This window comes from Eleutherodactylus coqui, chromosome 3, assembly GCF_035609145.1.
Source record: "Eleutherodactylus coqui strain aEleCoq1 chromosome 3, aEleCoq1.hap1, whole genome shotgun sequence".
Taxonomy (NCBI): domain Eukaryota; kingdom Metazoa; phylum Chordata; class Amphibia; order Anura; family Eleutherodactylidae; genus Eleutherodactylus; species Eleutherodactylus coqui.
Window position 1 is genome coordinate 106457919 of NC_089839.1, and position 144179 is coordinate 106602097.

Here is a 144179-nt window from a genome sequence, read left to right on the forward strand (position 1 = left end):
AAGCAATCCTCACTAGGAAGGAGAATGCAGATAAGAAACTCAGTAAAAATATCCCTGCGCTGGTGGACATCCCCAGGAAATCTGCGAAGGGGGGGTCCACTGGATACTGAATCTGGCCATGCAAGTCACGACAGACGCAAGCTCCTGGGGGTGGGGGTGGGGGCACACGTCGGAGACAAGCTCCTACAGGGTCCATGGCCACGGGGGATGAAATACCAGTCCTCAAACTACAGAGAGCTACAGGCGATCTGGAAGGCCCTCCAGCATCTGGGGGAATCAGTAAAAAAACAGCACATAAGAGTGCTATCAGACAATACCACGGCAGTCGCCCATATTCAACATCAGGGGGGCACGAGGTCGCCAGCCCTACAAAGCATCACACAAAGAATCACTTAAAGTGGTCCCTGAATCAGAGGGCAGACTTCCTCAGCCGGAGGCGTATAGACCCAGGGGAATGGTCTCTATCCCAGGAGGCATTCCGAATCATGACGGACAGGTGGGGTCTCCCACAGCTGGACCTGTTTGCATCCAGACAAAACACCAAGGTAGAGAACTTCTTCTCCCTCAGACCGGAGGACCGGCCAACAGCGGTGGACGCCCTAAGCCAGGATTGGGGAAGAGAACTGGTGTACGCCTTTCCCCCAATTCCGTTAATCCCAAGAGTGTTGCAGCACTTCAGGTCTCAGGCATGCACTCTGATCCTAGTGGCTCCCTTTTGGCCAAGGAGGAGCTGGTTCAGTCTTCTAAGAAACCTGAGCATTCAGGACCCAGTCACCCTTCCTGCTCACGCGAATCTACTAACACAGGGGCCTCTGAACTACCCCGATATAAGCAGACTCCACTTAACAGCCTGGATACTGAAGAATCCACACTGAGAGGCAGGGGGTTCTCGGACAAGGTAGTCAGGACTCTAATGGCAAGTAGGAAAGAGACAACTAACCGCATCTACCAAAAGATCTGGAAGAGGTTTATCTCTTGGAGACAGGGGAAGGACTCCTCGAGCAGCAGTGCTGACATCCCATTAATCCTGGATTTCCTGCAGGAGGGCCTGGATATGGGCCTCTCCCTGAGCACCCTAAGAGTCCAGACGGAAGCCCTTAGCACCCTATTCGACACTAAGCTAGCGGGAGACAAGTGGATCAGTAGATTCCTGACAGCGGCAGATAGGTTGCGACCTAGACCTACAAATATATGTCCCGACTGGAACCTAAATTGGGTCCTGGGGGCTATGCTTGCGGAATCCTGCAAACCAATTGAGGGTCTCTCAATAAGAATGCTCACAATGAAAACAATTTTCCTAGTGGCCATTTCCTCAGCGAGACGGGTCAGCGAGCTACAAGCCCTATACATCCGCCACCCGCTCCTCAAGATAACAGACACCAAACTAGTTTTCAAAACAGACCCGACCTTTTTGCCTAAAGTAGTGTCACCATTCCATAGGGCCCAGAACATAGTAATCCCCTCGTTCTTTAATAACCCAAAAAACGAGAGAGAGAGCGCCCTAAATTGCTTAGACGTCAGGAGAGCGGTCCTGAAGTACATCGATGCCACGGGTCCCTGGAGGCAGGACAACAACCTGTTCGTCCAGTTCTCAGGCCCTAACAAGGGGAAAAAAGCGGCTAAAAGCTCTATAGCCAGGTGGATCCGCCTGGCCATTAACGAATCATATAGGACCCTGGGGAAGGAGGCCCCCTCGGCTCTTAAAGCCCACTCCACGAGGGCAGTAGCGACTTCATGGGCTGAGCATAGCTCGGCATCTGTGGAACAGATATGCAAGGCAGCAGTGTGGAAAAAGCCACACCCGTTTGTCAGACATTATAGGGTAAAGGTGCAGCTAGACAAGGACATGACCTTTGGTCGTAAGGTCCTCTCGGCGGCAATCCCACCCTAGAATAACTTTAGTTGGTACGTCTCAGGTGGTGCTGTCGTGGAGACGACTTGGGAAAAGGGTGATTATACCTACCCGATAATCGGGTTTCCAGGAGTCTCCATGACAGCACCCGTACATTCCCTCCCAAAAAAGAAAAAAAAACAGTTAATAGGTATATACGTTTAAAAAATAAATAAATACCAGATAGGTAAAAAAATTTTAAGTTAGCTCCTACCCTGGCAGTTTTCGTTATAATACACTGAGGAAGGGGGGGAGACTTTAACCTCTCGGTGTGTTCCTGTCCTATCAGGAGGAGGCGATCTCAGGTGGTGCTGTCGTGGAGACTCCTGGAAACCTGATTATCGGGTAGGTATAATCACCCTTTTTTCTTTCTGGGTAGTACTTCTGCATCATTGCAGGCATATTTGTGTAGCACACAAGATTCAATCCTTTTCCTAGTGATGCCAAAAAGGAATAGGGTCCTGCAGCGTCCTGTAGGGTCACCCCGGACACATGGCATACGCTGAAGAGCTGGGAGGGCAAGATGCTGGCTTGTCATGGAGCCACTAACCACGCTCCCTCCCAAAAGGACGCATGCAACCAAGGCCAGGGCAGCGCTGGGCCTCCTACGGACACCCCCGGCATGGGGATGCCCAATAAACATTAGGACAGGTGAAAGGTTTGTCACAGGTGATGTCACTGTTATGGCACCCACCAGCATGAACATCGGTGGGGAAATAAACGAGCCACAGACAGCAGTATATTACCTCTGGTCCCTGAGAACGGTCAGGGCTTGGAAATAACTTTACTGGGTTACAAATCAAATGATACAAGGCAAAAACAATCAGTATTTCCAAGTGCAGGTAAAATTAGAAGTATATTCAGACAGACCTGAAGAGGAGTACCTTCACACAGCGATCCCAGACTTCAGTACGCCTGTGTGCATTACAATTGTATTCGCATACCCCCACCCACCGGTCCCAGACTTTAGGACACTGGGTGTGAATAATTGAGAAAATCAGAGTACCTCTGCACTGGCCCTTGAGTAGAAAAAAGACTTGGGACTGTCTCACGCTCTCTCTCTTTGGGGGAGGCTCTTCAAACTTTATACACCTCACAATACAACCACCACCAACCCAGATAAAATCTATGATACTTTTTGTGAAATACTATGCATCGTTATATAAACAACATAAGGGTAATATAGAAAATCTGGGGAAAGACTCGCACTATAATCCCGATCGGGCTCCCGAGAACATTTTTCAAGAAAGTCAAGTCCTTAATCACCGCATTCGTGTGGAGGGGCCGCAAGCCGTGACTACGCTTCTCTATACTAACAAGGGAAAAAGAGAGAGGAGGCCTAGGCCTCCCAGACTTTTCCCTCTCCCACAAGGCCAGCATCACGAATTGCACCCTCGACATCCTCAAAAATAGGAGCTCAAGACTCTGGGTAGAAATAAGGCATGCAGGTGATATTGACGGGGCCCCTATGGATCCCTCCTAAACAGATAAAACTCATACCAAACATTTCCCCCTTCGGCCTCCAACTAATTAAGACATGGGCAGGTTTCGCACCCAATCTCGTATTGGTCACAGTATCGGGCCCTCTAACCCCGCTCACAACCAACCCCCAATTTGAAACCACCCTACGCCATCAGAGACTATTGTCCCTACCTACTGAACCACCCCCTAGACTGAGAGATGTCCTGACCCAGGAAGGCCTAAAACCCATAGCAGAAATTCTGGGGCAAAATCCCTCACAGCCAGGTTCCTGGCTTCAATACCTGCAACTGAGGAGTTACATGAGCTCGCTGATACCGAAAGATAACCTAACAGCGCCACTTATGGCGTTTGAACAGCTTTGTCTATCAAACACAAACCAGAGACATATGATTTCTAAACTTTACAAGATGTTGCTGGCTCGTGGGGCAGAGGATGAGACCCTGAAATACAAAGAGACTTGGGAGCTAGAACTAGGCTCTAACCTCTCAGAGGAAGAGTGGTCGAAAGTGTGGGCCCTTACACATAAACTATCCTCAGCAGGCAGGATCCAAGACCTCAACTACAAAATAGTCTCAAGATGGTATAGGACACCTGACCAGCTTCAGACGATCTTCCCCCAGACCTCACCCTTGTGCTGGAGGTGTGGCGGGAGTAGAGGCACAATGACCCATATCTGGTGGGATTGCCAACCAGAGGCCACCCTCTGGAATGAGGTGACAACCCTCTTCAACCACATTAACCACACAAGGGTGTCTATGACCCCAAAACTGGCTCTACTTTCATTATTCCCAGGGTCAGTGAAAGACGCCAAAACAGGTCTATTAAGACATTTCATAATAGCAGTGAGAAGACTAATCCCGAGGTTCTGGCGCTCTCCAGCCACCCCCACTAGAGGCATGTGGGTTGAGGAACTCCCCACCCTCATGAGATATGATGAGTTGGGAGCCGATGACTCCAAAGCCTGGGAAACCACCCACAAGACCTGGCAGTCTTGGGTAGCATTCAGAGACTCAGACACCCTCAAAAGCTGGATAGACCTAGGTTCACTCGATTAGGCAACAGGTCAACTGATAAGCAGAAGAGATTCGGCACCTAGAAGCCAGGTTGCAAAGTTCCCAGTGGATATATTCAGCAGTCCCTCTCGTTTCTCCCCACCCCTCCCCTACCATCCCTTCCTCATTCCCCTCCCAGTATGTTAAGTTGTTTAAAGGTCACACACTTGAAGGGAGAATTTCCCATCATTCCGGCAGGGACATTAACAAGCCCCTTCAACAAGAACCCTAAGGGTAGATGGGGTTGGAGGAAAGCGAGAGAAGGAGCCCACACTAGAGCAGAAAGTTCCATCAAGCGTCACCAGATCCACACGCTCCTCCTCCTAAAACCCCTTCTCCCCTCCCTCCTTCCCTTCTATCCATTCAGATGTTCACGAAGTTATTTATTTTCAGTTTTTTTTGTTTTTCTCTTTTCTTTTTTCCTACTTGATGTTTACATGACTAATGCAGATACCATATAATGTCTGATTTGAATACTTAATAAAATTTATTTGAACCCAAAGACTCCCACTACCCACCCTTTCGCAAGATCAAAGGGAATGTTTGAACATGGATATTTCTCAAGAGGAAATCATCAAGGTCATTGATAATTTAAAACTAGGAAAGGCACCAGGCCTGGATGGCCTTACAGCACTATACTATATTGTAAAAAATATAAAGATATTTTGACTGGGCCTTTGCAGCATCTGTTTCAGACATTGATGAAGGGGGACATTCTGACCCAAAAGTTCTTAAGCTCTAATCTTAGTTATTCCCCAGGCTAATAAAGATGCCCTCAACCCCCAAAATTATATGCCCATTTCCTTATTAAACATCGATTACAAAATTTATACTTCCATTTTAGCCACCCGACTTATCAAATTTCTACCGGATCAGATCCATAAGGACCAGATGGGGTTCATCCCGAATAGACAGGCCCTGGACAATATACGAAAAGTTTTAAATATAATGAATTATTCAAAAGGCCTCAATGTCCCAGTAACGATTTTAGCTCTTGATGTTGTAAAAGCCTTTGATTCCCTATCTTGGGAATACTTGTTCTATATATTGCGGCTGATGGGGTTCGATGGGGCCTTTACATACGCTATCAGGTCTCCTTACTTGACCCCCTCTACCTGGTTAAAACTCCCCATGAATAAGAAATCCCCTATATCGATTAAAAGAGGCAATCATCAAGGATGTCCTCTTTCATCAGCACTATTGGCTTTGGCAATTCAACCCTTTGCGTTAGCAATTAGACATAATCCCAATATTAAAGGGGTAAATGTAGAGGGAGAAGATTACAAACTATGTTTGTTTGTGAACGATTCATTACTCACGCTGACCCAACCACTAACGTCCCTGCCTAACTTAATGGGGCTACTGGGTAAGTGGGCGAAGCTCACAGGGCTTAAAATAAACCCCAATAAATGTGATATTACATATTTAAATTACCTGCCATCCCTGATAAAACTCATTGATTTGAATTTTGGCTTTCAGCACTAAACCCAGTATATCCCCTATTTAGGCATAAATCTGACCACCTCTCTGTCCACACTATACAAATGGAATTACCCCCCCTTGATACAGAAACTTTCAGCAGAATTCACTAAATTGGATGATCCTCTACTACTTTGGGTAGGAAGGATTCATGCAGTAAAAATGCATTGCCTCGTATACTATATCTGTTTCGGAAGCTGCCTGTCCCAATCCCGCAAGCAGTATTACCAAATTTGCAACGACTCCTATTTAGATTTATCTGGGCCAATAAGCACCCTAGGATTAGGAGTTCTCTTATGCACTATCATAAAAGAAAGGGGGGTAACCCGGCCGATATACGCACGTCGGAATAAGCCCTCAGGCATAACCTGCTCCCGACCTAAAGCATTCCCGGCATCTATATATTTAGGAAACTATACTTTTGAATCTGCTGAGACTGAGAAGCAAATGTGAAGCTGAATGACCTAAAGTTAAAGCTTGAAGTTTTATGATTTTAGTTTAAAAATTCTGATTTAAAGTGGCAAACTGTATATTGTGTGATAAGCCATGGAAAATAATTTATGATAGAATTTCTAATCTAAGTGCAAGAATGTTACTTTTCTATGTTTCTTTTTTGCTATCTACTCCCCCTGCGTGGGAAAAATTGTGGCATAAATGGCATTTATCTCAGTTTTTGCGACTTTAATAAAACGTTTTGAAACTGAAACGTGCATATGTGAGAATGGCCTAAGACATGACACCTGCTTTGATGAAGCAGTGTTGCCCGCATGAGCAGTGCTGCCCACTCAGAGCAGCATGTAGTGTCTTGGACTACCGATGTGTACTATGCACAGCATGTATTAGGTAGTCAGAGAAGCAGTTTGTTCAACTTTGCTTCTCTAGGTCTGGAGGGTCGCTTTAATGACTGGGGTATGGACATACAGAGTAACTACTTACAGGGGGCTTTAGAAAGACAATTTTTATCCTTTTAGAAGAGAATTATCTGCATCTTCTAATGCAGAAATCATCACTTTTGTAATGCAGTTCATTTAATAAATGTGCCGCCCTTGAGTATTGCCCCCTTCCTCAGGCCCATTCACACAACAGCATTGTAGTAGAGATGAGCGAATATACTCGTTTTGAGTAATTACTCGATCGAGCATCGCTATTTTCGAGTACTTCCGTACTCAGGTGAAAAGATTCGGGGGGCGCCGGGGGAGGCGTGGCGCTGCAACCCCCCACTCACCCACGGCGCCCCCCGAATCTTTTCACCCAAGTACGGACGTACTCGAAAATCGCGGTGCTCGGGTAAAAAAGGGGCGTGTCCGAGTACGTTCGCTCATCTCTACATTCTAGTAAGTATTATATGTGAAACAAAGGCATTTTGGGGACATGAACTTTATAAGTTTGATTCTTTTGGCAACAGGTGATACTATACATGGCCTTTTGTACAATAAGGAGCTGGGTGGGTGGATATAGAGGCTGTCTATGTGAACACTTCCTGCCATTCCTCACATAAAGAAGTCTCTGCAAACAGTTACTGCACATTCCTTCTTCCACAGCAGAAAGATGTCGGACTCCACAGAGCAAAACAAATCAAACCGGGAGAAAATCCAGGCAGAAATAAAGAGGATGGTGGAGGAGGCCAAGGGCAAGACACCCGAGGAGCTGAAAATGCACTACCTGTCTCCCATCCATATAACGGCCTCCGGGTGCCGTCACACATGGCGTATGTGCTGCAGGCTTTCTGCAATGAAAAACCTGAAAGACAGATTTGCATTGGCCAGATCCACAGATTTTGCATCGGCTTTTAATCCTTGTATATCAAGGGTTAAAATCAACAGCTTAAATAGACAGAAGTGCTGCAGATTCTGTGCTCTGTGTGAGCTAGATTCTCTTTTTTTAAAATCCCATCTACGTGGCTTGTGCTGTAAGTGTGGTGAAATTTCTGGAGAAAAATCCATAGCAGAAATTCCAAGTGTGAAGGCGGTCTAAGGAACCATTCACACAGGATGGCATTCCGCCGCAGGACGTAGCCAAAGCTGCAGCTGCAGAACTCCACGGTAAAATCTGCAGGTCTAACTCTGGATTTTGATGCGGAATTGCAGGCAGGTTTTAAGCTATTTTCAATTCCGCATCAAATCTGCAGGTAGCCTGCGGATTTGGTGCAGAATTTACTGCTGCTTGCTGTCAGTTGTGCGGCGTATTCTGCCCCATGTGAAAGGTCCTTAAGGCCTTCTTCCTTCACACTGTGGTCTTTTCTTGCATTTACAACTGTATGAAAAATGCCAGCGCTTTTATGTAATAACGTGTATTTAAAGGGGTTGTCCCGCGAAAGCAAGTGGGGGTATACACTTTTGTATGGCCATATTAATGCACTTTGTTATGTATATCGTGCATTAAATATGAGCCATACAGAAGTTATTCACTTACCTGCTCCGTTGCTAGCGTCCCCGTCTCCATGGATCCGTCTAATTCTGATGTCCTCAGGCATTTTTAGACGCGCTTGCGCAGTCCGTGCTTCTGGCTGGTGAATGGGACCGCTCGTGCCGGAGAGCTGGTCACCGCGTCGTCATCGTAGCTCCGCCCCATCACGTGTGCCGATTCCAGCCAATCAGGAGGCTGGAATCGGCAATGGAACGCACAGAGCCCATGGTGCACCATGGGAGAAGACCTGCGGTGTACCATGGGAGAAAAGCGCAGTGCATCCCTGGGAAAGGACCGGCGGCCATCTTAGGGAGAAGATTTTTATAACTCCATATTTCGTCGGATCGGTGAGTAGCAAGCGGTTTACAAACCGCTTTAAATTGCTATTTTATGCCAGGGGGGTGACAGGGGGAATGGGGTAATGTAAAATTTTGATGGTTGCCGCGAGACAACCCCTTTAATGGAGTCTTTTGCTATTCAGTGCCATATTCTAATATTTGTGTGCGTGTGTATATTTCTATCTCTTCTAAGTTTTTTTTATAGAAGCACTAGCTGATTACCCGGCGTTGTCCGTGTATTTTATTTTTAGACACAAAAATAATTTAAGCGTGCGTGTGTATATATGTGTGTGCGTGTGTATATATATGTGTGTGTACTGATTTAATATATTAATGTATGAGGAGGTGGTCGTCTGTGTAATATCTTACTGCATGAGGAGGAGGAGGTCGTCTGTGTAATATATTGGTATATGAGGAGGTCGTCTGTGTAATATTAGTATTTGAGGAGGAAGAAGTTGTCTGTGTCAGATATTATTATCTGAGGAGCAGGAGGTCTGTGTAATACTGGCATAATTAAAAATCAAAAACTCACCAACTTCCCCTGTAATTATTGTTGCCAATAGCAACCAATCACAGCTCAGCTTTCACTTGTTATACTGGTGAGGTAAAATGAAAACTGCGCTGTGATTGGTTGTTAAGGGCAACACAGATTTCCTTTTGCACAGTTTTCATTGGGTGCTGGGCTCATTTCTGTGTGGTACATAGTGGGTTAGTGCTGGTGGGAAGCTGTGTGGTAGTTGGAGCAAAGGAGGAAGTTGTCCGTGTAATTATCTGAGGAGCAGGAGGTCTGTGTAATATATTAGCATTTGAGGCAGAGGAGGAGGTTGTCTGTGTTAGATAAGACTGTGAAATAAAAACCATCTGCACAAGTGCAATTCCAGCATCCCCCCCCCCTCCAGGGGCAGTGGGGCTGTCTTATCCCCACCAAATTTGTCCCCATGGGATGAGGTATATATGTACCAAGGGTATTAGTGTTTCTTACCACCACCAGGAATTCCTGGTGGAATCAAGATTGACAGGGGGTGACGCCCCCTGATGCTGATTGGCTGGACAGCGTGCTCGGCAGCAGGTCCTAGAATGTGTGCTAAGATCTGTGGAGAAGCCATACAGCGGCCGGCGCCGCTGCTGCTGCGCACCTCCAGCAGCAAGTGGGTTCCCCGCTGGTGTACCACAAGGCGTAACTCCCCCTAACTGCGCAAGCGCAGCGCCACTTCAGGCAAGTGACTTTGCTGGGAATGTCAGTGAGGGACCAGTGATGCGGAGAGTCGGCGGCTGCCCGTACTCCCAGTGGTTTTCCGGGAGCGACCCACAGCGAGCAGTGATGCGATGCTGCCCACGAGTAAGCACACACACTGCAGCATATGGATTTCTTACTGGCAGCGCTGCAGGCTTACACGGAGGGTTCCTATTCTGCTTAGGCTTAACTTATGACATGTTAATGCTGGCATGTTACTGCTCTAACATGCCAGCATTTCAATGTCATAATGTAAGCCTAAGCAGAATAGGAACTCTCCGCGTAAGTGTGCAGTGCTGCCTGTAAGAAACCGACACTGTGCGACTAGGACCTTCGTGCCTTCACCCTATCAGAAGCTAGGGGTGTGAGAGGGGCGTTCCTCCTGTCAAACCCCTAGCTTCCAGTGGCATCAAGGTACACTAATACCTGTACCAAGTTTGGTTGAAATTGTTTCAGGAGTTCATAAGTTAGGGCTAATGCCTACGAACGGATTTCTGCCGCGTTTCACACGGCGGAAATCCGTGGTGTTATCCCGCAGCTATTAGGTTCTATTGAACCTAGTAGCTTTCTGTATTTCGACGTTCAGGCTATGGAATTCAACCGCAGAATTCTGCAACGTGAGAGAAATCACGGCATGCTCCAATTGCTGTAAGAAAATGATGGCCGGCTTCCATTGTAGTCAATGGAAGACACTTGTCACTGTTTTGTGTGCTCACAGCAGAAGTATCGAGTGATTACGTATCAGCACCCATTGCCGGCCACATCAGCGCGCACTGCCAGCGCGTCATTCGCTTTACTGTGTGCCGGCTCACCAGACAGGACTCACGCAGTGGATCCGGAGAGGTGAATATGGGATCTTTATGGGGCACCGTGTCGGACTCTGCTGCAATATTCCGCTGGCGGAGTCCGACACAGCCGTGGGCATAAAGCCTTATATATATAGTAGGCAGATAAAGGGTGAAGTTGTGAATGGAGTATATCTCCCTCCCAGGCTCTTAGTCTGGACAGGGTGGAGATCCAGTCCATAGCTTCACCCTGGCTCTCAACTCAGTTGTAGGCACTGACCCCGTTACTGGGGCATAAAAGGCTGCAGGTCCATGGAGTCAGTTTCTGACAAGCTGATGAGAGAACAATATCTTGCAGCCTGAACCTGAGCACCCTGCGGGGTGCACCTTTGCGTTTATTACATTGAATTGGACTTTTTCTGTTGCTTTTTCTGAATAAACTGAAGTAAGTTTATTCACTTTGAGTCCAGAGTGTCTGTGCTGCCCCACCCCCTGGGGGACTACCTCACTATATATATATATATATATATATATATATATATATATATATATATATATATATATATATATATATATATATATATATAAAAGATAGTATAGAATTGCTGTATCTGCAGCATGCTGCTTTTCAAAAACACAGCAAATGCTCCACAAACCATACCCCATTGTATTTGGTGTATTTTTATATTTTATGTTAGACTTTAAGGTAAACTCTGGCTGCAAAAGAGAGAAGAAAAAACCTATTAAACCCGATAAAGAGAAACCCTACAAAACTGTATATGTGAATCCAGCCTCAATGCTCCTGCAGAGACCGATCCATGCACTCTGTGCCACCTTAGGGTGCTTTCACAAACTGGAATATTCTGCACTACCATGCAGAATATTTTGTTTTGAAAATCTGAACCGAAGTCCACATGTCTAAGTATACGTGTTTTGATGCTGAATAGCTGGCAGTAGGGGTGTAGCTAAAGGCTCATGGGCCCTGGAGCAAAAGTTTTACTTGAGGGGGAGGGGAGGGGGGAGGGGAGGGCCCCAACGTCTCTTGCCCCTTAACGCAGAGGCGTAACTTAAAGCTCCTTGGCCCCAATGTAAAACTTGTAACAGGGCCCCCAACTATAATGTGTGTGTGTGTGTGTGTATATATATATATATATATATATATATATTCAAAGTACTGGGCTCCCTATATGGAGAAGAGAGGCCTTATGGGCCCCCTAAGGCTCCTGGGCCTGGGTGCAACCACATCCTCTATATTTACACAAGTGGCTGTCAGATTTTAATTTATTTTTAAATCCGACTCAAAATCTGCATGATAGAGTGTTGTGGAATAGTCTGCTGTGTGTGAAAGCACCCTTCTAGTGTGAGTTTCCATATTCTACCTTAGGCTAACTTCACACGGGAAAATTATAATAGGCTGTGAATCATGTCAACATGTGATTTTTGCCTCACTTTGGAGAAGTTCTGAGTGTTTCAAATGGGAAACCTCGCATCGCACTCGCGTGCACCTTGCAAGTTGCTGCCAGCTGTATTGAAAGCAATGAGCGTAATGCACAAATCTTGCCCCATTTTCTTCGGTGAATACCTTCATAGCGCAGCATATGACTGGGCATGACACAACTTTTTGTGCATCTGCGGCAGCCCAGCGCAAGCCTTCTTGGGGAGACATCGGGGAATAAGCTGGTTATGTCACGGATGACTCCGCTGCTCCTCTCCGATGGTCGGGTGCGGCCTGGCTTGGCTACTCGCAGTGGTAATAATAACTCGTGATGTCAGTGTCCAGGGAAAAGTGATGTATCACCTATCCTGAATAAAGAGTAGTTCACAAAAGAAAGACTATTCAAAACTGGGGGCACGCTGTTTCTCTTTACTCACATTCAACACATTCACACTTGTGGCTTGTGTTAGGTAGTTGCTTACTAGTCTCGCTGTAGTTGCGGTTCTGTGGAACGGCCTGCGTTCTCACACACCCACGCTTGTTCTGTGTCTTGCATTCCATTCTCAGAAACGACTCTTACAAGAGGAGGCTCCGCCATGGCTGAGCTGCGGCAGGAGCAGCCAATATCTCCTCCATCTCCATCCTCTCCTCTTTCCTCTTCTTCCAACTACTGTCTCTCTAAACTCCTCCTCCTAATACCTGACTGATTCTAATCATGTGCATACCAAAGGTTATGACTAGAGATGAGCGAGCACCAAAATGCTCGGGTGCTCGTTACTCAAGTCGAACTTCCCGCGATGCTCGAGGGTTCGTTTCAAGTAACGAACCCCATTGAAGTCAATGGGCGACTCGAGCATTTTTGTATATCGCCGATGCTCGCTAAGGTTTTCATTTGTGAAAATCTGGGAAATTCAAGAAAGTGATGGGAACGACACAGAAACGGATAGGGCAGGCGAGAGGCTATATGTTGGGCTGCATCTCAAGTTCCCAGGTCCTACTATTAAGCCACAATAGTGGCAAGAGTGCCCCCCCCCAACAATCTTTACTTCTGAAAAACCTTCATTAGCAAGGCATACCTTAGCTAAGCACCACACTACCTCCAACAAAGCACAATCACTGCCTGCATGACACTCTGCTGCCACTTCTCCTGGGTTACATGCTGCCCAAAACCCCCGCACGACCCACTGTCCACAGCACACACCAAAGTGTCCCTGCGCAGCCTTCAGCTGGCCTCATAGACACACCACCCTCATGTCTATTTATAAGTGCGTCTGCCATGAGGAGGAACCGGAAGCACACACTGCAGAGGGTTGGCAGGGCCAGGCAGCGACCCTCTTTAAAAGGGGCGGGGCGATAGCCCACAATGCTGTACAGAAGCAATGAGAACTCCAATCCTGTGCCACCTCCGTCAGGAGCTGCAAACGTGGGCATAGCAATGGGGAATCCATGTGCCACACAGTATTCATTCTGTCAAGGTGTCGCATAGCTCAATCCACACTGCAAGGGGAAAGCCGTCAGCGCTCTGCCCCCTACCCAAGTCAGTCAGTGCCTTTGTGCCAGACAGGTCAAACACCGCAATGGGAACTAAGTTTGCATCAACAGCATAGGTGGGTCCTAGGAAACCCAAGACATGAACAAAAAATTGATCTGAGCGGCCAAACATGGCAGACTTGCACCGCGCCCACGGCATAGGCCTCGGCCCACAGATTCAGCAATCCTAAGCTGGAAGCGGACTTTCACTGCACCCAGGACATAGGCCTCTGCACAAACCCTCAGCAATCACGTGCCTACAGCAGACTCCAATGCTAGCATAGCTGTGCACGTCTCATCAGCGCTGTATTGCTCCTGTAGTTTGTCCCAATGCAGTGCCCCGGATAGTAGAGCTAACGTCAGATTAAATACAGGTGGGCTTCGGCCCACACTGCATGCCCCAGTCAGACTGGGGTTCTTTATAAGTAGACATAGGCAGGTACAACTCCGTGTGGACCGACAGCATGGGTGGGTATGGCAAGCAGCATGGGTACCCTCAGTAGTGGGCCAAGCTGTCTCTTCCCCCTCGTCCTCATGCTCCTCCTCCTCCTCCTCCAAAACGCGCTGAGATATAGACATGAGGGTGCTCTGACTATCCAGCGAAATACTGTCTTCCCCCACCTTCGTTTCCGAGCGCAAAGCGTCTGTCTTTATGCTTTGCAGGGAAATTCTCAAGAGGCATAGCAGAGTAATGGTGACGCTAATGATTGCAGCATCGCCGCTCACCATCTGGGTAGACTCCTCAAAGTTTCCAACGACCTGGCAGATGTCTGCCAACCAGGCCCACTCTTCTGTAAAGAATTGAGGAGGCTGACTCCCACTACGCCGCCCATGTTGGAGTTGGTATTCCACTATAGCTCTTCGCTGCTCATAGAGCCTGGCCAACATGTGGAGCGTAGAGTTCCACCGTGTGGGCACGTCGCAGATTAAACCGATGTTGCAGGGTCCGCAGGGTGGCAGCGTCCGTGTTGGACTTGCGGAAATGTGCGCTGACCCGGCGCACCTTTCCGAGCAGGTCTGACAAGCGTGGGTAGCTTTTCAGAAACCGCTGAACCACCAAATTAAAGACATGGGCCAGGCATGGGAAGTGCGTGAGGCTGCCGAACCGCCACCAGGTTACGGCCGTTGTCACACACGACCATGCCTGGTTGGAGGCTCAGCGGCGAAAGCCAGCGGTCGGTCTACTCTGTCAGACCCTGCAGCAGTTCGTGGGCCGTGTGCCTCTTCTCTCCTAAGCTGAGTAGTTTCAGCATGGCCTGCTGACGCTTGCCAACCGCTGTGTTGCCACGCCACGCGACACCGACTGCTGGCGACATGCTGCTGCTGACACATCTTGATTGCGAGACAGAGGTTGCGTAGGAGGAGGAGGGTGGTTTAGTGGAGGAAGCATACACCGCCGCAGATACCACCACCGAGCTGGGGCCTGCAATTCTGGGGGTGGGTAGGACGTGAGTGGTCCCAGGCTCTGACTCGGTCCCAGCCTCCACTAAAGTCACCCAATGTGCCATCAGGGAGATATAGTGGCCCTGCCCGCCTGTGCTTGTCCACGTGTCCGTTGTTAAGTGGACCTTGGCAGTAACCACGTTGGTGAGGGCGTGTACAATGTTGCGGGAGACGTGGTCGTGCAGGGCTGGGACGGCACATCGGGAAAAGTAGTGGCGACTGGGAACCCGAGTAGCGCGGGGCCGCCGCCGCCATCATGTTTTTGAAAGCCTCCGTTTCCACAAGCCTATACGGCAGCATCTCCAGGCTGATCAATTTGGCTATGTGCACGTTTAACGCTTGAGCGTGCGGGTGCGTGGCGGCGTGCTTGCGCTGAAACAGTTGCGCTAGCGACGGCTGGACGCTGCGCTGAGAGACATTGCTGGATGGGGCCAAGGACAGCGGAGGTGAGCATGTGGGTGCAGGCTGGGAGACGGTCGTGCCTGTGTCCTGAGAGGGGGGTTGGATCTCAGTGGCAGGTTCGGGCACAGGGGGAGAGGCAGTGGTGCAAACCGGAGGCGGTGAACGGCCTTCGTCCCACCTTGTGGGGTGCTGGGCCATCATATGCCTGCGCATGCTGGTGGTGGTGGCTTCCCGGCTGATCTTGGCGCGACAAACCTTGCCACCACAGTTCGTCGGTCGTCTGCACTCTCAGTGAAAAACTGCCACACCTTTGAGCACCTCGGCCTCTGCAGGGTGGCATGGCGCGAGGGGGCGCTTTGGGAAACAGTTGGTGGATTATTCGGTCTGGCCCTGCCTCTACCCCTGGCCACCGCACTGGCTCTTCCAACCTGCCCTACTGCTGCACTTGCCTCCCCCTCTGAAGACCTGTCCTCAGTAGGCTTAGCAAACCAGGTGGGGTCAGTCACCTCCTCGTCCTGCTGCTCTTCCTCCGAATCCTCTGTGCGCTCCTCCCTCGGACTTACTGCCCTTACTACTACCTCACTGATAGACAACTGTGTCTCATCGTCATCGTCCTTCTCACCCACTGAAAGCTCTTGAGACAGTTGCCGGAAGTCCCCAGCCTCATCACCCGGACCCCGGGAACTTTCCAAAGGTTGGGCATCGGTCACGACAAACTCCTCCGGTGGGAGAGGAACGATTGCTGCCCAATCTGGGCAGGGGCCCAAGAACAGTTCCTGGGAGTCTGCCTGCTCCTCAGAATGTGTCATTTTCATGGAGTGAGGAGGCTGGGAGGAAGGAGGAGCAGCAGCCAGAGGATTCAGAGTTGCAGCTGTGGACGGCGTAGAAGACTGGGTGGTAGATAGATTGCTGGATGCACTTTCTGCCATCCACGACAGGACCTGCTCACACTGCTCAGTTTCTAATAAAGGTCTACCGCATGGACCCATTAATTGTGAGATGAATCTGGGGAGCCCAGAAACTTGCCTCTCTCCTACTCCCGCAGCAGTCGGCTGCGATACACCTGGACCAGGAGCTCAGCCTGTGCCCACACCCTGACTTAGACCTCCACGTCCTCGCCCCCGTCCATGTCCTCTAGGCCTACCTCTACCCCTCAGCATGGTGTATTACGAGTAGAGCAGAAACAGAACGCTGTAATTAAATGTGCCGCTTATTGGCCTGTGGTTGGAGGCTGACTTTGCTTACGGAACGCACAGCAGAGCCAGGAAACAATTATGCGCAAGTCTGTAGTAAGACCTAGGTGCGTATGACTGAGCTACTGGAATTCACAGGGCAGAACCAGTCAAGTGGACAAAGGCCAGTGGTAGGTCTTAAGTATTTTGCTTCAATTTTTTCAAATGGTGAGGTGAAAAACCAGACAGACACCGTATGCAGCGTATATATGTATACTCTTTCCCTCTGGCGGGATGACGGCGATCATGTAACGGACACAGCAGAGCCAGGAATAATTATGCGCAAGGCTGGGTATTAATAAGCGACTACTACCCCCAGCATACACGCAGTAAACTGAAGACAGTCACAGGCAGGCCAAATATAGTATTTTTTTCCACTTTTTGGGAAAAATCCCACTGCCTGTGATATAGCCTGTATATGGATTTCCCTGTCGGAGGATGACTGTGGTTACTGAAAGCACAGTGCAGCCATAAACAATTATGCGCAAGGCTGGGTATTAATCAGCGACTACTACCCCCAGCACACATGCCGTAAACTGAAGACGGTCACAGGCAGGCCAAATATAGTATTTTTTTCCACTCTTTGGGAAAAAGCCCACTGCCTGTGATATAGCCTGTATATGGATTTCCCTGTACCACTGTCCCTGCCTCAGCAGTACTGCCCCTATACTCTGTAAAATGACTGCAGACTGAGGACGCTATGGTCTGCACGCCCGATATACAAAAAATAAATAAATTGTGCAACACTGCTAAAAGCAGCCTCAACAGTACTGCACATGGTGAGATGTGGCCCTAAGAAGGACCGTTGGGGTTCTTGAAGACTAAAATAACACCTAACACTCTCCCTATAGTAGCTACAGCAAGACAGCACTTTCCCTGATCTCTCTTAGCTTGTGTCTGTGGCGAGCCGCGGGCGGGGCAGATTTAAATACTCGGGTGTCATCTGATCTCCCCAGCCACTCACTGCAGGGGGGTGGGATGGGGCTGGAATGTCACAGGAGGAAGTTGTTATGCCTTCCCTATGTTTCTATTGGCCAGAAAAGCGCGCAAATTTCTCAGGGAAGGAAATGTAATGGAGTTGAGCACCGCGTGGTGCTCGTCTCGAGTAACGAGCATCTCGAACACCCTAATACTCGAACGAGCATCAAGCTCGGACGAGTACGCTCGCTCATCTCTAGTTATGACATACAATACACAAAATTAGACTAAACAGATACATTAACTCTTTCATGCACTGTTGTGATAAATCATATATTACTGTTCCATTCAACACTACATAGAGTGACATGAGACATACACAAAACAGGCAGATATGCAAGTGCCGGAGGGACCACAAACTCTGGGCTACTACACACCCTTTGGGGTTAAGTTGAATATTGCACTTTATTACCAAATTTGTTTCCTTGTGGAATCAAGGAGTGAAGTGCTCATTAGGCTTCCAAATAAAAGTAGAGTATGGGTCCATAAAGTGACATGGGTGCCTTATTACAGATCCCTAATATGGCCCTGTGTTGAGGACTTTTAGGCCTTGCCCATTAATTGCAGATTTGGTGCATTTTTTTGCATGAATACTAACAAAAGCTTCAAGGAAGAAGTAAAGCTTGCCCCCCCCCCTCCTCTTTGTCCCTGTTTTTGAACCCCTTAAATAGTCACTGTAATTTCAAGTAACTTTTCATAAATCAATAGTAAAAACAAATATAAAAGAAAATGTGATCAATCTCAAATAAATGCATTTTTCTTCCTTCCTTCCTTCCTTCCACTGCCTCTTCAACTGCTGACTCACTCTGAAAGCCTGCTAAAATCCATCTATGTCTCCCAAGATGGGCAGTCAGCTCGCTGAAGGATCAGATTACATGCTATACATAAAAGTCTATAGAGAGAGGAGGAGGGGAGGAGGAAGATGAGCTGAGTGAGAGAGAAGCAAGAGAGGCTGTTGCAGCTAATGGTGAATCTTCTATCTCTCTCCCAAGTATTTTACTCGCATCCATACTGTTCAGTAGATCTCTATAATGTCTTACATGGTGCTTCTAAAGAATTTGCTGGCATCACATATACGGTCTAAGGAAAGGAATAAGAACCTCTGCATATGGCTACCATTAGTGTAAGAAAGATCCAAAGGGTTTTCCAGCTTTAGTACAGATTTAGCAGCAGACTTCAAGCTTAAATTATGCTGCAGATTTTGGTGTGGATTTGCACCAAAAGACACTATGTGTGAGCCCACCCTTAAAATATTGATCACCTATACCCAGAATAGGTCATCAATAGATGATCACTGTGGGTCTGCTGCCTGGGATTCCTGCCTATCAACTGTTTATCAAGGCTATAATAGGAACTCTGCCAGTAGTACCAACGCAGGCCGCCCTGATGGCACACATCAGCTCTGTTTAATGAAACAGCAGTCCCAGTAAACAGCTGATTGGTGGGGGCCCTGTCAACCAGCTAATGATAACCTATCCTGGTGAACATTGATTAGATATGCCATCTATGTCTGATTTTAGTGGCATTTCTCACTACCGGGATCCTTGGGCAGCGTCTGAGGAGCAGGTCTCTTGGAATGAAGAAGGCTGGGTGCCATTTTGATAGTCCATAGGCTGTTCTGTATCTTCTGCCACAAAATGTAAACTAGGCAGTTCCACCTTGTCCAACAATAGCAAACTATTTCTCTCCAGACGATAACGCATCTCGGACACATACAACTTCTGATTAAATAAAGAATCCTTAATTTTACTCTGCATCTTTGCAGGTGACACAGCTTTGCCTCTTCAATTTTTTTCCTTCAGGCTCAGAGGACCAACAACCTTATCCTTTTTACTTTCCTTAGGCTCAGATGGTTGGAGGATTCTTGTCCTGGACTTTTTAGAGAGTTAGGAAGGCTTGAAACCAGAAACAATTTAGCTTTCAGTTTTTCTCAGGCACAAGCATACACTTTCTTCAGTGGCTGGTAATAGCTGAGGCATTTTTTCTCTGTTTTTAGGTAAAGGCGCGAAGGAATCAACCTGCTCGTGATGGCAAAGCTCTGCCCTGCAGTGTCCAAGGAGCAGGCACACAGCCGAGGAGACAGTGGGGCAGAGAAAGGCCTTGTCACGGGGCTCTACCATCTCCTTCTCTGGGGGTAGCACAGGCCCTGACCACGGCACTTCTGGGGGAGATCACATGGATAGTAACAGGAGGTTGCCTGTAGTCCAATTGTCACTCGTGACGCCACCGTTCCGTCCTCTGCAGCTAAACTCCGTGACGTAATAAAGCAGTCCACACACAGGGAATTTTCTGAACCGGGAATGGTTGATTCTTTTCATTTACTGGAGCTCAAATAAACAGTATCCAAATACAGTCTTTGTACAGTCTGTCTCTGTCTCTCTCTCTCTTTGGCCGCCTGCAGACGGGTGGAAATTCCGTGGCGGGATTTCCCGCGGAATTTCCCCCCCTGGAAGCTGCCATAGGATTGCGTTAACAAACGCAATCCTATGCAGATGGCTGCGATTTGGCAGCGCGCAATCTTGCGTGGCAAACAAATCGCGGCATGCTCTATTTCTGTGCGGGACTTGCAGAGCCCCGCACAGAAACGTCACTCACCGGCCGCCGGCTCTGCTTTGCACATGCGCCGGCTGCCTGGCTGCCGGCACATGAAAGAGCCGGGGTCGCGGGAGCAGGTGAGTGTCACGCTGCTCTCTGCAGACGCTCGGGTCGCATCCCGCTGCGAGAATTCTCGCAGCCGGATCCGGCCCGGCCGTCTGCAGGCGGCCTTTCTCTGTCTTCTATACCTCCACTGACAGATCACAGACAGAACAAACTTTTTTTTTATTGCAAACATATATACCCAACACAATCATGTGACTACAAACCATACATTTTTCCAGATAAGACAGACATACCAGACATTAACCCTTGCATGCCTGCAAACATCCAATTCACATAAATCTAATGCACTCCTCAAACAATACACTGACTTGAGACATACATGGCACATTATGGAGGGGCCCTACTAACTCTGGGCCACTGCACTTGCAATAGCTAGAACAAACTGACAAATGTACTCTGAAAAGCGTACTGTCGAGAAAAAAAATCCCTAAAGCATTAGGCCACCCCCACCAACATGAAATGTTGACAACTGACAGGACAAGTTCATTGATTCATGCTGCTTGTGCCAATTTCTCTTCCACCAACCCCCATCAGCACTGCGCAATAGAAACCTGGACTTATCTGACCAGGTTTTGCGGACTACTGTTTTTTCATTGTCCAGTGATACAATTTTTAAGCCCCGAAGTCTCACCTTTGTTTCTCTTAGCACTGGTACTCAAACTGGTTGTCTGCTATTATAGTCCATTCTTGCTAAGGAACAATGAATTGTACATTCAGACGTGTTAGTTGGAGCACCAGTGTTGTGTTCGGCTGCAATTTGCTTAACTGTATGTCACCTGATCCTCAGAATAATTCTTGACATCCTCTTCTGACCCCTTTTGTTGACAATATGTTTACATCAATAGGATCCACTTTTGCTGGATGTTTTTCTTAAAACCATAGCATCAAAAAACCCCATAAGCTTGGCAGTTTTTGAAATACTTGCTCCAGTTCGTCCAGCACTGATGACCATGCCTCATTCTAAGTTGCTTGCACACTAAAACTGATTCATAGAAAACATGCTTACTTTATGTTATGTTGCACTCCATGGTCACTTGTTCAATTTCTATACAGGAGAGCTCTACTTGTGAAAGGGCAGGTGTCCATAATAAAGTGACCATTCAATGTATATACTATGTGTACAGTCCATAAAAATAAACTGCCCTGTGGTTTGCAGTATTCTTTCCAAGAAGTGTACATAGGACATGGGGAGATTTCCAGGTGGAGGAAAGGGGATTTAGACATCAATGAAGAAAAGGACTACATTATAGAATTTTGTTGGGAGTAGAATTCCTGCACCAAACTATTGATGACATCAGCTCTGGATTGGTCATCAATAAATGCTCAGCAGTGGTCTGCCGTACATTGTATAGTGGTTGTGCTTGGTTTTGCAGCTCAGTCCCATTCAGCTGAGTGGCAGAGTGCCTGAATAGGGGACCCACGCCGATCAGCTATTGATGACCTATCCCAGGGGTGCAAAACATATGGCCCCAATCATCTGGACACAGAAATATTTATGTGTGGCTGCTCACATGTAGTCTCCATGTCAGGGTGAAGAGGAGTAGGACAACAGGAACAGACAAGTACAGTATTCGTGTATCTTGACACCACGGGAAGCTAGGGACATGACAGGACTTCCATGAGAAGCACCCCCTGTCACACCCCTAGCTTCCGATTGGCTGAAGAGCTGAAGGTCCTGCTACTGTGGATTTAGTCCTGAAGCAGCCAGCGCTCAGCTCCACTGATGTGACTGCAGGTACCCAGGCATTTCCCCTTTCCCGGCGTGCTGCCCTCCCTCATGAAGCTGCAGCCCCCTGACGCTCATTACCGCTCACTGTTCCAGCACATGCACCCGTGTCCCTCTGCTGCCAGCAAACAGGTCCACTCATTAAACACAGTCCCCCCTCCGCTCTGTCCGACTGCTCCACTTAGAAGTTTCCAATGGTGGCTCTCTCTGCAGCGCTCACCGCACCCTGGCACTGCACCGATGTAAAGTCCCGACCGCCGGCTCATTGTGCATTGCTCACTGCTGCGTCCCACTACTGCCCTCAGAAGTCTTTTCTCAACAGCGCTCACCACTGCGCCCCACAGCATCGCTCACAAGTGCATACTGCCAGCTCTCTCTGCAGCGCTCACAGCTCCATCCGACGCCTCTCACCTTCCTCCACAACCCCGCTCACCCCTCCATCCGACACCTCTCACCTTCCTCCACGTCCACAGCTGCCACCTACAGGACTTGTGAGACCGCTGTCAGGAAGATAGCCGGACAGCCAATCACGAACAAAGGGCGTCAACCACCTGTCAAACTGCATGTATCTTGGCTCCACCAGTACTTCCGGTGGCGTCAAGATACACTAATATCGACAAGTACTAAGGGTGCCCTGAGTAGCCATGTCAGGGTCCCCTACATATGAGGACAAGTAGTAAGGGTGCACTGTGTAGTCATGTCCGGGTCCCATATATATTAGGAGTCTCTTCACCCGTTAGGCACTCCAGAAATGATTATATGGGCACTCCAGAAATTAGTATATGTGTTAGAGGTATTATATATGCACGCTTTCTCGATTGTAGTTTATAGGGCTAATGAAATGCTAGGCTATTACGATGACATCAATAATCTACAATGGAGAGAGCCACATGCGTTACCTCACCCTCTCTGGTGTTAGGGACTTTTTTTTACTGCAATAAGAACCAGCAAAATGAAATGTACCTCTGGACTACAATATATGATGTAACTCAGAACTACTACAAGATAAAAACTGTAGTGCATTCACAAGGTGGTTCAGGTTTTTGTGCAGGTTATACAGGTGTGTAAACAGTAGGGTGTAGAAAGTTGAGCACTTCCTTTCCCTGCCTTTTCATTTGATAGGAAAATGCTGATTGCAAGTAGTTATAAAACCTTTTACTAAAATGAGTCACTGAAATAAAAGTAATCACGCTAAGGGTGGATTCACATCTGCTTTGGAACCTTCAGGAAGTAGTACCATGTTTCCCTGAAAATAAGACACTGTCTTATATTAATTTTTGCCTCAAAAGCGGCACAGTGTCTTATTTTCGGTGGATGTCTTACACTTACCCAGCCGCCGGCATCTGTGTCCCTCGCGCTGGTCCCCAGGATTCTCGTCTCCTGGTAACAGGGCTTTGACTACTCCGCCTCCGGTAAGCGCTCTGATTGGCTGGCGCTCGATCCAATCACAGCGCTTACCGGAGGCGGGGCATATTCAAAGCCAAGTTACCAGGAGAAGAGAACCTTGTCAGCGCTGAGAACTGCAGCCTGCAGCAGCGTGGGGACCAGCGCAAGGGACACAGACGCCAGCAGCTAGGTGAGCATAAGCAATAAGGTAAAAGAAGCAATAATCGCCTAGCCGCCGGCATCTGTGTCCCTTACGATGGTCCCCACGCTGCTGCAGTTCTCAGCGCTGACAGGATTATCCTTTGGTGACGGGGTTTGCATACCCTGCCTCCGGTAAGAGAGCGCTGTGATTGGATCGAGTGCCAGCCAATCAGAATCAGCGCTCAATGAACTGATGATAACCATTCAGTGATGTCATTTACTGAATGGCTGTGAATGATCAAGTGCCGCCTTTGATTGGCTGGCACTCGATCCAATCACAACGCTCTTACCGGAGGCAGGGTATTCAAAGTGCCATCACCAGGAGAGAATCCTGTCAGCGCTGAGGACTGCAGCCTGCCGCAGTGCCGGAGACCAGCGCAAGGGGCACAGATGCCGGCGGCTAGGTGAGTATTGCTTTTTTTTTTTTAACCCAGTGTAGTTAGAGCTTATTTTCAATGGAGGGCTTATATTTCAAGGCAACCCTGCCACCCCTCTCCCTCTGAAAAACAGGGGTAGGGCTTATTATTGGGTAGGGCTTATTTTTTGGGAAAAACTGCAGTACTGCATGCTGCACTTTTTTTTCCGATTAAAAGTCGGGCAGCTAAGTGTAAACCAAATGGACCCCATTAGTCAATTGGTTCATTTGGTGATGTTCGGCTTTGTCATGAGACGGAGCATTCTGCCACCAGGATTCCCCTTTCCTGCTCCCCCAAATGGAGCAGGAAACCAGAACCACCCACCTACCCCCACCACTACCGCCGAAAGTGTGAATGGATCTAGTGTTGGTTGAAAACAGTTGCGTGTTGCTTGCAGTAACTTTCAAACTCTGTCCCCTAGTTACTATGCATGCTTAGGGGCCTTTCATATAAGATCGGATTATGCTTCAGGACGCAGCCCAGTGCGCACCTGTAGAATTCCACACCCAAAAATCTGCAGGTGTAAGATCGGTCTCGCACAGCGAGATTTGAATTGCGGACTACACAAATGCCGTCCACGAGGACGATATATGGTAAGACATGGGCATTGAAAGGTATCAACTTTCAACGGTTTTGCACAGATGTACGGGTAGAAATTGCGAATACTGTGAGCGGAAGAAAAATTTAAAGGACCTATCACACACGATGGCATTGTCTGCAGCATGCAATGCAGATACATTTTTTTTTACCTCTTTAAGCCCAGCTTCACGTGGACGATACAATTGCGCGAGATTTGTGCATTGAGAGACGCACAAATATGAACCCCATTCTTTTGAATGGAGTCATACACATGAGCGTTGCCTTCCTGCATGGTACATGGGATTCAAAGCACGGCATGCTGCGATTTTCTATTTTTCTATTTTCTATTAGATAGGCTCACAACGGAGACCTGTCAGCTCTCTCCCCTGTGGCAGAATATTGCTAGTGATATTTCGCCTCGGCCATGGACAGGCAGCCTGACAGAGCAGTTAAACATTAGCGTTACACTTATGACCGCCTCCAGCTCGTAACCCTCGATTTTGGTAGCATCTTCTGACAGTGCCTTACCACAAATTAAAAGTTGGTTGATCCAACTGCAGTTTCCAGCTCATCAGAATATAGTAATGTCTACAGATGTTGGTAGAGACGATGACTGTGCTACAGAACGACATGTCGTAGTGTCACCTATTATGTGGCTACTGGACTAGTGAGAGTAGTGGCAGTACTTGTCTGGCCATTTTGCCGTTAGCAGTATAACCCTCGGGCCCCAGCAACACAAGTTCCCAAAGTTCTGCTCTGACCTGATCTTAGGTCCGTCAGTGTTTAGCGCATACGATATTGAAAGCCATAGGTGAATATTTCATATGTTTTTCTTCAGTTGAACTTCCCGGTCCTAGACCTTGTGCACACAAATGGTACTTGACTGAGCAAGTCACAGAACACACATATCTCTACGTTCTTTTTAGGGACTCGTTCACACAGGCGTATTTGCGCCACATATTACATAGTAAATAGAACCCACTGTTTTCAATGGGTTTGTTCACATGAGCGTATTTTTTTCACGTGATATATGATTGCATGAAGAATTGCGCAGCATATTATATTTCGGTGCATATCAGGCCATTGAAGTGAATGGGCTGGTGTAAATACACAGGAAACCTGTGCATTCACTGCATAGTTGCACTTTTTTTTCCTCTTGTCTGTGTGCAAATACGCTGTGTATTTTTGCACACAAAAGCACACAGACGAAATACACGGGCCTAAACTATATGCGCAGTGTATTTACATGACCAAAGTGCACTTGCGTCTGTGTGAAGGAGCCCTAAGGTCGTATTTACATTGGCATGCACGATATCAGTCTAAGAAACTTAGACTAAAATTGTGCTTGTAAAATTGTGATTTTTCTTCTATGCGAGTACAATGCGATATGCGAGAAAATCACATTGCTGATTTTTCACATGTATCTTTCACGCACACGATAATCACATGTATTTTTTTGTGCATGCAAATTCACAGGGAATGCACACACAAAAATATAGTAAAATACAAACATGCGCACAACGCTCACTGCGCAAATTTGCACGTAAACATGCTTATTCCTGTGTGATGCCGGCTTTGGGGTGCTTTTAAGCAGGCAGAATTATTGGGCATTCCGCACCCAGATTCCACAGGGCTATCTGCAGGATTTGGATGCAGAATTAAAATGGTTTAACGCCGGTTTCACACGGCTGAGAATCTTGACTGAGCTTTGTGTGTTGTGAGGCTCATAAAACTCCTGCGAATATGAACTCCATTCTTTTGAATGGAGTCATACACATGAGCAACATTTCCCCTCATCACTGCGATGTGCTGAGGCAGAAAAATTATGGCATGTTCTATTATTTTGCATTTCCCATTGATTTCAATGGGACCTTAAATACATCGCATGGCTCTCACATGTAGTGCAATGCAAGGTTTCCCATTGAAATGAATGGGAAAACCCTATGGGAATTTCACAAAAAGGATGTGAGGCGTTTTCCGCCTCCTGCCCTGTACTCGTCCCTCAGCCGCCAGCCCGCCCAGTGCTCCTTACTGCATGGTCCTAGTGCTGGAGACACTGGGAGGAGTCAGACTCTGATTCTATTGGGTCATGTGACAGGAAGTTTCAGCTGACAGAACCTGCCGCTGGCTAAAGGCTGCATTAGGGTAAAGGGCAACATTTGGGGGTGCTATTACTATAAGGGGCTACATTTAGGAACACTATGACCCTGTTTCCCCGAAAGGGTATGACTAAGAGGCCACAGTGGGGGCCTTATTACTATTAAATGGTTGCCAGAGGTTTTTTTTCGAACTGATGCTCCCCTGAAAATAACTAAAGACTATACTAGGGGATCCTAGATTAGCTCAAAGTCCGGCAACAACCACTGAGACCCCCGCTGTTAGCTAATATGAGGAGGCTACAATGCCTGGTGAAATTATAATGATCCATGTTCTCTAGACAATTTCCAGTTGAAAATTTATTTATTTATTTATTTATCAGAAATATTTCCGCATGTTACATTTTGTTATAAAAATGGCACATTTAAAGGAAAAAGCTTAAGGCCGGTTTCACATCTATGTAGGAACCTCCAGTAGGAGGTTCCATCGTAGATATGACTGAGAATACCGGAAGAAAAAGCTCCCGCGTTTTTCTGTCCAAAAGCTGGGAGAAAAGCTGGGACCTAATTAAGGTCAATGGGGTTCACCTGACACTGTTTGGACTCTGGACGGAACCGTTTGGTCACAGAGATTGCCTTTGCCTGCTTCCCGAATGGGAATCCCCAACACAGATGAGAAAGCACCCTTATATGTTGTGTTTTATTGCGTTCGTTCCTCCTGTACATAAACTCCTGTAACACAAACTTACAGAATTTGTATTTATGATGTTCCAGGAACAAACTGGTCAATAAAGATACTTCATGAAATGCTGTTTGAGCTTCATGGGAAGGAGCCGACACTGGACCAAGCAAAGTTAGAGTTTGGAAAACCAATCAAATATGAGGTTTGTTATTTTACACAACTATAAGATTATTAGATGCTGAATATAATGTATATAATTACAACCGTATGACTCAAGAACAAGAAAACTCCCTCACTGAGGGCTTTGAGTTGAAATATTTGCTGAGAACAACCAAGAAGAATGTGTATAGATTAAACGCTACATAGACTGATATAATACAAGTGATAACTGGTTATATATGCTATTATAGCACTTGCTATTTCACATGTTTGGCCAATTTGTAAGGCGTTGTTCCTCCTCAAAATATTTAAACTGCGACTGCCAAACACTTCATGACTGCCTGGAAGGCAGAAAGTTGTTGGTGGAAACCAGAGGCATAACTTGAAGCTCCAGGGCCCCAATGCAAAACCTGGAACGGGGCCCCCAACTATAATGCTTTATTCATAGTACTGGGCTTCCTATATGGAGAAGAGAGGCCTTATGGGCCCCCCAAGGCTCCTGGGCCCGGTTGCAACCGCATCCCCTGCATCCTCTATAGTTACGCCCCTGGTGGAAACCAATCTCTTCTCGAAGACAAAAAAGTTAAGGAAGAGTGAATTGCCCACCACTCTGTGACACGCAGTATGCTGAAAATTAAAACCCATCGATAATAATGGGTCTGTTCTCATTTCTCTTTTTTGCAAGCACATTTTGTGTGTGTGGAAAGAAATGCAGCACGCTCTATTTTTGTGCGCCAAGTGTCCCCATAGAAGTCTATGGGAGGTGCTAAAATATGCGCACAAATGTGTAATAGACTGCTCAATTCCGTGAAAGACAACACATCTTAACCCCATTAGGCTAAATGGCCTTTTAAATCAGGATGGGGGAGTGTAGTGCGCTCATGTGTACTGGTACTGTGATCCCAAAAAGTTCAGTAACATGCGCCAATACACACGCAAATTGACCTCATTCATAATGCAAATGTGCTGCAGCATGCGCAATAGCGCATACATCCATGTGAAAGAGCCCGTATGCAGGCATAAAAATCATTGTTGGCTCGTTCACTTATCGTGTGGTTTAAAGACCGATTGTTTAGTGATTCTCAGTCACTTATACAGCAAATGTGAAAGACTGAACCTTCAACGTTTGAACAAGCCAACAATGTATCTGCTGTATAAGCCGGCTGCCCGAGCGAACGGACCCGAGCAAAAATTGTTTGGTGTAAACGGTCACCTATCTTTATACCAGACTTGTCCACAACTGTAGCACAACACCCAGGGGTACGGATTAGGATAGGAAGCACCTCCTTATGGCCAGAAGCCAAGTGGTCTATTAAATTACTTTAAGCTTTCCTGTCATACATGTTCAACTAGTTTTAATGCAGTTTTAATTGTCTGTAGAAATTAATAGTACTGAATGCCTAGAAATAATTCGGGTTTAAAGATACTGAATTTGAATTGCCATAAGCAAAATTAACCCTTTGGTACTAATTCTAAATAAAATATAAACCTTTATTATAGCGTAGACGGAGAAACACATATATGTAAAAACCCAGTCTGCAAAGGTCAGTCCATAAACATGGTAGTATCAAGACTGCTCTTATATAATAATAGTTTGGTAACTGAAGTCATCTATGGAGGATTGCCAATCCAATATTCTTAGTAGAGATAAACTTTCTGACTGACTATCAGAGACTGATATCTAAAAACTAGCTGTATAACTCCTAATAGTAAGGGCTCATGTCCACGGGCGGGTTTGAATTCCGGGACCCGTGTGGTAAACCCGTGCAGATGATCCAGAGTTCAAGCCACCCATAGACCATTCCTGGGCGCCCGCAGCTTAATTAAGGCATGCTGGTTTGTTCTCCAGACCTTCTGGTCTGGAAAACAAATCGCAGCATGCTGCGTTTTGCCACGGGTCCCGCAGGGACAGATGCCATTGAAGTCAATAGAAGTCGTCCGATCTGCGGCACACCAGGAACTGTCACTCCTGGTGTGCTGCAGGTCCCGCAGGAAAGCAGGAGATTTTTTTTTTCCTTAAATCTCCACTGCGCATGTTCAGGGGGGGGGGGGGGGGGATGTACTGGAATTATGTTTTTCTCCAGCAGGTTTCAGGGTATTCTGTAGCTTCCTAATTGTATAGTGTGCACACATCATCGACCAGATCAGACACAAGTGCAGGTCCAAGCTGGGTCTGGCATACAATGTCCAGAGCCTCAGGTTTATTGAAACACATAATACCTGCCCTTTATGGGCGTATAACAGATTACATCAGTAACGTGTAGGATTCCCATACGTTGGCTATATGGAATTTCCTTCCCCCCCCCTCCCCACCTCTCTCAAGTCCAGTGTATGAGCCAGTCTTCGTTCTCCTAGTATGTGGCCAGGCAAAAGTAGTTTCTTTGTTTGAGAAGTTGGAGAGTGGAGGAGGGGCTGGATACACTTCTTCAGTATTGAAATGTAACTTTAACCCTTTAAGAGGCTGCAGCAGAGCTTTATATTAGAATAACATTATACCACACATCTTTCACCATGCCATTGTCCAGCAATTACCATAATGAGATTATGCAGCCATTAGCCTCTACAGAGTTAAAGTCGCTACAGCTGCGTAATACTTCTAGTTTATTACAAATCAATAGACATTTTATGCTGACTAATCATCATGTCTACTACAATCCCCCCTTAAAATGTCTATTCTCTAACGCTCCTCTTCAAATTTTCACAGTTCTCTACGGGTGAGCCTATAACTGGAGCGCGTTGAAGGTTCGATTTAAGGTCTTCAAGGGGGTGTAAGACTTGTCCACTACTTCTGGGGATGCATCCAGCAAACTCATTGTGGGGGCGGCTTTTTCAGCGGCAGTTTCACAGGTCTCTCTGACACGGGATAACACAGCAGACTAGAACGGAAAAGATAATCAGTGCACATACAACAGCGACGCCCATCTCAGCCAGGATCCTTTGCCACCGCTCATCCATGGAAAGTACTGGTCCCAAAGGTTAGCTCTTTTTAGTTAGTGCGGTCAGCTTCTTAATGGCAACTGCGTCTTTACCTGCGGGTCACGTGTTGTCTGGGATGTAGGTACAGTTTCCCCTATCATCTTACAGACACCCCCCTTTTTAGCCAAAATCATATCTAAGGCCATTCTATTTTGGAAAGTCATAGTCGAGATAGGTCCTATTGGTCGACTAGTCCCTATAAGGCATCTCTAGTATAATTTATAAACCGCTGCTAACTATAATAAACATAATTAATCCAGTCAACATTTTATTTACCATAATGATCAGAAATGGACTCGAATCTAGCTTTAACTTGGTCTTTAATTTCAAAACTTGTCAGGTTCCCCCCCTCGGCTGTCCTATGACGTCAATGTACACGTGTAAATCAAAACTACCACCAGGAACCTCTCTTCTCACTCTAGGGTAATGTTACAATACTAGTAGTGTGCACAGGTACGCACGGCGCAGGACTCCCTGACCTTCACCCACACCAATGTCCCTTCCTGGAGATAGCCCTGAAGGTGGACAGGTCTAGGCCGCCAACACTGACCCTACACTACCTAGTGACAAGACTGGACGGAACCGCCGTACCTATACAGAAAACAAGGATAGACCAACATGACAAGAAAACCACAAAACACAGCAAAGTTGGATCGAGATAAAGTAACTATTGGGGGTAACCTCATTATCCTCAATGCTGTCTGACAGGATGTGGAGGAGCATAAGAGCTTTACTAAGGCACACTCCCCTGTCCAATTACCTTCCAGGTGGGTTCTCCACCTCATGTTCTCACAAAGCCAGTAAACATCTCCTAAGGACAGGACCTGGTTCTGCATCCATTCTCCTCCTAGTGTACTGTAGGAGGTGCAATACCCGTTGGTGAAGTTCCCCAAAGTCTCCCTCCACCCTGCCTGTTTGCATGGCAGGTGTAGTTTCCAGGGTAGTCGGTAATAGTCTCCCCGGGGCAAGACACTTAAGTAGTTATAGAGTATTCCTTTTTCCACTTCTCACATGTAGTGTAATTGGTGAAAGTGTTAGCGAAGAAACTAAGGAAACACTCTTCAGCATCTACAGGGAGATTCAGAGGGACCATCCCCAAGTGCGGTCGGGCACTACCACACACGCAACAGTTAGACTTGTTGTCCTTGTTAGCATTGTACCTCATCCACTCCAACCAGAGATTCTGGTCAGAGTAGCCAGTCTCTACTGTCAAGGTATCCTCAAAAGGTAGGGTCGTCTATGATCATCGTGTTCTTCAAACTCTTTATCTTAGGGCGGAGGGGATTAACTATGGGCACGGGACTAGGTGAAGGCCTCCATTCAGGAGCATCTACCATATCCCTTATTCTAAACTTCCCTAAGGGATCTGTCCTCCCGTACCGGTATGTCCCCAAACAATAAGTTTCCTCGTCCCCCAGGCTTGGATTTTCTATGGTTAGTGTAAGAACTATATTAAAACCAAGCAGCATACTAAGTTCAGCCTTCCAATACCCGCTGTCTTTATTATTCTTAAGCATGGTTATACGGCTAATTAGGGATTTCCCGCTCTTATCCTTCTTATTTAAGGCACTTCGCGGTTTATAGGACCAGTCTGTTCCTGTGTTCCATCCCACTGATCCCCAATAACGGCAGTCTTCTCCCCAGACATTATCAGTGGCGCAAACATATTGTATTCCCCGGGCATATCAATATATATAAAGACGAAAGCCCTCACTGACTCACTCACTCACTGACTCACTCACTGACTGACTCGCCAAAAGTTCTCCAACTTCCCTAAGTCGTAGAAACATGAATTTTAGCACAAGCATAGATTATCTCCAAAATAGGAAAAGTAATTGGGGCCCAACTCGATTATTCAATTCTAGCGCAAAAGAATTAGCATCGAAATTTAACGTACATAATCTAAACCTCTCACTTCCCAATGTCATAGAAACTTAAAATTTGGCACGGGCATTAAATATGTCATAAATAGGAAAAGTTAAAAGTTAATAGGTGCCAACTTGATTATTCAATTCTATGCACAAAAGAATTAGCGTCCAAATTTTACGTACGGAATCTAATTCTCTCACTTCCCGGTGTCATAGAAACTCGAAATTTGGCAGGAGCATTGATTATGTCATAAATAGGAAAAGCTAATGGGTCCCAACTTGATTATTCAATTCTATGCACAAAAGAATTAGCATCCAAATTTTACGTACGGAATGTATTTTTCTCACTTTCCGGTGTCATGGAAACGTGAAATTTGGCACAAGCATTGATTATGTCATAAATAGGAAAAGCTAATGGGTCCCAACTCGATTATTCAATTCTATGCGCAAAAGAATTAGCGTCCAAATTTTACGTACGGAATGTATTTTTCTCACTTTCCGGTGTCATAGAAACGTGAAATTGGCACGAGCATTGATTATGTCATAAATAGGAAAAGCTAATGGGTCCCAACTCGACTTCAATTCTATGCGCAAAAGAATTAGCGTCCAAATTTTACGTACGGAATGTATTTTTCTCACTTTCCGGTGTCATAGAAACGTGAAATTGGCACGAGCATTGATTATGTCATAAATAGGAAAAGCTAATGGGTCCCAACTCGACTTCAATTCTATGTGCAAAAGAATTAGCGTCCAAATTTTACGTACAGAATGTAATTTTCTCACTTTCCGGTGTCATAGAAACATGAAATTTGGCACAAGCATTGATTATGTCATAATTATTCAATTCTATGCGCAAAAGAATTAGCGTCCAAATTTTATGTACGGAATGAGCGCAAAAGAATTAGCGTCCAAATTTTACATTTGGAAACTAATTCTCTCACTTCCTGATGTAATTTTATATAAAGGAAACGTCGCATGGTTACCTCCCCGTGGTGTTTCCTGGGTAGCGCAGAGAACTATGCAAAATAGTGAACATATGTTTTTCCCGGTATCTCTAAAGTAACCACGACTAAGATGTTCCGTGTGAACACCAGATAAACACCAGTACCAAATTAACTCGGGTGAAGCCGGGTATATCAGCTGGTAAGTAATATAACCAGCTGGACTGAGCTAAATCTGGCCCGCGGTGGGATTTTGCGCTTACACCACAGTACAATAGTCGAAGGAATATGCGGCCACTTGAGTGTTGGACGAGTTTTACCAGAAGGTAACCGTACCCTCATATTCTTCCGATTAAGGATTACAGTTGCCACCCTCCTCTCTCACTAGCCCTAACCAGCGTAATGTCCATAGCATGACTAAGACTGGTCTTCCGGATCTGAGGCTTTCTTACAGTATGAAGCGTGGATCCATGTAAGTCTTTCGGCTAGTTTCACAGCTGTGGCAGTAGTCAGAAGCACCTGGTAGGGACTATCAAATCGAGGCTCAAGAGGGTGCTTCCTGAGGAACTTCTTGACACACACCCAATCCCCAGGCTGCAAGATATGTGTCCCAGTGTCTGCCTCTAAGTCTGGAAGAGAACACCTGTGCATAGGCTTTGGTTAGTGCTTTAACAAGGAAAATCACATACTTAGTCAACACATCAGATTGTAATTGTAACTACTGAGGATAGTAGCAACCTAACCTTGGGGCTAGCCCAAACAATCTCGTAGGGAGATAATGCATGATCCCTCCTGGGTTCATATCTACACTAAATAGGGCTATTGGATGACTGTCTTTCCAAAGCAGCCCCATTTTCGGTGTCATTTTAAGTCTCTCCACCTTTCCACTACTCTAAGGGTGGTAAAGTGTGTAAAAGGCCTGGGATACACCCAGAGCAGACATGACGTGGTGCATTCACTTGTGAAGTCTGTACCTCTGTCTGACTCTGAATCACTTCTGGTACCCCATATTCACAGTTTACCTCGTTCATGAGCTTCTTTGCGGTTACCTACTCGTTTGCCTTGGTAACAGGGTAGGCCTCCAACCTGAAAAGACATCAACAACAAGCACATATTCGTACTTCCCAACAGGTGGGAGCTGAATGTAGTCAATTTGCAATCCCTGAAATGGGTAGAGTGGTCTAGGCAAGTGTCTTTGGGGCACCTTTTCCCTTCTGTCCTGACTCACTTATGGCATAGTTCATGCTAAACTGGACAAATGATGCAGCAGCTACAGGGAACCCAGGAGTCGCCCGTCCTCGTTCAAGCGTCGTCGTCATTGCTGCTTTACTAGATGCGTCTTTCCGTGCGTCAGCTGGGCCATCATGGGATACAGGAACTGTGGTAGGCAAGTGCTGTTGACTGTTCACCATACACTGTCCTGCTTCTGCTGCTCCCATTTTTAGTCCATTTATCCTTTCCTTCCTTGCTGGCTTGTAACTGTAAAGTCCTTAGCATATCAATGTCCAAATTTTGTCAATGTCCAAGTTTTTCCCTCTGACTCAAGCTGTCAGTATCTTTTCTTCTTTCTTCCACGGCTTGAGGGCCGCTGCCTTTGCTGTGCTGTCGGCGAGGGTGTCGTCTCTCATTTCTCCAGTGTAGAAATCGGCGTGAACTCTCTCCACTGCCAGGTAGTAGTAGGGCCTCCATGAGACTCTGCACCGCTGCACCATTCTTAACTGGTTGTCCTGCTAAGGTAAAAAACTGTCTGACCTTCCATATTGGGCCGTAATCATGAGCTATGCCAAGTGCATACCAGGAGTCAGTGTAAATGGTTGCCGTCTTACCTTTCGCCACTCTACACGCCTCAGTGAGGGCCTTTAGTTCCGCTTCTTGTACTGAGACATGCGGAGGCAGACCTTCTGCTTCTAGGACATCTTGTTGTGTGACCACTGCATATCCGATGTGGAGTCATCAATCCTCACCCTGGTACCATCTGCAAAAAGCTAAAAATATGCATTGTCAACAGAGGTTCCAGTAACTGTTTGCATACCTACAGTTTCTTGCTGTATCAGTACTAAATAATCATGTTGATGTTCTATTTCACATGTTTCAGAATCTTATAGCACAAAATCATTTATTTCCTTTTTATTTTATTTAATTTAATTTATTTTTTTTAAAAACCCAATAGCTGATCTACAACACCTAGATCACCTATGCCTCCCCCTTTTTGAACCGGAATACTCAATTGAAAAAGGAGTAGTTGGGTTCAAACTAGTACAACGTTGAAAAAGGAAACCGAGAGGCACAAAAACAAGCACTTTGTAGGTCAAGTTGACATTGTATGCAGCAAAGTCTGAGCGAAAATATCCTTTTGATTTTTTTTTCCCTCTTCCAAGTTGCAGTTAGCATTTCTAACACAAGGGGGCACAATGCAAGCAAAATTAACAGTCACCCAGTCGAAATGGTATCCAGGGAATTTCAGCATTTAACTTTGACCATCCTGTCTAAATAAAATTATAGCTTCAGTGGAGATTGACACTAGATGTAATCCTAGTTTTATTTCTTTTCTTATAAAACTTAACTTTTAATTAAATATTATACTCTAAAATCCTATACGGAAGAAAAGGATTTCATAAAAAGAACTTTTTATTAAGTATGCAGATGATGCATCTCATTGGTCCCTGTATATCTCATGGGCCACCATAATCGATAAAGAAAATCTGCTGAGAAGTGTTTGCAGACTCTTTTAGATTTCAAAATTGGCTTCACACCAGTTTTTGTAAATAAAAGCGCACCAAATGATGTTTATGCGCTTTCTTATGCTGGTTTACGGATATACAGAGATATAGTATCAATCACTCTGATCCTTTGGAAAATATTGAAGATATCAGAGCGAGATAAATGATCTCGTTTTGGTTCAAGCATAAGAAAGCGTATAAACATCATTTGGTGCGCTTTTATTTACAAAAACTGGTGTCAAACCAATTTTGAAATCTAAAAGAGTCTGCAAGCACTTCTCAGCAGATTTTCTTTATCGATTATGGTGGCCCATGAGATATACAAGGACCAATGAGATGCATCATCTGCATACTTAACAAAAAGTTCTTTTTATGAAATCCTTTTCTTCGGTATAGGATTTTAGAGTATAATATTTAATTAAAAGTTAAAGGGGTTGTCCTGCGGCAGCAAGTGGGTCTATACACTTCTGTATGGCCATATTAATGCACTTTGTAATGTACATTGTGCATTAATTATGAGCCATACAGAAGTTATAAGAAGTTTTTCACTTACTTGCTCCGTTGCTAGCGTCCTCGTTTCCATGGAGCCGACTAATTTTCGCCGTCTAAGGGCGCCCACCCACTGGCGTTTGCGATTTTCGTGCGTGAAGATCACGGCGGCCATCTTCAGCAGGTAAGTAAGAAGTCACCGGAGCGCGGGGATTCAGGTAAGCATTCTCTGGTGTTCTTTTTTAACCCCTGCATCGGGGTTGTCTCGCGCCGAACGGGGGGGGGGGGGGGGTTGAAAAAAAAACAAAAACGTTTTGGCGCGGGACAACCCCTTTAAGTTTTATAAGAAAAGAAATAAAACTAGGATTACAGTCTGTGACATTACCGAAAGTATACACTGGTCCTCTGCGGCGGTGATTTTTTTGAGACTGACGCTAGAATATACAAAGACATAAGGAAAAAAAACTAAAAAGAATGCGGATGAATTGACATCCTACTCTGAGCAATTCAGTCCCTCTTTCTTACATAAAAACCAAGACTACTTCGTCAAATTGCGTGAAAAAGTTTGATGGGTGACTGTAGGGATATTATTCCGTCTGTAGGAGCCTTCCTTAACATCATCTGTCTGAACATCCATTGGAGAAACAGGCAGCGGAAAACAGAGCCCCTGGGAACACACCATGAGAGGGCGTCACCTGCTCATGGGTCCCTGGCCTCTGTCCTCCATGCATCAACGCCAATCTTCTGTACACTATAAACCAGCTTAGTCATCTACTATGTCCCAAGCTGCATCTTTGCAAAGAACAAAGGTCTGTTTCCCTGAACTTATCACACATCCAAAGTGGCCACATTTTGGAGTGTAACAATGTCTGGTCAAACAGGACCTTACTTCAGACAATCATGATGTTAGCACTGGATACAGCGGCATTGGGGAATGTAGGCCTCCCAAGTGCAGCAAGATGGCCGCCAGAGGCAGAAAGTGGCGCGCGCTCCTGATCTTCCAGGTGAGGCAAGATGGCTGCTAGAGGAGGAAGGGGCGGGGCTTAGTCCTGTCCTAGATTGGAGTAGCTGGAAGTAACGTCACACACGCTGCAAGTGAGCACATAGGGGAAAGTAATTTCAGGATGGGGGCAGGGCTCACCACACTTGCTGCAGAGTCACACTATGTGGGGTTTTAAACATTGCAAGTGAGGCCGCTATTATAGGGATGGGCTGTAGTCAACACAAAGACATTACATTGTTCATGATACAGGCAATACACATCCCCCACTACACTCTCTCATCCTCCCCCACCCAATTTTGCTCGTGAATCCCTTTCCTACATTATACAACCTCCTAGCAATCTGAAGCACCTTTCTGTCTGCTAGGGCCTCCTGCTTATCTGCCTGCAACCCAACATTCCTTTCTTTCAGCAACTTTCCTGATCCTTTACCATTGTTCAGCAAACTCTGCTCCCTCCCTCTCAGCAAGTAAATCACATGCTCTATGCTTCTTATCTTTGCTCACTTTTTGTTTCGCCATTCTCTAGAATTCCTAGACAACCTGGATCTATGCCGTATTCTATTCTGCCTTCTCATTCTATCCTATTTGAAATCTCTGGACACAGTAAAACTTTACTAGATTCCACCTATCTCTTCTTCCCTCGCAAATCACAATGCACATTAACTACTATAAACACAAAACAAAAGGAACAGACCGGTTAACTGGGGAATGCTCAGTGGCTTAAAGTATACATCTCACACTATCTGTGCATCAGCCCACTCTCTTATCAGTAAAACCCCCAGTAACAAACACTGCACATTCTTTAAACAAGACCTTTGACTATACACAAAGACTGACGATTATATTCAGTGACCAAGACCTCAAGAGTATTTGGAGTAAACAGCCGACACACAACACAGCTATAATCCCTGCGTATCCCTCTCCTCATATGAGAACATAACGTGCTCGATCATACAGGTAAATACGCCTATTTTAATCCCTGCGTATCCCTCCTTACATATGAGAGCATATACCGTGCTCGATCATACAAGTAAATACGCCTATTTTAAATTTTCCTGGTGCTACCCTCCAAGTATCATTAACCTACATAGGAGAATATGCCCCGGGCGCGCTCCCTCAAGGCTTATACAGCCAAGTCTGCCCTTCTTACACTTTATCCCTCACAGAATCTGTCTCTTGGTCTTGTATACACAATCTTTAACCGTCTCAAACACAACATTCACAGCATACAGAATACCCCTAGACAGGTTACACGGTGATATTCGAGTAGACAGAACTATATTACCTGTCTTTCAGTGATTTGTCACTCTGGATTAGATATAGGCAGATTAACAGTTAGAAATCAGCTCACATCAGTAGATTAACATAAAGCAATCTTACCGTGTTCTGTAGATTTTTGGCCCCCTGAGTTCTGCGTGTTATCTGCCGCAGCGGATTTGCCGTCCCGTGTGGATGAGATTTCTGAGAAATCCCGGGATTAGCGGCCGCATGTAGATTTGCTGCAGCGAAATTCCACACGGAATTTCCGTGGCAAATCCGCCCCGTGTGAACCCAGCCTTAAGAATGTTTGGAACTGATTTTTTTTCTAAGTCTCCTCTTTAGTGTGGCGTTTTTTTTTTTCCAGTATCCATTCTTCCTAGTCTATCTGCATTTTTCTTCTAAGTTCCTACTCACACAAGATGAAATTGGCCTTTATTGACTTTTATAGGTTCCATTATATATTTTAGTTTATTGCACTTATAGTAAGGTATGCCTACTTTCTAAATGTGGGAATTAGTACATGTCCACTCTGTAATTTTACCATTTTCAAGTCTATAGGCATGTGCACCATCTTTAGAACATTTGGGACTGATTTTTTTCTAAGTCCCTTTTTATGCGTGGTGTCGGTCTTTTTAGCACCTATCTTTCTAAGCCATTCCAATAGGACAGCCCATGTGCAAGCATCCATTTCCCATTGGACTTAGCCTCCTGTCACGTGTATGGAGGAGATCACTGTCAATCATCCGCCCTCTCTGTATTGCTTCACAATGATGGGCTTAATTGCTTCTCTTGTCTGGATAGGTTGTCCTCTCATTTGATCCGCCCTTTTACTATATAAGTTCTGTCTGTGAGCTCCCGGCTCACTATAGCCAACACCTTGTCTCCCTGATGATGCTGTTTAGACAACCAAACACGTTGGAGCTTTACTATTAGGAGTTATACAGCTAGTTTTTAGATATCAGTCTCTGATAGTCAATCAGAAAGTTTATCTCTACTAAGAATATAGGATTGGCCATCCTCCATAAATGACTTCAGTTATCAAACTATTACTGCCATGTTTATGGACTGACCTTAGCAGACTGGGTTTTTACATATAGGTGTTTGTCCGTCTACGTTATAATAAAGGTTAATTGTCCGCAGGACGCAGTGCAGATGTGGATTTTGTCAGCTAGTGTGGGTTTTGTTGCGTTTTTAATTGCAGAATGTCTTGCAGAATTTCTTCCGCAGACTTTAATTGTGGAATTACATCTCCTGTATGTTGGAAATCCATAGCAACAATTCTGCAATCTGTCCTTACTTCCACAGCAGAAAGTTTTGCCACTGCAGATTAGATCTTGCGGTTTGGAAGTAAAGACGCACGGATTTTAATAGGTTCAGAATTCAAGCCCCATAGGGATAACCTTTTGAAGCAGAAATATCTGCGCGGACTAAAGGTAGCATCACACGCCCGTGTTTGCGTGCATTTTTTGCGCATGCAGGATATAAACATAAGTGAATGACAGGGACCCATCAGGACCCCCTGATCACTTTCCGGGGGTCTGATGGTGACAGCCCTTTACATGCTGCAGTGACAGCCCTTTACATGCTGCAGTCACATAGACTGCAGCATGTAAAGGGTTAACACAGCAGAGATCAGAGGTTTTCTCTGATCTCTGCTGTAAGAGCTAGTATCTAGCTGTCCTCTGACAGCTACGCACCAGCTCTCCCTGCCACAGAGACCATCGGCTTGCGTCTGACAAGCCGATGGTCTCTATGGCAACCTATAAACAAAGCAGGAGACTTAGAAGCAGGAGATTGCTGGCAGATCGGCAATATCTTCCTGCTTCTCAATGTCCTGCTTTGTTCTCTGTGGGTCTGTGCAGAAAGAGCACAATGTCACAGCTTGTGGCATTGTGCTCTGCAGCTCCCTTAGTGATACATAGCCCAGAAATCTTCCGGGCTATATCGCTATGGGCAGTGGAGCTCGTCCCGGAAAATGTCCGGGCGTGCCACCCAAGGGGTTTATTGATTTTTAATTTAATTTTTTTTTAACAATAATCGTTCTGTGTAAAAGGTCCTTTATTTCCATCTTGTGTGAAAGGTCCCTAATCAGAAATTCCCCCGGAGATTGCATTGTCATCATGCTTGTGTTAGGGAAATGACAAATGAAATATTATCAATTTAATCTTAAACTGTTATTATTTATGCCTATTTAAAGAAGTTTAATTCAGATACATAAAAACTTGAAAAAAAAAAACGGTTGGGATGCTCTGCAGAAAATGTCTATATCAGACACAAGACCTCTTTTGCCAAGAATGTAATTCTGTCTTTGTTCCTTATCTAATAATCTAAAGAAGTTAACATTAACTAAGAAATACTGGATCTTGTAAAAGGTTTTATCTATAAGAAGACTTATCTTCAACATGTCCTCTATTCTACAGAAGAAATCTGTTCCAACCAGTTAATGGTTTAAAACACAACATAAACATGAAGGCTTTGAGTTGAAATAAAAAAGACCGTGTATGGGTTAAATACTAATTAGACTAATATGATAACTGGTTATATGTGCTATTAGAACACTTGCTATGTCATATGATTGGCCCAACCACACCTAACATAGCACCCACGGTATATGGAATAGCATGATTGCACTAACACTTATTAATCTGCCTTTCTTCATTGTTAGTTCAGAATGTAAAACCTTCTCCCAGGTATACGTGGCATCATCATAGACTGCTCACCCATTTCTACTTCATCTGTCCGCTTGGGCTGTGTACACATCTGCATTAGGAACCTCCATTTGGAGCTTTTGTCACAGATTCGGCACAAAATGCTGGAAGAAAAAGTCCTCCCTTAAGGACTTTTTCATCTGGTTAAATAAGGAACTGCTGAACAGAGACCAAACGGACATCATTAAAGTCAATGGGCTTCATTTGGCACCATTTGGTTCCGTCCTAAGTTGGATCCTTTCAGTCAGGGGGATTCCCATTTCCTTCTCCTATAAAAGCAGGAAACTGGAACCCCCAAAGGCAAAGTTGTGAAAGCAGCCTAATTTCTATATTCTGATACTTTTATTTGATTAACATTTCCATTTCATTACTATTTAAACAAAGCTGCTTCTACATCCATTAATGTTTTTTCTGATTTCTTTTTCTATTAAGAACTTGAATCAACAACCTTCACCAAGAGTGCTAGCTTCACATCTTAACTATGAGAATGTCCCAAAAACTTTCTTCGAAAAGAAGACCAAGGTATAGTATCTGGTTATACCTACATGTATACCGGTAGTATCTAGTTATAAATACAGTTATAGTATCGGATTATGTATACAGTAGCTAGTTACTTTCTATAACTTCTGTAAATATATCAGTTAGGCCCCCTGCACACGGGGTGAAATTCCACGGCTGGATTTCCTGCAGAATTTCTGCCCGTGGCCGCTGCCATAGCAATCCTAGGCAGACGGTCGAGATTTGTCAGCGTAAAATCACGTGTGGAAAACAAATCGCGGCATGCTCTATTTCTGTGCGGGGCTCGCATAGCCCCACTCAAAAATGTCACTCCCCAGCCGCAGGCTCCACTCTGCATATGCACTGGCTGGCCGGCAGCTGGCACATCAAAGAGCCGGAGCAGCGAGAGAGGTGAGTGCCGCGCTGGTCCCTGTAGGGGCTCAGGTCTGGTCCTGCTGCAAGAATTCTCGCAGTGGGATTCGATCCGGCCGTCTGCAGGCGGCCATACTCTATATAGGACGTATCCTAGTCTGCGATAAGGCATGAGAGAGAACATGCGGCATGGACTTGAGGCTTAGGCTTCTACTAGTAGGAGGATATCTTTGTATAAGGCTATAAATATTGCCAGGGGGGTCCCGGTTTCAGTATCCTGAATCTCCTCTCAGCAGGGCTGATTCGGCACAGGTTGCCATTCTCCATAAATTGAAAAATCTACTTCCATGTGATTGGCTAATTACGATGTTTTTCATCTTGGCAATAAGCAGACCAGCAGCATTAAATAGTTTGCATAGTGTCATGAAACAAAGTTATACTGGGCAGTTTTAATGGATTTACATATGGAATTTTCCATGAAGAAATATTATATAATGACCTTTTAAATTGCTTTTAAAAGTATCTGGCGGACGGATGTGGATCCGCCTTGCCACACACCAGTTTGGCTTTGGACTATCACAGAGTTGGAAGGGACCTCCAACCCAACTCTGCTCAATGCAGAATTCACCAAATTACCCTAGACAGATGTTTGTTTGAAGACTTCCATCGAAGGAGAACTCATCACTTCCCGTGGCAACAGGACCATCTGTGGTGGCAGAGCATGGAGAACCCCGGTTTTCAAGCTTAATCCCTCCAAATGGGCTACCAGCTCTGCTTTAACGTTTCAAAGCCTTTACACTCACAGTCTGCTGACGCCGCACTGGGCCGAGGCGCAGAACTTGCAGGTCTGAAGAGGAGGGTAGTGGAGACACAGGCTGAAGTTAGAGCTGGAAGCAAAGGTGCATTAACAGGATCCATGATGAAGATCGGGGCAGGTAGCAAGCAATATAGCAGAGTCCAGAATACAGAGTCGAGATCAATGAGCACAGAAGTTAGAATGATCAATAAACGGACAAGGATCAGAAATAGGAATACACACAAAATGGGGCTTTGTCACAATGACTGAGACCATTGCTTAGGCATCCTCCATGGGGGAAGGATGCCTAATTTAGCAGGTCATTGGTGGGGACAGGATTAGGAAGCATGTGTGGTCCCTTTAAGATAGTGGGCAGGAGCATGCACAAACCCTATGGGCAGAGGCCTGAGAGCAAACAAAAGCAGAGGAGTACTGTGCAATATGTGACCGTTGGTGGTGTGCAACCGCAACCTTAGGAGTAGTTGAGCAACACAACTTGATGTCTTGCATTTTACTTCTTGTAAGTTATCCTAAAATTATCTGTAAGGATTACTGCAAGCAGAACTAATAACATAACTATGTTTTATTACAGATCTTAATCATCATGCGGAACCCAAAAGGTGCAGCCGTCTCTTATTACCACTTCATGAACAACAATCCAGTGCTCCCCACGTACAGCTCCTGGGACCTGTTTTTCAAGGACTTTATAAGTGGAGATGGTGATTTACTAGAGATGAGCGAGCACCAAAATGCTCGGGTGCTCGTTACTCGGGACGAAATTTTCGCGATGCTCGAGGGTTCGTTTCGAGTAACGAACCCCATTGAAGTCAATGGGCGACCCGAGCATTTTTGTATATCGTCGAGGCTCGCTAAGGTTTCCATTTGTGAAAATCTGGGCAATTCAAGAAAGTGATGGGAACGACACAGAAACGGATAGGGCAGGCGAGGGGCTACATGTTGGGCTGCATCTCAAGTTCCCAGGTCCCACTATTAAGCCATAATAGCGGCAAGAGTGGGCCACCCCCCCTCCCAACAATTTTTACTTCTGAAAAGCCCTGATTAGCAATGCATACCTTAGCTAAGCACCACACTACCTCCAACAAAGCACAATCACTGCCTGCATGACACTCCGCTGCCACTTCTCCTGGGTTACATGCTGCCCAACCCCTCCCCCCTGCACGACCCAGTGTCCACAGCGCACACCAAATTCTCCCTGCACAGCCTTCAGCTGCCCTCATAGCCATACCACCCTCATGTCTATTTATAAGTGCGTCTGCTATGAGGAGGAACCGCAGGCACACACTGCAGAGGGTTGGCACGGCTAGGCAGCGACCCTCTTTAAAAGGGGCGGGGCGATAGCCCACAATGCTATACAGAAGCAATGAGAAATCCAATCCTGTGCCACCTCCATCTGGAGCTGCACACGTGGGCATAGCAATGGGGAACCTATCTGCCACACACTATTCATTCTGTCAAGGTGTCTGCATGCCCCAGTCAGACCGCGTTTTTTTATAAATAGTCACAGGCAGGTACAACTCCGCAATGGGAATTCCGTGTGCACCCACAGCATGGGTGGCTCCCTGGAACCCACCGGCTGTACATAAATGTATCCCATTGCAGTGCCCTGGACAGCAGAGCTAACGTCAGATTAAATGCAGGTGGGCTTCGGCCCACACTGCATGCCCCAGTCAGACTGGGGTTCTTTATAAGTAGACACATGCATTTACAACTCCGTGTGGACCGACAGCATGGGTGGGTGCCAGGAAGCCACCGGTGGTACATAAATATATCCCATTGCATTGCCCATCACAGCTGAGGTAATGTCATGTTTAATGCAGGTGGGTTTCGGCCCACACTGCATGCCCCAGTCAGACTGGGGTTCTTTAGAAGTGGACACATGCAGTTACAACTCCGTGTGGACCGACAGCATGGGTGGGTGCCAGGAAGCCACCGGCGGTACATAAATATATCCCATTGCATTGCCCATCACAGCTGAGGTAATGTCATGTTAAATGCAGGTGGGCTTCGGCCCACACTGCATGCCCCAGTCAGACTGGGGTTCTTTAGAAGTGGACACATGCAGTTACAACTCCGTGTGGACCGACAGCATGGGTGGGTGCCAGGAAGCCACCGGCGGTACATAAATATATCCCATTGCAGTGCCCAGCACAGCTGAGGTACTGTCATGTTTAATGCAGGTGGGCTTCGGCCCACACTGCATGCCCCAGTCAGACTGGGGTTCTTTAGAAGTGGACACATGCAGTTACAACTCCGTGTGGACCGACAGCATGGGTGGCTCCCTGGAACCCACCGGCGGTACATAAATATATCCCATTGCAGTGCCCAGCACAGCTGATGTAACGTCAGCTTTAATGCAGGTGGTAAAAAATTAATTGGATTACAGTGTAGGCGAGGGCCCCAAAAAATTGGTGTACCAACAGTACTAATGTACCTCAGAAAAATTGCCCATGCCCAACCAAGAGGGCAGGTGAAACCCATTAATCGCTTTGGTTAATGTGGCTTAATTTGTAACTAGGCCTGGAGGCAGCCCAGTTAAAATAAAAATTGGTTCAGGCGCAAGTTTCAACGCTTTAATGAGCATTGAAACGTATAAAAATTGTTTACAAAAATTATATGACTGAGCCTTGTGGGCCTAAGAAAAATTGCCCGTTCGGCTTGATTACGTGAGGTTTCAGGAGGAGGAGCAGGAGGAGGAGGATGAATATAATACACAGATTGATGAAGCTAAAAGGTCCCTGTTTTTGATGGTGATAGAGAACGATGCTTCATTCCGCGGGTGCAGCCTACGTATTGTTTAGGTATTGCTGCTGTCCGCTGGTGGAGAAGAAAAGTCTGGGGAAATCCAAGCTTTGTTCATCTTTATGAGTGTAAGCCTGTCGGCACTGTCGGTTGACAGGCGGGTACGCTTATCCGTGATGATTTCCCCAGCCGCACTAAACACCCTCTCTGACAAGACGCTAGCCGCAGGACAAGCAAGCACCTCCAGGGCATAAAGCGCGAGTTCAGGCCACGTGTCCAGCTTCGACACCCAGTAGTTGTAGGGGGCAGAGGCGTCACGGAGGACGGTCGTGCGATCGGCTACGTACTCCCTCACCATCCTTTTACAATGCTCCAGCCGACTCAGCCTTGACTGGGGATCGGTGACACAGTCTTGCTGGGGAGCCATAAAGCTGTCAAAGGCCTTGGACAGTGTCCCCCTGCCTGTGCTGTACATGCTGCCTGATCTCCGCGCCTCCCCTGCTACCTGGCCCTCGGAACTGCGCCTTCTGCCACTAGCGCTGTCGGATGGGAATTTTACCATCAGCTTGTCCGCCAGGGTCCTGTGGTATAGCATCACTTTCGAACCCCTTTCCTCTTCGGGTATGAGAGTGGACGCTCAACGCGCTGAGATATAGACAGGAGTGTGCTCTGACTATCCAGCAACATACTGTCTTCCCCCGCCTCCGTTTCCGAGCGCAAAGCGTCTGCCTTTATGCTTTGCAGGGAACTTCTCAAGAGGCATAGCAGGGGAATGGTGACGCTAATGATTGCAGCATCGCCGCTCACCATCTGGGTAGACTCCTCAAAGTTTCCAAGGACCTGGCAGATGTCTGCCAACCAGGCCCACTCTTCTGTAAAGAATTGAGGAGGCTGACTCCCACTGCGCCGCCCATGTTGGAGTTGGTATTCCACTATAGCTCTACACTGCTCATAGAGCCTGGCCAACATGTGGAGTGTAGAGTTCCACCGTGTGGGCACGTCGCACAGCAGTCGGTGCACTGGCAGATTTAACCGATGTTGCAGAGTGCGCAGGGTGGCAGCGTCCGTGTGGGACTTGCGGGAATGTGCGCAGAGCCGGCGCACCTTTCCGAGCAGGTTTGACAAGCATGGGTAGCTTTTCAGAAAGCGATGAACCACAAAATTAAAGACGTGGGCCAGGCATAGCACGTGTGTGAGGCTGCCAAGCTGCAGAGCCGCCACCAGGTTACGGCCGTTGTCACACACGACCATGCCCGGTTGGAGGCTCAGCGGCGCAAGCCAGCGGTCGGTCTACTCTGTCAGACCCTGCAGCAGTTCGTGGGCCGTGTGCCTCTTCTCTCCCAAGCTGAGTAGTTTCAGCACGGCCTGCTGACACTTGCCCACCGCTGTGCTGCCACGCCGCGTGACACCGACTGCTGGCGACGTGCTGCTGCTGACACATCTTGATTGCGAGACAGAGGTTGCGTAGGAGGAGGAGAAGGAGGGTGGTTTAGTGGAGGAAGCATACACCGCCACAGATACCTCCACCGAGCTGGGGCCCGCAATTCTGGGGGTGGGTAGGACGTGAGCGGTCCCAGGCTCTGACTCTGTCCCAGCCTCCACTAAATTCACCCAATGTGCCGTCAGGGAGATATAGTGGCCCTGCCCGCCTGTGCTTGTCCACGTGTCCGTTGTTAAGTGGACCTTGGCAGTAACCGCGTTGGTGAGGGCCCGTACAATGTTGCGGTAGACGTGGTCGTGCAGGGCTGGGACGGCACATCGGGAAAAGTAGTGGCGACTGGGAACCGAGTAGCGCGGGGCCGCCGCCGCCGCCATCATGCTTTTGAAAGCCTCCGTTTCCACAAGCCTATACAACAGTATCTCCAGGCTGATCAATTTGGCTATGTGCACGTTTAACGCTTGAGCGTGCGGGTGCGTGGCAGCGTACTTGCGCTTGCGCTCAAACACTTGCGCTAGCGATGGCTGGACGCTGCGCTGAGAGACATTGGTGGATGGGGCCGAGGACAGCGGAGGTGAGGGTGTGGGTGCAGGCCAGGAGACGGTAGTGCCTGTGTCCTCAGAGGGGGGTTGGATCTCAGTGGCAGGTTGGGGCACAGGGGGAGAGGCAGTGGTGCAAACCTTTGTCCCACCTTGTGGGGTGCTTGGCCATCATATGTCTGCGCACGCTGGTGGTGGTGAGGCTGGTGGTGGTGGCTCCCCGGCTGATCTTGGCGCGACAAAGGTTGCACACCACTGTTCGTCGGTTGTCTGCACTCTCAGTGAAAAACTGCCAGACCTTTGAGCACCTCGGCCACTGCAGGGTGGCATGGCGCGAGGGGGCGCTTTGGGAAACAGTTGGTGGATTATTCGGTCTGGCTCTGCCTCTACCCCTGGCCACCGCACTGGCTCTTCCAACCTGCCCTGCTGCTGCACTTGCCTCCCCCTCTGAAGACCTGTCCTCAGTAGGCTTAGCAAACCAGGTGGGGTCAGTCACCTCATCGTCCTGCTGCTCTTCCTCCGAATCCTCTGTGCGCTTCTCCCTTGGACTTACTCCAATTACTACTACCTGAGTGATAGACAACTGTGTCTCATCGTCATCGTCCTCCTCACCCACTGAAAGCTCTTGAGACAGTTGCCGGAAGTCTCCAGCCTCATCCCCCGGATCCCGGGAACTTTCCAAAGGTTGGGCATCGGTCACGACAAACTCCTCCAGTGGGAGAGGATTCGGAACCATTGCTGCCCATTCTGGACAGGGGCCCGAGAACAGTTCCTGGGAGTCTGCCTGCTCCTCAGAATGTGTCATTGTAATGGAGTGAGGAGGCTGGGAGGAAGGAGGAGCAGCAGCCAGAGGATTCAGAGTTGCAGCAGTGGACGGCGCAGAACTCTGGGTGGTCGATAGATTGCTGGATGCAACTTCTGCCATCCACGACAGGACCTGCTCACACTGCTCATTTTCTAATAAAGGTCTACCGCGTGGACCCATTAATTGGGAGATGAATCTGGGGACGCCAGAAACGTGCCTCTCTCCTAATCCCGCAGCAGTCGGCTGTGATACACCTGGATCAGGAGCTCAGCCTGTGCCCACACCCTGACTTGGGCCTCCGTGTCCTCGCCCGCGTCCACGTCCACATCCTCTAGGCCTACCCCTACCCCTCAGCATGGTGTATTACCTGTAGTGCAGAAACAGAACGCTGTAATTAAATGTGCCGCTTATTGGCCTGTGGTTGGAGGCTGACTTCGCTAACGGAACGCACAGCAGAGCAGGAAAGAATTTTGCATAAGCCTGCTGTAACACTTAGCTAGCTGTGTATTAATTAGGACTACTACCCCCAGCAGAGACGCAGTGCACTCAGGACGGTCACAGGCAGCCCAAATAGAATGTTTTTTCCCAAATTTTTTTGGAAAAGCCCACTGCCTATATAGACAGTATATCTCTTTCACTGTCCCTGCCTCACCACTACTGGCCCTGGACTATGTAAAATTACTGCAGACTGTTTCCCTCTGGACAGGATGACAGCGGTGATGTAACGGCCAACGCAGAGCCAGGAAAGAATTTTGCGCAAGCCTGCTGTAACACTTAGCTGGCTGCGTATTAATTAGGACTACTACCCCCAGCAGAGACGCAGTACACTCAGGACAGTCACAGGCAGCCCAAATAGAATGTTTTTTCCCAATTTTTTTTGGAAAAGCCCACTGCCTATATAGACAGTATACGTCTTTCACCTTTTTCACTGTCCCTGCCTCAGCACTACTGGCCCTATACTATGTAAAATTACTGCAGACTGAGAACGCAATGCTCTGCACGGCCGATATACAAAAAAAAAAAAATGTGCAACACTGCAAAAAGCAGCCTCAACAGTACTGCACACGGGCAGATGTGGCCCTAAGAAGGACCGTTGGGGTTCTGGAAGCCTAAAATAACTCCTAACACTCTCCCTATAGCAACTCCAGCAAGACAGCACTTTCCCTGAACTATGTCAGAATGCATCTGTGGCGAGCCGCGGGAGGGGCCAATTTATATACTCGGGTGACACCTGATCTCGCCAGCCACTCACTGCAGGGGGGTGGTATAGGGCTTGAACGTCGCAGGGGGAAGTTGTAATGCCTTCCCTGTCTTTCTATTGGCCAGAAAAGCGCGCTAACGTCTCAGAGATGAAAGTGAAAGTAACTCGAACATCGCATGGTACTCGTCTCGAGTAACGAGCATCTCGAACACGCTAATACTCGAACGAGTATCAAGCTCGGACGAGTACGTTCGCTCATCTCTATAATTTACCAATACTTGTATTATGTAAAAAGACTTTATGTTGAAATAGGACTTGTGCAGCGTCCCATGGGGAGACCCCTTACACCTGACATACGTGGGGAGCTGGGAGGGTAGAGTTCTGACTTGTTACGGTGGCACTTGCCATGCTCCTTCCCGGAGGGATACATGCAGCCAAGGCCAGAGCAGCACTGCAGTCCACCACGGACACCCCTAGGATAGGGAATGCCCACCAAACTGGTTAACAGGGGGGTAATTGTCACACGTGACGCCACCATTCCAACACTAACACCGGTATGACCCTTGGCAGATAAATAATTTAGCCGCAGTTCTTAAGTACCACAGGTCTCTAAGAACAGTTAGAGTCCGGCATAAACTTTACTTGAAATGAAGAATAGACAATACAGGGCAATTAAATTATAGACTTCACAGTGCAGGTAAATAAACAGACTTCAAAGATCAGTACCTCCACACGGCTCTTCTAGACTTAAAGACGCACATGTGTGCACAGAGATTATTGACTTGTAGTACCTCTGCATGCGGCAGATGTTTCCTTCATTCCCCCTAGTTAAAAGATTTCCCTGCTGCTACACCTGCCACATCTGTGGCAGATGCAGCAGAGGAATTCTTTAATTCTCTACCGCAGCTGTCACACATGTCAGCTGCGGTAGAGGATTCTGCTGCCGGCAATTGATTTCAGGGAAGGCCTTTAAGTGTAAATGGGGTCTTAGATTTCTATTTGGTTCATTCACTTTGCATTTTGTTAATTATATTATTCTATTATTGAAAACATTCTAATGGCTCCTTCACACGAGTGTATGTGTTTTTACATTAACATGTCCACACCAAATGTAAAGCCTGTGCGACACAATGGTACTACACTCAGTATGGCCATAGGGAATGTACACACAGTTGGAAATAGCCGCACAACACGCTATGCTGAACGGTAGCACTACTCCAGGGAGAGTGAAGCCTGGCCCTAACCTAGCAGAGGTAGTGAACGGTCCCTGCATAGAAGCGGAGTAATCGTCTCCATAGAGATGGCCCCACGTTCTTCATCATGGGCCATGACCGTCCCTGTAGGAGCCCCTGGAGAGATGAACCGAACAGCAGAGCAAAAACAGAAATGAAAAGCAGAAATACAACTGAAAAGGAACTCGCAGCAACTTATCTGCATGTAGCAAAACACACAGCAAAGAAGAGCTCCAAACTCCAAGAAGTCCACTATGAAACAGAATAAGCTGCACTGAGCACAAGGAGGGGGTGAGAATATAAAGCCACTCTGCACCTGAAAACTGGCAGAGTGAATAGAAAACCACACTTCCACCCTACTCCCAGGCATGACTAATCCAGGATGCACCCATGCAGCCAAGAAAGAGAGCACCAGCAGTCTCTGCACATGGTGCATTAACTCTTGACCTACCTAACAGGGCAACAGGTCTTGGCCTTTGTCGAGGCCACCATGCCACGATGATTTTGCGACCGTCAAGCCACCACAATAGGAGTCTATGGGAGCGCCAGCATATATCAGTCAAAAGATAGCTCCAGAGCTATCTTTTTACCCAGCGTATAATAGCAGGTGCAGATTTCGGTCGTGTATGTTCTATTTTTTTGCAGTGCAAAGTTTTTACGCACTGTAAATCTGCCCATTTAAATGAATGCATTGGAAATCAATGCCTCAGATGGTTGTATATATCGGCCGGGCATGAAAACACGGCTACATAGCTGCATATATACACTTGTGTGAATAAAGCCTAACTCTGCAGCATTTTTTCCACACCCACCTAAAACTTTTGCACAGTACTGTAATTGACAGATCTATAGATCACACGCCCTTTATGAATGGTAGGTGTTTAAGTGGCTGTTCATCAGTATTTTGCCCCTGTGCTATCTCTCCATATAGTATTTGGACTTTTCTACATGCTGAGGGAATTAGTGCCTGAAGCGGTCCTCTTTTCAGTCTGACTTTTTTTTCTGATTGTACACCTGAATATTACACAACTTCCTTTTCGAATAATGAAAAATGGATCATTTTTGTTGAGTGTACTGTGGCAATTTTGTAATGTTAGGTCACACCCCATTTACACTAAGTTATGCCCTTTGTGTCTCCTTATAGTAATAGTGCCTACTAGTGACCCTGTTAAAGTAAACGTACCCCCTTAGTGACCCCCTCACAGTAATAGTGCCCCTTAGTGTCCTCCTCACAGTAACAGCGCCCCTGCATGCCCTACCTTGGTGAAAACGTCTGCTGCCAGGAATCCCCAAATGCAGATTTTGGTGCAGAAATTTCTGCATCTTTAGGTGCATATTGCAGAAATATTCAGCTCATGCGAAGAGTTACAGTGTTTTAACTCCCCCTATCATTCTGATAGGTGAGGAGGTACGTTAAAAAGTGCAAAAATGTGCCAAAATAAAGTAGACAGCACTTGAAAAGCGTTCTCTAATGACGCGTTCAAACGCAGGTCTGCGATGCCCCATTGAAATCAATTGGAACATTGTACCACAATTACCGCGGCGTTCAAAATGCCGCGGTAATCGAGGTAAAAAGCACATGTGTGAGAATGGCCTAAGACATGACACCTGCTTTGATTAAGCAGTGCTGTCTACATGAGCAGTGCTGGCCACTCAGAGCAGCATGTAGTGTCTTAGACTACCGATGTGTACTATGCACAGCGTGTATCAGGTAGTCAGAGAAGCAGTTTGTTCATCTTTGCTTCTCCAGGCCTGGAGGGTCGCTTTAACGGCTCAGGTGCAGCGCCCGAGGAGCAGGCCCTTAGTCATGGAGACAGTGGGGTAGAGGAAAGGCCTTGTGATGGGTGGCTCTACTGTCTCCTCCCCTAGACGGTAGCTCAGGACCTGACCCCGTTACCCCCGGGGGAGTTCACGAAACGGGCAACCGTGATTACCTGTAGTCCTGTTAGTCACTTTTGACGCTACCGTTCCGTCCTCTGGGGCAGATCTCTCAAATGTAATAAAGTAGTGCACACACAGGGTATTTTCTGTACAAGAACCAGGAACGGTCAATTCTGTTTGTTTACTTAAACTCTTGAAACTATGTCTAAACAAAACAGTCTGTGTACAGAAACAAAGGGTAGTGGTGAAGCAGGGAGGATTCTCAGGGCATTTGTACAATCCCCAGTCTCAGTTATCTGTGAGATTTCTCTCCCGGCAAACTCTCTCTCTCCTGTCATACACTCATGTTTCTCTCGCTTAGCAGCAGTTTTCCATTCCTCCGATAGCATGTGGTACCTGTGCTGTACACCCACGCATTCCCATCATGTCCGGGCTTTCGCTCTCCAAAGATGGAGGTCATAGGTAGTCTCTTTGCAGGGTTAGCCCTGGCGGGAACAGCAAACCACCTCTCAGATTCTTCCATGTCTCCTTGCTACTTGCTAACTGACACGGACACCATCCAGCCGACTCTCTTCTCTACTCTATCATGTGACCACACTTGTATACCTCACATGAGACAAAACGATACATTTTCCACAAATTTCCAGACATGACCAAACATTAACCCATTTATGCCTGCAAACACTTAATACACATAAATCTGGCTCATTCTACATTCAAGATGATGCACAAGACAAACACATAACGTATTCTGAGATGCTGAAGGGGAACCCTAAGGCTGCCTGTCCACGGGCGATGATCCCCTTGCCATAAATCACCGTCGGATCATGCTCTGTAAAGCTTTCCATAGAATTACTCCGCTCGTGGGATTTAACTCGCAGCATGCTGCAATTGCCGTGATTATCCGTGGTGAGCCTATCTATTAGATAGGCTCATCTCGGAGACCTGTCAGTGCTCTCCCCTCCTCCCCTGTGGCAGAATATCGCTAGCGATATTCCACTTTGGCCGTGGATAGGCACCCTTACTCTGGGTCACTACACAGACATAGACATACAGGGTAACTACTTGGTTGCTTTAGAAAGACATTTTTATCCTTTTAGAAGAGAATTATTTGCATTTTCTAATGCAGAATTCAGCACTTTTGTAATGCAGTACCTTTTATAAATGTGCCGCCCTTGAGTATTTTCCCCCTTCTTTAGGCCTCATGCCCACAGCCGTGGCGGACTAAGCTAGCAGAATATTGCAGCGAAGTCTGCCACAGCGCCCCCCAAAACCCCCATACTCACCTCCCCAGATCCGCCGCGTTATTCCCGCCCCTCGAGCCGGCACGCATGTGCGGTACAGCGCATGACGCGCCGGCAGTGCGAGATGACACGGCTGGCGGTGGGTGGGGACGCATTTTCACGTGATACTTCTGCTGTGCTACAGCGAAAGTATAGCGTGACGGCCAGCTCCCATTGACTACAATGGAAGCTGGCTGCGTGTATTCCCATGGCAATTAGAGCATGCCGCTGTTTCTTTCACACGGTGGAATTCCGCAGTGTGAACATTGAGCTATAAGGTTCCATAGAACCTAAAACTGTGGCATAACATCGCAGATTTCCGCCGCGTAAACTGGTAGTGGGGATTAGTCCAAAGATCCATTCACACAACAGCATTCTAGTAAGTATTATATGTGAAACTAAAGGATTTTGAGAATGTGAACTTTCTCAGTTTTATTCTTTTGGCAACAGGTGATACTATTCATGACACATATATTTCAAATGCAGGAATCCGGCTATTGTGAAGAACCTTGCTTTTATTCCAATAACTTCGTGCTCATACAGACAAACAGAGTACGCGTTTCGGTTCGCAGAACCTTGCTCACCTCCTTGCTTTTATTCCAATAACTTCGTGCTCATACAGACAAACAGAGTACGCGTTTCGGTTCGCAGAACCTTGCTCACCTCAGAGGTGAGCAAGGTTCTGCGAACCGAAACGCGTACTCTGTTTGTCTGTATGAGCAAGGTTCTGCGAACCGAAACGCGTACTCTGTTTGTCTGTATGAGCACGAAGTTATTGGAATAAAAGCAAGGTTCTTCACAATAGCCGGATTCCTGCATTTGAAATATATGTGTCTAACTAAAGCCAAAGTAGCCGGATGGCAATGTGAAGGCTTGTGAGTATACCTGCTTATGGGACCAAGACTGCAGCGCAAGAAAGCAAGGTGGGACAGTTTATTTTTTGTTTCATATATTTGGATACTATTCATGGCCTTTTGTACAATCAGGAGCTGGATGGGTGGATACAGAGGCTGAACACTCCCTGCTAGTGCCTCACATAAAGAAGAGGTCTCTGCAAACAGTTACTGCACATTCCTTCTTCCACAGCAGAAAGATGTCGGACTCCACAGAGCAAAACAAATCAAACTGGGAGAAATTCCAGGCAGAAATGAAGAGGATGGTGGAGGAGGAGGTCAAGGGCAAGACACCTGAGGAGCTGAAAATGACTTATAAAGGGATCCGCTATCCTAGCTCCCTATGCAGCGTACCCTCTTTTGAAGCTATGGAACGCTTTGAAGCAAGAGAAGACGATGTATTGATTATAACTTATCCCAAGTGTGGTAAGTAGCATCGGATATGCACTACCGTGCGTGCTGCAAGCTTTCTGCAATGAAAAACCCGAAACACATCTGCAATGCCCAAATCCACAGATTTTGCCATAAATTTGCATCAGTTTTTAATCCTTGTATTTCAAGAGTTAAAATTGATAACAAAAATAGATAGATGTGCTTCGGCTTCTGTGCTCTGTGTGAGCGAGATGTTTTAAAATCCCATCCACATGGCTTGTGCTGTAAATGCTGAGGAATAGCCGGAGAAAAATCCATCGCCGAAATTCTGCAGCATATATGCCAATTTGAAGAACCATTCACACAGGACTGAATTACGCCGCAGGGCGCAGCCAAATCCGCAGCATCATAATTCCACAGTAAAATAAGCAGGTCTAACTCTGGATTTTGATGCGGAATAGCAGACCAGTCTTTGGACTTTTGCCATACCGCATCAAAATCACAGGTAGCCTGCAAATTTTAGTGTGGAATGTAACATTGCATGCAGTCAGTTGTGTCTCCTGTGTAAAAGGTCCTTTAGGCCACCTTACTTCACACTGTGGTCTGTTCTTGCATTTCCAACTGCATGAAAAATGCCTGGTTTTTATGTACTATGCGTGTCTAATGGAGTTTTCTTATTATTCAGTGTCATATTCCAAGAGTGTGTGCATGTATAATATTACAAGTTCTGTATATAGGAAACCGAGCAGAAAAAGGCTGCACCTGCAGCATGCTGCTTTTCAAAGACCCAGGAAAAACTCCACAAACCAGATCCCATTGTATTTTTATATTTTATGTTAGACTTTAAGCTAAACTCTGGCTGCAAAAGAGAAAACCTGCTAAAGAAAAACCGTATGTGTGGATCCAGCCTCAATGCTCCTGCACAGAGTGATCCATGAACTCTGTGCCTCCTAGGGGCACTTTCACACACTGGAATGCAGAGTATTTTGCTGTAAAAATCGAGACCGAAGTCCACATGTCTAAGTATACATGTTTTTATGCTGAATAGCCGGCAGATTTTTATCTATTTTTAAATTTGACTTAAAATCTGCATGATGGAGTATTATGGAATATTCCGCTGTGTGTGAAAGCACCCTTCTAGTGTGAGGTTCCATATTCTACCTTAGGTTACCTTCACACAGGTGAGTGAGATATCAGGCCGTGAATCACGGCCCAATATAACACTTGTCAATATTCGATTTCTCTTCACTTTGGGAAAGTTGCGAGTGTTTCCCATTGTTTTCAATGGGAAACCTTGTATCGCACTCTCGGGCACCTAGCACGCGGTACAATGCTGCTGCTGCTGGCCTTATTGAAAACAGTGGGCGATAAATGGGGTTCATATTCGTACGTCTCGCAACACACATTTCGTGTGATTTATTTATTTATTTATTTTTCTCGCCCGTGTGAAGGCGGTCTTAGGAGAATACCTTCATAGAGCGGCATATGACAGGGTATGCCACAACGTTTTGTGTTTCAATTGTTGGGGTTGAGTTATTGCACTTTATTACCTTCAAATTTGTTTTGTTTACCACTAAGTGCAGATTTGTTGCAATTTCTGCATTGTGTCAATCCTAAGAAGGAAAAAAAAAGCTTTAAGGAAGAAGTAAAGCTTGTTCTCTTCCCCCCCCTTTTTTCCCCTGTTTATTGAACCCCTTAAAACAGTCGCTGTTTCAAATAACTTTTCATAAATCCGTAGTAAGAGTAAATATAAGAAAAAATGTGATCATGCTAAAGAAAAAAAGCATATTTCTCCATGTATCAAGCTCTTTCCCTTGCCTCTTAAACTGCTGACTCACTCTAAACTCTGACAAAACTGCTAAAATCCATCTATGTCTCTCAAGATGGGCAGTCAGCTTACTGAAGGATCAGATTACATGCTGTACATAATAGTCTATAGAGAGGAGGAGGGGAGGAGGAAGATGAACTGAGTGAGAGAGAAACAAAGAGGATGTTGCAGCTAATAGTGAATGCTCTAACTCTCCCCAAGTGCTTTACTCACATCAATACTGTTCAGTAGATCTCTATAATGTCCTACATGGTGCTGTCAAGCTCTAAAGAATTTGCTGGCATCACACATACGGTCTAAGGAAAGGAATAAGAACCTCTGCATATGGATACCATTAGTGTAAGAAAGATTAAAGGGGTGTTACAACTTTACGGTACAATCACACATAGCAGAATTAGTGCAGATCTTCCACAGCAGAAAGTCCGCAATAAATTTTGCTGCAAAGACAGTGTCAAAATCTGTACCACAGGTACAGAGTTTGCAGCAAACTTCAAGCTCAAATTATGGTGCGGATTTTTATGTGGATCTGCATCAAAATACGCTGTGTGTGAGCTCACCCTTAAAATATTGATGACCTATACTCGGGATAGATCAGTAGAAGATCGGTGGGAGACACCAGTCTCAGCGAACAGCCGATTGGCGGGGGCCCTGTCAACCAGTTAATAATGATTTATCCTGGGGAACATTGATTAGATGTGCCATCAATGACTCACTAGCGGGATTGCTCACTATGGGGATTATTGAACAAAGTGATGAAGGTACTCTGAGAAGCCCAGTGTAAAAAAACATTCCCTAGAACATTACCCCACCTCCACCAACATGAGTTGTTGATGATTGACAGGATAAGTTCATCGTTCATTCATGCTACTTGCACCAAATTCTGAGCCTCCCCTCACCACCGTGCAATAGAACCATGAGGGGATTGAGCCTGAAACCTTCAGGTCATGAGTGAGAGCTTAGGACTGCATTGTGCTGCCTTAACACTCTGCGCGACACGAGGCCCATGCTTACAAAAAAAAACTGCCATGTAATTTGTTGTATTTTTTCCAAGAACTGTACATAGTGTCAGGGAAAATTTCTAAGTACAGCACCAATCAGGCCCACCCCACTTGCCCCGCTGCCGGCGGTAAAGAAGAGACACCACACGGAGGTCTGGTATAGCTCCTCACACGGGGACATGACTGCGCTGCACGCTTTATTACAGATTACATGAGATCTTATACCCTTTGGTCTCATCACTAGAAATGGGTGATGGGCTCATTGGCTCAAATTCACCGCATAACCATATATGGAAAGTCCGGATTTCCGGCCTGAGACAGTGAAAGTTCAGATGCATAGTTGAACGGTCTTCATCTAGATATGGCGCTTCTGGGAAAACGGCCAAGTACACGGCCTTGTGTCTGGTTCTTCTTTGCTGTGTTTAAAATACATTTTGTCTTCGCCTGGCAAGGCCTTTGGAATATCTGGTATAAGGCGAAGTATTAAGTTTTTCATAGAGTTAGTACATATGAGAATAAAGTTAGTATACATATAAAAAGAAAGGCACATAACTATATCTATATAAATGTATATATTCCAGTGTTTTCTTTTCTACCTACAAGGATATATATGTATCCTTCTCAATAGGACCAGAGAAGATTTCCATGTGGAGGAAAGGTGATTTAGACACCAATAAAAAAGGATTCCTTTATAGAATTTTGTTGGGAGAGTATTTCCTGCACTATGCGAATGATGATCTCAGCTCTGGATTGGTCATCAATGAATGATCAGCTGGTTGAAGTGATAGTGGCCAGGCACAGCGCCGTACATTGCTTAGTGGCTGTGCTTGCTTTTGCAGTTCAGTCCTATTCAGCCAGCTGACTGGCGAGAATCCTGAGACGGGACCCTTGCTGAGCAAATATTGATGACCAATCTCAGGGGTGCACAACATGTGGCCCCAATCATCTAGACACAGAAATGTGTGGTTGCTCACATGTAGTCTCCATGTCAGGGTGAAGAGCAGTGGCACATGGCAGGACAACAGGAACAGACAGGTACTAAGAGTGCCCTGTGTAGCCAAGTCTGGGTCCCCCTATATATGAGGACAAGAACTATTGGCGCCATGTGTAGCCATGTCTGGGGGTCCCCTATATCTTAGGACAAGTACTAAGGGTGCATTGTGTAGCCATATCTGGGTCCCCCTATATATTAGGACAAGTACTAAGAGTGCACTGTGTAGCGATGTCTGGGTCCCTCTATATATAAGGACAAAAACTATTAGTGCCCTGTGTAGCCATATCTGGGTCCCCCTATATATTAGGACAAGTACTAAGGGTGCACTGTGTAGCCATGTCTGGGTCCCTATATATTAGGAGAATAAAGTCTCCTGACCCATTTGACACTGCAGAAGTGTGTTAGAGGCATCATACATACAGGCAGGTCTCTTCATTTTAGCTTATAGGACTTATGGAATGCCACAGTTATTTCGACTTCCATCATCTACAATGGAGAGAGCCACATTCATTGTCTCCTGTCTGGAGTGCTGATTGAGGGTAGTCTTCCCTCCATTTTCCCAATAGGTGGGAGCCCTGGAAGTGGAACCTACTTCAATTTACAATGGCATATTCTTAGGATATACCATAAATGTCTTAGATGGGGATACCCTTGCAGCACTTGGAGGTGTTTCAGTACAGCAATGTGATCCTCAGACCAGAAAAAGTTGTGCACACCTGATCTATCTCAAGAATGGGTCATCAATATTTCAGTGCTGGAAAACCCTCTTTTAAAATAAAAATCTGAAGGATGCATTGATGAGCAGATGTTGGAGGCAAATATAAGTTCTATTCCATATATGAGCTTTCCTGTTTACATGATTACAGATTGCAAGTTAATATGTATTTTTCTGATCCTGTAATGTATAGTTTGTATTTAGAGATGAGTGATCACCAAAATGCTCGGGTGCTCGTTTCTTGAGTCGAACTTTCCGTGATGCTCGAGAGTTCGTTTCGAGTAACGAACCCCATTGAAGTCAATGGGCGACTCGAGCATTTTTGTATATGACCAATGCTCCGCTAAGGTTTTCATTTGTGAAAATCTGGAAAACCTACGAAAGTGATGGAAACGACACAGAAACGGATAGGGCAGGTGAGGGGCAACATGCAGGGCTGCATCTCAGGTTCCTGGGTCTCACTATTAAGCCACAATAGCGGCAAGAGTGCCCCCCCCCTAACAATTTTTACTTCGGACAAACCCTCATTAGCAAGGCACACTTTAGCTAAGCACCACACTACCTCCAACCAAGCACAAGCACTGCCTGCGGGACACACCGCTGTCTCTTCTCCTGGGTTACATGCTGCCCAACCCCCCCCCCCCCCCCGCACGACCCTGCGTCCGCAGCGCACACAAGTGTCCCTGCGCAGCCTTCAGCTGCCCTCATGCCACACGCTGGCTTCATAGCCAACCACCCTCATGTCTATTTATAAGTGCGTCTGCGATGAGGAGGAACCAGAGGCACACACTGCAGAGGGTTGGCAGGGCCAGGTAGCGACCCTCTTTAAAGGGGGGGGGGGGAATAGCCCACAATGCTGTAGAGAATCGATGAGAAATTGACGTTCGATCTTCATTCCAATCCTGTGCCACCTCCGTCAAAGCGTGGGCATAAAGGGGACTCAGCTGCCAGCCCAGCACTTCTACACATCTCCACAATGCAGCAATACTCTGTGTGGGAAGTATGTTAGCGGGCCCTGGGTCAGCCTCTGTACCAGCAAACACCTTGTATGGCCCAAGATGCTGCGAGTGACATAGCAATGGGGAATCCATGTGTCCACACACTACTCATTCTGTGTGGGTGCCGGATACCTCATCGACAACGCAAGGGGTAAACCATCTGCACTCTGCACCCTACCCAAGTCTGTTTTGGGGACAGACGGGTACAACTCCGCAATGGGAAGTCTGTGTGCACCCACAGCATGGGTGGTTCCCAGGAACCCACAAACGGTACATAAAGAAATCCCATTGCAGTGCCCCGGATAGCTGTGGTAACGTGAGAGAAAATACATGTTGGCTTCGGCCCACACTCCATGCTCTAGTCAGTCTGGGTTTTTTGGGGGGCCAGATAAGTAGAACACCGCGTTGGGAAGACTTAGTGCACCCATGCTATACACAGACCCCTATAATATTCCTGTAGCAAAGGTATAAGCTGACCCCAGTAATAGTTATGTTGCAGAAGTCTAGGGAGACCCCCCCCCCCAGTAACATTTCTGTAGTAACAGTATAGGCAGACCCCTGTAACATTTCTGTAGCAGAAGTATAGGCAGACCCCAGTAACTTTTTAGTAGCAGAAGTATACGCAGACCGCCTAGTAACATTTATGTAGCAGCAATATTGGCAGACCCCTGTAACATTTGTGTTGCAGCAGTACAGGCAGACCCCTGTAACATTTCAGTAGCAGGAGTATAGGCAGAGCCCAGTATTAGTAACATTTCAGTAGTAACAGTATAGACAGACCCCAGTAACATTTCTGTAGTAACAGTATAGGCAGACCCCAGTAACATTTATGTAGCAGCAGTATAGGCAGACCCCCTGTAACATTTCTGTAGCAGCAGTATAGGCAGACCCTATAACATTTACGTGCCAGAAGTATAGGCAGACCCCAGTAACATTTTAGTAGCAGAAGTATACGCAGACCCCCTAGTAACATTTATGTAGCAGTGGTATAAGCAGACGCCTGTAACATTTATGTAGCAGAAGCATAGGCAGACCCCAGTACCGTTTTTGTAGCAGAAGTATACGCAGACCCCTGTAACATTTCTGTAGTAACAGTATAGACAGATCCCAGTAACATTTCTGTAGCAGAAGTATAGGCAGACCCCAGTAACATCCTTGTGGCAGCAGTATGGGCAGAACCCTGTAACATTTACGTGGCAGCAGTATGGGCAGACCCCTGTAACATTTACGTGGCAGCAGTATGGGCAGACCCCTGTAACATTTACGTGGCAGCAGTATAGGCAGACCCCAGTAACATCCTTGTGGCAGCAGTATAAGCAAACCCCTGTAAAATTTACGTGGTAGCAGTATAGACAGATCCCAGTAACATTTCTGTAGCTGAAGTATAGGCAGACCCCTGTAACATGTAAGTGGCAGCAGTATAGGCAGACCCCTGTAACTTTCTTGTAGCAGAAGTATAGGCAGGGAGACCCCAGTAAAATTTCTGTAGTAATAGTATAGGCCAACCTCTGAAACATTGGGGTACTATGAGCGTAGGCGAAGGCCGAAAAAATTAGTTGGATAAGAGTGTAGGCGTGGGCCCGAAAAATAAGAGTACAAGTTTACCTCTGAAAAATTTATCAACCGAGAGGGCAGGTGAAACCCATAAATATTTTTTGAAAGATACAGCTCACTGTTGCTTAATTTGTAACAGAGCCTGTAGGCAGCCCTGTTGAAAAAATTGCTTCATGTTTAAGTATCAATACTTTTGAAACTTTGAAAAATTGTAAAAACATTGGTAGATGAGCCTTTTGGGCCACAGAAAAATTGGCCGTTCAGCGCGATGACATGTTGTTTCTGGAGGAGGAGTAGCAGGAGGAGGACTAATGTCAGAGACAGATTGACAAAGATAAATACCCCGTTTTCCCGGTGATAGGAGTGCTTTTATCTGCGGTTGCAGCGAAAAGAATCTTTAGGTTCCACTGCTCTCCGTCGGTGGAGAAGAGAAGTCTGGAGAAATCCAGGCTTTGTTCATCTTTATGAGTGTAAGCATGTCGGCACTGGCAGTTGACAGGCGGGTACGCTTGTCCGTGATGATTCCCCCAGCTGCATTAAACACCCTCTCTGACAAGATGCTAGCAGCAGGGCAAGCCAGCACCTCCAGGGCATACAGCGCAAGTTCGTACCACGTGTCCAGCTTTGACACCCAATAGTTGTATGGAGCTGAGGCTTCACGGGGTACGGTGGTATGATCGGCTACGTACTCCCTCACCATCTTTTTACAGTGCTCCCTCCGACTCAGCCTTGACTGGGGAGTGGGGAAGCAGTCTTGCTGGGGAGCCATAAAGCTGGCAAAGGCCTTGGAGAGTGTTCCCCTTCCTGCGCTGAACATGCTGCCTGATCTCCGCGCCTCACCTGCTACTTGGCCCTTGGAAGTGCGCCTTCTGCCACTAGCGCTGTCAGATGGGAAGTTTACCATCAGTTTGTCCACCAGGGCCCTGTGGTATTGCATCACTCTCAAACCCCTTTCCTCTTCGGGAATGAGAATGGAAAGGTTCTCCTTATACCGTGGGTCGAGAAGGGTGTACACCCAGTAATCCGTAGTGGCCAGAATGCGTCTAATGCGAGGGTCACGAGAAAGTCAGCCATGTGTGCCAGGGTACCAGTATGCAACACATCGCTGTCCTTACTAGGAACATCACTTTCAGGATTCTCCTCCTCCACAGGCCATACACGCTGAACAGATGAGAGGCAAGCAGCATGGGTACCCTCTACATTGGGCCCAGCTGTCTCTTCCCCCTCCTCCTCCAATACGCGCTGAGATATAGATATGAGGGTGCTCTGACTATCAAGCGACATACTCTCTTCCCCCATCTCCTGTTCTGACCACAAAGCGTCAGCCTTTATGCTTTTCAGCGAACTTCTCAGCAGACATAGCAGAGGAATGGTGACGCTAATGATTGCAGCATCGCCGCTCACCATCTGGGTGGACTCCTCAAGGTTTCCAAGGACCTGCCAGATATCTGCCATCCAGGCCCACTCCTAAGTAAAGAATTGAGGAGGCTGACTCCCACTACGCCACCCATGTTGGAGTTGGTATTCCACTATTGCTCTACACTGCTCATACAGCCTGGCCAACATGTACAGCGTAGAATTCCACCGTGTGGGCACGTCGCACAGCAGTCGGTGCTCTGGCAGATTAAACCAATGTTGCAGGGTCCTCAGGGTGGCAGCATCCATGGTGGACTTGCGGAAATGTGTGCAGACGCGGCGCACCTTGCCGAGCAGGTCAGACAAGTGCGGGTAGTTTTTCAGAAACCGCTGAACCACCAAATTGAAGACATGGGCCAGGCATGGCACGTGTGTGAGGCTGCAGAGCCGCCACCAGGTTACGGCCGTTGTCACACATCACCATGCCTGGTTGGAGTCTCAGCGGCCAAAGCCAGAGGTCGGTCTGCTCTGTCAGACCCTGCAACAGTTCGGGGGCCGTGTGCCTCTTGTCACCTAGGCTGAGGAGTTTCAGCACGGCCCGCTGACGCTTGCCCACCGCTGTGCTGCCATGCCACACTGACTGCTGATCACGTGCTGCTCACATTTCTTAATTGAGAGGTAGAGGTTGCATAGGAGGAGGGGGTGGGTTTAGAGGAGGTGGCATAGACCGCCGCAGATACCAGAACTGAGGAATGACCCGCTATTCTGGGTGTGGGTAGGACGTGTGTGGTCCCAGGCTCTGACTCGGTCCCAGCCTCCACCAAATTCACCCAGTGTACTGTCAGGGAGATATAGTGGTCCTGCCCGCCAGTACTTGTCCATGTGTCCGTGGTTAAGTGGACCTTCCCAGTAACTGCGTTGGTGAGGGCACGATTGATGTTGCCGAAGACGTGCTGGTGTAGGGCTGGGACAGCACACCGGGAAAAATAGTGGTGACTGGGGACCAAGTAGCGTGGGACCGCCGCCGCCATCATGTTTTTGAAGCCAACGTTTCCACAAGCCTGTACGGCAGCATCTCCTGGCAGATCAATTTGGCAATGTGCACATTTAAAGCTTGAGCGTGCGGGTGCGTGGCGGCGTATTTGCGCTTTCTCTCCAACGCTTGTGCTAGTGACAGCTGGACGCTGCGCTGAGAGACATTGCTGGATAGGGTCGAGGACAGCGGAGGTGAGGGTGTGGGTGCAGGCCGGGAGGCGCTCGCGCCTGTGTCCTGAGAGGGGGGTTGGATCTGAGTGGCAGGTTGGGGCACAGGGGGAGAGGCAGTGGTGCAAACCGGAGGCGGTGAACGGCCTTCGTCCCACCTTGTGGGGTGCTTGGCCATCATATGCCTGCGCATGCTGGTGGTGGTGAGGCTGGTAGTGGTGGCTCCCCAGCTGATCTTGGCGCGACATAGGTTGCATACCACTGTTCGTCGGTCGTCCGTGCTCTCGCTAAAAAACATCCACACCTCTGAACACCTTGGCCGGATGCTGCGAGATTAGGAGAGAGGCAAGTTCCTGGGAGTCTGTCTGGTCATCACAATGTGTCATTTTCATGGAGTAAGCAGGAGCAGCAGCGCGAGGGTTCAGACTTGCAGCAGTGGACTGCGTAGAAGCCTGGGTGGTCGATACATTGCTGGATGCATTTTCTGCCATCCACAACAGGACCTGCTCTGTTTGTAATAAAGGTCTACCACGTGGACCCAAAAATTGTGATATGAAGCTGGGGACCCCAGAAACTTGCCTCTCTCCTAATTTCGCAGCATCCGGCTGCGATTCACCTGGACCAGGAACTCGGCCTGTGCCCACACCCTCCCTTAGACCTCCGCGTCCATGTCCTCTAGCCCTAGACCTACCCCTCAGCATGGTGGATTATGATAGAGTAAATAACTATGGAATTATTTGTGTACAGTTGGAGGCTGACAGCGGTTATGTAACGCAAACTGCAGCCAGAAAAAAATTATACGGAAGGCTGCAAAAAGGTCTGGCTCTACAATAGTGATGCTGTGCGTGAATTTTGGAATTATTTGAAAAATTATGGAATTATTGGCGTACAGTTGGAGGCTGACTGCGGTATTGTAACGCTAACTCCAGGCACAAACAAAGAATCCAGAAGGCTGCAAACAGGCCTAGCCGTGCAATAGTGATTCACTACAACTCCCATAAGACACACAGTAAATTTCAGACGGTCAGAGCTAGCCATAAGAAGGAGCTTTTATTTAAATTTTTTGGAAACAGAATACAGGCTATATAGTGTGTGTATGAATTTCCCTCTATCTATCAGCGGCTGTCGCCGTACGCTGTGTGTGAAGTTGACGGCAGACAAAGAGCGGTGTAAAAAATTATGGAATTATTGGCGTACAGTTGGAGGCTGACAGCGGTAATGTAACGCAAACTGCAGCCAGAAAAAAATTATATGGAAGGCTGCAAAAAGGTCTGGCTCTACAATAGTGATGCACTACAACTCCCAGCAGCCATGCAGTAAAATGCACACGGTCACAGGTAGCCCTAAGAAGGACCGTTGGGGTTCTTGTAGACAGGATTCTACACTACCACTGTCCTTGTCTCACCAGCACTGTCCCTATACTCTGTATAATTGACTGCAGACTAAGAACACAATAGCTGTAATAGCCTGCACAGCCCGAGATGAAAAAAAAAATTTTTGGTGCAAAACTGCTCCCAGCCAGCCACAACAGTAATGCACACGGTCAGATGTGGCCCTAAGAAGGACCATTGGGGTTCTTGTAGACAGGATCCTACACTAACACTCACTATAGCAGCAGTAGCACTCTTCCTGATCTCTCCCAGTGTGTGTCTGAGGCGAGCCGCGGGCGGCACCGCTTTAAGTACTCGGTAGTCACTTGATCTCATCAGCCACTCACTGCAGGGGGTGGGATAGGGCTGGAACGTCACAGGAGGAAGTGGTAATGCCTTCCCTGCATGTCTATTGGCTACAAAATGGCGCTAAACATGCAGGGAAGGAAATAGAATTGACTCGAGTACTACGTGGTGCTCGTCTCGAGTAACGAGTATCTCGAGTACCCTAATACTCGAACGAGCATCAAGCTCGGACGAGTATGCTCGCTCATCTCTAATAAATACCTCATAAGTGGTTTGAACCACCCGTTACCGATTGAATAGCAGGGATACTTAAGAGACGGTTTACGTAACTGAGACACCAAGGAATAAAACATCTTTCTTTCATCAAAAAGATATATTCCCGAGGGCCCTCAGGATCTATTATGTTTTGTGTCTAGATTTTAAAAGTCATTAATAAAGTTATTATATATTTTAACAGATTCTTCGTTGGTGAATCAGCTTTTAAAGACCTATCACACAGGAAGGAATTGTCTACAGCATGCAGCACAGATGCTGATGTTTCTCAACTAGTGCAGATTTTGTTACGTTCTTGAGGCCGGCTTCACACAGGCAATAAAATCGTGCAATATTTGTGCGTTGCAAGAAGAATATGTGTATAACTCCATTCTTTTGAATGGCGTTATACACATGAGCGATGTTTCCCCGCATCGCAACGCCTGTTATGTTCAATGGGGCCAGCAGCAGCATTGCTGGCCCCCTGAAAACAATGGAAGAAACTCCGCAATCCTCTGCCATGGCTGTGACAGCCGCGTCGGGAAATCCCTGTGTCCCCGTAGTGATGCACAGCTGTTTTGCCCTGAAACCGCCTTGCATACATGTGAATTTCACATGGATGGCGAGCGCGATATGGGAGCGGGATTCACGGACCCATATTGCACTTGCCTGTGTGAAGTTAGCCGAACAGCGGAATCTTGCAGAATTTCTTCCATTTTTTTTCTCTTCTTTTTCTTCCCACAGACTTTAATTGCGGAATCACATCTCATGTATGTTAGAAATCCACAGCGACAATTCCCGAAAACGTCATTAATTCCGCAGCAGAATAGAATTGAAGGTTCGGTTCCGGAGGGTATGAACACAGACATAACCGAGAGAATAGCCAAGGTCAGGGCAGGCAGCATACATACAGTTCAATATGGGAAACGGGCAAAAGGTCAGGGCTGGCAGAACAGGTTCAATATGGTAGACAGTCTGGGTTAGGCAGGCGGATAGCATAATCCAGAAAGGTCAGGAATAGAGAAGTGACAATTGTTGAACCAGCTTGTTAAGCATCCTTCTTAGGTGAAGAATGGCCAATATAGCCAGGGCTTAGAGGGTATAGCTTGGGGATGCGATCACAAAAGATGCAGACAGAAGCATTCTCATCCCCTATGGGCAAAGGCAAGGACTGTGCATGCAAATGGATGTGGCATCTGCTGCGAAAATAGGGGAAATGACTGACCATAACAGAAGAAGCGGCAGGTGAGCGGCAGCACGGTGTGACAAATACAGGGGGGGGGGGGGGGGGGCGGGGGGAAATTTCCCAGCTAGGAAACCTACACTTGTCTTCACCAGTATGCAAATGTGAATACAAAAGTGTTTGGATGCTGGAGGGGCCGTTTTCAGCAGATCTTGGTTTGCAACATAGGCTTGGTTCACACAGGACAGATTTCCAGCAGAATTCTCACAGATTGGCCGCACTGGAAATCCATGTGACTTCAGCTGGAAAACAGCAGCTGCAGGTTTTGGAGTGGTTTTGCTGCCTGCATTTTTGCTGTGGCCATCTCTCCTCATAGAGGAGAGAGAGGCTGCCGCAGAAAAAAAGAATGGACATGCTGCGTATTTAATTTCGGTGTCGTATGGCCGTTTCCGCACCGTTTGTTCGCGGCATGTGGACGAGATTTTTGCAAAATCCATCTCATAACCCACGCTTTTTGGCAGCGTCTTCTGAGTGTGACTTGCCATATATCAAAAGTGGGTTGATCCGACTGCAGTTTCCAGCTTATCAGAATATAGTAATATCTACAGATGTTGGTAGAGGTGATGCCCGTGCTACAGAACGACATGTCGTAGTGTCACCTAGTATGTGGCTACTGGAGTAGGGGCAGTACTTGGCTGGCCATTATGTCGTTATCAGTATAACCCTCAACCCCAGGAACACAAGTTCCCTAAGTTCTGCTCTGACCCGATCTTGGGGCCGTCAGCATTTAGTGCATACAATACCGTAAGCCATAGCTGAATATTTTGTTTTTTTTTCTTCAGTTCAACTTCCCGATCCTAGACCTTGTGTACATAAATGGTACTTGACTGACTGAGCAAGTCACAGAAGACGTATATATCTATGTTCTTTGTAGGGACTCATTCAAACAAGTGTATTTGTGCTGCCGATTACCCAGTGACTAGAACACATGTGTGTTATAAATTTTTTTTTTTTTCTTACTAAAAGGCCACAGTGGGGGCCTTATTACTTTTAGATGCTTGTAAGAGACTTTGTTTTTTTGAACTGATGCCCACCTGAAAATAACTAAAGACTATAGTTGCCTCTCTAGGGGGCCACAGATTAGCTCAAAGTTGGGCAACAACCACTGAGATCTCCGCTGTTGGCTAATATGAGGCTACAATGCCTGGTGAAATTATAGTGAACAATGTTCTCTAGACAATTTCCAATTGAAATTTTTTTTCCCCCAGAAATATTTCTGCATGGTCTATTTTGTCATAATAAAAACATTATGACAATTAAAGAAAATGCTTGAAGCTGGTTTGACATCTAGGTAGGAACCTCCTGTCATATGGTTGAATATACCGGAGGAAAGGGGCCGAATGCAATGCTTTTTATTCTTTCCAAAAGCTGGGTGGAAAGTGGACGGTTCCCATTATAGTCAATGGAGTCTGCCCGATACTGTTTGGACTCTGGACAGAACCGTTTGGTCATGGGGATTGCCTTTTCCTGCTTCCCGAACAGGAATCCCCAACACAGATGTGAAAACACCCTTATATGTCGTGTATCGTGTTTTATAGCATTCGTTACTCCTGTAACATAAATAGAATTTGTATTTATGATGTTCCAGGAACACACTGGTCAAAAACAATACTTCATGAAATGCTGCTTGAGGTTCACGGGAAGGAGCCGACAGTGGATAGAATCATGTTTGAGTTTGGAAAACCAGAAAAATATGAGGTTTGTCACTTTACATAACTATAAGATTATTAGATGCTGAATATAATGTGTGGAATTACAACCGTATTACTCAAGAGCAAGAAATACGGAAAACTCCCTCACTGAGGCAAGCACCTGCGGCTGGCAAACACTTTATGACCGCCTGGAAGACAGAAAGTTGTTGGTGGAAACCAGTCTCTTCTCGGAAACAAAAAAGTTAAGGGAGAGCGAGTTGTCCACCTCCCTGCGGCTCAAGGCCCTATTAAGGAGACTTCACACGAAGCCACCTTAAAAGGGCCTTGAGCCGCAGAGAGGTGGACAACTCGCTCTTCCTCAACTTTTGTGCAGGGCATAAAACATTGTTTTCAATGGGTTCATTCACTTTTGTGGGGGTTTTTTTCTGCTCCTGTGCGCAACATGCTCTATTTTTTTTTTTTTTTGCATTTGCACACTTAAAGCACTATATAACTCAATGGATGTGCACCTGATTCCTATAAAATTGCGCAATGAACTGCAGAATTTCATAGGAAAATAGGAAAATCGAAAACAATGAGGACCAGTTAGGCTGCCTTTTAACTCACGGCATGGGTGTGCCCTGCACCAATGTAAACCGTCCCCAGTAGCGCTAAAAGTACATAAAAATGTCCTAAAAAGTGCAATAGAGCAAGCTTCAAAGCATAAAAGGTGACGCTATCGCAAGCCTCTTTGCACATACGCCCATGTGAAGCCTCCCTTAGATGGAATGATTATTGTGCAAAAAATTGTTCAAATGATTAAAAGTGAATGATAATCTTTTAGTCTAAACAAAGGCCAACAACCAAAGTGCTTCATTCATCATACATTTTAGGGTTCCTTCAGATGGACGGACTTGCACGCGTATTTGTTCTCGCAAAATTTGTGCCTGCAATATGCTGAGAATGGAAGCCATTGATATTAACAGGTTTGCTCTCATTTCCCTTTTTTGTAAGCAAACGTTTATGGACAAACACAGCAAGCTCTATTTTTGTGTGCCAAGTCTCCCCATAGAAGTCTATAGAAGGTGCTGAAATGCGTAATACACTGCGCAATTCTGTGAAAATGGGAGCACATCTGAACTTCAATAGGCTAAATAAGCTTTTAAATCACGATGGGGTGTTGTGCGCTCATGTGAACTGACCCTGTGTGCGCAAAAAGTACAGTAAAATGCGCCGATACGCTCGCAAGTCGACCGCTTTCATAGCACAAATACGTTGTGCTACAGCATGCGCAATAGCGTATACCTCTATGTGAAGGAGCCATTATGCAGGCATAAAAATCACCGTTGGCTCGTTCACTTATCATTTGATTTAATCAGCGGTCGTTCAGTCCCTTATCACTTATACAGCGAATGTACGGCAGAGGTACGCTAGGGGACTGAGGCCTCATGGAATCTGGGGGCAGAAAGGGTTAATAACTCTAATAAAAGGTAGATGGAAATGGTTTGTATTGGGGATGGGGGGCAGGGGGTGGCGTTCTAACCTGTTTTTTTAATTGTCACTCTAGGGTCAGCTATAATATGAGGAGTCTGCTATGGAAGCTGGGAAGCCTGGCGACAGAGAATGATTGGCCAAGAAGATAATGGCAGTGACCTATCAGGAGAGAGGGTCTCTGTGTGGCAAAGGCCTAGCAACAGGCTGTGATTGGTGGAGGTTTGAGCGGGAAGAAGAGGGGAGATATCATTAAGTCAAGCTGCAGAATCCTGTCAGTTTTCCTCACAGCATTCAAGGTTGCCCCGCCCACTTGCCCAATGTTTTTTTCGTGATGTGAATGCTTTGTCGCAGCAATTTAAACGGGGGATGTCGCCCGCCTCCTGTGGGTGGACAGAAAGGTTATTAAAAGGACTTTTGTGCTGTAGACTGGAGTATGCAAGACTAAGCCTACAGGTTATAATATATTTGATTTTATTATATTTGGTAGACTTGAGGTGGACGGACTGAGTCTACATTTTATATATTTTATGATATTTAATATGTTTTAACCCAGTTTAAATAAATGCCGCGGTCTTTTAATCCAGATTCAGACTTTGTATGTTTGTTTCTTGTTAAGATAAAAGATATTTGTAGCCTAAGATTCCATGTAAAAGACTGAACGAGCCAACAATGTATCTGCTGTATTAACTGGTTGCCCGAGCGAATGGGTGAACTCGTTTGCTCATTCAAACGATAATTGTATACTACAGACCCTTATCTTTATACCAGACTTGTCCACAACTGTAGCACAACACCCAGCGGTACGGATTAGGATAGGAAGCACCTCCTTATAGCTTTCCTGTCATACATGTTCAAGTTTTACTGCAGGTAGACCTGAAATCCTTAGGGACTTTTCACACGGGATGGAATTGTCCGCAGCTCAGATGCAAATTTTGTCAATTAGTGTGGATTTTGTAGCGTTTTTAATTGCAGAATGCGCGCTAAACACAGGGAATAGAACCCATTGATTTCAATATGTTTGTTCTCATAAGCGCATCTTGTGAGCACAAAAAAAAGGTCCTGCTCTGTTTCTGCGTTTTGTGCAGCAAAACTGCCATTGAAGTCTATGCGCAAATACGGAAGGTGAAGGGTGTGAGATTGTGCAAAACACAGAGAAAGAACACAGCTGGAGATAATTAGCCATTAAGAGCCATTTAATTCCATGAATGGGGAGTGTTGCGTGTGCATATGAACTGGCGTATAATAAAGAACAATAATAAGCGCCACACATGCACACAATGACACACATGCAACAGACTGATTACCCTCTCCAACAGACTGATTACCCTCTCCAACAGACTGATTACCCTCTCCAAATCTTGTTCATGCACAAATACACTGCAGCAAGCATATTTGCGCAAATGCCTGTGACACACCCTAAGGCCTCTTTCACACTGGCGTCATTTTCACGCAGAAGAGGCATGCCAAAAAATTTGTGGCTAAGTGTGCAAAAGAGAAGAGAAAGACATAAACGGGTGATTTCCAGCTATCCAGTCTCAAGCTTTATTAACAGTGAAATTGCCCGTTCACACGATCGGGAGCTGCGTGTTATACAGCATCCGCTGTACAAATGACTGAGAATGACTGAATGATCGGTATTTAAACTGAACGAGCCAATGATGATTATTATACCTGCATAAAATGAACGAAAAGCGAACAATTCATCGTTTGTCTTTCAGTCATTGGCTGCGTTTTATGCTGGAAGATTATCGTTCATTTTCGCTCATTTAATCTTTTGTGGGGTTTTTTTGTGTTAGCATAACCATCCTGTGTAAACGGGCCTTTATTTTTGTCCTGTGTGACAAGTCCCCAGCCAGGAGTTTTACCGGGATTTTGCTGCATCTTTCATCATGTTTGTGTTAGGGCTCGTTCACACAAGTGACCTAAAAGTGCAAAAATTCTGTGCACAAAAAAATCACAGCTAACTTTGCTAAAAATCACGTGAACGGACGATTTGTTTCGATCAAGTTCCGAACTTTAGCATTTAAATCACCCATTCACACGATCTTGAGCTGCATGTTGCAGAAAAAATGCGCTGCTGTTCGGAATCCCCTCCGTCGGTAGAAATAATTTTAAACGCAATGGTTTTTTAGATTTATTTTTTATTTTTTCCTTTTTCTCTTAAGAACTTAGAGCAACAACCTTCACCAAGAGTGCTAGCTTCACATCTTGCCTATGAGAATGTCCCAAAATCTTTCTTCGCGAAGAAGACCAAGGTATAGTATTTGGTTATAGCTACATGTTTACCATAGTATCTAGTTATACAAACAGGTATAGTATCTGGTTATGTATACAGTAGCTGTTACTTTCCATAACCTCTATAGATACTCTATATAGGATGTGTCCCAGTCTGGGATAAGGCATGAGAGAGAATATACAGCATGGGCTTGGGGCTTAGGCTTCTATTAGTAGTAATATTTATAGATTTATACAAAGATATATCCCCTGAGGGGTCTCAGTTTCAGTATCCTGAATCTCCTCTCAGCAGGGCTGATTCGGCACAGGTTGCTGTTCTCCATAAATTAAAAAATCTGCTTTTAGTTTGTATTGTGTCATGAAGCAAGGTTATTCTGCGCAGGTTTAACCTTATAAGGACTCGACAATTCGAGGGATTTTCATCTCTACTTCTCAAAAGCCATAACTTTTTTTTATTTTTCTGTAGACATCGTCATGTAAGGTTTTTGTTTTTTACATGGAGAACTGGAGTTTTTATTGGTACTTTTTTAGGTGCATATAATCATTAGCGTACCATCAGGGGTCGCCATGGTAGCAATGGTGACTGGGCCCCTGCGCTGAGGGGGCTCAGAGGCCTCTCTCCGCCATATACAAATGCACTTTCAGTGCATTAACTGCTGGTGGCACTGTCGGTCGACCCCCCCCCCCACCCCACCAACACCAATCAAGCAGCCGGCAGTGCGACCAGCCGGAGAGGAAGCCTAAGCAGAGTGGAGCAGGATGATGACATTATCTTCTTGATGCTCCTGTCTCCTGCTGTAAGGTGGCCACGTATGTGTGCCCTGCTGTTCGCCTCACCCGGAGAAGTGGTCCAGGCCCTGGGATGTCTGTCTGTCTGTCTCTCTCATTTATCTATCTTGTGTATATGTATCAGGGCTCCCACCCACTGGCGATATTTTCTTTCTTGCACTGCAAGAGCACGAGAAAAATCTTGCAGCGCAAGAAAGAGGCCGGTATAGAACGGGCATATCGCAAGTGCTTTCAATGGGGCTAGCGACAGCCCCATTGAAAGCATAGGGAGAATGCCGTGGGGGAAAATCAATGGTTTCAGCCAAGCCCTGCAGAATGATTATCGGGGAAGGGCTTAAAATATAAGCCCTTCCCCGATTAATCATCAATCAGTGTGGAAAAAAAAAAAATAATTTAAAAAAAAATCTTACTCACCTCTCCTGCGCTCAGCCGAGCCCTCCTGCTGGCTCCCCGGTACTGCTATGAAGCTCTTTCAGCAGTCGGGGATTTAAAAATCCCCACCTCCTGAAAGAGCTGTGCAGATTGGCTGAGAGCTCAGCCAATAACAGCTACTGCTTAGCTATTGGCTGAGCGCTCAGCCAATCACACATAACTCTTAGCTATTCATTCATGATGAAAGAGCTTCATAGCCGTGCCGAGGAGCCAGCAGGAGGATGCGGCTGAGCGCAAGAGAGGTGAGTATGATTTTTTTTTTTTTTTTTCTCGCACTGCGATGCCAGACTTTAACTTTAGAATCGCATCGCAGTGGAGAAAATATCGCCAGTGGGTGGGAGCCCTCACTCTCGTATATCTATCTCTCTACAGCTGGTATAAGTTATACCTCTCCATGTATATAATTAAAATTTTAAAAATGCATCAAAAACACATGTAGTTTTTAAGAGTTTATGTAGTTTCTTAAAAATGTTTGTGGCCTTTGAATACTGCATGTAGTTTTTTTTTTAAGTGTGTTTTTTTTTTGTTTTTTTTTTGTTGTGGTTCAAAAGTACAACAAAAACACGAACACTCCGTAAGGCCACTCTCACACATGCGTTCAAAAAATGCAGCTCAACATCGTGGCATTTTTACCGTAATTTCAAGCAACATTTTTTTGAACACCTCGTACAGCGCTTTTTAATCCATCCCATCATTGTGATGGGTGAGGAGATGCGTTAAATGTGAAAATGAAAAAAATAGATCAGGCAGCTCGATTTAGGTATGCATATGGTGTGAGGCCTAAGCTGAATTTTTGCACTCGGGGCCCCTGACCTTTTAGTTAAACCCCTACACATAATGTTTTATAAAACTTTTGATAGCAGGGAGAGAAAACTCATCAATGCTGCAATTGTTACTTATTTTAATGTCAATTATACAGCATAAATGACACAATACTTTTTTGTTCCTGTGGGTCAGTACGATTAGAAAGATATATATATATATATATATAAATATATATATATATATATATATATATATATATTTTAGGTTTTTCCAATTTTTTGAAATTCTTATTTTTACATCACTGCATTGCTAAGTCCAATAACTTTTTTTTTTCCATGAGCGAAGGTCTGTGAGGAATTGTTTTTTTGTGTCACAAGCTGTAGTTTTTATTTGTACTATTTTGGGTTACATATGGCATTTTTGATCAATTTGTGCTTTTTGGGAGGTAAAATGAACAAAAAAAGCATTTTGCCTTTTTTTATGTTTTTGCTGGCATGCTAAATAGCATGCTGAAATTAATAGTACATGTCATCACAGACATGATGATGCCATGTATGAGTGATTTCTCCATGCTCAAATTAATAGTACATGTCATCACAGACATGATGATGCCATGTATGAGTGATTTCTCTATTCACCCTATTTGTATAATGAGACCAATTGCTTAAGCATCCACCATGGGGGAAGGATGCCCAATATACAAGGTGATGACTGCTGATTGGGGAGGGACAGGATTAGGGAGTGCATGTTTAAGATAGGGGGCAGGAGCATGCACAAACCCTATGGACAAAGGAGGGAGCCAACAGGGGCAGAGGAATGCTGTGCAACATGTGACAGTCGGTGGCATATGACTGCAACCTTATAAGCAGATGAGCAGCAGAGATGCGCTGTGAAAGTAGTAAATTTTCATGCAATAAAAGGTCATTATAAAATTATCTGTAACAAGCTGATATACCCGGCTTCGACCGAGTTCATTTGGTACTGGTGTTTATCTGGTGTTTACACGGAAAATCTTATGAAGTCGTGGTTACTTTAGAGATACCGAGGAAAAAATATGTTCACGATTTTGCATAGTTCTCTGCATTACCCAGGAAACACCACGTGGAGGTAACCATGCGACGTATCCTTTATATAAAATGACATCAGGAAGTGAGAGAATTAGATTACGTATGTAAAATTTGGACGCTAATTCTTTTGCACTGAGAATTGAATAATCGAGTTGGGACCCATTAGCTTTTCCTATTTATGACCTATTCAATGCTCGTGCCAAATTTCAAGTTTCTATGACATCGGGAAGTTGGAGAATGAGTGAGTCAGGGCTTTCGTCATATATGATCTCCTGCAAGCAGCACTAATAACAAAACTATATATTTTTTTACAGATCTTAATCATCATGCGGAACCCAAAAGATGCAGCTGTCTCTTATTACCACTTCACAAACAACCTCCCAGTGCTCCCCACGTACAGCTCCTGGGACCTGTTTTTCAAGGACTTTATAAGTGGAGATGGTAATTTATCAATATTTGTATTATGTAAAAAGACTTTATGTTGCAATAGTTCTTGATCCCTAATGTACCATGGCTGCTTAACCTTTTCATAACCGAAGGTCACTGATGTGCCTGCGTCTAGGTCACATTCTGCAGTTCTGTTCTCCTTTTAGAACAAAAAAACATAATTTTTTTTTTCCCGGTGACACATCTACATGACGATTTGTGTTTTGTGGGATGAACTGTATTTTTCAATGGTACCATTTAATGTATTATAAATAATGTATTGGAAGATTTTTAAAGATTTCAAAGTGGTACGAAGTGAGGAAAAAAACCACAATTGAACCATTTTCAGGGTTTTTTATTTTTCATAGTGGAGTAACAGTCACATTTTATCGTATTCTGCGGGTCAGTATGAGTACAGCGATACCAAATATTAAAAAAAATATATATAGAATCCTATATTTGAAAAAAGCAAAAAGAAATTTCTGTCTGTTGGCAAATTTTGCATCCCGCTGCGCAATATTGTGTACGAAAATAGCACATGTTAAACTAATTGTCCATTGAAATCAATGTGAGCGTGCTTGCGTGCACAAGTAGCAAGGGCATGTACGCACCAAAAAATGAAACTGGCCTTGGGGTCCTGACTAATTGTGTCTGTTCTCCGCTGCAGTCCTCTTCGGATCATACTTTGATTATCACCTCGGCTGGGACAGACACATAGACGATGGGAATATCTTGGTACTGACATTTGAGGACATGAAGGCGGTGAGTACGGGTGTTTTACACTGCCAGTAGTAGAAGGAAGGGCTTGTGTTCATCAGAACTAACTTAAAGATGCATTTTGCCTTCAGTTTTCCTCCAGGATGAACTTGAAAATTGGGGCATTAATTTCCACAAGCGTGGCTGCAGGTCGCTCATGTGGACTCGGGTCAAATTATGCAAGTTTTTTTATTTTTTAGTATAGAAAGTGGATTATAAGCCACATTGCACTCTGTACAGCGTCGTAATAAGGCTCTCATTGTTGTGGAGATGGCCTTCCGTATTAGATGTCCGTGATCTCATATGGACGCTAACAGAGGTCATTGCTGTTAGAGTACATCTTAATTTGAAAGAAAATTGGCGTGATCTTTGCAGCCTTGTACATGTAATCCAAAGAAGCTTCCACAGAGAGCATGAGACTCCATAATGGGAGCTCTGTTGTGTGCATGAGGTGCAAATGCAAGAATAAGGCATTACACATCTATTTCCTCTTAGGCCGGATTCACGCAAACATATTTGCGTGCGCAATACGCAGTGAAAAGAACAGTTAAAAAAAGTTTAACTCACCTAGAAGAGCCATTCGTCTCTTCTCTCCAGACATGGCAGTCATTTTCTCTGTTCTGGAGGCCGGGAATTGAAAAATCCCTGCCTCCAGAAAGCGCTGCCTCTAATTGGCTGAGCAATGTAGCCTATCAGAAGCAGTGCACAGCTGTCATTGAATGATTGGCCACAGCATTCAGCCAATCAGAGGCAGCGCTTTCTGGAGGCGGGGATGTTTCAATCCCCAGTCTTCAGAACAGAGAAGATTGTCGGGGCTGGAGAGAAGAACCAGATGGCTCTTCTAGGTGAGTTAAACTTTTTTTAAAAGCTTGCTATGATTTTCAGGGAAGGGCTTATACGAGGGGCTGCTGATAAGTCTTTGGCCATACCCAGAAAGAAATGAGATAGGAAGATGAAACTTTACATTTATTCCACATACTTTCCACTGATGTTAACACACTTCTTACATCGGTATTTCAAGTTCTGTAAGCCTCGCAAAAAAGATTTCGTTTGTGCCTCAAACCAGTCATCCGTAGCAGCCATGGTATCAGAAAAAGTGTGAAATTTGGTCCCCTTGAAGTGTTTCTTTAGGTTTGGAAACAGATGATAGTCGGAGGGAGATAGATCTGGTGAATAAGGTGGGTGGTCAACCAGTTGTAAGCCTAGCTCCACCAGTTTTGCTGTGGTCGCTTGTGCAGTGTGAGCGGAGGTGTTGTCTTGCAGGAACAAGATTCCTTTGGACAGCTTGACGCGCCTTTTGGCCTTTAGAGCTGCCTTCAATTGGTCCAAAAGTTCAATGTAATACCTTGCATTGATGGTGGAACTATTTTGAAGGTAGTCCACTAGCAGCACACTCTCCTTATCCCAGAACACAGACGCCATCACTTTAGTGGCTGATTTTTGGACCTTGAACTTCTTTGGGTGAGGAGAACCATTGTGCCTCCACTCTTTTGACTGCTCCTTGGTTTTTAGGGTCATGCAAATCCAGGGCTCATCCATAGTGACCTGTCCATTCAGGAAGTTCTTATCAGTCCGGAAACGCTGACAAATGGACCGGGAAGTTTTCACCCGCATGCTTTTCTGACCTGTTGTCAAACATTTGGGGACCCACTTTGCAGATGGCTTCTTCATGGTCAAATGTTCATGGATAATGACACAAACACGTTCACGTGAAGTCCCCATGATGTCTGCTATTCCTTTAGCTGAAATTCGCAGATTCTCCAGTATGAGGTTGTGCACAACATCGACGATCTCTGGAACAACAACCTCTCTCAGTCGTCCAGGACGTTCCTCATCATTGGTGCTGAAGTGTCCCGCTTTAAATTTGGCAACCTAGTTCTTAACTGTTGAATATGAAGGGCATTGATCCCCCAATGTGTCTGACATATCACCATGAATATCCTTCACGGACTTTCTTTACAGAAACAAGAATTTTATCACTCCTCTGCTCTCATTTGCTGTGAATATCGCCTTAGACTCCACCATTTTGTTTTCCTGACTGCCTAGATCACTGTTGCCATAAGCTACAAACACAAAATTTTGAAAACATATATTAGAGACATAAGGCTTTCATGTGATGTAACATTTGTTACCATAGAAACAAAAAAAACCACAAAGCCAAAGACTTATCAGCAGCCCCTCATATTTCAAGCCCTTCCCCCAAAAACGATTGCTGCAAACCCACTGCTTTCAATGGAGCTGCAGCAGTGTCAGCCCCATTGAAAGAAATGGGATAGCATCATGGGCTTCTGCCACAGCTGTGACAGAGGATTTCTTCCTGAAGGAATCCGCAGCCATAGCTGTCACAGCTGTGTCAGGGGAGCGCAGTGTTCTCCCTATGTTTTTAATGGGGCTAGCGCTACTGCTGCTGGCCTCATTGAAAACAATAGGCGATATCATCTTCGCAATGCGAGATTACATTGAAAACATCGCAAATGAGAATGAAACCATTGAAAATCATTGGTTTTCTTTATCGTGCGTTTTTACTCACAATCACATTGCAAGGCTATCGTATAGCAAGTGGGTTTCCACCTTTAATGTTCTAAATGTTCCTGAAAAAGGTCTGCCCCCCCTCCGTCTCCTATGGCAGAAAAGGGCACATGTCGCCTTTATCCAAGAAACACCTTTCTGACAATATTTCATACCCACACTCACAGGTGCGCATTTCCCGGATGTCTATCACAGGGCATACCTGGACTCCAAACCAAAGAGTGTCTTAATTCCAATCACCAGCTCAGTCACATGGTAACACCTCAGGACGCAGCAGGACAGCGCGGGTAGATGATTGTTCATGAAGGATAAGCTAGCCAACATGTTGGTCACTTTGGTTGCTGTGTACTAGCTCAACTCCGGCCAGATTTCCTTCTTAGAGAGGGTCCTGGAGGAATTCAGAGAGGGCACCCTGATACTGAAGGGGGGGGGGGGGGGGACTGGAACATTCTACTAGACCCAGTATTAGACTCATCCAGAAGGTCAGGGAGTTAACCAGCATCCACATATCATAGACTATGCGAAACCTAACATAAATACCAATTGATGGATGTATAGCGAATCCTATATCCATCCTCCAAAGACTATACGTTTTCTCACCTCCCCCCACAATTCTTACTCTAGAATAGACTATTTTCTGATGCAGCACACAAACTTATCTCTCCTCTCAGGGGCAACTATCAACAGCATCTCTTTCTCAGATGCCCGTATCACCATGTCACTAGTTTTTCCTTCAACACTAAATAGGGCATGGTATTTTCAGCTTACTGAATCTCTTATCCAAAACCCCTTCACAAAAACGGAGACCCAGAAAGCGCTGGAAGACTACTTCTACAATAATGCATTGCCTGACTCAAACCCATTGTCTGTCTGGGAAGCACACAAATGTGTCATAAGGGGACATCTTATAAAGATAGGGTCCTGCATTAAAAGGGAGAACCTTACACCTTATTGACCTTCTGGGACGCAGATACTAGAGACGACACACAAGACCACCTTAGATAGTACAGTAGTAGCAGAATAAGCACAACCGAGGGCTCAAGTTTACTCGCACATCCTATCACAGGCTAATTTACTCTTCTATTTATTCTTACGACGCCACACATCTCACTCTCCAACTTAATAGCAGAATTATGATTATATGCACAACTCAAAAGTCCACAGCACTGAATATATCACTACCCCAACCCCTAGTAGCAGATCTGAAGGAGTTTTTCTCCTTCCGATGGTCTAATGATCTCATGAAATACCTGGGCATTAAATTGACTGTAAATACAAAGGATCTTTACACAGTTAATTATCCAGGCCTGCTTAGTGAAATAAAATCAGACCTGAGTGCCTGGACAAAGGGTCTATTTTCTTGGCTGCGGAGATGCACAATATTTAAAATGAACATTTTACCTAAATTCCTGTATTTCTTTCAAGCCTTCCCAATCACCATGCCATCTCAATTCTTCAGACACTTAAACTCCTTAATAGACAAATTCATCTGGGCAGACAAACCGACTCGTGTATCCTGCTCCACACTGAGACCTAAATCAGTGTGTGGGTTGGACCTTCTTGAAGTTAGGACATACCACCAAGCATCTAACTTAAGGCCGAGCAGATGATCGCTCAAAGATCACTCAGACGATAGGTTGAGTGACAGATTTGAGCGATCATTTTGCATAAACTATTAAGTAGCTACTCAGCTACTTAAGTACCAATTAAGTGTGCAAATGAAGCCTTCAAGGCTAGTATCTGCGCTCAGATCCTTTGTTCTCCACAGGAAAGAATGCTATCAGCACTCCACATGGAGAACTTCTGATAAGAGTGAACTATGATTTTTAGGTTGGACTGAATTTAAAGATCAGCTAGCAGTGCCCGAACAGCGCATGATAGACGCACATTTAGACGCACCGATTATCGCTAAAATGATCGTCAATTAGCAGGGTTTTTTATTTTATTTTTTTTAAGCGATCATCAGCTGATGTAAATGGGCCTTTAGAGTAGTGGACTGGCATAGACACAGGGACACCAAACAATGGATATCCATAGAAAGAGAAGCTTTGTCAATGCCCTTAACAGCATCACCGTAGATAGAAAGTGGCCTTCCCCTAGAAGCTAGAGACCACCCAACAATTGGACCTACTATGGAGACAATTCTTAAAGTATGCGAGAGACCATACTTCTCCCCAGCCCTTCTCCATTATTCCCAATCCTAGGATACCCTGCCTTTCCCCCTGGGCTGGAGATAAGAGTCTTCAGTAAATAGATAGCAAACAAAAGCTGCAGGAAGCTATTCTCTGGAATACTGTGTCCAGTTCTGGACACTCCGCTTTAAAAAAGACATTGACAAACTGGAGCTAGTTCAGAGAGGAGTTACCAAGATGGTGAGCCGTCTGCAAATCATGTCCTATGAGGAACTGTATAGGATCTGGGAATGTTTAGCTTGCAAAAAAGAAGGCTGAGAGGAGACCATAATATCTGAAGGGCTGTCACAGTGCAGGGGCATGAGCCCTATTCTCATTTGCACAAGAAAAGACCAGAAGCAATGGGATGGCGGGTTCTGTCTGGGAGCTTACGCCACCCACACATTAATATATATTCCTTCCACTTGGTTCGGCAGTAGAGAACCAGATGGGCCCATCTGGTTACCAGTTTCATGTAACCCATCAGCAATGTGAAACATGCATTATCAAGTTTGTTTTGATTGCTTGCTTATACAAAAGTAATAAACAGTGATAAACTGGATGTTTTGGGAAAAAACGAAAAATCGTATATAAATTTATAAAAAAATATATATTTTAACAAAAGGACTAATGCTGTACCGATCCCACGCCAAAGCTTCCCTGGTCCCTTGCTGGTTTGTTTTTACTGGACTCCAGCAGTGACTTAGCTTGTCCATACATGACTTTCACGACTAATCACTGGCTGTAGTGGTGACAAGTGGACACTATTGTCAGCCAGTGATTGGCTCCAGTGATCACGTGCTGAGAGGACATGATATTGCTGGGGCTGGTTAAACCGAAACTGGCGGTGAACCCAAGAAGGGTCAGCGCAGTTACAGGATGGGGTCATCCTGTAAGGAGTATTACTCCTTTTGTGAGTTTTGTTAAGACTTTAATGCTTGAAGGTACAGAAAATGGTCAGTCTGCCCTTTTGATATAGTACTATTTTTATTAAGTTTTTATTCAAATTTTTTTTATACACTTTTGCTATTTATTCTCTCAAAGGATCTCCCTGCAGAACTGAAGAAAATTAATGACTTCTATGGGTTAAATCTGACTGATGAACAAATCCTGCAAATTGAAGAGAAAACTATTTTTAAGTCCATGAAAGAAAAATCTAGTAATACACACGGAAAACTTGCTGATGCTTTCTTCCGAAAAGGTAAGTAGTTAAAGCTGCTTCTTAGGCTAAATTTGTACCAGTTGTTTTCCCTAAAAAAAAGTCAAAATTTTATTTTTTTTGTCCATGTTCTCCCCATTTGGGTATTTCTTTTATATTTTTGTATGTATTAAACTGTACATTAATTTATATCAATAAAAAATACAGCTTGTCCTGCAAAACCAAGACCAGAACTAGGAGACTGAGCAGACAGAAGACTTGTTTGCTAAAAAACAAAATGATATGGATTTTATTTTATCATTTAGTATTATCATTCTCCAGGTTCTCTTTACTAACAAACTTTTATATACTTTTCTATGACTGTCCAATAATTCAGAATAGACTAATTTCAGATTATAAATAATTAAAGGGATATTCCAGGCTTTTACTATTGATGACCTACAATAAGGATCGCTCCTCAATTGTTGATCGTGAGGAGTCTGCTGTTTACACCAATCGACTGATCCTTCAGCCTGCTGTCAGTGCAGTGGAGCCCGATGTCATCAGTGATTGTAGGAAAGACTTCAATCTCATTAAAATCAATGAAAGTGATGCTTTCTATTCTGCTTCTGGCTCCTCATTTCTATTATATTACATCCATGTCATGGTGTCGGTGGCACAGTGACTTCTGATTTTGCGTTGCACTTGCCTGTTTCTTTCCGCCTTGGCAGGCAAGGGTTATTAAACATTCTGTTTGCTGTTTAGTTGCTGGGCTGGTCAGATGATTGATAGCTCATCCAACCAGTCAGTTACTTAATTGGTTTGTTTTTGCTATTGGGCTGCAATGATTGATTGCCCGGCCAATCAGGATCTTTCTGCTGCTATGTAGTCCTTGACACACCCTACTGATTATAGCATCTATGTACCTGCCACATGCTGCGCCAGAGAATTGTGATAGTTCTCCTAGGGCCATTGTGTTATTTTAGTTTGTCAGCTTTGGTTATTTAAGTCTATTAGCTTCAGGGATTTAGAATCAGTGCATTTGTAATCAGACATATTTAGTTAATTTTGATATCTCTATCATAGTGTGGTTGTCCTTCTCAGGTCGGGTGCTCTGCTTCAGGGTCTGGTCTAGTTTGGGTAATTCTGTCATTTTAGTTCTTGTAGTTCCTTGTTTTTAGTTACATTCAGTTGTACCACAATTGGTCAACTCCAGTTCTGTAAACTAGTCGTACCAGACATGACACTCCTGCCTTGACCCCTGATGACGTCCTGTCTTAGTGTACTGACAACATTTGGTTGATTGATGGAGATCCAGAAAGACAGACCCCCATTTATTAACTATTGATGAACTATCATGAGGGCAATTCATCAATAGTTAAAGCCCGGAAGAACCCTTTAATATCAGATTAAAGGAATTTTACTGCACATATTTCATGTACCTTTTTGTACCCACGGTGTGTCAAGTCCGTGAGTACGCAGAGATCTGAGGGAATGTATAGATGACACTCTTTAGTATGCGTACATGGCACCATGGACCTCCCGAAATGAAGTATTCAGCACTAGTTTAAAGAAGGACAGTAACCAGTAAGATGGAGATGCCTCACCAGTCCGAGAGTTGAGGCATATTGTTATCATGGAACGCTAGTTAAAATGTATGCAACATTCAAGTACCGAGCCCTCCTGGAGCAGAAATAGTATGCCGGATTTAGTTCAGTAAAATTATATTTTTATTTTTAAAAAATCTGACCTCCGTCTGTCAGCGGCTGCATGATCCTGAACCTGTTGTCACACCACCGCCGGCGACTGTGATATACTTTTCTGTAATTGTCCAGTATTGCAAATATCTTGCACTGGTAGTGAATATTACTGTATTCGCTCATAATAACACATTCAATTTGCTGCCTCATGCCACTGAATGTGAGAGGGATTTACAATCCTACAATTAGAATGTTTTTTACGTTTGAGGTCTGTATCCCTAGTAGTAGTAATACATTAAAATCTATTTTTTCTTTTTATTTCAAGGGGAAATTGGGGACTGGAAGAGTCTCTTTACTGAGGAGCAGAGCAAGGAGGTGGATGCCAAGTTTGAGAAGTATCTTGCAGGAACAAAACTTGGAGAGAAGATAAATTATCGCAAATTTTGTACATTCTAATTAAAACATTAGATTTAAAGTGACCTTCTAGGCTTGGAGAAACAAAGATGGCCGAACTGCTTCTCCGACTACTCGATGCACACTGTGCACAGTACACATGGGTAGTCCAAGACACTACATGCTGCTCATGTGGAAAGCTCTTGTTAATCAAAGCAGGTGTAGTGCATAAGACTAATGAGGTATACTATCACACATGTGCATCAGCAAGTCAGGGAAGTGGTGCAGCCATCTTTGTTTGTCCAGAATTGGAGGGTCACTTTAAATTTTCTATTCCCTTTAATGTGTAAATGATTTAATAAAATTTCTCTTTCACAGCTAGTTTCTTGTGTAGTATATGTACATAGGCTATTAGCAGCAGGATCGTTTTTTTTTTAAAGAAGTTCTAAAATGCGACAGATCTCTTTTAATTTGCACATGGGCGGATTTGCATTGCAGAATCTGAGCGGGCATCCGCCTCCAGATTCCACAGCAAATGCTGCCCATAGCATGCTATGAAAAAAACACTTTTTTTTCCTCTACATGAGTGGATATCAATTACAATTTTTCCCATGCTTAGGAAAAAAATCGTAATGTGCTCTATTTCTGTGCGGATTCCGCACGGACTGTTTCCATCCGGCCTGCAGCCCCTCCACAATGACATTGTGGAAAGGTTGCGGATTCCGTCTCATCACCTAGCGACAAGGCAGGAAAAGCGGTGATTTGAAAAAAAACAAACCTGAACTGCGCATGTCCGACAGATCACCGTGCAGACTATCATCTGCAGTACAAGAAAAAGAAAAAAAATCACAGGTATGCGCCGCTGTCTGCTCAGCACAGGGTTATATTCCGCTACGGGATCCTGCATGCAGAATTTGACCCGACCCTGTCCAGCCAACCTTGGTAATGAATCTACTGGACAAGTTGATTTCTAAGGGCTGCAATAAAACTTTTAGAGTCGATTCGCATTTCACATTTTCCGCAGTGGAAAGGTTTGCTATTAAAGGGGATGAGATTAATGCAAATTCTATTCACATGTAGAGGGGAAAACCGCCGCAGATTTTCTGCTGCAACTATACTTTAACTCTTACCTGCCGTTTTGCTGCAGATCCTCTAAAAATGCTGTGGTTTTGTTCCAGAATTTCCACAATGTGTGAACGCAACCTTAAGGGGTTTGAAATTTCAAAATTTATATGCCACAAATACCTCACAGGAGTTGGTTCCACTTTGTAGGACTCGCAGCTGTTGGAAGAATAGGTGTTCCCTAACCACCCCCATAAGAGCACACCAAAGAGGAGGAGAGCATCCATGCAGTGGCTTTTCTTCCGGTAAAATGTTGTTAAGCGGAACGGAAACCAAACAAACAGACCTCATTATAGTCAATAGGGTCCATTCAGCGCTGTTCAGTTCCATCTGAAGATGGCCCGTTCAGCCAGGGGATGTCTGCTCCGCAAACTGAGCAGAAAAACGGAACCTCCGCTGAAGATGTGAAAGCAGCCTAACAATGCAGTAATTGTGTTCTATGAAATTCGTTAGTGGTTTTACAAGACTAATAGAATTGTGACCAGAATAGGTCATCAATAGCAAATTGCTGGAGACCCGCCAATCAGCTATGTGAAGACCCCATCAATCAGCTGCATGAAGTGGCTGCAGGCGAGTACAGCACCATACATTTCATAGCGGCTGCTCTTGGTAAAGCTGCTCAATGCCTTCACTTGAGTGAGGTTGAGCTGCTCTTGAGCCATGTAACGGATGAAAGGGGTGTCACAGGCCTGGGAAGTGGCTACGGCGCTCATCGAGTATCTTGGACTCTACGATCAGCTGATTGGCAGAGGTCCCTAGCGGCAAACTCCCACAAATCTGATAACGATGTCCTATCCTAAGGTCATCTATATCTCCGTCACAGAAAAACCCTTTAACATACAACCTAAAGGTCTGTAGGAAGTTGCTTTTGAAGTTGATTTCATACACAGAATTTTTTAGAAAACGACGACTAGTTTTGATGCAGTTTTTCTGAGCAAAAACTAGAAGTGAGAAGGATAAGTACTTCCTCTTATGTTTCCCATGTCTTTTGAATCCACTTCTTGCTGTAGCTCAAAAAAACTGTACCCTGAGGCTGGGTTCACACGGGGCAGAAGTCTCATGGAATGTCCGCAGCAGGACCACACTGAAATTCAGCGAGATTTCTGCAGCTGAAGTCCTGCAGGTTTTGGCACCTGTTTTAAAAGCTGCTTGTTCCGCTGCGGCCATCTCTCTGCAAAGAGGACACAGCCTGCAGAGAAAAACGGCGATAAAATTGACATGCCGCGACTTTGAATTCTGAGCGGCATGCCGGTTTCAGCACGACTTCGCCGCAAGGGATTGTCCGCAGTGTGTGGACAGGATTTTTGCGAATCTTGTCCACTTTGTTGGTTAGTCTTGAGCTTAAGATTGTCATCGGTATTTCCACGTCAATTCCGCCTCGTGTGAACCCTAAGGGTGTATTACCGTATATTCCGGCGTAAAAGGCGACGGGGCATATAAGATGACCCCCCCCCCCCCAACTGTCACCTTATACACCAGGAATACAGTGGAGCAAAAAAAAAATCATTACTCGCCTCCCCCGGCATTCTGCGGCACTGCTGCAGGCTGTCGCTCCCTCCTGGTCCCCGACAGAGCATTGCTTTCGGGACGCAGGGCTTGAAATCCCCGCCTCCAGAAAGCTAATACTGTGATTGGCTAACACACGCCATCAGCCAATCACAGCCATTCAATGACCTCATTGAATGGCTGTGATTGGCTAACACACATGCACCTTCAGCCAATCAGCAGCCATTCAATGATGTCATTAAATGGCTGTGATTGGCTGACGGCGTGTGTTAGCCAATCACAGTATTAGCTTTCTGGATGCGGGGATTTTAAGCCCTGCCTCCAGAAAGCAATGCTCTGCCGGGGACCAGGAGGGAGCGACAGCCTGCAGCAGCGTCGCAGAACACCGGGGGAGGTGAGTAATGATTTTTTTTTTTGGACACTTTCTTTTTTTTGTATTACCGGCGTATAAGACGACCCCCGACTTCAGAGCAGATTTTTTGGGGTTGAAAAGTCGTCTTATACGCCGGGATATACGGTACATGTAGTCAAAATGCTGCAGATCTGCAGCAAAATCCGCAACATTTCTGCATCTAAAGCAGAATCAAAATATTACCAAGCGCCACTGCTGCTAGTTAGGTGTTTTGCCCACTTCTGCATCACCTGACCAGCGGCAGCAGTTGCCAAGTGACGGATGTGCACTGCAGTGAGGGCTCCATATGAGGTGAGACTAGAGGTTCAAACCAGCAGCGGGTCCACAGCTGGATACCAAAATTTACATCAATGGCAATGCAGAATTTGGTTGCAGATCAGCAGCATTTACACTTTGAACGCAACCTCAAGAGTATGTTCACACATAACAGAGATACTGCGGCAAAAATTTCTGCGGCAAATTCGGCATTAGGGTGACTACCCACTACAGTTTTTTTTGTTTGTTTTTTTTTCTTTTCACTACGACATTTGCTGCGTTTTTGTTTTTTTTCTGCAGGGGCCTATGGGATTTGTAATGTTAAAATCGCAATCCCAATTTTGCAGTAAATTGCGATTTTGTGCGATCGTTATTTTAACATTACAGGTCCCATAGACCCCATGCAGAAAAAAACGCTGCGAATTTCGAAGTAAAAAAAAACTGTAGTGGGTAGTCACCCTAAGGAAACTTGTCAAAGTCCACACCATCGAAGCAGATTCTGACCAGGAATCTGCTGTGTATCCATAGTAGCTTTTAGCAGCTACAGAGTTCCACCCCCTCACCTAGCAATACATTGCGCTCCGTCACATATTACCCGCTGGCCTCTAGTGAGCGTTGAGCTGCTGGTCAGGTGATGCCCAGAAGCGTAACTTGAAAATCCGGGGCCCCGATGCAAAATCCAGGGCCCCCCCAACTATAATGCTTTATTCATACTACTGGGCTCCTTATATGGAGAAGAGAGGCCTTATGGGCCCCCTAAGACTCCTGGGCCCAGGTGCAACCGCATGCCCTGCATCCACTATAGTTACGCCCATGGTGATGCCACTTCCAAATAACCTGACCAGCTTCTCGGCACTCACGAGAGGCCGTCGGATGACCAATGGAAACTTTTTGTTGCCGGCTTGCTGATAGTCTGGTGCTGGTTTTGGAGATGTTTGTACATCTTCTGGCTCAGTGAGTGTGGAATTTAATGTGACGTGCTTAGTCACACCGGTGGATAATTAGTTGGGACCTTTAGCCTGGTTGAAGACTGAGCTGAATTGCGGTTGATTCTCCGTCTTTCCCTGACTGGGCTAGCAGTCAAAAGATTTCTGCTGGATCGTTCTCTTTCTTGGTGCATCTCAGGTTAATACTGCATTTGTTGGCATTGTGATTTTGGTTTTCTGGTTTTCTGGTTTTGTTTCCTTTCCCCATGTAGAGTCAACTAGGGGCTGAGGCATGCATTCTGGGCCGTCCTTATCGGGGCAATCGCCCTGCTTTCATGCAGGTCCCTTAACAGTGTTTAATTGTAAAGGTAAAGTGTTTCCCATATTTTGGTTCCATTCTTGTTTTGTCGTTTTATTTGCATTTTTGGTAGATTTGTAAGTGACAGATCCAGTATGTCCACGTTGGACGTAACCCTTTTTAAAAATAGAATCGAATCTGTTAAAACAATAAAAGCAGCAGTACTTACCCGTCCTCTCCCCCAGCAATCAAGAGCTCCGACCTTGCAGTCCTCCTGGTATTTGTTTAGGAACGGCTACCACCTGAATGCTGCAGCCAATAAGAAGCCGCAGCCAGGATGTAGTGTTCTCCTGGCATCACCACTCAGATGCTGGGGAGTCATGATGCCAGGAGACCAGAACATGACTACTGTGGCTTCTGATTGGCTGCAGTGGTCAGACAGTAGTTTACATTATTCCCTTCCTGCTGTAGGACGTACACCGGTGGCCAATAGCTGCAATCAGCCGCGTGACTGATCGGCACTATTAACCCTTTAAATGCCACTTTCAATTCTGACAGTAGCATTTAAATCCCCCGAATGTTGTTTGGGGGTCCTGAACGCCCCCTCCCCCCCCCCCACGATGAGATTGCAGGGAGCCATGCAGGGGTTATGGCAGTTCCATTGAAAAAAAGCCCTCAGACATGTATGTCTACGAAGAAATAAAAAGAGTTATTTAAAAGTGGGGAGGAAAAATAGAAAATAGGAAAAAGGGGCGATACTTAAGGGGTTTAAAAAACTTCAAAAGTTCAATAATAGTGTTGGGCAAACCAAAATAGTCAAATCCTATTTCTGGTCATATTTAGCTAAAAGTTCAGTTCAATGCAAACCTGAACCTTGGGCAGTTTGTCTCAACTGAACCCACTAAATCCTGCTCCACAGTGTTATGTAGTTTTAGCAGTATTGGTAAAGTTCTCATCCGGTTTTGAAAAGTTTGCTCATCAATATTCAATAACGAAAAAAAAGACTTTGTAAGCTTCAGAATACATGTTGTGACATTACCAACAACCACCAGCAGATGGCAATGGTTGCAGTATCTGAGTAAAAAAACAGTTTCACTGATTTATGTTTTAGCGCTGCTCTGCCTTGAAAAGAAATGCTACATATTCACACTTAGCAGTTGTGTCACGGTTTGGTAGCTGTAATCACAGTTAAAAAGTCTGCGACATGACCAGTATGTCAGGACATGAACTAGTGTGTAGAAGTTTTACGCAAGTGTGAAAAAAATGCTGCAAAGTTAGACTTTTTTCAAAAATAGAAGGCGTCTGACTCCAAATTTACTTTTGTCTGGCACAAGGAGTCTGCAGCTGCAGGTAACTCCTCCCCTTTTGGGTTGTTGAAATTCCTGATGGGGGTAGTTCTCCCCCCTACTTTATGCCTGGCCAGAGTGCGGTCTCTCTGGCACCAAACACTTGGTGGGAGTGAGCTGGAGAGAGGAGAGCTTTGGCAGTTGAGAGCCATTTTGGATAGTCCCGGGCAGAATATGCAGTTCAAATATTTGAAAACTGTTAGAACACTTTTTCTTTCTGGGTAGTACTTCTGCATCATTGCAGGCATATTTGTGTAGCACACAAGATTCAATCCTTTTCCTAGTGATGCCAAAAAGGAATAAGGTCCTGCAGCGTCCCGTACGGTGACCCTGGACACATGGCATATGCTGAGGAGCTGGGAGGGCAAGATGCTGGCTTGTCATGGTGCCACTAACCACGTTCCCTCCCGAAAGGACGCATGCAACCAAGACCAGGGCAGCGCTGGGTCTCTTACGGACACCCCCGGCATGGGGATGCCCAATAAACATTAGGACAGGTGAAGGGTTTGTCACAGGTGATGTCACCGTTATGGCACCTACCAGCATGAACATTGGTGGGGAAATAAACGAGCCACAGACAGTAGTATAGTACTTCAGGTCCCTGGGAACGGTCAGGGCCTGGAAATAACTTTACTGGGTTACAAATCAAATGATAGAGATATTTTGACTGGGCCTTTGCAGAATATGTTTCAGACATTGATGAAGGGGGACATTCTGACCCAAAAGTTCTTAAACTCTAATCTTACAGTTATTCCCCAGGCTAATAAACCTCAACCCCCAAAATTATATGCCCATTTCCTTATTAAACATCGATTTTATAAAATTTTTACTTTCATTTTAGAGACCCGACTTATCAAATTTCTACCAGATCAGATCCATAAGGACCAGATGGGGTTCATCCTGAATAGACAGGCCCCGGACAATATACGAAAAGTTTTAAATTTAATCGATCATTCAAAAGGCCTCAATGTCCCTTAACGATCTTAGCTCTTGATGTTGTAAAAGCCTTTGATTCCCTATCTTGGGAATACTTGTTCTATATATTGCGGCTGATGGGGTTCGATGGGGCCTTTACACACGCTATCAGGTCTCCTTACTTGACCCCCTCCACCTGGTTAAAACTCCCCATGAACAAGAAATCCCCTATATCGATTAAAAGAGGCAATCATCAAGGATGTCTTCTTTCACCAGCACTATTGGCTTTGGCAATTCAACCCTTTGCGTTAGCAATTAGACATAATCCCAATATTAAAGGGTTAATGTAGGGGGAGTAGATTACAAACTAAGTTTGTTTGCGGACGATTCATTACTCACGCTGACCCAACCACTAACGTCCCTGCCTAACTTAATGGGGCTACTGGGTAAGTGGGCGAAGCTCACAGGGCTTAAAATAAACCCCAATAAATGTGATATTACATATTTAATAGAGATGAGCGAACGTACTCGTCTGAGCTTGATACTCATTCGAGTATTAGCGTGTTCGAGATGCTCGTTACTCGTAACGAGTACCACGCGATGTTCGGGTTACTTTCACTTTCATCTCTGAGACGTTAGCGCGCTTTTCTGGCCAATTGAAAGACAGGGAAGGCATTACAACTTCCCCCTGTGACGTTCAAGCCCTATACCACCCCCCTGCAGTGAGTGGCTGGCGAGATCAGGTGTCACCCGAGTATAAAAATCGGCCCCTCCCGCGGCTCGCCACAGATGCGTTCTGACATAGCTGAGGGAAAGTGCTGCTGCTGGTGCTGCTGCTATAGGCCGTAACCTGGTGGCGGCTCTGCAGCTCGGCAGACGCACGCACGTGCCATGCCTGGCCCATGTCTTTAATTTGGTGGTTCAGCGCTTTCTGAAAAGCTACCCAGACTTGTCATAGCTGCTCGGAAAGGTGCGCCAGCTCTGCGCACATTTCCGCAAGTCCCACACGCACGCTGCCACCCTGCGGACACTGCAACATCGGTTTCATCTGCCACTGCACCGATTGCTGTGCGACGTGCCCACACAGTGGAACTCTACGCTCCACATGTTGGCCAGGCTCTATGAGCAGCGTAGAGCTATTGTGGAATACCAACTCCAACATGGGCAGCGTAGTGGGAGTCAGCCTCCTCAATTATTTACAGAAGAGTGGGCCTGGTTGGCAGACATCTGCCAGGTCCTTGGAAACTTTGAGGAGTCTATCCAGATGGTGAGCGGGGATGCTGCAATCATTAGTGTCACCATTCCTCTGCTATGCCTCTTGAGAAGTTCCCTGCAAAGCATAAAGGCAGACGCTTTGGAATCGGAAACGGAGGCGGGGGAAGACAGTATGTCGCTGGATAGTCAGAGCACCCTCATGTCTATATCTCAGCGCGTTGAGGAGGAGGGGGAAGAGACAGCTTGGCCCACTGCTGAGGGGACAGATGCTGCTTGCCTGTCATCCTTTCAGCGTGTATGGCCAGAGGAGGAGGAGGAGGAGGGGGAGGAGCATGAGGAGGAGGGGGAAGACACAGCTTGGCCCACTGCTGAGGGTACAGATGCAGCTTGCCTGTCATCCTTTCAGCGTGTATGGCCAGAGGAGGAGGAGGAGGAGGAGGAGGAGGAGGAGGAGGAGGAGGATCCTGAAAGTGATCTTCCGAGTGAGGACAGCCATGTGTTGCGTACAGGTACCCTGGCACACATGGCTGACTTCATGTTAGGATGCCTTTCTCGTGACCCTCGCGTTACACGCATTCTGGCCACTACGGATTACTGGGTGTACACACTGCTCGACCCACGGTATAAGGAGAGCCTTTCCACTCTCATTCCCGAAGAGGAAAGGGGTTCGAGAATGATGCTATACCACAGGGCGCTGGTGGACAAACTGATGGTAAACTTCCCATCCGACAGCGCTAGTGGCCGAAGGCGCATTTCCGCGGCCCAGGTAGCAGGGGAGGCACAGAGATCAGGCAGCATGTACAGCGCAGGCAGGGGAACACTCTCTAAGGCCTTTGACAGCTTTATGGCTCCCCAGCAAGACTGTGTGACCAGTCCCCAGTCAAGGCTGAGTTGGCGGGAGCACTGTAAAAGGATGGTGAGGGAATACGTAGCCCATCGCACGACCGTCCTCCGTGACGCCTCTGCCCCCTACAACTACTGGGTGTCGAAGCTGGACACGTGGCCTGAACTCGCGCTGTATGCCCTGGAGGTGCTTGCTTGTCCTGTGGCTAGCGTCTTGTCAGAGAGTGTGTTTAGTGTGGCTGGGGGAAGCATCACGGATAAGCGTACCCACCTGTCAACCGACAGTGACGACAGGCTTACACTCATCAAGATGAACAAAGCCTGGATTTCCCCAGACTTCTCTTCTCCACCAGCGGACAGCAGCGATACCTAAACAATACGTAGGCTGCACCCGCGGATGGAAGCATCGTTCTCTATCACCATCCAAAACGGGGACCTTTTTGCTTCATCTATCTGTGTATAATATTCCTCCTCCTCCGCCTGCTCCTCCTCCTGAAACCTCACATAATCACGCCGAACGTGCAATTTTTCTTAGGCCCACAAGGCTCAGTCATATAATTTTTCTAAACAATTTTTATACGTTTCAATGCTCATTAAAGCGTTGAAACTTTCACCTCAACCAATTTTTATTTTTACTGGGCTGCCTCCAGGCCTAGTTTCCAATTAAGCCACATTAACCAAAGCGATTAATGGGTTTCACCTGCCCTCTTGGTTGGGCATGGGCAATTTTTCTCAGGTACATTAGTACTGTTGGTACACCAATTTTTGGGGGCCCTCGCCTACAGTGTAATCAAATTAATTTTTTGCCCACCTGCATTACAGCTCACGTAACATCAGCTGTGTTGGGCACTGCAATGGGATATATTTATGTACCGCCGGTGGGTTCCAGGGAGCCACCCATGCTGTGGGTCCACAAGGAGTTGTAACTACATGTGTCCACTTCTAAAGAACCCCAGTCTGACTGGGGCATGCAGTGTGGGCCGAAGCCCACCTGCATTAAACATGAATTTATTACCTCAGCTGTGATGGGCAATGCAATGGGATATATTTATCTACCGCCGGTGGCTTCCTGGCACCCACCCATGCTGTGGGTCCACAGGGAGTTGTAACTACATGTGTCCACTTCTAAAGAACCCCAGTCTGACTGGGGCATGCAGTGTGGGCCGAAGCCCACCTGCATTAAACATGAATTTATTACCTCAGCTGTGATGGGCAATGCAATGGGATATATTTATCTACCGCCGGTGGCTTCCTGGCACCCACCCATGCTGTGGGTCCACAGGGAGTTGTAACTACATGTGTCCACTTCTAAAGAACCCCAGTCTGACTGGGGCATGCAGTGTGGGCCGAAGCCCACCTGCATTAAACATGAATTTATTACCTCAGCTGTGATGGGCAATGCAATGGGATATATTTATCTACCGCCGGTGGCTTCCTGGCACCCACCCATGCTGTGGGTGCACACAGAATTCCCATTGCGGAGTTGTACCTGCCTGTGACTATTTATAAAAAAACGCGGTCAGACTGGGGCATGCAGACACCTTGACAGAATGAATAGTGTGTGGCACATAGGTTCCCCATTGCTATGACCACGTGTGCAGCTCCAGATGGAGGTGGCACAGGATTGCATTTCTCATTGCTTTTGTACAGCATTGTGGACTATCGCCCCGCCCCTTTTAAAGAGGGTCGCTGCCTAGCCGTGCCAACCCTCTGCAGTGTGTGCCTGCTTTTCCTCTGGCCGACGCACTTATAAATAGACATGAGGGTGGCGTGGCATGAGGGCAGCTGAAGGCTGGGCAGGGACAGTTTGGTGTGCGCTGTGGACACTGGGTCGTGGGGGGGGGGGGGGTTTGGTCAGCATGTAACCCAGGAGAAATGGCAGCGGAGTGTCATGCAGGCAGTGATTGTGCTTTGTTGGAGGTAGTGTGATGCTTAGCTACGGTATGCATTGCTAATGAGGGCTTTTCAGAAGTCAAAGTTGTTGGGAGGGGGGGGGCCCACTCTTGCCGCTATTGTGGCTTAATAGTGGGACCTGGGAAATTGAGATGCAGCCCAACATGTAGCCCCTCGCCTGCCCTATCCGTTGCTGTGTCGTTCCCATCACTTTCTTGAATTGCCCGATTTTCACAAACGAAAACCTTAGCGAGCATCGGTGATATACAAAAATGCTCGGGTCGCCCATTGACTTCAATGGGGTTCGGTATTCGAAACGAACCCTCGAGCATCGCGAAAAGTTCGTCTCGAGTAACAAGCACCCGAGTATTTTGGTGCTCACTCATTTCTAATATTTAAATTACCTGCCATCCCTGATAAAACTCATTGATTTGAATTTTGGCTTTCAGCACTAACCCCAGTATATCCCCTATTTAGGCATAAATCTGACCACCTCTCTGTCCACACTATACAAATGGAATTACCCCCTCTCGATACAGAAACTTTTAGCGGAATTGACTAAATTGGATGATCCTCTACTATTTTGGGTAGGAAGGATTAATGCAGTAAAAATGAAGCTATTGCCTCGTATACTATATCTCTTTCGGAAGCTGCCTGTCCCAATCCCGCAAGCAGTATTACCAAATTTCCAACGACTCCTATTTAGATTTATCTGAGCCAATAAGCACCCTAGGATTAGGTGTTCTCTTATGCACGATCATAAAAGAAAGGGGGGTAACCCGGACGATATACGCACGTCGGAATAAGCCCTCAGGCATAACCTGCTCCCGACCTAAAGCACTCCCGGCATCTATATATTTAGGAAACTATACTTTTGAATCTGCTGAGACTGCGAAGCAAATGTGAAGCTGAATGACCTAAAGTTAAAGCTTGAAGTTTTACAATTTTAGTTTAAAAATTCTGATTTAAAGTGGCAAACTGTATATTGTGTGATAAGCCATGGAAATAATCTATGATAGAATTTCCGTGGAACATGGACTGCATATCCTGATCCTTATGTTATTTGGCTTGAAAAAGACCTAATTATAGGTCGAAACGTTGCCTATCTTAACTTGGACGCAATAAACATGTTCCTTTGTATGACCTAATTTTCTGCATCATTTTATGCTGCCACCTCCTCCACTCTTCTACTTTGCATGGATAATCTATGATAGAATTTCTAATCTAAGTGCAAGAATGTTACTTTTCTATGTTTCTTTTTTGCTATCTACTCCCCCTGCGTGGGGAAAATTGTGGCATAAATGGCATTTATCTCAGTTTTTGCGACTTTAATAAAACATTTTGAAACTAAAACGTGCATGTGTGAGATTGGCCTAAGACATGACACCCGGTTTGATTAAGCAGTGTTGCCCGCATGAGCAGTGCTGGCCACTCAGAGCAGCATGTAGTGTCTTGGACTACCGATGTGTACTATGCACAGCGTGTATCAGGTAGTCAGAGAAGCAGTTTGTTCATCTTTGCTTCTCTAGGTCTGGAGGGTATGGACATACAGGGTAACTACTTACAGGTGGCTTTAGAAAGACAATTTTTATACCTTTAGAAGAGAATTATCTGCATCTTCTAATGCAGAAATCATCACTTTTGTAATGCAGTTCATTTTATAAATGTGCCGCACTTGAGTATTGCCCCCTTCCTCAGGCCCATTCACACAACAGCATTCTAGTAAGTATTATATGTGAAACAAAGGGATTTTTGGGACATGAACTTTATAAGTTTTATTCTTTTGGCAACAGGTGATACTATTCATGGCCTTTTGTACAATCAGGAGCTGGGTGGGTGGATACAGAGGCTGAACACTCCCTGCTAGTGCCTCACATAAAGAAGAAGTCTCTGCAAACAGTTACTCCACATTCCTTCTTCCACAGCAGAAAGATGTCGGACTCCACAGAGCAAAACAAATCAAACCATGAGAAATTCCAGGCAGAAATAAAGAGGATGGTGGAGGAGGCCAAGGGCAAGACACCCGAGGAGCTGAAAATGACTTATAAAGGGATCAACTATCCTAGCCCCCTATGCAGCGTGCCCACCTTTGAGGCTATGGAGCGCTTTGAAGCAAGAGAAGACGATGTATTGATTATAACTTATCCCAAGTGTGGTAAGTAGCATTGGATATGCACTACCTGTCTCCCATTCATATAACGGCCTCCGGGTGCCGTCACACATGGCGTATGTGCTGCAGGCTTTCTGCAATGAAAAACCTGAAAGACAAATTTGTTTGGCGAGATCCACAGATTTTGCATCGGCTTTTAATCCTTGTATGTCAAGGGTTAAAATCAAAAGCTTAAATAGACAGAAGTGCTGCAGATTCTGTGCTCTGTGTGAGCTAGATTTTTTTATTTTTTTTTTTAAATCCCATCTAAGTGGCTTGTACTGTAAGTGTTGGAATTTCTGCTATGGATTTTTCTCCAGAAATTTCACAAGTGTGAAGGCGGTCTAAGGAACCATTCACACAGGATGGCATTCCGCCGCAGGACGTAGCCAAATCCGCAGCTGCAGAACTCCACGGTAAAATCTGCAGGTCTAACTGTGGATTTTGATGCGGAATTGCAGGCAGGTATTAAGCTATTTTCAATTCTGCATCAAATCCGCAGGTAGCCTGCGGATTTGGTGCAGAATTTACTGCTGCTTGCTGTCAGTTGTGCGGCGTATTCTGCCCCATGTGAAAGGTCCTTAAGGCCTTCTTCCTTCACACTGTGGTCTTTTCTTGCATTTACAACTGCATGAAAAATGCCAGCGCTTTTATGTGATAATGTGTATTTAATGGAGTCTTTTGCTATTCAGTGCCATATTCTAATATTTGTGTGCGTGTGTATATTTCTATCTCTTCTAAGTTTTTTTTTATAGAAGCACTAGCTGATTACCCGGCGTTGTCCGTGTATTTTATTTTTAGACACAAAAATAATTTAAGTGTGCGTGTGTATAACGTGTGTGTGTGTGTGTGTGTACTGATTTAATATATTAGTGTATGAGGAGGAGGTCATCTGTGTAATATCTTACTGCATGAGGAGGAGGAGGTCGTCTGTGTAATAGTATTTGAGGAGGAAGAAGTTGTCTGTGTCAGATATTATCTGAGGAGCAGGAGGTCTGTGTAATACTGGCATAATTAAAAATCAAAAACTCACCAACTTCCCCTGTCATTTTTGTTGCCAATAGCAGCCAATCACAGCTCAGCTTTCACTTGTTATACTGGTGAGGTAAAATGAAAACTACGCTGTGATTGGTTGTTAAGGGCAACACAGATTTCCTTTTGGACAGTTTTTATTGGGTGCTGGGCTCATTTCTGTGTGGTACATAGTGGGTTAGTGCTAGTGGGAAGCTGTGTGGTGGTTGGAGCAGAGGAGGAAGTTGTCTGTGCAAGATGTAATTATCTGAGGAGCAGGAGGTCTGTGTAATATATTAGCATTTGAGGCGGAGGAGGAGGTTGTCTGTGTTAGATAAGACTGTGAAATAAAAACCATCTGCACAAGTGCAATTCCAGCATTCCCCTCACCCCCACCCTCCAGGGGCAGTGGGGCTGTCTTATCCCCACCAAATTTGTCCCCATGGGATGAGTTATATATGTACCAAGGGTATTAGTGTATCTTAACACCACCAGGAATTCCTGGTGGAGTCAAGATTGACAGGGGGTGACGCCCCCTGATGCTGATTGGCTGGACAGCGTGCTCGGCAGCAGGTCCTGGAATGTGTGTTAAGATCTGTAGAGAAGCCATACAGCAGCTGGCGCTGCTGCTGCCGCACACCTCCAGCAGCAAGTGGGTTTCCCGCTGGTGTACCACAAGGCGGAACCCCCCGACTGCACAAGCGCAGCGCCACTTCAGGCAAGTGACTTTGCCGGGAGTGTCAGTGAGGGACCAGTGATGCGGAGAGTCGGCGGCTGCCCGTACTCCCAGTGGTTTTCCGGGAGCGACCCACAGCGAGCAGTGATGCAATGCTGCCCACGAGTAAGCACACACACTGCAGCATCTGGATTTCTTACTGGCAGCGCTGCAGGCTTACACGGAGAGTTCCTATTCTGCTTAGGCTTAACTTATGACATGTTACTGCTGTAACATGCCGGCATTTCAATGTCATAATGTAAGCCTAAGCAAAATAGGAACCCTCCGCATAAGCATGCAGTGCTGCCTGTAAGAAACCCACACTGTGCGACTAGGACCTTCATGTCTTCACCCTATCAGAAGCTAGGGGTGTGAGAAGGGCATTCCTACTGTCAAACCCCTAGCTTCCAGTGGCATCAAGGTACACTAATACCTGTTCCAAGTTTGGTTGAAATTGTTTCAGAAGTTCATGAGTTAGGGCTAATGTCTACGAACGGATTTCTGCCGGGTTTCACGCGGCGGAAATCCGTGGTGTTATCCCGCAGCTATTAGGTTCTATTGAACCTAGTAGATTTCTGTATTTCAATGTTCAGGCTATGGAATTCAACCGCAGAATTCTGCAGCATGAGAGAAATCACGGCATGCTCCAATTGCTGTGGGAAAATGCACGGCTGGCTTCCATTGTAGTCAATGGATGACGCTTGTCACTGTTTTGTGTGCTCACAGCAGAAGTATCGAGTGATTACGTATCAGCACCAATTGCCGGCCACATCAGCGTGCACTGCCAGCGCGCCATTCGCTTTACTGTGTGCCAGCTCACCAAACAGGACTCACGCGGTGGATCCGGAGAGGTGAGTATGGGATCTTTAGGGGGCACCGTTTCGGACTCCGCTGCAATATTCCGCTAGAGGAGTCCGACACGGCCGTGGGCATAAAGCCTTATGGTGGCACATACACATATATATAGGCAGATAAAGGGTGAAGTTGTGAATGGAGTATATCTCCCTCCCAGGCTCTTAGTCCTGGCTCTCAACTCAGCTGTAGGCACTGACCCCGTTACTGGGGCATTAAAGGCTGCAGGTCTATGGAGTCAGTGTCTGACAAGCTGATAAGAGAACAATATCTTGCAGCCTGAACCTGAGCACCCTGCGTGGTGCACCTTTGCGTTTATTACATTGAATTGGACTTTTTCTGTTGCTTTTCCTGAATAAACTGAAGTAAGTTTATCCACTTTGAGTTCAGAGTGTCTGTGCCGCCCCACCCCCTGGGGGATTACCTCACAATATATATATATGAAAGATAGTATGGAAGTGCTGTATCTGCAGCATGCTGCTTTTCAAAAACACAGCAAATGCTCCACAAACCATACCCCATTGTATTTGGTGTATTTTTATATTTTATGTTAGACTTTAAGGTAAACTCTGGCTGCAAAAGAGAGCAGAAAAAACCTATTAAACCTGATAAAGAGAAACCCTACAAAACTGTATATGTGAATCCAGCCTTAATGCTCCTGGAGAGACCGATCCATGCACTCTGTGCCACCTTAGGGTGCTTTCACACACTGGAATATTCTGCACTACTATGCAGAATATTTTGTTGTGAAAATATGGACTGAAGTCCACATGTCTAAGTATACGTGTTTTGATGCTGAAAAGCCGGCAGTAGGGGTGTAGCTAAAGGCTCATGGGCCCTGGTGCAAAAGTTTAACTTGAGGGGGAGGGCCCCAACTTCTCTTGCCCCTTAACGCAGAGGCGTAACTTGAAGCTCCTTGGCCCCAATGTAAAAGCTGTAACAGGGCCCCCAACAATAATGTATATATATATATATATTCAAAGTACTGGGCTCACCATATGGAGAAGAGAGGCCTTATGGGCCCCCTCAGGCTCCTGTGCCTGGGTGCAACCACATCCCCTATAGTTACACAAGTGGACGTCAGATTTTAATTTATTTTTAAATTCGACTCAAAATCTGCATGATAGAGTGTTGTGGAATAATCCGCTGTGTGTGAAAGCACCCTTCTAGTGTGAGGTTCCATATTCTACCTTAGGCTAACTTCACATGGGAAAATTGTAATAGGCTGTGAATCACAGCCCGATATCATACATGTCAACATGTGATTTTTTTTGCCTCACTTTGGAGAAGTTCTGAGTGTTTCCAATGGGAAACCTCGCATTGCACTCACGTGCACCTTGCATGTGGCATGATTTTGCTGCCAGCTGTATTGAAAGCAATGAGCGATGAATGGGGTTCATATTCGTGCATCTTGTAATGCACAAATCTTGATCGATTTTCTCACGTGTGTAAAGGGTGTGGACTTCGGTGAATACTTTCATAGCGCAGCATATGACTGGGCATGACACAACTTTTTGTGCATCTGCGGCAGCCCAGCGCAAGCCTTCTTGGGGAGACATCGGGGAATAAGCTAGTTATGTCACGGATGACTCCGCTGCTCCTCTCCGAAGGTCGGGTGCGGCCTGGCTTGGCTACTCGCAGTGGTAATAACTCGTGATGTCAGTGTCCAGGGAAAGGTGACGTATCACCTACCCTAAATAAAGAGCAGTCCACAAAAGAAAGGCTATTTAAAACTGATGGCACGCTGTTTCTCTTTACTCACATTCAACGTGGAAAATATCACAGTACAAACAGTTCCAGTGCTTCAGACATTACATTTTCTTGTTTCAGTTTTTACACTCGTACAGTTCCAGTTTTCCCAAGGCACATTTATCCTCGGTCTCAGTTATCTGATGGATTTCCTTCTTGGGTTACTCACTCAACTGTATAGCTTCTCTAACACATTCACACTTGTGGCTTGTGTTAGGTAGTTGCTTACTAGTCCCGCTGTAGTTACGGTTCTGTGGAACGGCCTGCGGTCTCTCACACCCACGCTTGCTCTGTGTCTTGCATTCCATTTTCAGAAGGGACTCTTACAAGAGGAGGCTCCGCCCTGGCTGAGCTGCGGCAGGAGCAGCCAATATCTCCTCCATCCTCTCCTCTTTCCTCTTCTTCCAACTACTGTCTCTCTAAACTCCTCCTCCTAACACCTGACTAATTATAATCATGTGCACACCAAAGGTTATGACATACTAGACTAAACAGATACATTAACTCTTTCATGCACTGTTGTGATAAATCATATACTACTGTTCCATTCAACACTACATAGAGTGACATGAGACATACACAAAACAGGCAGATATGCAAGTGCCGGAGGGACCACAAACTCTGGGCCACTACACATCCTTTTTTGGGGTTAAGTTGAATATTGCACTTTATTACCAAATTTGTTTCCTTGTGGAATCAAGGAGTGAAGTGCTCATTAGGCTTCCATATTAAAGTAGAGTATGGGTCAATAAAGTGACATGGGTGCCTTATTACAGATCCCTAATATGGCCCTGTGTTGAGGACTTTTAGGCCTTGCCCAGTAATTGCAGATTTGGTGCATTTTTTTTGCATGAATACTAACAAAAGCTTCAAGGAAGAGGTAAAGCTTGCCCCCCCCCTCCTCCTCCTCTTTGTCCCTGTTTTTGAACCCCTTAAATAGTCACTGTAATTTCAAGTAACTTTTCATAAATCCGTAGTAAAAACAAATATAAAAGAAAATGTGATCAATCTCAAATAAATGCATTTGCCTTCCTTCCTTCCTTCCTTCCTTCCTTCCTTCCTTCCACTGCCTCTTCAACTGCTGACTCACTCTGACAAAACTGCTAAAATCCATCTGTCTCCCAAGATGGGCAGTCAGCTCACTGAAGGATCAGATTACATGCTATACATAAGTCTATAGAGAGAGGAGGAGGGGAGGAGGAAGATGAGCTGAGTGAGAGAGAAGCAAGAGAGGCTGTTGCAGCTAATGGTGAATGTTCTCTCTCTCTCCAAGTATTTTACTCACATCCATACTGTTCAGTAGATCTCTATAATGTCTTACATGGTGCTTCTAAAGAATTCGCTGGCATCACATATATGGTCTAAGGAAAGGAATAAGAACCTCTGCATATGGCTACCATTAGTGTAAGAAAGATCCAAAGGGTTTTCCAGCTTTAGTAAAGATTTAGCAGCAGACTTCAAGCTTAAATTATGCTGCAGATTGGTGTGGATTTGCACCAAAAGACGCTATGTGTGAGCCCACCCTTAAAATATTGATGACCTATACCCAGGATAGGTCATCAATAGATGATCACTGTGGGTCTGCTGCCTGGGATTCCTGCCTATCAACTGTTTGTCAAGGCCCTAAGAGGAACTCTGCCAGTAGTACCAACCCAGGCCGCCCTGATGGCACACATCAGCTCTGTTCAATGAAACAGCAGTCCCAGTAAACAGCTGATTGGTGGGGGCCCTGTCAACCAGCTAATGATAACCTATCCTGGTGAACATTGATTACATATGCCATCTATGTCTGATTTTAGTGGCATTTCTCACTATGGGGATCCTTGGGCAGCGTCTGAGGAGCAGGTCTCTTGGAATGAAGAAGGCTGGGTGCCATTTTGATAGTCCATAGGCTGTTCTGTATCTTCTGCCACAAAATGTAAACTAGGCAGTTCCACCTTGTCCAACAATAGCAAACTATTTCTCTCCAGACGATAACGCATCTCGGACACATACAACTTCTGATTAAATAAAGAATCCTTACTTTTACTCTGCATCTTTGCAGGTGACACGGCTTTGCCTCTCCAATTTTTTTCCTTCAGGCTCAGAACTTTCTTTGGTGGCTGGTAATGGCGGAGGCATTTTTTCTCTGTTTTTAGGTAAAGGCGCGAAGGAATCAACCTGCTCGTGATGGCAAAGCTCTGCCCTGCAGTGTCCAAGGAGCAGGCACACAGCCGAGGAGACAGCGGGGTAGAGAAAGGCTTTGTCACGGGGCTCTACCATCTCCTTCTCTGGGGGTAGCACAGGCCCTGACCACAACACTGCTGGGGGAGATCACATGGATAGTAACAGGAGGTTGCCTGTAGTCCAATTGTCACTTGTGACGCCACCGTTCCGTCCTCTGCAGCTGAACTCCCTGACGTAATAAAGCAGTCCACACACAGGGAATTTTCTGAACCGGGAACAGTTAATTCTTTTCATTTACTTGAACTCAAATAGACTGTACAAAGACTGTATTTGGATACTGTTTGTCTCTGTCTCGCTCTCTTTAGCCGCCTGCAGACGGGTGGAAATTCCACGGCGGGATTTCCCGCGGAATTTCCGCCCCTGGAAGCTGCCATAGGATTGCGTTAACAAACGCAATCCTATGCAGATGGCCGCGATTTGGGCGTGTGAAATCTCGCGCGGCAAACAAACCGCGGCATGCTCTATTTCTGTGCGGGGCTCACAGAGGCCCGCACAGAAGCGTCACTCACCAGCCGCCGGCTCTGCTCTGCGCCGGCTGCCGGCACATGAAAGAGCCGGGGCCGCGGGAGTAGATGAGTGTCACGCTGCTCTCTGCAGACGCTTGGGTCGCATCCCGCTGCGGGAAATCTCGCAGCCGGATCCGGTCCGGCCATCTGCAGGCGGCCTTTCTCTCTTCTATACCTCCACTGACAGATCACAGACAGAACAAACTCTCTTTTTTGCAAACATGTATACCCAACACCATCATGTGACTACAAACCATACATTTTTCCAGATAAGACAGACATACCAGACATTAACCCTTGCATGCCTGCAAACATCCAATTCACATAAATCTAATGCACTCCTCAAACAATACACTGACTTGAGACATACATGGCACATTAAGGAGGGGCCCTACTAACTCTGGGCCACTGCACTTGCAATAGCTAGAGCAAACTGACGAATGTACTCTGAAAAGTGTAGTGTCGAAAAAAAAAAAATCCCTAAAACATTACCCCACCTCCACCAACATGAAATTTTGACAACTAACAGGACAAGTTCATTGATTCATGCTGCTTGTGCCAAATTCTGTCCCACCAACCCCCATCAGCACTGCGCAATAGAAACCTGGATTCATCTGACCAGGCAATGTTTTTTCATTGTCCAGTGATACAATTTTTGAGCCCCGAAGTCTTACCTTTGTTTCTCTTAGCACTGGTACTCAAACTGATTGTCTGCTATTATAGTCCATTCTTGTTAAGGAACAATGAATTGTACATTAGACGTGTTAGTTGGAGCACCAGTGTTGTGTTCGGCTGCAATTTGCTTAACTGTATGTCACCTGATCCTCAGAATAATTCTTGACATCCTCTTCTGACCCCTTTTGTTGACAATATGTTTACATCATTAGGATCCCCTTTTGCTGGATGTTTTTCTTAAAACCATAGCATCAAAAAATCCTATAAGCTTGGCAGTTTTTGAAATACTTGCTCCGGTTCGTCCAGCACTGATGACCATGCCTCATTCTAAGTTGCTTGCACACTAAAACTGATTCATAGAAAACATGCTTACTTTATGTTATGTTGCACTCCATGGTCACTTGTTCAATTTCTATACAGGAGAGCTCCACTTGTGAAAGGGCAGGTGTCCATAATAAAGTGACCATTCAATGTATAGACTATGTGTACAGTCCATAAAAATAAACTGCCCTGTGGTTTGCAGTATTCTTTCCAAGAAGTGTACATAGGACATGGGGAGATTTCCAGGTGGAGGAAAGGGGATTTAGACATCAATGAAGAAAAGGACTATATTATAGAATTTTGTTGGGAGAAGAATTCCTGCACCAAAAAATTGATGACATCAGCTCTGGATTAGTCATCAATAAATGCTCAGCAGTGGTCTGTCGTACATTGTATAGTGGCTGTGCTTGATTTTGCAGCTCAGTCCCATTCAGCTGATTGGCAGAGTGCCTGAGTAGGGGACCCACGCCGATCAGTTATTGATGACCTATCCCAGGGGTGCAAAACATATGGCCCCAATCATTTGGACACAGAAATATTTATGTGTGGCTGCTCACATGTAGTCTCCATGTCAGGGTGAAGAGGAGTAGGACAACAGGAACAGACAAGAACAGTATTCGTGTATCTTGACACCACGGGAAGCTGGGGACATGACAGGACTTCCATGAGGAGCACCCCCTGTCACACCCCTAGCTTTTGATTGGCTGAAGAGCTGAAGGTCCTGCTACTGTGGATTTAGTCCTGAAGCAGCCAGCGCTCAGCTCCACTGATGTGACTGCAGGTACCCAGGTATTTCCCCTTCCCCGGCGTGCTGCCCTCCCTCATGAAGCTGCAGCCCCCTGACGCTCATTACCGCTCACTGCTCCAGCACATGCACCCGTGTCCCTCTGCTGCCAGAAAACAGGTCCACTCATTAAACACAGTCCCCCCTCCGCTCTGTCCGACTGCTCCACTTAGAAGTTTCCAATGGTGGCTCTCTGTGCAGCGCTCACCACACCCTGGCACTGCACCGATGTAAAGTCCCGACCGCCGGCTCATAGTGCATCGCTCACCGCTGCGTCCCACTACTGCCCTCAGAAGTCTTTTCTCAACAGCGCTCACCACTGCATCGCACAGCACCGCTCACAAGTGCATACCGCCAGCTCTCTCTGCAGCGCTCACAGCTCCATCCGACGTCTCTCACCTTCCTCCACAACCCCGCTCACCCCTCCATCCGACACCTCTCACCTTCCTCCACGTCCGCAGCTGCCACCTACAGGACTTGTGAGACCGCTGTCAGGAAGATAGCCGAACAGCCAATCACGAACAAAGGGCGTCAACCACCTGTCAAACTGCATGTATCTTGGCTCCACCAGTACTTCCGGTGGCGTCAAGATACACTAATATCGACAAGTACTAAGGGTGCCCTGAGTAGCCATGTCAGGGTCCCCTACATATGAGGACAAGTAGTAAGGGTGCACTGTGTAGTCATGCCTGGGTCCCATATATATTAGGAGTCTCTTCACCCGTTAGGCACTCCAGAAATGATTATATGGGCACTCCAGAAATTAGTATATGTGTTAGAGGCATTATATATGCACGCTTTCTCGATTGTAGTTTATAGGGCTAATGAAATGCTAGGCTATTACGATGACATCCATAATCTACAATGGAGAGAGCCACATGTGTTACCTCACCCTCTCTGGTGTTGATTGGGTGTCTTTTTTTTCCCCATCTAAACCATTAGGGACTTTTTTTTTAATGCAGTAAGAACCACCAAAATGAAATGTACCTCTGGACTACAATATATGATGTAACTCAGAACTACTACAAGATAAAAACTGTAGTGCATTCACAAGGTGGTTCAGGTTTTTGTGCAGGTTATACAGGTGTGTAAACAGTAGGGTGTAGAAAGTTGAGCACTTCCTTCCCCTGCCTTTTCATTTGATAGGAAAATGCTGATTGCAAGAAGTTATAAAACCTTTTACTAAAATGAGTCACTGAAATAAAAGTAATCACGCTAAGGGTGGATTCACATCTGCTTTGGAACCTTCAGGAAGTAGTACCATGTTTCCCTGAAAATAAGACACTGTCTTATATTAATTTTTGCCTCAAAAGAGGCACAGTGTCTTATTTTCGGTGCTTGTCTTACATTTACTCAGCCACCGGCATCTGTGTCCCTCGCTCTGGTCCCCTGGATTCTCGTCTCCTGGTAACAGGGCTTTGACTACTCCGCCTCCGGTAAGCGCTCTGATTGGCTGGCGCTTGATCCAATCACAGCGCTTACCGGAGGCGGGGCGTACTCAAAGCCAAGTTACCAGGAGAAGAGAACCTTGTCAGCGCTAAGAACTGCAGCCTGCAGCAGCGTGGGGACCAGCGTAAGGGACACAGACACCAGCGGCTAGGTGAGCATAAGCAATAAGGTAAAAGAAGCAATAATCGCCTAGCCGCCGGCGTTTGTGTCCCTCACGATGGTCCCACGCTGCTGCAGTTCTCAGCGCTGACAGGATTATCCTTTGGTGACGGGGTTTGTATACCCTGCCCTCCGGTAAGAGAGCGCTGTGATTGGATCGAGTGCCAGCCAATCAGAATCAGCGCTCAATGAACTGATTACAACCATTCAGTGATGTCATTCACTGAATGGCTCTGAATGATCGAGTGCCGCCTTTGATTGGCTGGCACTCGATCCAATCACAACGCTCTTACCGGAGCGGGGTATTCAAAGTGCCATCACCAGAAGAGAATCCTGTCAGTGCTGAGGACTGCAGCCTGCCGCAGTGCTGGAGACCAGCGCAAGGGGCACAGATGCCGGCGGCTAGGTGAGTATTGCTTTTTTTTTAATCTAGTGTAGTTAGAGCTTATTTTCAATGGAGGGCTTATATTTCAAGGCAACCTTGCCACCCTCTCCCTCCGAAAAACAGGGGTAGGGCTTATTATTGGGTAGGGCTTATTTTTTGGGAAAAACTGCAGTACTGCATGCTGCACTTTTTCTTCCGATTAAAAGTCGGGCAGCTAAGTGTAAACCAAATGGACCCCATACGTCAATTAGTCATTTGGTTCATTTGGTGATGTTCGGCTTTGTCATGAGACACAGCATTCTGCCACCGGGATTCCCCTTTCCTGCTCCCCCAAATGGAGCAGGAAACCAGAACCACCCACCCCCACCACCACCGCCGAAAGTGTGAATGGATCTAGTGTTGGTTGAAAACAGTGCCGTGTTGCTTGCAGTAACTTTCAAACACTGTCCCCTAGTTACTGTGCATGCTTAGGGACCTTGCATATGAGATGGGATTATGCTGCAGGACACAGCCCAGTGCGCACCTGTAGAATTCCACACCCAAAAATCTGCAGGTGTAAGATCGGTCTCGCACAGCGAGATTTGAATTGCGGACAATACAATTGCCGTCCACGAAGACGATATATGGTAATACATGGGCATTGAAAGGTATGAACTTTCAACGGTTTTGCACAGATGTACGGGTAGAAATTAGGAATACTGTGAGCGGAAGAAAAATGAGCAGAATGCACTAGTTTAATGCGCATTCTGTACGTGCGGGCTCCATTGATCTCTATTAATATGTGCGATCTGCTGAGCATATACAATTAACATTGCATATGAGCGCAGATTCAATTGCAACTTGCTAGGAGACCAGATACAAAAGCTGAAACTTTGAGAGAGAGAAAGACTTTCCATACGCAACCATTTGCAATTCGTTTCCGCGATCACTCACAGGTCTTCTCGCAAGCGGAATCCGATCCGTTTGTGTGCGTCCAGCCTAACTGTAAATTTTGATGTGGAATTGCAGCAGGTTTCAAGGACCTATCACACACGATGGCATTGTTTGCAGCATGCAATGCAGATACAGTTTTTTTTATCTCTTTAAAAGGCCAGCTTCACGTGGACGATAAAATTGCGCGAGATTTGTGCATTGAGAGACGCACAAATATGAACCCCATTCTTTTGAATGGAGTCATACACATGAGCGTTGCCTTCCTGCATGGTACACGGGATTCAAAGCACGGCATGCTGCGATTTTCGGCAGTGAGCCTATCTATTAGATAGACTCCCCACGGAGACCTGTCAGCTCTCTCCCCTGCGGTCGAATATTGCTAGCGATATTCCGCCTCGGCCATGGACAGGCAGCCTGACAGAGCAGTTAAACATTAGCGTTACACTTATGACCGCCTCCAGCTCGTAACTCTCGATTTTGGTAGTATCTTCTGACTGTGCCTTACCACAAATCAAAAGTGGGTTCATCCGACTGCAGTTTCCAGCTCATCAGAATATAGTAATGTCTACAGATGTTGGTAGAGGCGATGACCGTGCTACAGAACGACATGTCGTAGTGTCACCTATTATGTGGCTACTGGGCTACTGGACTAGTGAGAGTAGTGGCAGTACTTGTCTGGCCATTATGCCGTTAGCAGTATAACCCTCGGGCTTCAGCAACACAAGTTCCCAAAGTTCTGCTCTGACCCGATCTTAGGTCCGTCAGTGTTTAGCACATACGATATTGAAAGCCATAGGTGAATATTTCATATGTTTTTCTTCAGTTGAACTTCCTGGTCCTAGACCTTGTGCACACAAATGGTACTTGACTGAGCAAGTCACAGAACACACATATCTCTACGTTCTTTTTAGGGACTCGTTCACACAGGCGTATTTGCGCCACATATTACATAGTAAATAGAACCCACTGTTTTCAATGGGTTTGTTCACATGACCGTATTTTTTTCACGTGATATATGATTGCATGAAGAATTGCGCAGCATATTATATTTCAGTGCATATCAGGCCATTGAAGTGAATGGGCTGGTGTAAATACACAGGAAACCTGTGCATTCACTGCATAGTTGCACTTTTTTTTCCTCTTGTCTGTGTGCAAATACGCTGTGTATTTTTGCACACAAAAGCACATAGACGAAATACACGGGCATAAACTATATGCGCAGTGTATTTACATGACCAAAGTGCACTTGCGTCTGTGTGAAGGAGCCCTAAGGCTGTATTTACATTGGCATGCACGATATCAGTCCAAGAAACTTAGACTAAAATTGTGCTTGTAAAATTGTGATTTTTCTTCTATGCGAGTACAATGCGATATGCGAGAAAATCACATCGCTGATTTTTCACATGTATCTTTCACGCACACGATAATAGCATGTATTTTTTTTGTGCATGCAAATTCACAGGGAATGCACACACAAAAATACAGTAAAATACAAACATGCGCACAACGTTCACTGCGCAAATTTGCACGTAAATATGCTTATTCCTGTGTGAAGCCGGCTTTGGGGCGCTTATAGACAGGCAGAATTATTGAACATTCCACACCCAGATTCCACAGGGCTATCTGCAGGATTTGGATGCAGAATTAAAATGGTTTAACGCCGTTTTCACACGGCTGAGAATCTTGACTGAGCTTTGTGTGTTGTGAGGCTCATAAAACTCCTGCGAATATGAACTCCATTCTTTTGAATGGAGTCATACACATGAGCAACATTTTCCCTCATCACTGCGATGTGCTGAGGCAGAAAAATCATGGCATGTTCTATTATTTTGCATTGCCCATTGATTTCAATGGGACTTTAAATACATTGCATGGCTCTCACATGCTGTGCAATGCAAGGTTTCCCATTGAAATGAATTTCACAAAAGGGATGTGAGGCGTTTTCTGCCTGCTGCCCTGTACTCGTCCCTCAGCCACCAGCCCGCCCAGTGCTCCTTACTGCATGGTCCTAGTGCTGGAGACACTGGGAGGAGTCAGACTCTGATTCTATTGGGTCATGTGACAGGAAGATTCGGCTGGCAGAACCTGCCGCTGGCTAAAGGCTGCATTAGGGTAAAGGGCAACATTTGGGGGTGGTATTACAAAAAGGGGCCACATTTAGTAACACTATGACCCTGTTTCCCCAAAAAGGTATTACTAAGAGGCCACAGTGGGGGCCTTATTACTATTAAATGGTTGTCAGAGGTTTTTTTTTTTTTTTTAACTAATGCTCCCCTGAAAATAACTAAAGACTATAGTCGCCTTTCTAGGGTATCCTAGATTAGCTCAAAGACCGGCAACAACCACTGAGACCCCCACTGTTAGCTAATATGAGGAAGCTGCAATGCCTGGTGAAATCATAGTGATCCATGTTCTCTAGACAATTTCAAATTGAAAATTTATTTATTTATTTTTTTCAGAAATATTTCCGCATGTTATATTTTGTTATAAAAATGGTACAATTAAAGGGAAATGCTTAAGGCCAGTTTCACATCTATGTAGGAACCTCGAGTGGGAGGTTCCATCGTAGATATGACTGAGAATACCGGAAGAAAAAGCTCCCGCGTTTTTTCTGTCCAAAAGCTGGGACCTAATTAAGGTCAATGGGGTTCACCCGACACTGTTTGGACTCTGGACGGAACCGTTTGGTCACAGAGATTGCCTTTGCCTGCTTCCCGAATGGGAATCCCCAACACAGATGAGAAAGCACCCTTATATGTTGTGTTTTATTGCATTCGTTCCTCCTGTACATAAACTCCTGTAACACAAACTTACAGAATTTGTATTTATGATGTTCCAGGAACAAACTGGTCAATAAAGATACTTCATGAAATGCTGTTTGAGCTTCATGGGAAGGAGCCGACACTGGACCAAGCAATGTTAGAGTTCGGAAAACCAGACAAATATGAGGTTTGTTATTTTACACAACTTTAAGATTATTAGATGCTGAATATAATGTATATAATTACAACCGTATGACTCAAGAGCAAGAAAACTCCCTCACTGAGGGCTTTGCGTTGAAATATTTGCTGAGAACAACCAAGAAGAATGTGTATAGATTAAACGCTACATAGACTGATATGAGTACAAGTGATAACTGGTTGTTATATATGCTATTATAGCGCTTGCTATTTCACATGTTTGGACGATTTGTAGGGGGTTGTTCCTCCTCAAAATATTTAAACTGCGGCTGCCCAACACTTCATGACCGCCTGGAAGACAGAAAGTTGTTGGTGGAAACCAATCTCTTCTCGAAGACAAAAAAGTTAAGGAAGAGTGAATTGCCCACCACTTTGTGACACGCAGTACGCTGTAAATTAAAACCCATCGATAATAATGCGTCTGTTCTCATTTCTCTTTTTTGCAAGCACATTTTGTGTGTGTGGAAAGAAATGCAGCACACTCTATTTTTGTGCGCCAAGTGTCCCAATAGAAGTCTATGGGAGGTGCTGAAATATGCGCACAAATGTGTAATATGCTGCTCAATTCCGTGAAAGACAACACATCATAACCCCACTAGACTAAAGAGCCTTTTAAATCAGGATGGGGGAGTGTAGTGCACTCATGTGAACTGGTACTGTGATCGCAAAACATTCAGTAACATGAGCCAATATACACGCAAATCGACCTCATTCATAGCGCAAATATGTTGTACTGCAGCATGCGCAATAGCGCATACATCCATGTGAAAGAGCCCGTATGCAGGCATAAAAATAATTGTTGGCTTGTTCACTTATCGTGTGGTTTAAAGACCGATTGTTTAGTGATTCTCAGTCACTTATACAGCAAATGTGAAAGACTGAACCAGCAACATTTGAACAAGCCAACAATGTATCTGCTGTATAAGCCGGCTGCCCGAGCGAACGGACCCGAGCAATAATTGTTTGGTGTAAACAGTCACCTATCTTTATACCAGACTTGTCCACAACTGTAGCACAACACCCAGGGGTACGGATTAGGATAGGAAGCACCTCCTTATGGCCAGAAGCCAAGTGGTCTATTAAATTACTTTAAGCTTTCCTGTCATACATGTTCAACAAGTTTTAATGCAGTTTTAATTGTCTGTAGAAATAATAGTACTGAATGCCTAGAAATAATCCGGGTTTAAAGATACTGAATTTGAATTGCCATAAGCAAAATTAACCCTTTGGTACTAATTCTAAATAAAATATAAACCTTTATTATAGCGTAGACGGACACATATATGTAAAAACACAGTCTGCAAAGGTCAGTCCATAAACATGGTAGTATCAAGACTGCTCTTATATAATAATAGTTTGGTAACTGAAGTCATCTATGGAGGATGGCCAATCCAATATTCTTAGTAGAGATAAACTTTCTGACTGACTATCAGAGACTGATATCTAAAAACTAGCTGTATAACTCCTATTAGTAAGGGCTCATGTTCACGGGCGGGTTTGAATTCCGGGACCCGCGTGGTAAACCCGTGCGGATGATCCAGAGTTCAAGGTGCCCACAGACCATTCATGGGCGCCCGCAGCTTAATTAAAGCATGTGGGTTTCTTTTCCAGAACTTCTCGTCCGGAAAACAAATCGCAGCATGCTGCGTTTTGCCGCGGGTCCCACAGGGACAGATGCCATTGCAGTCCATGGAAGTCGTCCGATCTGCAGCACAACAGGAACTGTCACTCCGGGTGTGCTGCAGGTCCCACAGAAAAGCAGGAGATTTTATTTATTTTTTTTAAATCTCCACTGCGTGTGTCGGCTGGTGGGCCTGCCCACATGCCAGTGCGTCCGCCCACATGCACGGAGGAGATGCCGGATTACCCGCACACGTCCGGAATGTCCTCATGTTGTGGGCAGGGTGAGCTCCCGCCCACAGAACCCGACCCCGCCCGTGGACATAAGGTCTTAAGCTCCAACATGTTTTGTTGTCTAAACAGCATCATCAGGGAGACAAGGTATTGGCTATACAATAGAGAATGACTGGCAGCATAGGCAGGATTGCAAAGGTGAAAAAAGGCTTCTTTATTACCCCATCACATAGATAGCGACGTTTCGGCCTGTGTGGCCTTCCTCATGCTCATACAAATAACTACTAGCGTGACATATATAAAGACCATCTAACCCACAATCAACAAATCACAACATAGTACATAAATACATACATGTGTTGGTATTCAAACTTGATTATCTCGTCTCCTGGTCGCTCCGTGATCATCTGTATAGTTATTCCGGACGCCATCTTTGGAGAATCACCGCGCATGCGCGAAATACCGCGCTCGCGAGATGATGACATCACAGAGAGGTCATTACAGAAATCTTCGTTGTTACTGCGCTTGTGCGGAAATCCCAATACTGCGAGATCAGCCTGCAATACTACCACGCCATCTTTCTTATGGTATTCTCCGTTTACCAATAGAGAGTTTGCCATCTGCATCATGATCGCGCACAAGGCACGATGTTAATCGCAGCATTCCATCAAACTGTCTCAAAGGCACAGATTCTTTTATTCCAGCGAAGCTATACCAATCACATCTTGTTCATAACTACCATATTTTGTTATTACGGAATTATGTTAAGTATATCAAGATGTTACTTTGCAACCATCATTATGTATGTACATTATCAATACAACCGTGCAAAATCTCGTCCATGGTCGTGTCCAATATGTGATACATCACTTAAATTTTGTTCTTTTGATTGATTGGGTTATCCCCCCTTTTTTGTTTGCTCTACCAAATAAAGATTGCATTGATTGATAAAAATATTTCTTTCTTGGTCCCGTATATTTATGCCATATATTGGATACTTGCCTTCTGCATCATGGTCAATATAATTATGTTCTCTATACTCTGCGCTAATAATTGGTATGCCTGCCCCTTTAAATATTGCCGGCATACATATGAGTACCATGGAGGTCTGGATAGTATGAAATGTGACCTAGAGTGTGAGATAGAGGTTGCGCATTAATATTTTGCACGGTTGTATTGATACTTTGCAACCATCATTATGTATGTACATTAACATCTTGATATACTTAACATAATTCCGTAATAACAAAATATGGTAGTTATGAACAAGATGTGATTGGTATAGCTTCGCTGGAATAAAAGAATCTGTGCCTTTGAGACAGTTTGATGGAATGCTGCGATTAACATCGTGCCTTGTGCGCGATCATGATGCAGATGGCAAACTCTCTATTGGTAAACGGAGAATACCATAAGAAAGATGGCGTGGTAGTATTGCAGGCTGATCTCGCGGTATTGGGATTTCCGCACAAGCGCAGTAACAACGAAGATTTCTGTAATGACCTCTCTGTGATGTCATCATCTCGCGAGCGCGGTATTTCGCGCATGCGCGGTGATTCTCCAAAGATGGCGTCCGGAATAACTATACAGATGATCACGGAGCGACCAGGAGACGAGATAATCAAGTTTGAATACCAACACATGTATGTATTTATGTACTATGTTGTGATTTGTTGATTGTGGGTTAGATGGTCTTTATATATGTCACGCTAGTAGTTATTTGTATGAGCATGAGGAAGGCCACACAGGCCGAAACGTCGCTATCTATGTGATGGGGTAATAAAGAAGCCTTTTTTCACCTTTGCAATCCTGCCTATGCTGCCAGTCATTCTCTATTGTGGATTCTAACGTGGACCTTTGGTTCTTTTGCGGTCCGGACTTGGCTTATGCATCACTAACCTGACCCCTGAAAGGGTTGAAGTGTGCTGCTGGTGTACTTTACTTTATAAGGTATTGGCTATAGTGAGCCGGGAGCTCACAGACAGAACTTATATAGTAAAGGGGCGGGCCAAATGAGAGGACAATCTATCCAGACAAGAGAAGCAATTGAACCTATCATTATGAAGCAGTGCAGGAAGGGTCGGATGATTGACAGTGATCTCCTCCATACACATGACAGGAGGCTAAGTCCAATGGGAGATGGATGCCTGCACATGTACTGTCCCATTGGAATGGCTTAGAAAGATAGGTGCTAAAAAGACCGACACCGTGCATAAAAAGGGACTTAGAAAAAAATCAGTCCCAAATGTTCTAAAGATGGTGCACATGCCTATAGACTTAAAAATAGCAAAATGTACTAATTCCCACATTTAGAAAGTAGGCATACCTTACTATAAGTGCAATATGTCAAAAGACAATACCATCTTGTGTGAGTATGGACTTTGAAGAAAAATGCAGATAGACTAGGAAGAATGGATACTGAAAAAAAAACAAACGCCACACATAAGAGGGGACTTAGAAAAAAGTCAGTTCCAAACATTATTAAAAGTTGTGCGCTTGCCTTTGGACTATGATGTCGGCAAAGTTGTAGAGAGAATATACACTGACTCCCACATTTGAAAAGTAAGAATCGACTACTATAGATTGCACTAAACTTAAGGCATATAATGAAACTTGTAAGAACCAACTCCAACTTGTATAGGTAGGGACTTAGAAGAAAAATGCAGATGGACTAGGAGAAATGGGTGCTGACAAAACAACCACACATAAGGAGGGACTTAAAAAAAAAAATCAATCAGTCCCAAATATTCTGCATTGTCCGCCAAATTGACCATATGGTAATATTATGCATGAAGATGGTAACTTTTAAGTTTGATAATGGGAACCTGGAATATAATATCTAAATGGACTCGAATATCATATCCCATATCCATATACAATGATATGCTGTCCAATGTGCAATAAATATTCAATGGAATAGAATAGTAAATAAGTTAGGTAAATATACATTTTTTCATTGTCTAGATGGCTACTCTCTGTTGTCCATCCATACATTGTGGTATATATGCTTTTATGTCCCCCCCCCCCCCCCCCAAAAAAAACGGGGATAATTATAAAGGTAAGTAGAAGTCCTGTTACTACCCCGATGCTCATTCTTTATAGGAGATATATGTCACATAATATATAGTGATAAATATTAATGAGATCTAAATGAGTGATGCCAAAAATCTAGCAACATATGAACTTGCTGGTAAGGAGGAAAAAAGTAGTTTCTAGAAAAATGGGGAGAAGGGAAGATCCTCATTCTGGCCAGTGGGATTCATGGAATTGTGTCTGAAAATCCACTTGGATTCTTCTTTTCTTAATTTGATATCTAAATCCCCACCACGGGGTCCCAGTGTGATCTGACTCAAGACCAAAAATCTCAATATATCCATATGTCCACCATGTACCCTATTAATATGTCGGGCAACAGGTGTATCTTTTTTAGTTCTAATGGTGCTAAGATGTTTTGACATTCTTTGTTGTAGCTCTTGAGTGGTTTTTCCCACATACATTTTTGGGCAGTTGCAATAAGCAACATAAACAATGCCCCTGCATATTGCCCTGGTAATTAATGGATTGTTTGATCAAATATTTTTTACCATCACTGGGATTTATAAATATCCACTTAACCACTCGAGGGCAAAAACTGCATCTTCCACATGGTGCACAACCATATCCTTTGTGTTGGGCCTCTCTGTTAAATTCGATTTCAGATCTATATTGGCTTTCAACCAATAAATCATGGAGATTCGCACCTTTCCTGAATGTGATGCTAGGATGTTTAAGTATGACCTCTTTTAAATATGGGTCTGCCAGCAGGATTGGCCAAAATTTTCTCATGATGTTAGTAATGTGTGTAGCATATCCATCATACGTGCCTATGCATCTTCTCTGCTTGGGGGTTTGATTGCATGCTAGCTTTTGGTCTAAAAAAATCTTCCTACTTTTAGATTTGGCATGTTTATGTGCCTTTTTGAGGATGTTATTCAGATAACCTTGTGCCTTGAATCTTCCATATAGCATATCACATTCCGTTTTGAAGCTGGATGTGTCTGAGCAATTTCTTTTAGCACGAAGATATTGTCCAATAGGGATTCCTTTCTTAAGTGAGAGAGGGTGATGACTTTGCCACAGAAGAAAGTTATTAGTGGAAGTTTGTTTTCTGTATATTTCTGTATGGATACTGCCAGAGTCATCTAGGCAAATTGTCAGATCCAAGAAATCGACACATTGGTTTCTATATTGTAAGTGAATTTCATCCATATTGCGTTATTAAGGGAGTGAAGGAAAGATGTCAATTCACGAAGGTCACCCTCCCAAATGAGGAGGATGTCATCAATATATCTGCCACAAGAGGATGGGTTTAGAGACTTCTTCCATGTCATTTGAAAAGATATGGGTGGCCTCCCACCATCCTAAGAAAAGATTTGCATATGTCAGGGCACAGATTGTGCCCATAGCGGTGCCACGCTGCTGTAAATAAGATATGATCAAACAAAATATAAGTGTGAGTTAGAAGAAATTCTAATAGCCGAGCAACAAAATTATTATGAGATGAAAAATGTAGACCCTTAGGCCGCCTGCAGACGGCTGGGTCGAGCGCCTGCAGAGAGCAGCGCAGAACTCTCCCGCTCCCGCAGCTCCGGCTCTTTCATGTGCTGGCTGTCAGGCAGAATTAGAGCACGCCGCGGTTTGTTTTCTGCGCGTGATTTCGTGCAGACAAACCGCGGCCATCTGCATAGGATTGCGTATTGTAATGCAATCCTATGCAGGCGTGTACGGGCGGAAATTCTGCGGGGAATCCCGCCGTGGAATATCCACTCGTCTGCAGGTGGCCTTAGAGGACAAGAAATACTTGACAGCCTGTATTCCAAAAGTATGGTCAATGTTGGAGTACAGGCTCTCAACGTCAATGGTTACAAGAATGGAGCCAGATTGGACTAAGATGTCATGAATCTTTTGGGTAGTATCTTTAGTGTCCCTCAGGTAGGAGGCCAATGTCATGTCGAAGGGCCGATGTATGTTATTGATGTACATACTTATGCCTTGAGTAAGGTTATCCTTGCCTGAAACTATAGGCCTCCCTTGTATCGGGAAGATTTTTAAATTAATTTTTGGTAATATGTTTAATGTTGCAATTGTGGGATTGGGGTTGAAGACATTGATATTCTTCAAGACTTAGCAGCTGATGTTCTCTAGCAGAGTTGAGAATATTTTGAAGTTCTGCAAGATATGAGGAAGGACGTCATAAACTTCTGCGTCCATAAGTAATGTTTTCACCATGATCTTATAGCCTAGGCTATCCATCAACACAACATTGTCTCTTCTGTAGTACTTACTTTTCAATATTGGATAGCTCGTGAATAGAGATGAGCGAGCACGCTCGTTTAAGGCTGATGCTCGAGCGAGCATCGGTCTTCCCGAGTAACTGATTACTGATCCGAGCAAATGTGGGGGGGGAGGGGGGGCGGGCGCGGGGAGAGAGAGATCTTTCTCACTCTCCCCCCCACATTTGCTCGGACGAGTAATCAGTTACTCGAGAAGAGCGATGCTCGAGCATCAGCCTTAAACAAGCGTGCTTGCTCATCTCTACTCGTAAAATGATGAGTTGATGATCTGAGAATTATCTCCATGACTGGATTGTATGTCTGGGGTCTTGGAGTTGTGGGTGTCATATCTGGGGTAGTTAAAGGGGTTGTCCCGCGCCGAAACGGTTTTTTTTTTTGTATAGGCCCCCCGTTCAGTGCAGGACAAACCCAAGGGATGTGTTGAAATTAAAAAAAAAATTTTACTTACCCGAATCCCCTTTCTGCAACTTCTTCCTTCTTTTCCTCCAAGATGGCCGCCGGGATCTTCACCCACGATGCACCGCGGGGGTCTTCTCCCATGGTGCACCGTGGGCTCTGTGCGGTCCACTGCCGATTCCAGCCTCCTGATTGGCTGGAATCGGCACACGTGACGGGGCGGAGCTACGTGATGATGCGTAGAAGGGGGCGGAGCCAGAACACCGCTGTGCCCGGACCGACCAGAAGGGAGAAGACCCTTCTGCGCAAGCGCGTCTAATCGGGCGATTAGACGCTGAAATTAGACGGCACCATGGAGACGGGGACGCCAGCGCAGGGAAGGTGAGTATATAACTTTTGTATGGCACATATTTCATGCACGATGTATATTACAAAGTGCATGTATATGGCCATACAGAAGTGTTTAACTTAACTTGTCATCGCGGGACAACCCCTTTAAGTTTGTGCATGACATATCGTGAGAGGAGTCATTAGATATTTGGTGACCCGATTTTGTATAGTGGACTGCCCTAAAAAAATGGGGGCTGTTAGCGGCAGTGATAACATTTCTTGTATCAAAATTTTTGAGAGCTGGAATACTTCCGCATGTTGTACCTCTTGAAGATATAGCTGGTGTACACAAAGTTTGTATAATATACATGAAGTTACCATCCTCATTCATATTATCACCATATGGTGAATTTGGCGGACAATGCAGAATATTTGGGACTAATATCTTTCCCCTCCTTATGTGTGGTTGTTTTTTCAGCACCCATTTCTCCTAGTCCATCTGCATTTTTCTTCTAAGTCCCTACCTATACAAGATGGAGTTAGTTCTTACAAGTTTCATTATATGCTTTAAGTTTAGTGCAATCTATAGTAGGGGACTCTTATTTTTTAAATATGGGAGGCAGCGTATATTTACTCTGCAACTTTGCGGACATCATAGTCTATAGGCAAGTGCACAACTTTTAAGAATGTTTGAACAGATTTTTTCTAAGTCCCCTCTTATGTGTGGTGTTTTTCTGGTGCATTTTTCTTCTAAGTTCCTAAAATTGGCCTTTATTGACTTTTATAGGTTCCATTATATATTTTAGTTTATTGCACTTATAGTAAGGTATGCCTACTTTCTAAATGTGGGAATTAGTGCATGTCCACTCTGTAATTTTGCCATTTTCAAGTCTATAGGCATGTGCACCATCTTTAGAACATTTGGGACTGATTTTTGGGTCAATCATCTGTTCTCTCTGTATTGCTTCACAATGATGGGCTTAATTGCTTTTCTTGTCTGGATAGGTTGTCCTCTCATTTGGTCCGCCCTTTTACTATATAAGTTCTGTCTGTGAGCTCCCGGCTCACTATAGCTAACACCTTGTCTCCCTGATGATGCTGTTTAGACAACCAAACATGTTGGAGCCTTAGGGTGAAGTCACACGAACGTATATCGGCTCGGTTTTCACGCCGAGCCGATATACGTTGTCCTCATGTGCAGGGGGGGAGGCTGGAAGAGCCCAGGAGCAGGAACTGAGCTCCCGCCCCCTCTCTGCCTCCTCTCCACCCCTCTGCACTATTTGCAATGGGGAGAGGCGGGACGGGGGGTGAGGCTAATACTCGGAACTTAGCCCCACCCCCGTTCCGCCTCCTCTTATTGCAAATAGTGTAGAGGGGCGGAGAGGAGGCAGAGAGGGGGCGGGAGCTCAGTTCCTGCACAGCGTTTAATCGCCGGAAAGAACGTTTTTCGGTGATCATGACCAGAGCTAGAAAGCGTATTATCGTTTGTTCCTACTTTGCAAACTATCTTTTCGGCCATCGAATATGCGTTGGCGCGTATTTCAGTCGCGTATGTTCCGGTTTTTTTCGGGTTGCCGTTTTTACGCGCCGTAAAATCGCCCGTGCAAATGAATACATTGGAAACCAACGCCTCAGATGGTCACGTTTATACGATTGGGCGCAAAAACGCGCCGTTTATGCGCTCGTGTGAACGCACCCTTACTATAAGGAGTTGTACAGCTAGTTTTTAGATATCAGTCTCTGATAGACAATCAGAAAGTTTATCTCTACTAAGAATATAGGATTGGCAATCCTCCATAGATTACTTCAGTTATCAAACTATTATATTGTATAGGAGCAGTCTTGATACTGCCATGTTTATAGACTGACCTTAGCAGACTGGATTTTTAAATACAGATAGTCCCCGCCTTGTGAACGTTCGATTTATGAACTTCGCAAGATGCAAACAATCTGTTTTGCACAGTATGATGTAATGCTATGGCATTACATCACACTGTGCAGGGGCTGGACAGACTTCTATCAAGCCTGATAGAAGCCTGATAGAACCCAGCGGACACTCAGCGCATATGTGAATCTTGTCAACTAGTGCGGGTTTTGTTGCGTTTTTAATTGCAGAATGTCTTGCAGACTTTAATTGTGGAATTACATCTCCTGTATGTTGGAAATCTATAGCAACAATTCTGCAAGACGTCCTTACTTCCACAGCAGAAAGTTTTGCCACTGCAGATTAGATCTTGCGGTTTGAAAGTAAAGATGCACAGATTTTAATAGGTACGGAATTCAAACCCCATAGGGATTACCTTTTGAAGCAAAAATATCTGCGCGGACTAAAGGTAGCATCACACGCCCGTGTTTGCGTGCATTTTTTGCGCATGCAGGATCTAAACATAGAGACTAAAACCCATTGATTTCAATGGGTTAATTCCCGTAAGAGCATTTTGTGCTTGCGCAAAAAAATAGGTCCTATTCTATTGTTCTGCATTTTGTCTATGGTAGGTGCGCAAATACGCCTTGGGAATGGTGTGACTGCGTAAAATACGGGAAAACACAGATGGGCTTTATTAGGGTTCAATGGCCAATCCATTAAAGTAAGATGCGCATTTGTGAACTGATCCTGCGTGTGCAAATATCACAGTAATATGCGCAGACACACACACAACAGCCTGATTATAGCCCTCTCCAAACCTTGTTCATGCATAACTACACTGCAACAAGCTTATTAGCGCAAATGCTCATGTGAAACCACTAGAGATGAGCAAACGTGCTCGGCCACGCCCCTTTTTCACCCGAATACCGCGATTTCCGAGTACTTCCGTACTCGGGTGAAAAAATTCGGGGGGCGCCGTGGCGGCACGGGGGGTAGCAGTGGGGAGTGGGGGGGAGAGGGAGAGAGAGAGGGCTCCCCCCTGTTCCCCGCTGCTACCCCCCGCACCGCCACGCCTCTCCCCGCCCCCCGAATCTTTTCACCCGAGTACTGAAGTACTCGAAAATGGCGGTACTCGGGTGCGTAAGTACTCGAAACAAGTACGTTCGCTCATCTCTAGAAACCACCCTAAGGGTTCTTTTAGACCTGATGATTTCTCTTTTGAATGAGTGAATGATTATACCGCCCGTTGCATAGTGGGCTCGTTTAAATGAGATCGTTCAGTTGTTCACATTCACTGTATAAGTGACTAAGACTAACTGAATAATCAGTATTCAAATCAAATGATTAGTGAACGAGCCAGCGATGGTTTTTATGTTGCATGCGAAGAGCGATGAGCAAAAAGTCAATGATTTATCATTTGTCTTTCAATCGTTGGCTGCATTTACACTGAGCGATTATCATTCATTTTCACTAATTTAATTGATTTTTAATTTTATTTTTTTAACAATAATCGTTCTGTGTAAAAGGTCCTTTATTTCCATCTTGTGTGAAAGGTCCCTAATCAGAAATTCCCCCGGAGATTGCATTGTCATCATGCTTGTGTTAGGGAAATGACAAATGAAATATTACCGTGTTTCCCCGAAAGTAAGACAGTGTCTTACTTTCTTTTTATCCCCAAAAGCCCCACTATGTCTTACTTTCGGGGTATGTCTTATATTGGAGGCGGCAGTGACAAGTGCAGGGGACGGCGCGGTGACGTATGGAGAGGGGGGCGGCGCGGAAGTGGGCAGGAGGTGGCGCTCATTTGGATCAGACTAAGGCCGCCTGCACACGAGCGGAAATCCCGCCGCGGGATTTCCGCCGCTGAAAGTTTGCATAGCAGTGCATTAAAATACGCACTCCTATGCAGACGGCCGCGGTTTGGCCGCGCGAAATCTCGCGCGGCAAACAAACCGCGGCATGTCCTAATTTTCTGCGGGGCACGCACTCACCCGGCCGCCGGCTCCGGTCTGCGCATGCGCCGGCTGCGCGGCAGCCGGCACATGAAAGAGCCGGGGCCGGCAGGCGCGGGTGAGTACGCGCTCGTCTCTGCAGGCTCTCAGGTCGGATCGCGCGGCGAGAATTCTCGCTGCCGGATCCGATCCGCTCGTCTGCAGGCGGCCAAAGGCGGCAGACGCGGTGACGTATGGAGGGGGGGCGTGGAAGTGGGCAGGAGGCGGCGCTCATTAAGATCAGAGGGAGGTGGCAGACGCAGCGACGTATGGAGAGGGGGACGGTGCGGACGTGGGCAGGAGGCGGCGCGCAGCTAGATGAGAGGGAGGCGGCAATACCCCCGTGTTTCCCCGAAAGTAAGACATATGTTTTACTTTCGGGGTACGGCTTACATTGGCCGACCCCCCTGAAACCCCCGATACGTCTTACAATCGGGGGTGTCTTACTATCGGGGAAACACGGTATCAATTTCATCTTAAACTGTTATTATTTATGCCTAATTTAAAGAAGTTTAGTTCAGATACATAAAAACTGAAAGAAAAAAAAAACGGTTGGGATGCTCTGCAGAAAATGTCTATATCAGACACAAGACCTCTTTTGCCAACAATGTAATTCTGTCTTTGTTCCTTAGCTAATACGCTAAAGAAGTTAACATTAACTAAGAAATACTGGATCTTGGAAAAGGTTTTATCTATAAGAAGTCTTATCTTCAACATGTCCTCTATTCTACAGAAGAAATCTGTTCCAACCAGTTAATGATTTGAAACGCAACATAAACATGAAGGCTTTGAGTTGAAATATTTGCTGAGAACAAACAAAAAGACAGTGTATGGGTTAAATACTAATTAGACTGATATGAATACAAGTGATAACTGGTTATATGTGCTATTAGAGCACTTGCTATGTCATATGATTGGCCCAACCACACCTAACATAGCACCCACGGTATATGGAATAGCATGATTGCACTAACACTTATTAATCTGCCTTTCTTCATTGTTAGTTCAGAATGTAAAACCTTCTCCCAGGTATACGTGGCATCATCATAGACTGCTCACCCATTTCTACTTCATCTGTCCGCTTGGGCTGTGTACACATCTGCATTAGGAACCTCCATTCGGAGCTTTTGTCACAGATCCGGCACAAAATGCTGGAAGAAAAAGTCCTGCCTCAAGGACTTTTTCATCTGGTTAAATACTGAACTGCTGAACGGAGACCAAACGGCCATCATTAAAGTCAATGGGGTTCATTTGACACCATTTGGTTCCGTCATAAGTTGGATCCTTTCAGTCAGGGGGATTCCCATTTCCTTCTATAATGGAGCAGGAAACCGGAACCCCCAAAGGCAAAGTTGTGAAAGCAGAGTAATTTCTATATTCTGATACTTTTATTTGATTAACGTTTCCATTTCATTACTATTTAACCCCTTAACGACCAGCCCATAGTGTTTTTACGTCCTCCCGAAGTGGGCTTTATTCTCAGAGGACGTAAAAACATGTGTCCTGCAGAGAATAAAGCCCCTCGGGCTCTGGACGTGACAGCTCCATGCTGTCAGTGCCCGCAGGTAGCTGACAGCATGGAGCTGTCATCCCGGGCTGCGGGGACCCCCCCCCCCGGCAATGCGGTCGGCGCTATCCAATGGATAGCGCCGATCGCGAAAAAGTAAATAAAAGTGCAAAAAAAGTTAAAGATTCAGCTGCCCTGATGGATCGGATCCATCAGGGCAGCTGAAATTACTCACTGAGGTCCGCCGCACTGCTCCCCGCTCTCCTGGTCCTCCGGGCCCCAAAGCCGGTGTTCTGCGCATGCACGCCAGGCGGCATTACGTCAGCCGCATCATGCGCAGAAGGCCTGGTGGACCGGGAAGTGAAGAAAAGTGTGAAAAAATCGGATCCATGATCGGATCCATGAGGGGAGGTGAAAATACTCACCCCCCTTCCTCCATGTCCTCCGGACGGTGTTGGGACCCTCCGCTGGCTTCTGTGCATGCGCCGATGTGTCGCGCATGCACAGAAGGTCGGCGAGCCCGGCAAATTCAAAATCTCCCTGCACCCGGCTGTCACAGATAGCTGAGTGCATGGAGATATGACTGGGGACCGCTGTATGCGGTTTCCAGTCATATGATCACCGTTATCCATCGGATAATGGTGATCATATAAAGGTAAAAAGTAGAGAAAAAAAAAACGTTAAAGTTGAAAAAAGTTTAAAAAGTTAAAGTTTCATCCCCCTTACGGATCGTATCCGTAAGGGGGGATGAAATTACGTACCCAAGGTCCCGGATTTGCTCCCTGGTGGGATGTTGATCCGTGGACCTTACCCCAGCTTTAGCGCATGCGCCCGTCAGCATGATAGCAGACACATGCGCAAAAGTGAAAGATTGCCCAAGAAATTTAAAATCTCGCTGCTGGCTACCAAAGGTAGCCAAGAGCCTGGAGATGTCACGGGGAGCTGCGGTATGTGGTTACTGGTCACGTGATCGCCGTTATCCAATGCATAATGGCGATCACGTAAAAGTTCTTAAAGTGGAAGTTTCATCTCCCCTCACCGATGCGATCAGTGAGAGGAAATGAAACATCTTCTCGGAGGCTTCCGCATTTGAATCCAGATGTGATTATCCTCCATGGACCCTTCCGGCTGCTGCGCATGCGCCCGCCGGCAAAATGCCGGACACATTCGCGGGAGCTGGGGAGCCCAGGAAATTTTAAATCTCCTTACTTCCAGCGATCAACGGTCGCTGAGTGCTTGGAGCAGTGACCGGCGGCCTCGCTGAGCGTTCCCCGGTCACGTGATAAAAAGGTAGCGATCTAACATTAGGCCGGTCACACACGACTGGAGAGGAATTACGGGTTCCGCATGCGCTTGATCACCGGTAATCCACGGATCAATCACATGCATTGGATTACTCAATTCCCCCCAATTAGCGGGTCAGAATTACGGAATCCACTCGCAGAAAACAGAACACAGCATGTTATATTTTACCGCGGATATCCGCGACCTAGAGCCCATTGTGCTCTATGACCGTGGATATACTCGCAGCCCATATGCAAACACATTGTGTACAGGCTGAGGGTACCCGGGTCATCTCTAAGCGACGGCACGGGAAATATAAACAAAAAACGGTGTACTGCTCATGACCGTCTGTGTGAGTAGGCAGTTATGCGCAGTACATTACGTGGCTGTACACAGGGTCACAGCTTGAATCCGCTGCGGGCCCCCGTAAGCGGATTCTGCATAAGGCCATGAGAGCCTTGCGTTATTTAGATCGCTACCTGTAATCCGTAATTTACAAGAAGCCCCGGGAATGCTCACCTTCATGCAGTTCCAGGAGCAGCTTGTTGAGCGCCTTCTGTGTGAGACCACTGCACCGCAGCAAGATTACAAAGCCTCACAGAGCCACTTTTTACACCCGATTCCCCCACCGCTGAGGTCACGAAATACCCCCAAAAAAGCGAGAGAGGAGGGGGATACCCAGTTTTCTTGCCCCATGTGCCCATCCCAACCAGCCTCCGTAATTACCCCTGTCTTCGGACATAAAACGCAGTTTATATTATTACTTTTATCTAATATTTAGGGAATGCCAAAAAATTGGGGTGGAGGGGTATTTTTAGGAAGTCAATTTTTTTTCCGTATAAGTGGGCAATGGGGCCTTGAATTCATTCAGTTGTACCCTGAAATCCAGCGGGCATTCCCTCCATTATGGGCCTTGCCATGTGTCCTGTAGGTAGATTAGGGCCACAATGGGTATGTTTCTGAACACAGGACAAATGGGGGTATCCATTTTGGGTTAACGTCTTCATTCCTATGTACACTGTACAAAAAAACCTGTTTTTAAATTGACAAAATTGCCAAAAAAATGAAAATCGTAATTTTTTCCTTCTGCTTTGCTTAGATTCATTCAAATACTGTGGGGTCAAAATACACAGTACACCCCTAGATGAATTCCTTAAGGGGTCTAGTTTTCAAAATGGGGTCATTTGTGGGCGTTCTCTATCGTTTTGGCTGCTCAATGGCTCTACAAGTGGGCAATGGGGCCTGGAATTTATTCCGTTGTACCCTGAAATCCAATGGGTGCTCCTTCAATTATAGGCCTAGCCATGTGTCCTTTAAGTAGATTAGGGCCACAATGGGTATGTTTCTAAACACGGGACAAACGGAGGTATCCATTTTGGGGTGAACGTCTTCATTCCTATGTACACCGTACAAAAAAACCCTGTTTTTAAATTGACACAATTGCCAAAAAAATGAAAATCATAATTTTTTCCTTCTGCTTGGCTTAGATTCATTCAAAAACTGAAGTAAAAAAAGTCATCGTACCCCTAGATAAATTTGTTAAGGGGTCTACTTTTCAAAATGGGGTCACTTGTGGGGGTTCTCCATCGTTTTGATCACTCAATGGCTCTACAAGTGTGCAATAGGGCCTAAATCTCCTTCAAGCAAAATTTCTGTTCCGAAAGCCACCGGTTGCTCCTTTCATTTTGGGCCCCATTGTGCATACAGACATAATACTAGGACTACAATGGGTATGTTTCTGAGCACGGGACAAACGGGAGTATCCATTCTGGGGTGCAAATCCTCATTTTCATGTGTATTATAGAAAAAAGTCGTGTCTTTAAAATGACATATTTGCAAACATATGAAATTTTATTTTTACTCTTCTAAATTGCATTGACTCCTGAAAAAAAACTGTTGGGTTAAAATACTAATGACACCCCTCAGTGAATACGTTAAGGGGTGTAGTTTTTAAAATGGGGTGACTTGTGGGGGTATCTATCATTTTGATTCCTATGAGCCTTTCCAATCTTGGCTTGGTGTAGGAAAACAAAGTGTTCCTCAAAATGCTGAAAAGTAATTTTAAATTTGTACGTCTCCTAAATGGTTAAAAAAAAGAGAGTTTTTCCAATGTGCGCCCAAAATAAAGTAAACGGATGGAAATATATATCTTAGCAAAAATTTCTATATTATGTTTGCACATATTTGAGATATTGCAGTTGGAAATGTGAAAAAACAAGGATTTTTTCAAAATGTTTCCAATTTTGGCGCTTTTAATAAACAAACACAAATTCTATCGGTCTTTTTTTTCCGCCTAAATGAAGTACAACATGTGGCGAAAAAACAATGTCAGAATCGCTTGGATATGCAAAACCTTTCTGGTGTTTTTCCATGTTAAAGTGACATGTCAGATTTGCAAAATTTGGCCTGGTCATTAAGGCGCAAACAGGCTTGGTCACTAAGGGGTTAAACAAAGCTGCTTCTACATCCACTAATGGTTTTTCTGATTTCTTTTTCTATTAAGAACTTGAATCAACAACCTTCACCAAGAGTGCTAGCTTCACATCTTAACTATGAGAATGTCCCAAAAACTTTCTTCGAAAAGAAGACCAAGGTATAGTATCTGGTTATACCTACATGTATACCGGTAGTATCTAGTTATAAATACAGTTATAGTATCGGATTATGTATACAGTAGCTAGTTACTTTCTATAACTTCTGTAAATATATCAGTTAGGCCCCCTGCACACGGGGTGAAATTCCACATCTGGATTTCCCGCAGAATTTCTGCCCATGGCCGCTGCCATAGCAATCCTAGGCAGACGGTCGCGATTTGTCCGTGTGAAATCACGCGCGGAAAACAAATCGTGGCATGCTCTATTTCTGTGCGGTGCTTGCAGATGTGGGAATTAGTGCATGTCCACTCTGTAATTTTGCCATTTTCAAGTCTATAGGCATGTGCACTATCTTTAGAACATTTGGGACTAAACATTTGCGCCGGCTGGCCGGCAGCTGGCACATCAAAGAGCCGGAGGCGCGGGAGAGGTGAGTGCTGCGCTGGTCCCTGCAGGGGCTCAGGTCTGGTCCCGCTGCGAGAATTCTGCAGGCGGCCATACTCTATATAGGACGTATCCTAGTCTGGGATAAGGCATAAGAGAGAACATGCGGCATGAACTTGAGGCTTGGGCTTCTACTAGTAGGAGGATATCTTTGTATAAGGCTATAAATATTGCCAGGAGGGTCCCGGTTTCAGTATCCTGAATCTCCTCTCAGCAGGGCTGATTCGGCACAGGTTGCCATTCTCCATAAATTGAAAAATCTACTTTTATGTGATTGGCTAATTACTTTACGATGTTTTTCATCTTGGTAACTTATGCAATAAGCAGACCAGCAGCATTAAATAGTTTGCATAGTGTCATGAAACAAAGTTATACTGGGCAGTTTTAATGGATTTACATATGGAATTTTCCATGAAGAAATATTATATAATGACCTTTTAAATTGCTTTTAAAAGTATCTGGCGGACGGATGTGGATCTGCCTTGCCACACACCAGTTTGGCTTTGGACTATAACAGAGTTGGAAGGGACCTCCAACCCAACTCTGCTCAATTCACCAAAGTACCCTAGACAGATGTTTGTTTGAAGACTTCCATCGAAGGAGAACTCATCACTTCCCATGGCAACAGGACCATCTGTGGTGGCAGAGCATGGGGAACCCCGGTTTTCAAACTTAACCCCTCCAAATGGGCTACCAGCTCTGCTTTAACGTTTCAAAGCCTTTACACTCACAGTCTGCTGACGCCGCACTGGGCCGAGGCGCAGAACTTGCAGGTCTGAAGAGGAGGGTAGTGGAAACACAGGCTGAAGTTAGAGCTGGAAGCAAAGGTGCATTAACAGGATCCATGATGAAGATCGGGGCGGGTAGCAAGGAATATAGCAGAGTCCAGAATACAGAGTCGAGATCAATGAGCACAGAAGTTAGAATGATCAATAAAAGGACAAGGGTCAGAAACAGGAATACACACAAAATGGGGCTTTGTTACAATGACTGAGACCATTGCTTAGGCATTCACCATGGGGGAAGGATGCCCAATTTAGCAGGTGATTGGTGGGGACAGGATTAGGAAGCATGTGTGGTCCCTTTAAGATAGTGGGCAGGAGCATGCACAAACCCTATGGGCAGAGGCCTGAGAGCAAACAAAAGCAGAGGAGTACTGTACAATATGTGACAGTTGTTGGCGTGCAACCGCAACCTTAGAAGCAGTTGAGCAACACAACTTGATGTCTTGAATTTTACTTCTTTTAAGTTATCATAAAGTTATCTGTGAGGATTACTGCAAGCAGAACTAATAACATAACTATGTTTTGTTACAGATCTTAATCATCATGCGGAACCCAAAAGATGCAGCCGTCTCTTATTACCACTTCATGAACAACAATCCAGTGCTCCCTACCTACAGCTCCTGGGACCTGTTTTTCAAGGACTTTATAAGTGGAGATGGTAATTTACCAATACTTGTATTATGTAAAAAGACTTTATGTTCAAACAGGACTTGTGCAGCGTCCCATGGGGAGACCCCGGACACCTGACATACGTGGGGAGCTCGGAGGGTAGAGTGCTGACTTGTTAAAATCCCCGCCTGCTGGTAGCTTTAATTGTGACTGGCTGAGCGCTTCAGCCAATCAAAATCAGAGCTACTAGCAGGCGGGGATTTTAAATCCCCGGCTGCTGATTGCTCAGTAGCGCTACAGAGCCAGGGACAGCGGCAGAAGTTTCCGCTGAGCCCTGGCAGCTGTCAATGGCTTTTCAGGGAAGGGCTTCATAAAAAACATCCAATTAAAAGTAGTGTAAAAAAAAATTACTTACCTGTCGGCCGCTGCTGTGTCCCCCATGGTGATGAACACATCTGCATGCGGCAGATGTTTCCTTCATCCCCCAAGTTAAAATAATTCCCTGCTGCTACATCTGCCACATCTGATACAGATGCAGCAGAGGAATTCTTTAATTCTCTACTGCAGCTGTCACACATGTCAGCTGCGGTAGAGGATTCTGCTGCCGGCAATTGATTTCAGGGAAGGGCTTTGAATATAAGCCCTTCCCTGAAAATCAAGTGAAACTGCTTTAAAAACCAAAACAAATAGATACTCACCTCCCTTCAGCTGCGGGGGAACAGCCGCATCTTCTCCTGCTGTCCCCTGCACTGTGGTGCTGATCTATCAGCAGACGGGGATTTAAAATCACAGGCAGCTCTCACCTGTCATTCATTCGGGGAGAGCTGCCTGTGATTGGCTGAGCAACTCAGCCAATCACATTCGGCTCTTTCAGCAGCGGGGATTTTAAATCCCCACTGCTGATAGATCAGCACCACAGTGCAGGGGACAGCAGAAGACACAGCTGAGCCCTGGTAGCTGAAGGGTGGTAAGTATCTATTTTTTGTTTTTTAAACCACTTTTACTTGATTTTCAGGGAAGGGCTTATATTTAAAGCCCTTCCCTAAAATCAATTGCTGGCAGCAGAATCCTCAACTGCAGCTGACGTGTGACAGCTGCGGTAGAGGATTAAAGAATTCCTCTGCTGCATCTGCCACAGATGTGGCAGATGTAGCAGCAGGGAATTCTTTTAACTAGTGGGGATGAAGAAAACATCTGCCGCAGTGTTTTCATCCCCGCGGGGGACACAGCAATGGTGGACAGGTAAGTAAGTTTTTTGTTTTTTTTTTACACTAAAATTTTTCTTTTCTTTACATATAAGCTCTTCCCTGAAAAACAATTCAGGTGTGCCAGCAGACCATTGTCTTCAATGGAGCCGCCGGCAGCAGCAGCGCCTCCATTAAAGAGAAAGCCTGCATTTTTTTTTTATACTAAAATTTTTCTTTTTTTAGGGAAGAGCTTATATTTAAAGCTCTTCCCTGAAAATGAATGCAGGGGTTCCGGCAGACCATTGTTTTCAATGGAGCCGCCGGCAGCAGCCGCGGCTCCATTGTAAACAATGCGTGCATTCCCTATGGTGCACGCATGTCCTATCTTTGCAGGCACGCACCTGCAAAGTACAGACCTGTGCACACACCATAAGGAATGCATTGCTGCAAATAGAAGCGTGTTTTTGTGCGTGCGTATGTACGCACAAAAACATGCTCGTGTAAACGCATCCTTATACTGTATTTTAACAGGCTGCCTAGTAAAGACTTGCTACAGGCACATCTTTTAACCCTTTCTGACCCAATTTGTTTCCTGGTTTTCTTGGGGGGCTTACTCTTTTTCTGCTGTTATACAATGGCGCTATCTGCTGGCTAAAGCCAGTACTGCATGAGGTGACACGTTGGATAGGCTCCGACAGCAGATAGACTGGCAATCTACAGTAAGAGAACCACGACGGATGCCTTCGAACATCAGAGCTGTACAGTCTTAAATCATAATGTCTTCAGATGTCAGACAGTGGATTGGAAAGTGTTAATAGACAAACTATCATGGCAACCCCAGGGACTTTCAGAAGTCCCAAGGCTGCCGTTACACACTATTTCACCCCCATCAAGCTTATCAGCAGAGTAGTTAGCACATGCTGTAGTTGGGTATTGGTGCAGTCTAGTAATCTTGTTGAAAGTAGTCCTTTATGATATGTGGTAATACACATTGAGTGCTTGTAGCAGATCTTGAATGTAAACTCATATAATATATGAAAAATGAAGGAGGAAATCCAAGGGCAAAATAATCCGGCAACTATGTAAAATCCTTAATTCTTTATTGTGGGATAATCATAAAAATATTTGGAGACATACAAACATCTGCTAGCACCCGCTAATACATTGCAACCAAACAAGTCCAGTAAGAGCATGGATGAAAGCAGACTGAGCCAGATTTTAAGAACACATACCAGGAAATGACAAGATGTGAAGTGATATCATAGAATAACACAATAAGTGCAAAAACATTAAATCAAATAATTTAAGGAAAAATAAGATTTAAGCAAAGTTATATGCAACTTAAAAAAACAAGGAAAAAAAATGTTCTTATGTGATGTAAAAAGATAGTAAAATTAATAAATGAAAGATAGATCACTCTTGAAATTGAGACGAGAAGGATATCTAGTATTCAAAATAAGAATCCAGAAAGCCTCTCTTGCATGGAGTTAACATGACCAATCACTGCCTCTCATTGGGTGAGATATATAATATATATCATAATGCAAATCTTCAGATATTTCATGTATCTGAAGTCATTGTGTGCTTTTCTTGTGCTGTTTTGTTGCATCTCACGTGTGTTAAGCGTGTAGATCTTTTGACTGATCTGCCTCCCCTCTACTGAACTGCTGTGCAATCTTTCTTTTAATGTTATAATCTGCGTGCAATGGTATGTTCCATTGCTTCATATAAACTGAATTGACTCCATTTGTTACCACATGTAATTTTCCCTATCACCTCCCCCAGTAGCATTTTCCCCTTCCTCTGTTTAGTTTAAGTTTTGCTGGGCACGTTTTTATTTAATTAAAGAGGGCCATTAACCTCTTCATACCCCCTCTATCTTGTTCATTAGCCATGCAAAGATGGGGCGAGCTGGTTGACTAGTGAAATCTAACTAGCCACTCCCAGCTGTAGTCTTGCAGTCAGAACTTTAAAGCTAGTAATAGCTTAACGCCACGCATGTGGCTGCCTCGCATGGGTGTCCAGTACTAAGTATCCGGAGACAAGTGTCTTATGCAGTCGAATGATGCAGTTATACAGCACAGTTCAACATAGCAGGAGACAGGTAAAATCCACAATCACCCATAGTCTGGAGAAAAATACCCTCCTATTTGCACTAACCTCCACCGCTATTCTCCTTATTCTCAGGCCTTAACACTTCCTATGCCCATCCCCAACACACTCCATCCACATCAGTCCCTCTTTCCTCTCCTCACCCATGCACAGCTCCCATGCACTTTTTACCTTCCTCAGATGCCTCCATCCCCCAATTCCGCCAAGAAACACCTCAGCCACCCACACAAATCCCCTAACCCAGACCCACCACATACTGCTAAAATGCCCTTTCTGCCCTGATGACGGCAAAGTTGAGAGGCAACTACTCCCTACTAATCCTCCTTGACCTCTCTGCTGCATTTGACACTGTCGACAATGACCTCCTTCTCACTATGCTTCGCTGTGTTGGCCTAAAGGACACTGCTCTCTCCTGGTTCTCCTCCTACCTCTCTGACTGCTCTTTCAGCATCTCCTTTGCTGGCTTTATCTCCTCTCCACTTCCTCTCGCTGTCGGGGTACACCAGGGCTTGGTCCTTGGTCCCCTTGTCTGCTCTTTTTTACACAAACCCCGCTGCCTTGGGGTCACACTGGACTCTGACCTTTCTTTTATCGCCCACATCCAATCTCTGGCCCAAACATGCCACATGCCCCTTAGAAATATTGCTAAAAATCTAGCCGTTCCTCACCACGGACATGCTAAAGACACTTATTGTAGCCCTCATCCACTTCCAACTCGACTATTGCAACTCACTATTCATTGGCCTTCCCCGCACCATATTTGCTTCTCTCCAATCCATACTAAATGCGGCAGCTAGCTCATTTTTTTTTATCCAGACGGTACTCAGACGCCTCTGCACTATGCCAGTCACTGTATTGGCTGTCCATCCACTGCAGAACTAAATTTAAACTTCTCACCCTCACCCACAAAGCTCTCCATAACCCTCTAATGCAAACCTCACATGCAGGACTTAAAGGGGTTGTCCCGCAAAAGAAAGTGGGGTTATACACTTCTGTATGGCCATATTAAAGGGGTTGTCCCGCGAAACAAAGTGGGGGTATACACTTCTGTATGGCCATATTAATGCACTTTGTAATGTACATTGTGCAATAATTATGAGCCATACAGAAGTTATTCACTTACCTGCTCCGTTGCTAGCGTCCTCGTCTCCATGGTGCCGTCTAATTTTCAGCGTCTAATCGCCGGATTAGACGCGCTTGCGCAGTCCGGTCTTCTTCTTTTCTGAATGGGGCCGCTCGTGCCGGAGAGCGGCTCCTCGTAGCTCCGCCCCGTCACGTGCCGATTCCAGCCAATCAGGAGGCTGGAATCGGCAATGGACCGCACAGAAGACCTGCGGTCCACCGAGGGTGAAGATCCCGGCGGCCATCTTCACAAGGTAAGTAAGAAGTCACCGGAGCGCGGGGATTCAGGTAAGCACTATCCGGTTTTCTTTTTTTAACCCCTGCATCGGGTTTGTCTCGCGCCGAACGGGGGGGCTATTGAAAAAAAAAAACCCATTTCGGCGCGGGACAACCCCTTTAATGCACTTTGTAATGTACATCGTGCATTCATTATGAGCCATACAGAAGTTATTCACTTACCTGCTCCGTTGCTAGCGTCCTCGTCTCCATGGTGCCGTCTAATTTCAGCGTCTAATCGCCCGATTAGACGCGCTTGCGCAGTCCGGTCTTCTCCGTGTTGAATGGGGCCGCTCGTGCCGGACAGCTGCTCCACGTAGCTGCGCCCCGTCACGTGTGCCGATTCCAGCCAATCAGGAGGCTGGAATCGGCAATGGACCGCACAGAGCCCACGGTGCACCATGGGAGAAGACCCGCTGTGCATCGTGGGTGAAGATACCGGCGGCCATCTTACTAAGGTAAGTAAGAAGTCACCGGAGCGCGGAGATTCGGGTAAGTACTAAACGGGTTTTTTTTTTTAACTGATGCATTGGGTTTGTCTTGCGCCGAACGGGGGGCCTATTGACAAAAAAAAAACCCGTTTCGGCGCGGGACAACTCCTTTAAGCAGAGCAGCACCCATCCTCTGGAACGCACTACCCCAAGGCATCCAGATAATTCCCGATGCATGAAATTTAAGATGCACCTTAAAAACTCACCTCTTCAGGGAGGCATACCAAATCCCCTGACCTAGTCCCCCTGCCCCTCCATATGGCTCCACACACCTTCCACCCTGCCTATCGCATTCGACCTCTACCTCTTCACCTCCTTACCGCTCCCACCCCATTTGCTTTCTAATAATTGATTTCCACATGTAATTCCCGTACTGCCTGTGTACCCCCCCTTCCACTCTTTTGTACCTCCTGTATCACCCCTACCTCGTTTGTTTCAAACTGATTGTACATGACATGTAATTGTTCTATTGTCTGTTTTTCCCAACTGGTGAATATGTGCCATTAAGGCTGACTTTACACGGGTGTAAGCGAATTTACACATTGCATTTTTGCTCATGCCTGTGCGTGTATTACTACGGTAGTTTTTTTTTTTTTTTTGTGCACTTATACCCCCTGTATTTGTGTATGCAAAAAAAAAACAACCCAAAGGCACACAAGCACGCTTCCATTAATTTAAATGCTTAACAGTTTAAATAGCTTCATATATGCTATTTCTGTGCGCAATATGCATGAAAATAAAACATGCTGTTTTTTAGGGGTTTTTTGAGTGAACAAAATGCGCACGCAAAATATGCTCATGTGGATAAAGCTATTGAAATCAATGGGTTCTTTACACTGCATATTTCGTGGGCAAATTTTGCTCGCGAAATATGCTGCCCAAATATGTTCATGTGACTAAGTCCTTAATATTGAATTAAAATACCAATGCCTTTAGCTCTCAGTGCTATACACAATGCTTCAGGGTTTATTCACATGAACACATTTGCGCTGTGTATTACGGGTGCAAAATTTGCGAGCGTAAGGACTTAGATGAGCGTGTTTGATCGCGACTTTGCTTGCAGGAAAATTCCACCAGCAAAGTGCAGAGAATAGAACCCATTAATTTCAGGACCTGCTCTATTTTGTGTGTGTTTGTGTACCAAAGAGCCTCATCGAGGTCTATGGGAAGTGCGCAAACACGCATACCTGCATGCGCGTGTATGTGCTAAACGCTACTGGTAGCCATGATCTCTGGCACCACATTAGGCTAATTAGCAATTAAAATCAGAGCTGGATGATTCCTCCGCCTATGTGATTGAGCAGTGCCTACGCAAACATGTTCAGTATTTGCGCAGACACACTTGCAAAATACATTCTTCTACTATGCAAAAGATTGCGACACATGCTAGGCCTGTCGAAGCCCTAATACTCAGCGAAGAGAACCCATTGATGGATTTGTTCACATGGGCATATTTTGTATGCACAAAAAAATTAGGCAGCATGTTCTATTTTCGGCATATTGTGCACAAAAATGGCACATATTAAACTAACCTTAATTGTGCATTAAAATCAATGGGAGCAAGGTTGCATATTTTTTTGTGTGTGCAAGTAGTAGAGATGAGCGAGCACCAAAATGCTCGGGTGCTCGTTACTCGGGACGAACTTTTCGTGATGCTCGAGGGTTCGTTTCGAGTAACGAACCCCATTGAAGTCAATGGGCGACCCGAGCATTTTTGTATTTCGCTGATGCTCGCTAAGGTTTCCTTGTGTGAAAATCTGGGCAATTCAAGAAAGTGATGGGAACGACACAGCAACGGATAGGGCAGGCGAGGGGCTACATGTTGGGCTGCATCTCAATTTCCCAGGTCCCACTATTAAGCCACAATAGCGGCAAGAGTGGGGCCCCCCCCCCTCCCAAAAACTTTTACTTCTGAAAAGCCCTCATTAGCATGGCATACCTTAGCTAAGCACCACACTACCTCCAACAAAGCACAATCACTGCCTGCATGACACTCCACTGCCACTTCTCCTGGCTTACATGCTGCCCAACCGCCCCCCCAACTGCCCCCACAGGCAGGTACAACTCCCTATTGTGAAGTCCCTGTCGACCGACAGCATGGGTGGCTCCCTGGAACCCACCGGCGGTACATAAAAATATCCCATTGCAGTGCCCAACACAGCTGAGGTAGTAATGTCGTGCTTAATGCAGGTGGGCTTCGGCCCACACTGCATGCCCCAGTCAGACTGGGGTTCTTTACAAGTGGAAACAGATGCATTTATAATTCCCTGTGGACCCACAGCATGGGTGGGTGCCAGGAAGCCACCGGCGGTACATAGAAATATCCCATTGCATTGCCCAACACAGCTGAGGTAGTAATGTCGTGCTTAATGCAGGTGGGCTTCGTCCAACACTGCATGCCCCAGTCTGACTGGTAATATGTACCTTAACAGTAACCGCGTTGGTGGGAAATGGCCTCGCCGCCATCATGTCTTTGGGAAGCCTCTGTTTCCACACCCCAGAGACATACCATTAGCAGCGGTATAGGCAGAGCCCATAATTAGTAACATTTCAGCCGTAGCATTAGCGACAGGCCCCACTAACATATCACTAGCAGCATTATAGGGGGAGCACAGTCTTAGTTCCATTTCAGTAATAGTAGCAGCCTACACAGGCCCCAGGAACAATTCCGAAGCAGCAGTATAGGAGGAGAGTAGTCTTAGTTCCATTTAAGTCATTGTAGCAGCCTACACAGGCCCCAGGAACAATTCCGAAGCAGCAGTTCAGTGGGAGCGCAGTCTTAGTTCCATTTCAGTAGCTGCAGTATAGCCAAGGCCCAAGTTACATTTATGTAGCTAAAGTGTAGGCCAACCCCACACACACTTCTGTACCATGAGTGCAGGCGAAGAACATACAAAATTGCTATGATTACACTGTAGGTGAGGGCCTAAAAAAATTGGTGTACTAATGTACCTCAGTAAAAATTGGCCATGCCCAACCAAGATGGCAGGTGAAACCCATTAATCGCTTTGGTTAATGTGGCTTAAGTGGTAACTAGGCCTGGAGGCAGCCCAGTTTAACGAAAAATTGGTTCAAGTTAAAGGGGTTGTCCCGAGGCAGCAAGTGGGTCTGTACACTTCTGCATGGCCATAATAATGCACTTTGTAATGTACATTGTGCATTAATTATGAGCCATGCAGAAGTTATAAAAAGTTTTATACTTACCTGTTCCGTTGCTGGCGTCCTCGTCTCCATGGTGCCGACTAATTTTCGCCCTCCGATGGCCAAATTAGCCGCGCTTGCGCAGTCCGGGTCTTCTGCAGTCTTCTATGGGGCTCCGTGTAGCTCCGTGTAGCTCCGCCCCGTCACGTGCCGATTCCAGCCAATCAGGAGGCTGGAATCGGCAGTGGACCGCACAGAAGAGCTGCGGTCCACGGAGGAAGAGGCCATCTTCAGCGGTGAGTAGAGAAGTCACCGGAGCGCGGGGATTCAGGTAAGCGCTCCGGTGAGCTTTCTTTACCTCCCTGCATCGGGGTTGTCTCGCGCCGAACGGGGGGGGGGTTGAAAAAAAAAAAAACCCGTTTCGGCGCGGGACAACCCCTTTAAAGTTTCAACGCTTTTAAGAGCATTGAAACATATAAAAATTGTTTAGACAAATTAGATGAGTGAGCCTTGTGGCCCTAAGAAAAATTGCCCGTTCAGCGTGATTACGTGAGGTTTCAGGAGGAGGAGCAGGAGGAGCAGGAGGAATATTAGACACAGATTGATGAAGCAGAAATGTCCCCGTTTTGGATGGTGAGAGAGAACGTAGCTTCCATCCGCGGGTGCAGCCTACGTATTGCTTACGTATCGCTGCTGTCCGCTGGTGGAGAAGAGAAGTCTGGGGAAATCCAGGCTTTGTTCATCTTGATGAGTGTTAGCCTGTCGGCACTGTCGGTTGACAGGCGGGTACGCTTATCTGTGATGATTCCCCCAGCCGCACTAAACACCCTCTCCGACAAGACGCTAGCCGCAGGACAAGCAAGCACCTCCAGGGCATACAGCGCTAGTTCAGGCCACGTGTCCAGCTTCGACACCCAGTAGTTGTAGGTGGCAGAGGCGTCACGGAGGACGGTCGTGCGATCGGCTACGTACTCCCTCACCATCCTTTTACAGTGCTCCCGCCGACTCAGCCTTGACTGGGGAGCGGTGACACGGTCTTGGTGGGGAGCCATAAAGCTGTCCAGGCCCTTAAAGACTGTTGCACTGCCTGGGCTGTACATGCTGCTCGATCTCCGCACCTCCCCTGCTACCTGGCCCTCGGAACTGCGCCTTCTGCCACTAGCGCTGTCGGATGGGAATTTTACCATCAGCTTGTCCGCCAGGGTCCTGTGGTATAGCAACACTCTCGAACCCCTTTCCTCTTTGGGAATGAGAGTGGGAAGGTTCTCCTTATAGCGTGGGTCGAGCAGTGTGTACACCCAGTAATCCGTAGTGGCCAGAATGCATGCAACGCGAGGGTCACGAGAAAGGCATCCTAACATGAAGTCAGCCATGTGTGCCAGGGTACCTGTACACAACACATGGCTGTCTTCACTAGGAAGATCACTTTCAGGATCCTCCTCCTCCTCCTCCTCCTCATCCTCCTCAGGCCATACACGCTGAAAGGATGACAGGCAAGCAGCAGGGGCACCGTCAGCAGTGGGCCAAGCTGTCTCTTCCCCCTCCTCCTCATCCTCCTCATGCTCCTCCTCCTCCTGAATGCGCTGAGATATAGACAGGAGGGTGCTCTGTCTATCCAGCGACATACTGTCTTCCCCCGCCTCCGTTTCCGAGCGCAAAGCATCTGCCTTTATGGTTTGCAGGGAACTTCTCAAGATGCATAGCAGAGGAATGGTGACGCTAATGATTGCAGCATCGCCGCTCACCACCTGGGTAGACTGCTCAAAGTTTCCAAGGACCTGGCAGATGTCTGCCAACCAGGCCCACTCTTCTGAAAAGAATTGAGGAGGCTGACTCCCACTGCGCCGCCCATGTTGGAGTTGGTATTCCACGATAGCTCTACGCTGCTCATAGAGCCTGGCCAACATGTGGAGCGTAGAGTTCCACCGTGTGGGCACGTCGCACAGCAGTCGGTGCACTGGCAGATTAAAGCGATGTTGCAGGGTGCGCAGGGTGGCAGCGTCCGTGTGGGACTTGCGGAAATGTGCGCAGAGCCGGCGCACCTTTACGAGCAGGTCTGACAAGCGTGGGTAGCTTTTCAGAAAGCGCTGAACCACCAAATTAAAGATGTGGGCCAGGCATGGCACGTGCGTGAGGCTGCCGAGCTGCAGAGCCGCCACCAGGTTACGGCCGTTGTCACACACGACCATGCCCGGTTGGAGGCTCAGCGGCGCAAGCCAGCGGTCGGTCTGCTCTGTCAGACCCTGCAGCAGTTCGTGGGCCGTGTGCCTCTTATCTCCTAAGCTGAGTAGTTTCAGCACGGCCTGCTGACGCTTGCCCACCGCTGTGCTGCCACGCCGCGCGACACCGACTGCTGGCGACGTCCTGCTGCTGCTGACACATCTAGATTGCGAGACAGAGGTTGAGGAGGAGGAGGAGGAGGAGGGTGCTTTAGTGGAGGAAGCATACACCGCCGAACATACCACCACCGAGCTGGGGCCCGCAATTCTGGGGGTGGGTAGGACGTGAGCGGTCCCAGGCTCTGACTCTGTCCCAGCCTCCACTAAATTCACCCAATGTGCCGTCAGCGAGATGTAGTGGCCCTGCCCGCCTGTGCTTGTCCACGTGTCCGTAGTTAAGTGGACCTTGCCACTAACCGCATTGGTGAGGGCGCGTACAATGTTGCGGGAGACGTGGTCGTGCAGGGCTGGGACGGCACATCGGGAAAAGTAGTGGCGACTGGGAACTGAGTAGCGCGGGGCCGCCGCCGCCATCATAGCTTTGAAAGCCTCCGTTTCCACAACCCTATACGGCAGCATCTCAAGGCTGATAAATTTGGCTATGTGGACGGTTAACGATTGAGCGTGCGGGTGCGTGGCGGCGTACTTGCGCTTGCGCTCCAACACTTGCGCTAGCGACGGCTGGACGGTGCACTGAACTACACTGGTGGATGGGGCCGAGGACAGCGGAGGTGAGGGTGTGGGTGCAGGCCATGAGACGGTAGTGCCTGTGTCCTGAGAGGGGGGTTGTATCTCAGTGGCAGGTTGGGGCACAGGGGGAGAGGCAGCGGTGCAAACCGGAGGCGGTGAACGGCCTTCGTCCCACCTTGTGGGGTGCTTGGCCATCATATGTCTGCGCATGCTGGTGGTGGTGAGGCTGTTGGTGGTGGCTCCCCGGCTGATCTTGGCGCGACAAAGGTTGCACACCACTGTTCGTCGGTCGTCAGGCGTCTCTGTGAAAAACTGCCAGACCTTAGAGCACCTCGGCCTCTGCAGGGTGGCATGGCGCGAGGGTGCGCTTTGGGA

The 144179-nt window shown here is 45.8% G+C and overlaps 3 protein-coding genes across 4 annotated transcripts in view; all 3 read left to right on the forward strand.

Annotated features, from left to right (window-relative positions):
* The first annotated feature begins 27529 nt into the window (after positions 1-27529).
* Positions 27530-44689, forward strand: LOC136619804 (sulfotransferase 6B1-like). Its single transcript, XM_066594551.1, has 3 exons — positions 27530-27636; positions 41990-42079; positions 43816-44689. Exons 1-3 carry the CDS (start codon positions 27559-27561, stop codon positions 44134-44136), a joined length of 489 nt encoding a protein of 162 aa, XP_066450648.1. The 5' UTR covers positions 27530-27558; the 3' UTR covers positions 44137-44689.
* A 10507-nt stretch (positions 44690-55196) lies between these two features.
* Positions 55197-86351, forward strand: LOC136620886 (sulfotransferase 6B1-like). 2 transcript variants are annotated; one of them, XM_066595938.1, is made up of 7 exons: positions 55197-55681; positions 70033-70142; positions 73735-73824; positions 77172-77298; positions 77951-78045; positions 83784-83940; positions 85903-86351. In XM_066595938.1, the coding sequence occupies exons 1-7, from the start codon at positions 55456-55458 to the stop codon at positions 86031-86033; spliced, it is 936 nt and encodes a 311-aa protein (XP_066452035.1). In that variant the 5' UTR covers positions 55197-55455; the 3' UTR covers positions 86034-86351. The 2 variants fall into 2 exon arrangements, with proteins under 2 accessions (XP_066452035.1, XP_066452036.1); XM_066595939.1 differs by lacking the exon at positions 73735-73824 and having other exon boundaries at positions 55199-55681.
* A 12242-nt stretch (positions 86352-98593) lies between these two features.
* The window catches only part of LOC136620887 (sulfotransferase 6B1-like), a 52878-nt gene continuing 7292 nt past the window's right edge, over positions 98594-144179 (forward strand). Inside the window, exons 1-4 of the mRNA XM_066595940.1 lie at positions 98594-98856; positions 113455-113564; positions 130638-130727; positions 132489-132615. Of these exons, the coding sequence (XP_066452037.1) occupies positions 98634-98856; positions 113455-113564; positions 130638-130727; positions 132489-132615 (550 nt within the window). The 5' untranslated portion in view covers positions 98594-98633. The remainder of the gene's footprint in view (positions 98857-113454; positions 113565-130637; positions 130728-132488; positions 132616-144179) is intronic.

What these genes read in the sequence shown, in the direction of transcription:
- LOC136619804 (XM_066594551.1), top strand. Translation starts at nt 27,559, where the DNA reads ATGCTGTTTGAGCTTCATGGGAAGGAGCCGACACTGGACCAAGCAAAG. An exon ending in GAAAACCAATCAAATATGAG is followed by an intron (nt 27,637 to 41,989) that starts GTTTGTTATTTT and finishes TTTTCTATTAAG; the next exon opens with AACTTGAATCAACAACCTTC. An exon ending in TCTTCGAAAAGAAGACCAAG is followed by an intron (nt 42,080 to 43,815) that starts GTATAGTATCTG and finishes GTTTTATTACAG; the next exon opens with ATCTTAATCATCATGCGGAA.
- LOC136620886 (XM_066595938.1), top strand. Translation starts at nt 55,456, where the DNA reads ATGTCGGACTCCACAGAGCAAAACAAATCAAACTGGGAGAAATTCCAG. An exon ending in TATAACTTATCCCAAGTGTG is followed by an intron (nt 55,682 to 70,032) that starts GTAAGTAGCATC and finishes ATGATGTTCCAG; the next exon opens with GAACACACTGGTCAAAAACA. An exon ending in CATTTGAGGACATGAAGGCG is followed by an intron (nt 78,046 to 83,783) that starts GTGAGTACGGGT and finishes ATTCTCTCAAAG; the next exon opens with GATCTCCCTGCAGAACTGAA.